The sequence below is a fragment of the Sinohyriopsis cumingii genome, chromosome 6, assembly GCF_028554795.1.
Source record: "Sinohyriopsis cumingii isolate HCF-2022 chromosome 6, ASM2855479v2, whole genome shotgun sequence".
NCBI lineage: Eukaryota > Metazoa > Mollusca > Bivalvia > Unionida > Unionidae > Sinohyriopsis > Sinohyriopsis cumingii.
Window position 1 is genome coordinate 132,756,257 of NC_142966.1, and position 144,179 is coordinate 132,900,435.

At 37.4% G+C, this 144,179-nt stretch overlaps 3 protein-coding genes across 6 annotated transcripts; all 3 read left to right on the top strand.

Moving 5' to 3' along the window:
• The first annotated feature begins 13,758 nt into the window (after positions 1-13,758).
• Positions 13,759-22,351, top strand: LOC149798009 (uncharacterized). The gene is made up of 3 exons (XM_089963105.1): positions 13,759-13,799; positions 14,377-14,515; positions 21,042-22,351. The coding sequence occupies exons 1-3, from the start codon at positions 13,759-13,761 to the stop codon at positions 21,300-21,302; spliced, it is 441 nt and encodes a 146-aa protein (XP_089819231.1). The 3' UTR covers positions 21,303-22,351.
• A 1,825-nt stretch (positions 22,352-24,176) lies between these two features.
• LOC149798010 (uncharacterized) lies at positions 24,177-36,428 on the top strand. Of its 2 annotated transcripts, XM_089963104.1 has the most exons (4): positions 24,177-24,277; positions 28,424-28,501; positions 31,236-31,449; positions 35,380-36,428. In XM_089963104.1, exon 4 carries the CDS (start codon positions 35,479-35,481, stop codon positions 36,118-36,120), a length of 642 nt encoding a protein of 213 aa, XP_089819230.1. In that variant the 5' UTR covers positions 24,177-24,277; positions 28,424-28,501; positions 31,236-31,449; positions 35,380-35,478; the 3' UTR covers positions 36,121-36,428. The 2 variants fall into 2 exon arrangements, with proteins under 2 accessions (XP_089819230.1, XP_089819229.1); XM_089963103.1 differs by lacking the exon at positions 31,236-31,449.
• A 10,095-nt stretch (positions 36,429-46,523) lies between these two features.
• Positions 46,524-90,509, top strand: LOC149798011 (uncharacterized). 3 transcript variants are annotated; one of them, XM_089963101.1, is made up of 8 exons: positions 46,524-46,654; positions 62,945-62,987; positions 63,560-63,698; positions 67,758-68,176; positions 75,281-75,482; positions 75,736-75,816; positions 80,475-80,552; positions 88,307-90,509. In XM_089963101.1, the coding sequence occupies exons 2-8, from the start codon at positions 62,947-62,949 to the stop codon at positions 88,925-88,927; spliced, it is 1,581 nt and encodes a 526-aa protein (XP_089819227.1). In that variant the 5' UTR covers positions 46,524-46,654; positions 62,945-62,946; the 3' UTR covers positions 88,928-90,509. The 3 variants fall into 3 exon arrangements, with proteins under 3 accessions (XP_089819227.1, XP_089819228.1, XP_089819226.1); XM_089963102.1 differs by having other exon boundaries at positions 46,543-46,649; XM_089963100.1 differs by lacking the exon at positions 46,524-46,654 and adding an exon at positions 46,687-46,794.
• Positions 90,510-144,179: the final 53,670 nt, after the last annotated feature.

Below are 144,179 nucleotides of genomic sequence, written 5' to 3' on the forward strand. Positions count from 1 at the left end.
TAGACTGGTCGGCCTGGTGTCAGGATAATGTCACTGGGTGGGACATCGTGCTACATGTCTGCGGCATGATGCCCCAGTGCTAGACATCGCTATAAACTATCACACTGCGGACATCGTAGCGATATGACTGAAATATTGTTAAAGCTACGTTAAAAATCCAAATCACACACACTCTTCTGCTAGGGTTGAGCTACTGCCGGTAGTGCCGGTAACAACGGAAATAATCGGTAAAATACCAAATTTTACTGATACACTTTGTAATCAACGAGGCTCATGCATGTATGGTTTATCGTGGATAGAGTTGAGCAAATTATGTTGTAAACAATGCTCTAGAGCAAGAAAATTAAATGAATGTGTTTGGGACCTTTTACAGGAGATGTGTTTATATTGGAGAGCATTACAAGTCAACACCATGACACATTCCATACAGCATCGCGACATTTATCCTATCTGTAAGTCAGTAAATTATCAGGTCAGCATCATTAAATATACCTTAAAGTAAATAATTCGTTTCACAAGCAGTATTTGAAACGACGTAGGTACTTCTAGCTACATTAAATGACGCTGACCTAAAATTTTAATTACTTACAGAGATGATAAAACTTGCGATGGTATGTGGAGCAACCTAGAGGGTAATCCCATTTCAATATCGTCAGTGTTAGTCTCCAGCTTAATCCATAAACAATTAAAAACTTTGCTTCATAGTTTACTTATAAAGTAAATAATTAAAGTGTCTCCTTGCACCCCATACACTGTTTCGTTTTAGTGGCTTGGTGTGAGTGAAGGCCTTAAACTTCAGTATGGCTAGAATACATGACTTACAATCAACTTTAACTAGAAACTGGCAAATACAAAGTCGGTCCCCAGAAACAAACAAACACGCGGTTATTAGTTTGGTTCGTACAATAGTAAATAACAGCACCCATGGTATACAAAAAGAAACTCCATACCATGCAGTACTTTTTCGAACAACAAAATAGAATCTGAATGAAGCAGAAAGTGACTGCTTGGACTAACGTCTATGAAACAGAAAGCGCAGAGCTTGAATTTGTATTGCTTCATCTTGAATTGAATATTAGACCCGTGCAATCCGTCAAAAAGATAAGCCGAACGACATGCTGGTGATATGCTGGTGCCAACGATCACCGATCAAAGTTGGCAGAGATAAAGAGCTACAACTGTTTGAAAAGAATAAGTCAGCTACTTAAGAATTTGATGTTAAAACATTTAACTTCCAAGACTTGAAACAAGTTTTATAGTTTGTCGGTACATTAATACAGACAAGCTTCGTCCTTTTCTGCTTCACAGGCATATTTCATAGATAAAAAACGGCATGTATCGGTGTAATAGAGCCTCTGATATATGAACAAGGCTATATGCATGAGATCATTTAAGTTCAAACTTAATATTGATATTTCCCTGGAATCACAGGTCTAAAGTATTAATTTTATGCAGCGAGTCGGTCCCATAACTCTGAGTGACTGCATTTGGGTTCACTCATCCTTAGTACATGAGCTATAATTAAAAATATTACATGTGATGAAAGGAGGAGATTATTGTTATGATTAACTTAAGGATAAATAAATTATCGATATCAGAACAATGAATTGGAATGATCTCATGCTAAATCGGTGACGTTGCATTTCACCCTGAGGAGTGTCAAGAAGATCTAAGCAGCTGGAACTCATCACTACTTTAACTACGCATCATGGGGACGGCTAGGCCAAATTGATTGGTTATGTTCCAGTGAAAATCATTGGCAACCTGCCTCGTTGCAAAGCAAGGTGTCACTACATGCTAAACTAGGTTAGTATACTGGTGCCTCATTTGTGACCAAAAATGGATAAAGTGACTTTGTTTTGTGGCCCACAGAGACGCTACGAACTTTAAGACAGTATTTATTCACTTCAGTGTAAAAAAAAACAACATATTGGAATAAATTTCTGTATGAAGAAGTCAAAATTGAGAGAAATCATAATTACAATTTATTCTTTCTCTCCATGGAACCTCTTCGTGTTCATGAATAGCTTCGTTATTTATTCTCTTCATTGATCTTTGTTTGGGAAGCATATCTGGTTCGTTAAATTTATGGATATTAGTCAATAAGGGCATATTTTGGTTGTATACTAAAAATCAGGAGCGTATTCAGTTTTATGTGTTGTCAAAACACAAAAAGACTATAACATTTTCCCAGACTCTTTGAGTTTACATCATTCTCTCTAGGCTCTTATGCTTAAGTCAATCAATCTCGGAGTCAGTCTAATCATGAACTGAAAATGTCTGCTCTGGGAATCTCTAAAATTTCTTTTCAATAAAATGTTGGAATTTGTAGCTTTTTAGAAGCCAATATTAAAACTTATTCCAAATTATGCAATCGTACAGCAGTGATGTGTTTGTCAGCGAATTTTCTGTACTTAATTGTCAGTGCCTAGTATATTGACGAACATTTACTTGGACTCCTTTGCCGTGTACAGCGTTACCAAATGTTGACTTAATTCTTGGCTTTATCTGTTTCAAAATACTGTGTTTGGTTTGCATACTGCTGCACGGGGAAAGGATGTGTATGTGATCATCCACGGTACTTATAATAGCTCTAAATTCTCTCTGTATAGTCACACATCAGACGGGTTTTGTTCAGAAGCTATCCACTTTATCTTCAGCTGTAGAGGTATGTGGAAATTGAAATGCATTCTTTCTTGTTATCTTTCCTATGTGATAGAATTGGTTAATTTATTGAATGTTTGGGAATTTATTTTAATTGTTCCAGAAAGTCAGACCTATATCGCATACCTCCATGCTATCAGATTAGCTATATCCTGTTTATAGTTTGTCATTATTTTATTACTGAACGAAAAAATTGAATTCAATTATGTTGTATGCATTAAAGGATGATTAATGTTCGAATTCGTATAATCCAGTGAGATTATACTTGTCGGACACAAGTTCATGCACGAACGTGGCTGTTATAATGATTTCTTACACTAGTTCTCCTGAAATAATGCAACGGGTCACGAAGCCATTTCATGTTGGTGCCTGCGTAATACATATTGTTTTATTCACGCTTAAACGTGTATGGTGTGTTTCAAAGAACAATCATTGCATATTTAGTTGTTTTAAGGGGACTCGTAGAACTCAGAGGGGTTTCGATTAAGAAGGATTATGTGGTCGATGATGACGGTGGCTTAGATGACAGTATTGGCTTATTTGCAGTTAGGGACCAAAACTTCAAGACCAAATGGTTTACAGGGAATAATACGGTTCTTGAGGGATACATCATCAGATTGGGAGGAGAGGGCCATGCGTAGTTGCCTCTTGACTATTTGAGCAGAGTTTTTGATCCTGAAATACATTGTGATCGCGGACTAGAAGACACGAGATGAATTTCTTTGTGCGAATCAATATTATTTAATATCACTATGGATGAAAATATAATTCAGTATCAATATGTGACTAAAAATCAATGTGTTGATGAACCATCCATTGTTCATATTTGTGTTTAAATGCTATTCATCGGTTAGCCATGGTGGATAGTTCCATTTTTCATTCATATATTAGAGTAAAGATTCTATACATTGATCAGCCATGGTGAAAGATTTATACATCAAACCATAATTCTATACGTTGGTTCTCGTTTCATTAGTCGCTCAAGATGCGTACTCTGATTTAGGAACGATACATTTTTCTTATATCTGTTGTTGAAATCGTGTGCATCCTTGTGTTAAATCAATTCCTGGACTTGATGCGCATGAGTATGTTGTAAGATTCATTCATCTTTCAATAACATTAACAATAAAACATCTTATTTACGAAATTGTGTTCATTGTCTTCGCTATATCCAGACCAATTTCGGCTTCATCGTATTAAAGAGTTCACAAATTTCTTATATAGACTGGCAGATGTTATTGTGTTTAGATATGGAGTGCCAACTCCACCACGAGCAATGACAACCAACGATTGCCTTGGGTTTCTTACAGGCGCTGTGGGTTCTGTCTTGTATCATAACCAATGAGTAGACGAATGGGTTTCCTGAATGATTCTGTCACCAAAGTTTAGGAACAGCATGTCTGAATTTTTCCTCTTTTGAAACTCAGCAGCACGTGCCTTTTGAACATTCATTTCTTAACTCTATTTTCGTGAGTTGTTGGCAACCATTGCAAACATCTTAATCAGACTGTGAGGAGAGTTTGGAAGACATGTATGCTCATCTAAAAGTGTAGGGCAGAAGCATTGAAAGCTGTAAATTTTACAACCTAGGATGCTCCTGACTAACTTATGAAGAAGCCCATCTAGAATGTCAGATCCAAAGAAGAAACCATTTTTGGATTGGTATTTGTTATGCACTGACGCAATTTATACATTTGTGTCCGTATCCACAATTATCCTCCAGATTTTTCGTTTAACTTCAATACTGGGGAGTTGAAGAAAATTACAGAATGCAAAAAATTGTCAAACGCTTTATCTGTATCGAGCAAGGGAGCATATGTCGATTTACCTTTGTCGGAGTTGTAGTGGATTACCTTTTGAAAGTCAAAAGCAGATGCGAGTCATTTTAACTGTTTGATTGCAAACCTTGCAATTTGGTAACCGAATTTCAGCTTTTTGGAAAATTATTTATTTTTGATTGTACAATTAATTCAGATAACTGATATATTAATGGCAATAGTGATATTGTTAGGTTCTATTAGGATCAGGTTTTCCTTCCCGCTACTATTATAAATATTATTATTTGCATAAATATTTCCTCAAATATTGTTTGAGTTTGTAAATTGCTTCATCTATAATAATGTGGAAATTATTGTCAAAATCAAGTTTGGTGTTCACAGGTCGCTGAAAATTTTAGCTTCATGATATTAATGTTTCAATCCCTTTATTTCAAAAGAGATGTATTGATACTGTGAACGAAATTGCAATGAAAAAAATATAGATATTATTAGATTCATATATATGAATAAAGCCACTGGGTCTAATAGAATTGGGCACATAATGCTTAACGGTGTCAGTGAAACGATTTGAGCACCATAAAAAAATATTTGTATTCTCTGGTTGAAGGAAAACATATATATTGGTAACTATTAATGTTCGCATTTTCGTCGTTTTCCTAATAAAGTTGATTTCCAATCATTGATCAATCTCTCTACGTAGCTGTGACGCATAACTGTTTAAAAGATGCATTTTTAAACTTGTGTCTAATTAATTAGCTGCATAAAAAACTATATTTTAACAAACGTCAATAACGATAACCCTTGTCGGTCACCCCACTGTTTTTCACCTTATTGAGCTGAATCGTGATATATGTAAATGAGTTCAACAAACTCGGCATTCTTCTGTTGTATTTTGTGATCTTTCAAAACCAGAAGCGTTATTTAAACTGAACGTTTACGGTGATTTTGGTAATGTGATGAAATAGTTTGGAAATTATATTAAGTAAAACAAAACAAAAGATCCTTTACTTTTACATCATACTTTTAAACGAGAAACAATTATAAATCCTGGTGTGCTACAAAGATCTGTACTTGGGCCTTTCTTGTTTCTAATCCACGTAAACGATATATTGCCGATAGTATCAACTCTCTCATCCGTTTCTTTGCCGAAGACTGCATACATTGTTCAGGCAATGACTCTTAAAGTTTAATCTATAAAAAGTTCTCGTGAATGTCCCGTGGGTCATATTCATTTCCGCGGGCTAGGCAAGATGTAGCTGCATACAGTTCGGGGCATTCTCGAGTGGCTTAAGAAGCAACCCAACAGTCTTTGCAGTGATACAACATAATATAATATTCTCACCTGAATGTAAACTGTTGCCACTCGAGTTCGTCTTGTAAGTGGCATTTCTTTGAGAATTAGAGGAATACTGCTATCTTGATTTGTTGCGCACTAATTTATTAAGGTCATCAAAGTGATACTGATCATTGTTGATTACGAAATTGTGAATTTACAACCCGTATGAATCCCAAATGGTGCCAAAAGACAACTTAGAAATCTCAGAGGCTGTGTTTTACAAAACTACCTCTCAAATTATGCCTGTCTCGTAAAAAGTGTAATTGATATCGACGATACATCGTCAGGTTTCAGTTTTTTTTTTTCGCGCGCAACAAAACCTGACCTCGACATTTCCTCATTTATACAAAAAACGAATGGTTTTACGCGAGCGTCATTCGAACCTGGAATGTCGCAATATCAGTACGACGTTCTAACAGATTAGGCCACTTAGGAAAACAACCCATACCGAACTTAACAGCGCTATTTAAAACATGTAATGAACCCAACCCACAATGCTCATTTGAAACGAACATATGGCAATTAATTGGTGTGCTCACCAACAATAACACTGCTCTACAGTTTTTTAGAAGTCGTCTGCTTCAGAGATAACATGTGCTATTTATTATGGATTTTGATGTGCCAAGTTCAAATATGACAATTAAAACAAATAATTGGCTACTGTTTCTAAGATAGTTATGTTTTAGATTTTGCATCTATGTATATTTTGCAGATAGCAGATTTTAAATCATAAATTGTAATCCTAGGTCTTTTCATGTGTTTATGGTTGCTTTATATGATAATATTTCACCTGTCCTGTTTATGTAACACTTTAAAAACAGCAAAAGGGTTATATAAATGAAATTTGTTATGAAAAAAGGCAAAAGCTATTATTTATATATATATATATATATATATATATATATATATATATATATATATATATATATATATATATATATATATATATATATATATATATATGTAGATAGATATAAGCACATAGTTTAGTAGTTTAGTCCTTACTCATTGTCTACTCGGAGCTTCTTGGATTGTCTCTTGTATTTATTAAATGGAGGATATCTTGTCACTGTCAAGAAATAATCTGCAAGCATTAATGGGCTCCTCTTGCCCTGGTAGCGTTTCTCCGTTGCAGTAATGTCTTGTTGAAATCGCTCGCCGTGCTCGTGCTTCGCAGTTCGCTGGATAAAAATATAGACGAAAGGGCAAAAAAATGTATCTTTCGTGACATATTGCAACCAAGGCTTGTGTAGGCCTTGAGGGTGTTTTCTACCAACTCCCTGTAGTTGTCTGCCTTGTTGTTTCCGCGAAAATTTGTTACCACTAACTGGAAGGCCCTCCATGCCGTCTTTCCCTTGCCACGCAGTGCAGGGTTAAACGTTCATGGATCTCAGGAATAAGCAAAGACGCCTTCCTTTGTCTTAGCTTCACATAAACGGAGGTACTTGAAAGCTGCTTGTGCTGTGTCCATGGTCTTGGAAAAGTAACCACTTTACCACTCGGGCTCCAATGACTGTCGGAGTGGACAATCTCTCTCGATGTAGTGGGAATCTCTCGCAGCAGTACTTTGTATATCCAGTCTGCAGACCTAGCAAGAGAGCAAAAACCATTAAATCGCCACATAGCTGCCACTGATGTTGGTCATAGTTTATGCACCTCAAAAGTTGTTTCATGCTTTCATTGGTTTGCTTCATATAGACTTAATGACCAATTGGATTTGATTGTAAAACACTGCCATTACGCAGCAACACAGATTTAAGACTAGTCTTCGATGAGTCAATGAAGTCTCCACTCATCTGGATCATGAACGATGCTGAACGTTGCCATCACACCATCGATGTTGTTGCAGTTTACAAGATTACCTTCCATGAAGAATATCCTGTTGACGGTCACTGAACTTGGGAACCTAAACATCATCTGCCTAGGAGATTCCACTGCTGTAGTCTGGAGCCTAACAGGTCTGCCTTATTGTTGGATAATTCCAAATCCCTGACAAGGTCATTTAGTTCACCTTGTGTTATGAGGCATAGTTCAGAAGAGGAGGATATGAGAAATATGGGTCATGTGACATTGATGGTTCTGGACTAGAAGTTTCATCCTCTTACTCTTCCTCGTCTGACTCAAGTGAGAATGATTCTGGTGTATCAGAAGCCGGCAGTTCTTCTTCGTGAGGTACTGGGCGTATAGCTGATGGAATGTTTGGACAATGCACAGTCCACATTGTCTTCATTGACACACATTTCTCAACTGGAGGCACCATGCAGAAGTAACAAGATTGCTGTTATGATCTGTTGGCTCTATCCAAATCATTGGCACTGCAAAAGACACAGATTTACTTTTCCTGTTCAACTACTGGCGAGGATTTGTTGCACAAGTGTTCCAGCAAGTATGTGGGGCCCACCTCTTGTCCTGATCTCTGATTTTGCAGTCAAAATAAAGGTGATAGGCTTTCTTAACTATAGTGGTTATATTGCGCTTTTCTGATGCAAAAGTCACTTCATCACAAACTTAGCAGAAATTATCTGAATTGTTCACACAAGTGCGAGGCATCTCTGCACACTTTGTCTAAACGGACATGTGTACCTCTGCAAAATCAAACACTGACACATAAGAGAGCATGACACTGGATGATTTCTAGTGCTGATATAGGGCAATTTGTTCAGCAGAGTCATGTAAGCTTAGTTATGATCGCATCATCCACGCATGTTAGGAATAACATGATGCAATTCATATCATGTATGACCCAATACCAGCTTCAGATTGCATCATTCATTCTTTTGCCTCAAAAGCAAGTACTGTCCAAACCCAGTCAGAGAATTATTCATAGATCCAGTTAAAGATATATTTTAGTAATTTCTGGTTTAAATTGAGTTCCCTTTTCTTTATAACTCACTTATCCTCCGCCTTTATTAAGTCAAGTTTTGTATATACTGACCCAGTATCATATCTTTAAAACTAGAGCCAATCAAAAATGTTAAGCATCATTTTCTTTCTCAGCGACCCATAATTAGTAAAGTTTGGCTACATATTTTTCGTGAGCATTTTGGCTGTAGACCAGATTAATTCGATTTGTCCTCGTATCATCGGTGGTTATGTTTGGTTAAAAGTGATTTTAATACAAGAGATCATAGATTCTTCTCTGGGAATAAGGCACAGGTAACCATACATTTCTTCGATTACTGTTTTCCAAATAGCAGCAGACCAACTTATGCGAATGCAATCGCAGACAGGCCGGATCGATAACAACATCAGCATCAAGCAAGAGGTGCCGCGGTGGGTTATGTGACGGTAGGCGCTCACGGGCGATCACCGCAAGCAATACGCGTGTGCCATGGGGGCTGAGTTATGGGTTATATAATTTGTTGACCCAGATCCGTAACAGAAACCTAAACCTTCATTACCACACTACTAATGATCTTCATGCAGGGGGTCTGAAATCCCCATCAATTTAAATAATTAGTATGTTGTTCTTTAAGCACTGCGTCTCAATCATTTAAATTACAATATTCATCCGCACCATAAAGTTGATTATAGAACTCCACTTAAACAGATCTTGCTATTTTCTCTCTATTGAAATGTACCAATGGCAACTTGAAAGAGAATTGAGATTTTATTAAAGGCACGAGAGAGACTAAAGTTTTACATAGAACAGCAGGACTTATAACACCAAATCGAGTATATAGTGAGACCACAATTAAGTATTTAACTGAAAATGATTTAAACAAAATGGATAAAGGCAACTAAAGAAAACAATTTTAAAGTTTAAGTCAGTAGTCTGAGCGATGCAAGAAACGGAATTATTTCTTCGAGCCTTGACAAACTAATAAAGCTTCTGACACTCTTCTTCAGTAGTCATGCTGGTATTTCGTCTCCTGAGTTAGTATTCATGTGTCACAAACATCAGAGATTAATTAAAGTTTTGGTGGCTCATGTGGGATTTTCTTTTCTGCAACAACCACGTTTGTGCCAATATTAGGAGATACAATGTTAACAAGTCTTCCAGATTTAGTTTTCTCTTTCTATATGAAGTTAATGTATGCAACTAATTTCGCTTTCAATCTTCCTCCCCGCTTGCACAATCAGTACGTTTTGATCAAACATCATCTTGAGATAGATCTGGTGTTGTCAGTTGTGTCCGGTACTTTTGCCTGGATTTGGCCTATCATTTCGCAGCTAGGATATGTAACCAACACTGTATTCTTATCGGAACTTTATAGAACTTCAGCAACATTTCGTTTTGATTAGATTTGATGATAACATGTTTTTCAATTCTAGTTTGACTAATTCTAACTATTTTTCCAACTTCGATATATTTCTAAACGCATCCTTGCATTCATCATTCACTCCAAGGGAACATCTTTTATGTTATGGGTGTTTTGTGGGATTGAATGGAGGCGAAATATTGATACCATGAATATATTTAGCTATTCTAGATGTGATCATCGTAGAGATATGTAAAATAAAGTATCGCTTCTTTCAAAATTGAAGTCTACTTCGTATGGTATAACTATCTTGGTCTTGGGAACTGCCTACTTTATGGCTTCTTGAACAAGCTGGCATTCAGAGAATCCGCCCACCGTTAACAAAGTTGAGGTTCCCTTTACACCCCGCTATTTCAAGAAGATATGCAAGATATTAAGTGATTATGTTTATAGATAAACCAGAGTCACGTCTCATCTTAGTTTCTTAAATACGAGCTCTCTAAGCGTTTGCATGTGTCAGTTTTGTTTCCACCACAAAACTTCTTGAAAAGCGGGACTCCGATAATTGCGATTATCGTTTGGTTAAATTCCTCATTTACTTTATGCAACTCCATACCTCATGCTGGCTTTATGAGCCACTCTAATGTTTTCATTTATATGCTTCTCTTGGACAGTGAAGTCTTTCCTTTCAGCTAGAAAACGTACATACTCCATTCATAGAAAGACTGATTTCATGGAGGTAGAAAGAGATAAATTATAAATTAAAAAGTCGTCCTGCAACTAAAATTACACGTCGTGGCAAACAAGAAGCTAATAAATTTTTTTTGAATACACGTAAAGAAACATATATAGCAATTGTTTGATCGCGTCATTGTGGAGCACCAGGTTCACGTTCAACTCAAACAAAACTTGACCAAACCACCGACAGTGTGCAATATGAATAGCAAGTTTGAACATTTAATTTTCTTAATGGCTGTTCCATGTTCTAAATCCTTTTCAATGTTTGTTCAGGCAGGTTTGTTCATTTGAAGTTATGTTGTGTTTTTTTTTAATATGGACAGATAAAACAAAACAGCATAACATTTTACCTCGTTGATCTATGACCATACATTTGTCGTCATCAAATCTGCCCCTGCTGGAAAGGTGATCGAAGGAAGCAGCCTGAAGTACACGGCGGCTGCCTCGGGTTTCTTTAAAAACAAGATCGTATGGTAGTATGCTACTAATATAATAGTCACATCATTGCCTGCGAAACAACAAACTTGCTCTTTTGCATTTTGTATAATTCATGCTAACTACCTGCATAACTAATCTCTTAAAATAATGTCATAATAATAATAAGTTGCAAGTTTCAGTACCTTATTTACAGAAGATAACTGCACACTGCATGACAAAGTAAGCTGCATACAGGACGAATAGCTTGGAGTTTTCTTTGTCGATTACTCCTGATAGTAACCTTTTACCTAAAAGATATTGTAGTTGCAGCTCATCTTCTGCATTAAATAACGTAATATGCAGGCTCAGGGGAAATTTGTCAGTAAGGAAATCCCAGAAAGAATTTCGAAAGTTCGACATATAAGGACAACTAACACAACAATGAAGTATCAAGTCTGTATAAACATTCCCACATCTAATACACATATCAAGCTGTGTTTGTGGAACAGCAGCCCATAGTTTAGCTACATATGTAAATACCTTAGTGTGTTGTCTGGTTTTAGCCGACTGCCACACTGAGGCAGGTCGTAAGTATTCGTGTATCGAAGAGAATCTATCAAAATCTGCTTGATTAGACATACGAACTCTCCAGAGGCTATTTTCAAGACCAACAATTTTTGACCTTACAATTTCTTTCCAATTATGTTTATCTGGAATTTCAGAATGATGTAAATAATCAGTTAGATACCCGAGCAAGTCAAACTTCTTTGAGGTATAATATAAATTTGAAATTAACCCGCAGCTTAACATGTATCCGCTAGTATCATGAACGAATTTTGTATTTCTTTTCACAAAATATATTTCATGCTTAATGCAAAATATTTTGATTTCGAACCATACATCTTCTTACACATACTTACTAACAAATTATTGAAATTTCATAGCAAGATCATTTCTTGTTATAACTAAACATTGCTTCATTCACATTTATTGTTATATCTAAACATTGCTTCATTCACATTTATTGTTATATCTAAACATTGCTTCATTCAAAATCGCTGCTGATAAATTTTAGCTCTGTGAAATCAAATATCGGCATGAATTTCGTTTGCTAAATTCTATATATGTTATGATACATGTCCAGGTTTCGAAATTGATAAATGTTCGTATTTTGATCCTAATTGAAAGTGACGGATACTGCATTTGGTTTCCTATTTGGTCACATGTTTCCATCAGCTTCCTCTCTTTCTCTCCTGGTCAATCGATAGCTATCTATAATGTTATAAAAAAGGTGCTCTTACCCATTTCATAAAAATGGTATTTCAAATCTTAGTCATCAGCTTTTTCCAGTGTCCGTTTGTGTTTGTGTGTTCATCACGCCAAAATATAATGCCTCAATAGAAATGTAACTATTTGTTCTCATAAAGTGAGGCAACTAATACAAAGCTACAATCCCTTGTCTGTTGTTGGTCCCGTATGGCTGAGTGGTCTTAGTGGTTGGCCTTTACAGATCACTGACATCTCACCTCTGTCTCTGTTTGAGTCTCGGTTCGTCAGCGTGCGTATGCGAGAAAGCTTGCCAGTAGCTTCTTATTGGTCGGTGGTTCTTCCTGGTGTCTTGCTTAGTTCATCATCCACCAACTATACTGGCCGCCAATCGTATGCTGAGAAATGGCGATGAACCCACACATATAAGCGTCTACCTTTCCGTTAGTGTTTTTACTATTTTTGTACCAAACTGAATTAGAATTTCTACTCCAGTCACGCTAATTAACTTCGAAGTCTAATGAAATGATGTAGGAGGCAGTGTAAATGCGCATTTTATTAATATATTTTGCCTGAACTGATGTACTACGGTGAATATCAGGAGAAGTCTGCGTACGTTTAAAGTGATAGACTCTTCCTCAAGCTTCTGTATTCGTTTCTCCGTATGGAGATAACATGGTATGACACGTCCATTCAGTTCTGTTTGCATAACTTTTTCTGTGTACAGTGAATCATCGAAATTAATGTTGATTTTCATCACACTTATTTTTCGTTTACTTGATATTTTCTGTGTGCTTTTGCTTTATAATAATACGGCTTGTTATATATATATATATATATATATATATATATATATATATATATATATATATATAGAGAGAGAGAGAGAGAGAGAGAGAGAGAGAGCAATTTATTCAACAAACGGCTTTATTGCTTTATTGTCAGCTGGTGGTGTCCCTAAAGTATTTAGCACCCGGTAGGATCCTTCCTTTGGCACCCCCACAACTAATTTTAAAATGTAAACACACAGAAACAGTATATTATGTTTGCAAGTAAATTTTTAAACAGTTCAGTACTGTCATAAGCAAATTGGAAATAACGTTTACTTTGGCGAATATTTCATTTGGTTTGAAAACTTGTACTGGTGTTTCAACTCTCTCGATGGCACCACCCCTTTCTGGCTGTCACCTGGGTGGGACCGCTCCCCTCCTCGCACCTCTTTAGTACGCCACTGTTGTCAGCCCATCCATATTGTGACCTCATAACACAGATGATCCAAATGACCAATGCCATATATATCACACATGAAAAAGGACATAGAATCTTAATCTGGTCAAGTTGGTTTTTCATTTTAGTAATGGCTAGTGGCATTGACAGGAACAAGCCAGGATCAGCAAGGTATGTAATTATTATATTACGTTATTGGTAATGAGTTCCGCCTTTTCAGTTTTACCAGTCTCTGTATCTCTCTCTCTAGTTTTGCGCCTCAGTACTACTTGTGGCCGAACAATAAAAGAAACCGCTATTGCTTTAAATATATTAGACAATGCAGTTCAACAGTAGAAAATTGTAATTTAAATAATATAAGTATTATTTTGTGAGGAGGTTTTCCAATTTTAGTGTAAACATCACTTGTACATCCGCATCATTAAAATGCACATGTAGCTAATGCCAAGCTAGGTTTAATCGATGTAATCTCTAACTGGTGCAAAATGCGTACACAGAGCCAATGTCATGCTCGCTATTAGGAATACCCAATTTTCGAGAAGCTAATCAGGTCTGCTCTACATATTGTACCTCTTTTACGTATCGCAGTAATTGTGTCTCCTGCAAATTCCAATATGAAGTCACATACGTTTGTCCATATCTGTTGGCACGTACAGAGTATCTAAAAGAAAAGTAATACTAGTAGCACAAATAAATTACCTACTAAACATGATTTAAATAGGCGTTTTTCACCTACATTCATTCATAGGAGAGCTAGGGAGAATGATCCATTAAAACAAACGGACTTAATGGCTACAAGTTTGGCTGAAGTCGATTTAAGCGCATTAGTCAACGCAATAGCAACCCTTCAATCTGTGGACTTACATGGACTACAAAGGCGACTTAACGTAAGTTGAACGTATTTAAGTAATCTATTTATCTATTTTACCACACAAAAGATCAAAAGACTAGAGATTCACCAGAGATCCGTCCGGGGACCCGTCATAATAAAAACTTTTTTGAGGAGAATTTTAGGCCCCCACTTGGCATCGCTCCCCTCCCCCCAACACACACACACAATGGCGGGGGGATTGCTTCAGTGTATACTCATCAAGCTACATTGATTGAAACTTTCCTGCACTGTTAGCACTGAAAGGGAGATTTGAGACAACATATGCAGCAGGTTGATAACTCACATAGAAGCAACGTTTTTATTAGACACAGTGAACTATTAGCAGATGGGTGGAGGTGTGAGGAGGGTGGGTCTAGGTAGGCCTCTAGCGGTCATTGTATGGTGGGTAACAATCACCAATGGTTACAATATCATTTTACCAATATCCAAGGGACACTAATTACTGACGCACTTTGTATATTGGATACCATCATAGTAAGCATGAACCGTAAGCGAAACGACAACGTGGGGGACCAAGTTCTCTAACGATGAAGGCATTACCTTTGAATGTGAAGAGTCAGATGACTCTCATGAAGAAGGGTTCAGGCCTACAGAAAACCACCAGAAACCTTCAAAGCTTTTCCCAGTGTCCGTTAACATTTTCTAAACTCTCATACTCATCACCAACCTCACCCGATACGATTTCCTGCTACGAAGGGGATATCCCATCCGTCCTCCTGTCACAATTACCCTGCACAAACTTTTATTTAGAGCCGCTGAGGAAGAATTTATAGGGCATTTAGATAGGATCGATGACCTGTAAGAAACAAACCAGATCAGACAATCTGGTCGGCTAAAGCTCTTACGCAGGCCGATAGCTCTTAATGACATTTGGTACATCGGGAAGGCTAGATTGATAGATCATGCAGCTTTGACTGCACCCTGGTCTAAGAGTTGAAGACAATGGGCGCGACACTGGGCGAATAGCACCTTTTTCAGCATCGCTGATAAACACTACGATATGCACAGTTCTAGAAGCCACCTGTATGTCGTTCTTGAGAGTCGCATAATTATTGAACTCGTCCAAAATGAACGTGAACACTTCATCTGAAAAGGGATCATAATGGGATGCTCCCGAGACTAAATCTGTAATGAATTTGAACTTACTCTCAGCCAGGACCCAAATTTCTTTATCATTTTAAGACATGACTCCTACACGTTAAATCCTAAACTATTCAGCCAGCGAGAAAAACCCGCAACTGATTTACACGCCTTCCATGAGGATGTCAAGAGAGGGAGCCTACTGAGTATCAATAACAACCACGCCCGCGATCTCATCACAACTGCCTACAGTGTTCGTTTTTCTAGGTGTAAGAAATTATTTTCGGGAATGACTCTGAGTACTGAGGGATACATTGTGATATGAAAACGGTCATCTTTTAAACCGTCTTAGTAATCTCTTCAATAAGCAACCAGACATTAATGAAAATGCTAAACCCTTACTACTGTTTGCACCATACTAATAAAATAAATGTAAGCAGAGAGTGGAGTATCAAAAGCTGATATATAAAATATAAAATATTGATTACCTACGTACCTGACGTTAGTAGAAGACAAAGTTATACTATGTGAGTCTGAGGCAAAATCCCTTTTGTACACTGAAAAGTAAACGTCAATCTCATCATCATCAGGTATCCCCATGGCCCTTCCCTAAACCATAAAGCGGTATAGTAAAGACTCAGCCCCTTACTTTTCATGCGCATGAAAATGTAATGAAAATTTGTAGAAGTCATTATAGTCTGGAATAAGATGAGGCCTAGCCCCTTCTGAAGTCAAGAAGAAACTAGCCAAACCTGATTAAAAGATAAAAACATAAAAGCAAAGTTAGACCGTTAATAGCATGTCAGCTTATGATTTGGCCGCTGCATCTTGGGGGACTATGGAGTCTGCTATGGTATCGCTGGCGTTGGAGGTCTTTCTAGCATTCTGGTATGTTACATATTCTTCTCAAGTGTTGACATGTTACATTTCTCACCTTCGCGTCGTCTCTCGTAAGGTTGGCCAAGCCCGTGTTTCTTTGCTCTGGTCGCCGGTCTTGGTTTGGCCAACCTTGGCTACCAGAAGAGCGACTTGCTTGTCGACGTACCAATCGTGGCAATATCGCCCAATCGCGCGACAGTAACGTGGAGGTGTTTTTATCGAGCCACATGCATGTCAACAGCGTACATTTTGCATCCACGTACTGGACGTCGACATATATTTTCTAATCCACGTCTTTATCGGCGGCGTAACTTTTGCATCGGTGTCTTGGTGGCGCCGTTGAATATGGTGAGCAACATAGTGGAGGCACAAGTCTGGCAGCTTCCTTGGCCAGCGGTTTTTCAAACGGTCTGCCCTCTTTACGCAGCGTGTCATCCGCCTGGAAAAGACAAGGTTACATGGGCCTTCAACGTTGTCAGCGAGGAAAGGTGCACGCAGGATTATTTCAGTTTCCAGACGTTATGAGCGAATACAAAACTGCATTTGGGTTGGAATCGATACCTTAAGCTCGACCATCCGGACATACTGGGTCTCCTTGTCTTTTTGGAGCCCCCAATGACATCTACCAGCATGGAGCATATGGCCACAGCGGGTTTGTTTCTAAACGAACCGACTACTCAGCGCGCCGGCCATCGGCCCCTGGTCGCCGTTGAGGCATAGGCTCGCTTCTATAACATTAACCTTTCTGAACACAATCGTGTCTCGCTGCCGGTTATTCTAGTGTACCGAGATCTGAAGGATACCAAGACGTGCTGGGGTGCACATATACCTTCTGAGAACTCATTTCCTAAAAGAAATGGCAGAGACACTGCTCAGTGGTCATGGTCTGGAATGAGATGGTAAACAGCCCTCCTCTCCCAAATTGACGGAAGGCATCCGCAGGGAAAGCTTTATGAGCGTGATCATGCTCCCCCCCCTTCAGCCACATTGGCGGTAAAGATTTCTTCGTAGACATTGTTTTTAAGTGTCAGTGGCATGGCGTGGTCGATGGTTTCCATCAGTAGGATGACTTGTCACGCGCCTTCATCTCCCCTTTGTGTTGTGTAAAACCCAAGTTGAATTTGGCGTTGACAGAGCACATCACTGGCGAGTGGCGGGATCTGCTTCAACGGCGGACGTTTCTACGAAAGTTATATTGCATAAAGCACCGTTGGAATTGTCTGTGGCGTTCATCACAAACAACATCGGCCCTGCGCTGCGAGCATAGAGAAGTATACTGTATGTTGCAAACAAGCATACATTATCAGAGTGGCCTCCAGAATGGATGGGAAGATCACGCCAAGTGGCGACTGCTTCGTTGAGTAAATGCGCGTTCTGTCTTTGATGACACATTTTCTTGGATGGCGCGCGCGACTGTTTCCATTTTTCCGCCTTAGGTATCAACATCATTATCCATCCCTATTATTATTAGCTAGTTATTATTAGCTAGTACGTGGGTCTGTCCATGGCGTAAGTCTGGAATAACTGAAGGCAAGTGGTGCCGGCCACCTTGGTGAGCTCGACTAACTTGTTGCTTGCTCGGTAGGCCCCAAAGTGAGTTTAAAAGCGATTGATAAGTTCTTCCACATCGTAGGAGCAAACGGCTGCATTCCAAGCAGCAGTTCATTATTGACATTTGTTGCTGCTGTCTCTGTGACTATTTACTCATCTACATTTTGTCATTTTCCTCTTCTGCAGCTGCTCTTTTTTAAACTTGGTCAAATCCTCTTTAGTATCACCGTCGGTCTCTTCGAATACCAGACACAGACCATTCTGCGTCGGCAAGCCACCCGTTTTGGTGACACTAAATAAAATGGTTTCGGCACGCTGCTAACTACTCACACACTAACGCTTCTTTTATAATCATATGTAAACGTTTCCTATGGTCTTCGGGGGCATACAGATGTCAATCGTCTTCTGGAGGCTCCAATGGCACATCATCTCGTGTTTCCATGGCGCATCTGCTGTTTTGGTCCACCTGACACTTGTGAATGAACCCTTTAGCGCCGGCAAAACAAGTATCTCTAGAAACTGCAACCAACTCTAATATTTGTTCTGTCTCGAGAAGCTACCAGGATTGTCATGGAGCACGTATCGCATCGCGAGGAAACCACCTGCCGCACTACAACTACAACGAGCCATGATCAGACCGGACATCCGGACCGTTACAACCAGCAACCCCAAAGGCATGCTAACTGTATGAACTTCCGTACTCGCGCATCATCGACATGTGGAACCGGTACAATGTCGACTAGGACCTGTCCAACGATCTAAATGTCATCCGAGGAAACCTTTAGCGGTTGGTGGGCTTACAACCATCAGAAGGCCACCCCAATATGTTCGAGCGACGGAGGATATAGGGTGCTGAGTTGTTGAGGTAGATCTACAACTGGATCAAACTGTTGAAGTCGAACCCGAGCGGTAATTCTTCGGCGCCTTGTCACCGCTCCTGGCCAGGTGTAGGTCCAGGTGCAGCATAATGAGGCCAGCGTCCACTGATCCAAGGGCATCGTATAGCAGTTTAAACAAATCATGGCAGAGATATAAGATGCGGTCCGCATGGTGAAATGAACTTTGTGGAGTCCAACTATGTCCTAAATGGTAAGGTGACCCGGTTTACTTGCGCAAGATCAATCAATGGCATCCTCGCACAGCCTTCGGCAACTTCTACGCACCAGGGCAACCGCCCTGTCAGCCCCTCAACACCATGGCCAACGTTAACCTCTAGCGATGGGAAATCCCTTACCAGTCCATCATATACCACATCGTAATTCCCTGATGGGTTGGGTTGGATTGGAATTTTTTAAAGTAGCTTTAACAATTTTTCAGTCATATCGCTACGATGTCTGCAGTGTGGTAGATTAAAGTGATGTCTAGCACTGAGGCATCATTCCGCAGACATGTAGCATGATGTCATACCCAGTCACATTATCCTGACACCAGACCGACCAGTCCTAACACTAACCTCTTATTGCTGTGCGCCTAGCGAGGCAGCTGTTAATGCCATTTTTGTAAGTCTGAATCGGCCAAGGTTGGTACCCACGATCTCCAGCTTCACAGGCAAACGTTCTATCCACTGAAGGATTGGGTGATCGGCCACATCGCTATGGGTTCATACAAGAAAATGGAAGATTCTCAAATACTTCCCAAGGGCTTTCTCACCAAGCGAAAAGCTGAGTCGAATTGGAAGTCAGAAGTGATATTGCGATGTCTTCAGAGTACCTGTCGAACCAGGAGATCGCGACGATTCGTTGCCTGCGGGGGTAATGAGATCATGCCGAGTATGAATCTTAGAAGTACAGAACGACCCTGCTCTGCGTAGTACAGATATGGTGGCACAAACCCGTATGGTAAGCAAGAAAACGAACCTTCCTCCAGCGATGTTGCAGCTTCTGGTATTCGGCTTAACCTCCGTTCGGAGTTCTGGGTCTTCATTAGAAAAAGCTTAGGTCTCAAGTAAGATGCTCATAAACTATTGAAACTTGTTGAACTCCATTTTCATTTGGGCGGGAGCAGAGGCTTTGGTTGTGACCCCATCGAGTCCGATCCATGTTTCGATTCCTGTGGGGGAAGGCTTGTCTGTATCATGCTGTATGCTCATTTTGCTAATTATGGTTGCATTTGTGAGGCGAAACTTTATTCTCTGCGTGAGGCTTTCAATGTACAGCTTATTTCGATGATCAGCCTTGATCATTGATCTCGCTACTCCCTTGGCTTTTCGGGATACTGCACCGTATGCTCGCAGGATAGAGTTCATCTTGCAACTTAGACGTACGAACTCAGCTACATCCTCAAATTTCCCCACACCCTTTTTTAAGTTATCCTCAAAGATTCTTCGGGTCTGCAAGAAAAAAGAATAAAGTGTTAGTTTGTCAACAGAATGTCAAACAAAATTTTGAAGGAGTATATTAAGAGTTGAGAAATATTGCTTTCTTGTATACATACAAAATTACACAGAAAATGCCACTCGCTCATCACAAAAACCCAGTCGTACTTTCCACCCTCAAAGTAATAATTGTATCGCGTACAGGTCAGAAAATATAGTATCTGCAGTAACAATGATAGGAGGAGTAGTCGCAGTATTTATAGTAGTACTATCAGCAGTAGTAGTATAATAGGAGATCATTACTACGAATGGCAATAGCAGTAATTATGGCTGCAATTTAATATTTTTAGTAGTTATAGCTGTTGTAGCATTAGCAGTGCTTTGTGTGCTTGTAGCAACAACGGTACTAAATAAATATGAATGGTTGCGGGATTGCAAAGGACATGTTTAGGTTGAAAGAGAAAGAGCGTTGCAAAAATTGGGAGTGACAATGTCTTTAGCTCAAAGCAATACTACACATGATAAAGAAAGAAAGAAAGAATGCAATAGTAGTAATGGATCAAGCTGTTGTTGCAACTGGAACAGTATTGTTGCTCTTTTGTTCATTTTTTTTCTGAATAATTGAGTTCGCAATTGCATATAAATCTCCTGCTTTCCATGTTGATCCTAACAAGAACTGTATGCTTAAATGGTGCAGAGTTCAGTTTCTGATGATTTGAAGAATGTGCAAGATGGACAAGATGCCAGTATCGGATATGATGACCAAAGGGACCTAGAGTTGAAATACACAGACTTAAGAAAGAAATATGATGAACTAGATGCAGCCCATAATGAGCTAAAAGGAGCGATTAACCAGTATTTAGAGGAGAAAGAAAAACTGAACAATGAACTTACAAATATAAGAGCTGAACTCATCATGAAAGATCTTAGAGCAGGAGAGCGAAATACTTCGACTTAAAATGTTGGTTGAATCTGCAGACAAAGACATGAAATCTCTAAATCGGAGACTTAATGAGTGCAAGAATGAACTGAAATCGAAGGAAAGAAGCCTGCAAGATCTGCAAAAGACAATGGAGGAAGTTAAACCAGTAAAAGATGAAGAATTGACAAGGTAAATTGATGTTTACTGATGAGAGTATGATATAAACGAACCACCTGTTTTGTACTGGGAATAACATCTATTTTGATAGTTATTATATCTTTATGCAAGTAAGACACAACAATTTGGAAATTCATAATTATTCTGTCAAATCTAGATCGTGTTTAATTTAAAAACTGACACAGACTTTCACAGTTTCAATTCTTATCACAAACATAAATTGTATTTATTTAAAAGAGACACCATATGGTGTAGTGTATATGCTACACATGCTCTCACATTCCAGTACTACAATATGGACCAAACCATACTGACACGGAATAGATTATGTAATGAATTGTCACGATATTTTAAGTGTTAAAAACAAATTAGAGTATTTACTGAATCTGTAATTCAGACATCCATATCATATGGTAGTGGTGGTTGGGAGACTTGATACGTAGAGTCCTTTCACTTGTTCCCTGACCTTCCCATTTCTTCCCAATCATTATCCACTTCTTAATTGATAGGGCTCTATGTTATTGGGTCAACAGTCCTGTGTGCCTTTGAGTACCTGTTCATATTCTTGTCATTTTAATCGTTAAAGTTGGGAGGAAAAAACAATAAATCCAAAAAAGATCACTGCACAAAAGAATGATTATACACTAATTGTTTTGAGTTCAATTAACTATACACTCTGTATGTAAGGTGGATTTGTCGAAAGAATATTAAAATTTAGGAATCAATGCTAGTTCACTGCAATATGATTTCAGTGCTAGCATGGTTGTTTCTATTAATTTAATGTAGAACAAAACTTTCGATTTTTTTCTTCCACAGAAGAATGGGACAGCAAACATATAGGTTCTTAATTCATCGATAAACTCTTGATTACAGTGTCAGACCCACTGAATTGTAACGATTCTATCTTTTTTTCTAGTCTCCAGGCAGCATTAGTTGCTTCTTTTCATGGCGCCTAACCTCCTGGCAAATGGTCAGGTGGTCTAATTTTGAACATATATAACTCCATTCTTGATTACTCTGTTCTGTTTATTTAATATTATATATAAATATCATGAAACGCGCGGGAAGTATATTTTATCTCAATTTTACGCTTCCTTGACTTTGGTTAAATTATTTCGTTTGTAAAATTCTTTTGTTGGTCATTGTTTCTGTTAGTGTTCAGAGAATTGTATTTAATTGAATGCAATACCTTTAAAGTCAAATAATTCTAGTTTGATCGTATTCATTATTTAGGTCAAATAATGCTATGTAGTAAATCACATCTTTATTCAGTGGCACTGTATTTCGTGATTGGTTACTCTCAGCAGATAAAGTTTATTGTTTGGTGTTATGGCACAACGACACAAATATGTTATTTAGGTCCCAGGCAATGATAGCCTTTTGCAGAAGGATGCACCAGTTTCCAGTCTTGGCTGATTCTTAGGTCTGATTCATACCTGCACTCTTCTGGTCATGCGCCCAGAATGCTAACCACTGAACCAGTTAACCTCCTTCCACCATTAGTGGCCACTTAGACATGCGTCAGTACCCATCTAGTTTTTTTTCTACATGTCAGTTCCTGCACGGACTTCTGATTTTTGCAGATGTATTTTTGTGAATGATTAGGAAATATGCACATCCTAAAGCAATAGAGTGCATGATTATTGTGGCAAGATTTTAACTTTATTGTTGGATGAAGTTAATAAGCAATGCTTTAATCATGTATGTAGTGGAGATCACATTGGCTGGCAAACTCTATTCAGAGGCGGTAAATTTCACCTGATAAAGATTCTAATGTGTGAAAGTTACAGCTGCTTCTGAAACATATTTTATGCACACTATTTCTTTTGATTTTGAGCTTGTATTTTTCAAAAGATGTTCTTTATTATTTATAGTTTACTCTTATGCCCTTTTTGACGAAGCCACAACGATTCAAAGACTTGCTAGATACCACAGGTGATTACATGACTTCTGCAAGGTTATGTTTGTCGGAGAAAGGTTTAACAGGACCACACATATTTTTATTGCACTCTTCATTTTTGCAACCTAGTTTGTTCTACTAATAACAATCTCCCATATGTTCTTTGTAGACCTGTTAGAACTTGGTAGAAATTGAATCCGCACGAAATTTCACCTCCTAAAGTCTGATACTGAGTTTACAACTGGGTATAGTGACAACGAAAATGGCAAAGCGGTTTTGAAAAAATTTAATACTAAAGTTTGATTTCATTTTTCGTTATAAGCTTTTCTTTTATTGGAGGATGTTGATATCGCAACCGTTACTATTATCAGTTTATGTTGACCTTAAAATGTACTGATTTCAACAACTTATGGGGAAGCAAATCTCAGAGGGAAACCCCAATATTACCGACTTGAGTGACCACACCATATCTAGTAAGCTTGGAGAAATATATTCAGAACTGTATAACAACGTGTGGACGACCGCATTCGAAGTTCTCACCAAAACCTTTCTTGTAGATGACAAAAAAAACAATAGAATTGTTGCTCAAGATTTTGTGGGTAAGCAAAGGTATCTAACACTTACCGTTTTATTATGAAAACCCTTTTTTAAAACACATGTATCCAGCTATCATATACAGAAATACATTTTACGACTTGTTATACGCAAAATAGGTAGATTCTGCTTTCGATAATCGTATTCACGATTCAAGTATTTATTTTTTACCCCACTTCTAACTGTTTCCCTTTTGCTATCGGTTGATAAATATGTATCATTGGTATCTGTACTCAGAAGATTTATTTGCATTCGTTAGGAATCCAGTAAGCAAGCGAGCAATTTGTCCCAGTCAAACATGAAGACGATTGAGAAACTTATCGCTGGATCTTCGGAAGAGGTTAGTTAAGACCTAATGGAATGAGTTTCTTTTGTTTTGTCTTCATAGCATGAAAGATTGTTTCCTTATTTGCTTTTTTAACATAGAAAATATTTTGTTGATAATTTTCGAGTGATCCATTAAACAGTCAAAGAAACATGGAGATTGTGTTTTTGAATTTATAGCAATATCAAGGTGTGAAAATTTCAGATAAATTATGATGAAACATTATTGTCAGGATACACAAGTTCTGACAATTGCAAACTTTCCTTATGCCATCATTGTCTAGGAAAATCTTTGCAAGCAGATAACGCGAAATCTAAATAAATCTGACAAATTATTACTATTATTATTATTTTAAAAAATCTCCACACTCAAGCAAAAAGCGGGGATATTATTATTGCTTCCGTGTGATAAACTCTCCGTCCATCCAAAGTATTTCATTGCTTCTTCCCTCGCACTGATTGACAGATTTGAATGAAACGTTGCAAGCAAGATATGTTGTTGGTGTAGATTTGCAAATATATTTCACTGTGTTTACTCGGGCCGATTTTGGGCATATTTTTGTAGAATTCAGTTCGTCTTTGCTTCCCCTCACATCGGTTGGTAGACTGTATTGGAAAGTTGTATGTTAGATATAAGGTTGATCTAGATGGGCAGTAATTTTTTAAATTCCTCGTCTGTCCCATGTTGTGGGTGTTTCTTTACATCTTGACAGACAAAGGATATTTGGTGAATTCAGCTCATTATCTATTCACTTTATACGTTGGTTGGAGCAAGTTGCTAAAACTTTGTTTACTGGACATGTAGCTAGTGAAGATGAGCAATGATATATATATTTTCCTTTGACTCATTTTGTGAATAGGTATTGAAAAATTATCAAAGAAAATACACATTTGGGGCGCAGAGTTGTTCATTGCTTTTTCTCCCACTGTTTGGAAGATTGTATTGAAGATTTTATTAGCTAGTTATTTGATCTGTTTTCATGTGCCATAAGGGTTATTTTCCTCTTGTATTCCTATTTTGGAAAATGTTTTGGTATATGGGGAATATTCACGATAACTATTGTCATTTCTTCTTCTCATGCACTTCATGAAGTTATTTGATTTTGTTTTAATCCCAGACCTTCAAAGCAGAACGGGAATAAGTCCATATCTGCAGCCATTGGTATGACCATCGTTGAAGAGGCTCTCCTAATCCTCTTACAGAACTGTAATACCTCCTGCACTTAGCTAAGCACGGGGATATTGTCTTTGTCCCCCTTCTGTCAGACTGTTCATTTGTTTGTCCATCGATCAGTCTGCCCATTCGTGACAAATTTTATCACCTCATTTCTTTCCGCACGAATTTAATGACATTTTGTGGTCTAGGTGTGTATTTGTTACAGATGTGCAAACAGATCTGTATGGCTCTTTTTCAGGACATTGAAACATTAATAGGGAAAATTCGGTGTATGGTGAATTTAGCTTTTTTTTTTTATAGCTTGCTCGTTTAAACTTCTTGGAAGATTTTGCTGGAACTTCATTGGCTAGATATGTGGTTAGTATTGATGTGCAATACGATTTTACTTTATATTCTGGTCCATATTTCTTCTTTGTGACATTTCTTAAAAATATGTTAATTTTTTGTAAAATTTAATACTGTTGCTGTTATATTATTTCTCCCACACCGATTGAAGGATCTTATTGAAACTTTGTAGGCTAAATATATGTTTGGTTTCGATGCGCAGTAAGAGTTTAAATTTTTCCTCGGGTCTATTTATGGAAAAAGGAGAATTTTAAAATGCAGCTTATCGTGGCGTTTCCTTCCAAATATGTTTTAAGGATTGTATGCAAGATTTTGTAGGTAAGATATGTGGCTAGGGTAGATGAGCTACAAGTTTTAATTTTTTTTGCTATTTATTACTTTGGGGAAAATTTCTTTGCAACGTGTCTAAATGAGGGGAAGTTTGCACATTCATCTTGTTTTCGTAATATTTATGTATCCATATGCAATATTTTTTCTGGATATTTATATATATGTCAGAAACATGTTGATTTTTGTAAAAAGGGTTGAAAGCGGGGATGTTTCGTTGTTTTTCCGTAAGAGAAAATACGTTTATAAGGCCTCTCCTGAAGTAGGAGGATGTGCACGGTTGTCGCTGTATCTTCATCTGGGTATTATTATTACCATTATTACTGTGTCACTGTGCGTGCGCACGGTGAGATATAGCAGTAATTGTTCTTGTGTCGGCGGCTGTGGCTTTCTTAAAGTCACACATCTACGTCATTTGATTATGTCGTAAAACGCAAGGAGTTCCTGTCTTGTCTGTCTCGCGTAGATAATCTTCATGGTACAAAATGGTAAAGCTTTGAATTAACGTTTATTGAACGACACGTCTGTTCTACATTGGTGGCTGCATTCCAATTGAGTTTTAAGATAATATTACTGATGATTTAAAGCGTACACGCTGATATCATATGAGCTTATCTCTTGCTTACCTTTATGATATACCTAAGTAGAAAGCTTGTGTTAAAATTAATCGTATACCATCCACATTGCATGTTTTGATGTATTAAACTGCAGATCTGGTATACTATTCGAACAGATCTAACATTTATAAACAGATCTGTAAGATATTTTGTCTTACCACAGTCGAATAGATATAAACATATTTCGAGTTTACATGCTTATTATAGCGAACGATGTTAAAGTTTCCACGAAAGCATATGAAAATCAGATACAGTGGTTATGCTAACAGGCATAGAGATGCATGTATAAGACCTAATCCACTTAACTCTTCTCATTATTATTATTATTATTATTCTCAGTCTCATTGTATTTTGGGTGAACCTTATACTTGGGTTGGGCCAATTTCAGGGACCAAAGATGTAAGGAATTTGCCTATCCCTTGGGAAGGGCTTTATACAGTATCCCCGATTTTCATGATATCTCTTGTTCTCTGAATTTGTCCCTAAGATTATGGAAAATTAATCTTGATACTGTATCAGGTCTGTTATTTATCCGATTGTTGTTTTCTTGCTGGAGTACCGCACCTTTTCATTTTCTCCTGCTAAGTGTGTTACAGCTGAGATCTTCACTCGGTGCTTTAATAGACATTTTATGTCAGGTTCCTCTTTTCTTTCGAAGAATAGTATTCCTGGACTCTTATTCTGTATCATGCAGCGCGTCTGGATGTTAAAGTCACACATACTTCTTTTGCTTGCTTTTTTTTCTCTCTCTCTAATGCGATATAACCGCTGACCCGCATGCTTCATCCCATATTCATTCGAGAGTTGGCCGTGTTCTGCTATGGCTAGTGTTGCATGCCGCTTTTGTTTACTCAAACTAGCTGATTAAGTAATTAATTTTATCATGTATGTTCTTGCACATTGAACAGTTCTAATCTGTCTGTAAAACTGCATTTAACCTATTGACTATAGATAGGTACATGCACTTGCACATCTTTGCGCAGCCATTCTGTTTCTCATTATAAATGTCAAAGGTGAACTCATCCTTAGATATCATCACCAGGTGTTTCTCATACCTAGTGATGCACTGACTGACCATTCATGTCATTGGGATGCTGAGTTAAAAGTCTAGAGCTCCAGTTACTGTCACTGCACCCTATATATAAATGTGATCATGTGTTCGATACTGTGCTCTAGATTAGTGTAGCAACTCGTCTGCCTTCAAACATGCTTTTGTAATTTTATCTGTTTTGCAATGAGTTTTATTCTATCGTTTCTTGTTTGTGCAGCACGGAATTGTCTTTTGCTTCCACCATTTAAAATTATATATCTATATATTTTTAGATTTGTATTGTATACCAAGCTTTTGTCATAGGTTTGTTAATTCTACTTTAATGTGAAGGTTGGATATTTCAGATCTACCTTAACGCTTATCTAAATCTTTCTCATCATTCCGATTACCAACGTTCCGTGATAGGTAGCGAACACAATTCTCTAACGTCTGTTCAGAAGCTGATGCCAAACCCTACTATATCAACCTTGGGCCAAAATATCTCCTTTAATGCGGCCTACTTATAAATTGTCTCGTGTGTTTCAACTGCCTTTTCTGCCTTCTAGCATGTATTGCATTTATTAGCATCAATGATTCTGACAGACTTTCTACGACATATCACTTAAGCCGATTTATATATTTATTTAAGATTTTGCTTGCTTCTAGCCCACACTTGATTGCAAACGATTGTTGAGGGAGGCTCGGAAGCATGTCGATATAAAGAAAGCTGAATATCATCTTCAGGTACAAATTTAATTTTCACCTTAACAATTAAAAACAGTAATGAAAAGAAAACACGAATGAGGTCGAAATATGTATTAAATAGAAGATTCAATATTATCCTGTGGATTGAAATAGAAGTAGTTCAATAATACACACATCCTAAATTGTTTACTTTTGCCAACAAAGTATATATATATATGTGTGCGTGTGTGTGTGTGTGTGTGTGTGTGTTATATTCCCATATATTTGTCTCGAAATGTTTTTACAAATAATTGCTGTTACAAAAGGATCTTTATTTGTGCAATTAATGTTCCTATTCCTCAGTCAAATTTTGTCTACGCTATAAATTATCAACAACAGTTCTAAACCTAATACATTGAGCCCTGAAATAAATACAATGCATTACTTTGTAGTTACCGGGCCATTTAATTATTTTATACCTTGGTAACCTATTTAATTATATTTAGCAGCAAGTTGGTAAAACGTGGTAAGCCCAAAGACATTTGCTTAAAATTTGTCAAATATAATCGACTCTAAATGAAGGTTCACTTTTATTGAAAACACTACATACACGAAGCTACATTTATATTTAGCATAAATATACTAAATCCTTTGTATTTATTCGAAGTGACCGGTTTCAGCATCTAAAGAATTCATTTATTAACTTTCACTGGTTATTATGGGATCAGATAGAGCGACGTTACACAACAGACGTCTAGGTACCGTTTAAGGGCACAAAAATGACAATCCTATTGATACGTATGTCAGTTTAGCATCGGTAAATATAAAGATGTGACAGTACCTATTTGGTTTGAAAATAATTGAAGACAGATGACGCAGAATATACTATTTTTATACTTGGAGGAGAGGTCAGGAAGGTAAGGAATTAGGGTGTTGGAATGAACAGGTGAAAACGTATAGGTTCATTCCTTAAATTCTCTTTCCCAAGATAAACCTGTTTATAACAATGCATCATGACATATGTCAAAATACTAAACCAGTTTCCATCGCCTACTGAAGTAGATTGTAACGTTCCATTAGTATCCTCCCCATCAGTATTAGCGCAGATAAAGTAAATGAAATCTATTGCATAAAGTTATATTTCCTGAACTCTTCTATTGTGCCCCATTTCAGAAACCTAACTTAACGAATAAGTCGAAATAGACATATACTATTTTGACAGATCAACACTAACCACTTGGCCAGCTTTGTCACGTTACCAGTCTGTGACTGATTACTGACCAGCTTGGCCATAAAATCTGCTACTCCAAAAATATCGTTGTTTGTGACATTATTTCAATAATTGTACCCACTTACAATAATCAGAGGAAAACGGTGAACCCCACACCAGAACACTTCTAGACACTTAACTTAAAATGAAGTCCTTCCCATGGTGTAGAAGGACAAATGGTGACACGATTTGTGATTCCCATATAAGCGTACAGTCTATGATGTTGGAAACAAAACACCCTGTAAGTGAATTACCATGCCTAAAACATTTTTTGTGTGCATATTTTCCTTATGTATAAATGACAGACTAGAGCTACTCCCATGGCTCAAACTTTTATATTATTTCTCACATCTTAGAGAAACATTGCACATCATAGCACGAGATGCTTGCTTGTGGAAAAGGAAAAATCTAACTTTTGTGAGCTAGAGCATTCAATAGAAACTGCATTACTCTTCGGGCAGAGAAATTATCGTTTGTCAATGTTTCTGATTCTCCATCGTTTGTTTCTTCATGAAGTTTCCTCCTTTGTACCATCTGGTCAGCAACGTTGAAAATTTGGCAAATTGCATGACACAGTCATGATTTGTGGTCCGAATGTTTTCAGAATGTCGAAAGTGTCGTTGACTGTAACATATTGGGTTCTTCTAAATCGCTTATTCTTTTATGATCAATCTATGAATACAATTCAAACTAGGGTGAACATATGACGGATGTGAAGCATGAAGAGTGAATGTAATCTCCAGAACTTGAATTCAGAAGCTAGTTTGATTTACAACATAGTTAATGTTTCCTTTCCAACGTACATACTTGATACAGATTCTTTAATTTTCCAGTAATTATATCAGTCATAAAAGGTATTTGGCAAATTATTATTGAGCCTATTTATCATTAGCTGAGAGGCACATGCTGAGACAGTTCATAAAATGACCTGGATCTTGAGACTTTTGTAATTTATAAAGATTAATATCAGACAAAATACGCCAAATAATTACATTTTGCATCAACGATCTATATTGACTTAAAACTTGCCTTCATCTACATAGATTTTAAGCTTGCAATTTTGACACTAGTATAAAATATAAAAAGGTTTTAATATTTTGTTTCCGGTGTTGTTGGAGCTAGTATTGAATATGAGATGAATTTTACTTGAAAAAATTTGTAGTAGTGTAAAATATTTTCATGCAGTTAAAAACAAATAAAATATCAATTATCTCATGTAATATTCATGTATTAATGACAGCATCAGTTAACTATAATATGCATGGTAATTAAAGTTTAAGTGATAAGAATAGACATACTCTGAACGATAATGATAGGGCTTTCCCATTGGCACAATCTAATACAAATGGGCGTTATAAGGAATTTGTGGTGTAGTTGATACAATTCTTGTGGAATTATCTGTAATTATGTTGATCCAAATTACAGGTATTATCTATTTTAATGTACATTTTGTATCCGTTACTCATTTCTTTATGAAAATTACTTCATTGGAGTAACTTTGTAATTTTTCTCGTACGAATACAGAATTTCAATATGCAAAGGCTGATTTACCTCGTAATCCTCAGTGGGTTTGTGGATGTAGAATAACCCTATTGTGCCATCCCCCTTGTATTAAGAGGAAACTAATTTTGGCAGCACAATGGTGGCTCAGTAGCCCATTCGTCAGACTTGTGATCGAGAAATTGATCGAATCCTGCAATTTCATTAGCTCAGCACGGCTACTGTAGTTTCTCTTTCGGTAAGTCGCATGGCTTCCAATGTCTTTGTACAAAATAACCTACTTGCTGCTTTTGGTGCAAAAAATGACACTAAACCAATATTTTCTTTTTTATATTTTCTCTGTTAACTTGACTACCAATATTTTTCACTTTTAACCCTTTTCTACAATGAAATATTATATAAAACAGATACTAGAAAGGAAAGACAAATATTGTACCAATGCACAAACCTTGTAGTTTTGTTATCTAAGACATCTTGATATACTTATTATAGCATGCCTCCTTTGTTTAGAAGGTGTCAGTGAGACATACTTTCAGCCTTTTGATGGCAAGAAATCGCTTTTGTTATAATGTGTCTTTTGAAATAAGGATGACTTACACAAGGTTTTAATTTAGTAACCTTTAGGAAAATTAGATTTAAATCTATATCTTTGGGGGATATAATATGTTAAATTATGACCTTTATACCAACAGTTGACTTAAGCATTAGCACCAGTGAGATTGAGAAAAAATTATGTAATTTTTACAAAACAGATATAAACCTGTTTCCTGTAAAACAAAATGTGTTGGTGAGACTGGTAAAGTGTTATTCCTTTACTAGTTCAACCCTTATTGCAGGAGACAGATTTGAAAATAGAACATAATACCAGTCATACATTGTGCAAAATTCCCAACTTGACTTGCAGAAATGATCAATTTGTGCAGGAACGTCTGCATCTACCGTCGTCAACTATAAATGAAGCAAATACAACCCTCGCAGATCGTCGGGTTTATTATCCGTCAGGACAAAATACGAGATAAAAGAAAAAAAAACCAAAGACGAAGACCATGCATATTCAAATGTTACAATTCTCTCGAATTGCAATCGCCACCTTTTGGCCTATACAAAATGAGTAAGATGCTTTTCCTCACAGGTTCTGCTAGGACGGGTGTATAGGGCTTTTCTTAGATGCCTTGTGCTCGACGTTATCGTCCCCTTCATGCACTTTGTGGACTGATCGATCACTCACTCACGCGCTCACTCGTGACAAACACGTACCTGAGTCACATATTTATAAATGATATTTGTGAAGTATTTGTTTCTGACAACTGGAATTGCATGCTTGTGATGGACTCTGTTGACGGTAGTCTGACTAAAGCTGATGATGAAATCTCTAAACAAAGGACCATTACTTTCTCAAAGGTTTAAGACAACTATACAGGACTTGCATGATACTATCTGATTGACATATATTGTATGATATGGTACAAAAAGAAAAATGATATCTTAGCACGTGGAAAGACTATGAATTAACATGCATTTATTTTGTTTGTACCACAGGATGCTGTACATCTGGTAGTTATGAAGACAAAGTTTTAATATTTCTTTTTATTATATACCACACTTGCTTCTAAATCAAAGCTTTGAAGATTACACTTGTTTCTCAGCATCATACCCACCGTCAGCTCTGTAAAATCTCCTAAATATCATTTGTATTTATCATGCAAATATTAGCAATCTTAGAGAACGGTAAGTCTTGAAATAACATAGTCTGTTACAGTAAATTACATTTGCTTACAGTCAGTTTATATGCAGTTCTGTTGACTTCTTTCACATTCATGATTTGACCTCTTTAAAACATTTTCATTTTAATGTTGGGTTAGAGGTTATGAAATGTGTTATTTACTCATTTTACCTTAGCAATTAATGTGACAGAAACTCCTTATCTTTACAGTTTAAAGCAATCACATGTATGCTATCAAAGTACACTGTACAATAACTGGATTACAACATAAAGAAGTACCTAATTGTAATCCATCAGGATAGCATGACCGAATTTGGTAAATATAATTAAAATGTGTTACTGATAAATACAACCGAATCAATTGCCATAGCCATACTTATGATTAGACGAACAACAGCGGTTTACTCCTGTAAACGCTATATTCTTAAATATAGCATTTAGAGGAATCAGATACATGGTAAAGATGGAATTGAAAAGACCGAGTTAGACACTACAAAAGAGGACCAAATACTACTTGCTGACTACCTTGCTTTGTTTGCATTGGATCACACCTTTAGCTTGACCTCTTCCGAAACTGTCCGCGTACTTTACCATCGATGTTTCCGTATTTGTTTTTCTATGCGTGTAAATAATGACCTTCTAAATCCAAACGGATGCTTTGAGGAGCCACATAAAGTAAATAATCACAATTTTAATGTATCTGTAATCAAATTCTAAAAAATTATACTCGTTACTGAAATAATCAGTACTCATTGACCTGTATGACTTGTACTATAACCATATTAAGGTTAATATGTTACAAGCTATTAACTGTTTACCTCATTGTCGTAATCTAGATCGTGTTGTCCACAAGATGATGTTCTTTAGCTGTTATAAGTAATAAATGGATCAAAGGTGGTCTACGATAGCATTCATCAGAAATACCCGGATAAGTAATACAGTACTGGGTAAACCTTAAGCGGCACCCATGAACAGCATCAAAGTGTAAAAAGAAACTGTAAAAAGCAAAATGCACTTCAAGTGCTAATGAACATCAACACTGATGATCTGGTGAGAAAGGAAGAAATTGATAGAACGATTGGACAATTGATGGAATCTGATATGAAAGAAACCATTGCTTTCCGTGAAATATTTGTGATCTAAATAAACACTGATGTCAGTTTAATATGACTTTATTTAACTTATTTACATACGAAAAATACAACAATTGCAATGTTGTATAACAAATAAGAATACAATATATTACTCTTTTGGGCAAATGGAATTGGAATCGAGGCTTGTGTAACTGGAGTCAGGAGTCTCCAGCACTGAGTCTGTGTTTGAAAAAAATCTTTGAGCACTGATTGTATAATTGGTGAAGATATGCACAAAAGGATTTTACTTTTTCTCTGTTCCACTTTCTCGATGTGAATATTTCTCAGAAGCGATAATTATATAATTCAGTTCATCATCGTTTTATCTCCGGCACTATTTGACAGATGCAATTAAAATTTTATAGACTAAGTACATATTTTGTGTATATAGATGTGATAAAACTAGTTAACGCTTTACCTCCTACATGTCTTGGAAGATTTAATTTACAAAATGTTTGGACTAGCTATACGATTAATATAGACGTACATTACGGTTCTCTTTTTCACCTCAAGAAATTTCTTGAAAAAACTTAGAAAAAGGAATTATGCTGAGTAACTATCTTGTCATCGCTTCTCCCACCCACATCACTTATGGGATTGTACTGAGACTTTCTAAGAAATATATATGTGTGTGTGTGTGTGTGTGTGTGTGTGTGTGTGTGTGTGTGTGGTTAGCATAGATGCATAGATGTTCAGTAAGGTTTTGCTTTTTCCCATGCCCCTCTTTTGTGAAATTCCTTTCAACAAAAGAAAGGGGCTTTCAGACAAAAACATATCACTGCTGACCATTCTCTGATATGCAGGAAACATTTTGATCTCTTGTCGTTCCAAAGGTTTTAGAAATGTAGAATGTATGTTATTTGCAATGTACAATTTAAGAGAAAAACAAAACAGGTTCAAAACAAATGTGGCGATATGCATTTATGTGACTACATTTGTACCTAGTTGCATGGAGTTAAGGTGATGTTTTGGCCGTTATACATCCATCTAAATATATTTGTGAAGTTTTTTATGTGCTTGAAGAAGTTGAATTAATTCTTTACTTTATTAAAAGACTTAAATACCTTTTCCGTATTTAGATTCGTGAATATAACTTAAAAAAGTATGCCTTCATGACGATTGTACATTATTTTGGTTCCTTTACAATGTTCTTTGTAATAGGGTTAAGTTCTTTAGTTCTCTACACATTGTAGTGGAGTAAATGTATTACCAGTACATGCTTTTCATTGATCAATATGTTTACATTAATAATATCACAATACAAATATTTTCCATTGATTTTGTTTTATAAGCAAAATGTCTTGCCTTTCAGAGATTTTTAGACAAACTTGCAAGATGGGATGAATGAGCATACACGAGGACTGAAAAGGTGGCAGTTTATTCAGAAAAATGCTTTCAGCTCTGCTGGCTGATGTCCATACAAGATCCACCTGTCGTTCTCGATAGAGACCTCCAACGAGGTGCCGGTTTTGACACCAACACGTACACATTTTATACGCATTCTGGTGATACGTTTGATTATGTTGTATGGCCAGCATTATTACTTCACAACAACGGCCCACTTCTTGCGAAAGGCGTTGCGCAACCCTGTCCAAATCCTGGAGGAAAGTCTGTCCCCACGTTTGGGAGACCCGCAAGAACGGATAACAAATCGTTTGATGGAACGAATGATGGGAAAGAAAGTGAGTCATGTAATGGTTCTGACATCATGGATAAGGCACTGTATGAACATCAAGCTCGAGATGATGATGCATTGTTGTCCAAGCCAGGCCTTAGTCCAAAGGAGACTCGAAAATATTCAGAAGATGAAGGCAAATATAATGTTTATGCTCAAAAGACCCTTGCACGAAATGATTCGCAGGTAACTGGTCTAAAACAGTTATACCAGCCTCACGTATTTCAAAGCTCACATGCCAGGGAGAGATTTAAAAGATTCTGTGAACAAGTATCGACAGTTAAAGAGCAATATCTGCGAGAAATTTATGGAACAGATTATGATCATTACTACACTCTTTATATCAACCAAACCTATGGGAATTACAGGTTTATTTAAATTTTGATGTTGACCAAAACGCCTGTGTTAATCACATATTAAATCAATATTTATCATAATCGTAATGTGCATACCTGTCATTATAGGGTCAGATTATATCGTACGTTATATAGTCATGTTCCGCACATTGTCTTATATAACTCTAGATTTTGTTGCTTTAGTATTTGTTTTCTCTACTTATATTTAATTATAGTATAATAGTAGAATCGTAATTTGAATGGGCGAACTTAGACGATGTAATCAAGAATGTAGCCAATCTAACAAAGTTATCATGTAATGGTGGACATTGTGGAATACTGATGTGCAAAAGTATAAATTTTGTCATTAAAGATCTTCTTCAAATTGTTATATTTTACTTGAAAAAAAAACAAATCAATGGAAATTATTTGAAACAGACAATATATTACCTTTAAGACTCAAATATAAAACAGCCGAAAAGTTATGGTATAACCAAATAAACTCAGTAAGGTTGCATTCGAATGTGTTCTCTTTCTTCACAATCCCTCTATTATACTTATACATCTCCATTGTAGTCGTATAAGTTCGATACAGAATTTCCACTCCAGGCGCCTACAAGTATAGTGCAGGTGAAACAAATAGATGATACAATCTTAATTAATGGCACAATGTTCATTTGTACCCAAATTATGACAGACGTTTGTTCATTGCTCTGATCATCGTCGCTAGTATCAAACAAAGTATTCTTACTAATGTGTAAGCAAAATTGTGTATTCGTACAATTTGCCACTACTGCCCAAGTCTTCTATTTTCCAGTGATCCAGTTGATCTGCTTTCCTAATTATTTGCAATGTTCTTCTTGCATTCGTGTACCACTCAAACGGTTCATATTATGAGCTCTACCCATTTTGTAATTGGCAATGTGGAGTTTAGTACGGACTCCTAGAAATAGTATTCTGTTTAGGAAGAAATGGACAGAACCTTCAGTACTATTGATGTCTTAGTTCCTTCATTATAGTATCATGTTACTTTTAGCTGTGAGTTTGTGAAAGAGTAACTTCGAAAAATAAATTCATGCTTTTTATCGAGTTTGAATAAGAGTAAAGAGTTACTATTCACAGAAAAGAAAATGTCTCAAACATTTATCAATAATCCCTTAAGTAGCAACGTAAATTGAGGAAATGAGCATTGTATATAAAAAACATGGAAATTAGATTCCAATCATAGGTCGAGCCTGGTATTGCAACATAATATTCACGAGAATATTGTCAGTGACAGCCATAATAATGATCCACATGATGAACAGAATTGAACATTGTAATAACTCTTTTAATGTCTTTCTGCAAATAATGTGCATCTATCTCGCGTTCTATGTGACTGTTTGGAAGTATTTTTCAATGTTTGCATCAAAATATGACACATGCACCATAAAAAGCTTGCAAGTGTCCTTATGACTTTCTATATGCACGGTACAGGTCTAGCACCATTCTCAACTGTTTTCTGTCCCACACCTAAAACACATTAACTTGAGCTGTAAATGATATGGTCTTTTAGACACTCTAGATTTATCATTCTCTGACCATCTAAATGTAGACAGTTGCTTTTCTAAATGAGCATTGTTCGATATAGTGATAAAACAAGCGCAGCCTCTTGGTATGCTGAATAACAATTCGGCGGACAAGAACTGTCTCTTTATCGGAAATGCGTTTTATCTTTATTAACTGATATGATGGATCCTTAATCTTGATACTATGATAATGTTCTACTTTATATCTCTTGATACACAAAATCACTCTACGGCTTGCCTATATTCGTGATTATGTCAACAACAGTGGCACAAAACGTACGTTTCAATTTTTTTCTTTCAAATCTCCCCATGTCTCTGCAAATGACCAAACTATAGGACTATGCAATGTAAATAACCAAAGTATTCAAATATCACCTACAAATAAAACCATTCTATATTTGTCGCAGTCATTTTGCAGGTCTCGTACCGATTCTTCCAGCTGTGCTGTCAAAAAAAAGCTGAGTTACAGGCAATCGAGATCTCTGTGTTTCTTGTCGAGGACGGCTCATATACTCGGAACGATTGCACAGATGAATACCAAAACATTGACTATGAGTCTGTATTATATTGTCACTAAGGCTTAATATTCTTTTGGAGCTCCTCTGCCTATGACAGATAGGATCAGAATGAATGTCTTTATAGGCTAGGACGTTATCCTGCCGTGCATTCCGTAGAGCCAGCACTGGAGTCAGAGTCTTAAGCTGAGGAGCTCGAAGTGTTCGTCGGATTGGAACAGGAGGCTAAACGTTGATCGTTGGGTTATACATGTCTGTTAAACCATGCGCCTAGGAACCAGAACTGGTTTTGGTGCTCTGTAGCTGAATGAAGACCCAGGGCCAAGCATCACATTCACTTTTTGTTATTTGCCTTCCGCGAAGCACAGATTCAATCATGTAATAACAGACATCATGCTGAGTCATCAGACATCATGTTGTGTCATCGGGTATATAAGAGGTTATCTGCAACCTCCAATTGCTTGTAGCTCGGCAATGATCCTATTAAACTGCTTCCACGTCTTTTATTCTTTTCGTTTTTGCTAACATTTCAAATATCAGAATTTTACCTTTAGCACTTACCTAACAGTGTTTCGGGTGTTATACATAATGGTTGAAATGCCTTGACTTCTAATTTGAATAATCTATAATAACAGATATTATTATGTATATTTAATTTGCTTTGTTAGTTTTATTTTATTTCTTTACATGCTATTGTAATGTGACATTGTATGTTGGACTTCACCTTGTCCAAAATTGAGTTCATTTTTGCTTGACTTAAATTGATTTTTTTATTTTATTCATTGTAATTATATATATATATATATATATATATATATATATATATATATATATATATATATATATATATATATATATATATATATATATATATATGTATATAATGCTGCAAAGTTTAATAATGATCATTGATTATAAAAAAGATTGCCAACAAGTGATATTCCTTTTGAAAGCCATTTTGTTCTTAATATCAACAAAGATTAATCATCTTGAGACAAGAATTCTTCCACTTATGACTGTTCCTGGCAAGGCAAGGACAACATCTTGGGAAAATGTTTCTCAATTAATTTCGTATTCATTGCTGATTTTGTCTCGACTAATTTTAATATCTTTATAGTTCCAAATTTTCCCAGATCTTCATGTAGCATAAGTCTGCTTAAGTCCTTCTTTAAGTTTTAATCAGGCATTCCATCAAAGTTATCTCCATGTATTAAATAAAAGAGTGAACTTGAACCTGCTTAGACCACAGTCTATAGCTGGGGCTATATGCATATTTATTTTAAAACATTAGGTTGTACCGCTTCCGATAAATTTAAAGACTATTTTATTCACGTTATTATCTATGCATGATGAATGGTCCGATGTCGGGGCAGCTTTTTTATGATGTTGTTAACAGTAAGAAAATTTGAAACCCTTATTGTGCAGCTATGGTTTGATATTTTTGTTACCGATCAACGTTTGCCCCAGATGGGGTCCGTGCGCGATTTTATTCATCAGTTTCCAAAGATTTCAACGACAGGTTTATCGATTTTTACCTAATTCAGATCAAATTCCTGATTAAGTGAGACGTGTTTGCGTCCATTCTCGAATGTGCCAGGGCCGTGGTTCCGTATTTTGCATGAAGTCATGCATTGTTTGCTAGCACCGTATCGAACTCTAGCGTTAATCACTGTGTGTAGCTTGGCAATTATGCTGAGACTGCTTCGTGCGGAGGCAAAATATTTCAAATAGACACGTATTTGCGCACGCGGACGCAACGTAATGAGTTGTTGTTGTCTGCCGAAGACACAGTTGCTATTGCTATAGCTCTGACTGAAAATCGGACAGGTGTGCCTATGATAGTTGCCATTTTTGCGTTTATCACCACATCAAGGCCAATGGTTGTTGCAGGTGCGAGTCCAACAACTGCATCCACGACACGACAGATACGATTGTATTTCACGAATACGAGGGTGTTTTTCATTCTGGCGATTTCATCTCACAGCTTGTTGTTTCCTATCTAAGTCTGGAGGTTCATCACAGTTCTTGCATTATTGTTGTCAACACCTAGTAGTACAATTGCTCCACTGGCTGGCCTTGTTCGTGTGCAACACGTACACGTACTTCTAACCAATCTGCTTTCTTTACTGGTACAATTGTTAAGCAATTCAAGAAAAACATTTACCCGTGCCACCTTATTACCTAGAACTATGCGAAATGTGCTCACGGCTTGTGCCGCAAATGATTGTTTTCGTTTGTATCACACAAAATACCGTACAGAGACAAGTGCGTTATGGCGAATGTTAGTTTCAGTGTTTCTGGCGATGATCTCCTTATTGTTGGTTCGATACATTTGCCATTAATTGTTATCATGGTGGATTTCTCGGTGAATATTACTTGATCGTTAAAGACACAGTCTTTGGATTTTTTTTACGCCCGATGGTGATGTAGAAATTTCAACTTAAGGAAGCTAATACGATGATTCCAAGCTAGCATCAAGTGAGTACTGGTGCATCAAAGCGGTCCCTACGGTCTGTTTCTATTTGAGCCTAATGTTTATTAAATTTGATTGCATAGCAGTGTATATTAATGCTGTTCTCAAGCAAATATTCATCAACAAGAGAAAACAAAATCATTATTGATGTTGACACTTTCTCCACGTTGATCCAAGCCTCCAGAATTTTGAACTGTATTGACCTCTCGTCCGCCATCTATTCACGGTTATCAATCTCCAAAAATAGATACCAAAAGCCGGTGAAGTCCGCATTATCCTCAACATTTATTAATTCTATCTGCATTCACCAAAACTGGTTAATCTACAACAAACCTGCAACGGAAATAAATCTTTCTGATGACTTTTGTTCGTGATCTGACCTAAATAGAAAATGGCTAGTTTCAACGTCTTCCTATGAGTGTCTTTGCTCTGCGTATGGAATATTAAGAACCCCATTTGTTTGGCTATCTTGTACACAATAAAGAAATACTAATCGATTCTTTCAGCAACAAGTATAAAGTTGCCTAGTGGACCAAACCCATTCATACTTACATGTGATACAGTATATAGTCTAGAATATATTTTTGGTGGTGTAATAGATGGGCCTCTTGTAGAAAAGGTATACGATTTTGCTGATGATTTGATTGGTCAACCAAGACCTCGATATCAGTAAATTTCCCACTGACGTTCATGTTAAGGGACTATTTCGTCATTATAGTTGATGGGGTCTTGCCACCGTCGAACTAGATTTCCTTTCGTTATAATGTTTCCACTCATCTCAACACCGGATATTTTAACTTTATGTTTTGTGTTTGTGTCAAGTAATCTTTGATGAAGGCAACTGAAATACCTGATTCCCCCCAGTCTTGTTGATCACTGAAATATTTCGGCTTCAAAACAAAACTGTTGATATCCAGTTCTGAAATTTTCAGTTTTTCAGTGCGATCTTGAAAGTATCACAGGCTCATTTGGGTCAATCCCAATTACAACCCGTCGCTTAACTCAGGCAAATTGGCGTTGGTGCCAAACCTAGGTAAACCCATATCCGCGTCTCTGAGTCGGGTCGTTGCACTAATCACGTCCGTAAATATAAAAAAAATATCTTTTCATATATTTTCAAGCGTAGCTTCTAAGTGACAATACAAACTGGACAGGCGCGCGAATATGGGCTGTCCTAAAGTACATGATAAGCTTCAGTGACCAGATTCTCACATTGGAATAGCAATGGATGCATTAGGTTTTGTTTCTCAAAAAGTCTCTTCTAGAAACTTTGATTTTAGACATGAAGCCTCAGTATAGATATTCAACGACATCACTTGGTGGTACAAGCCCGCACAAGGCAATACAACATAAACTGAGATTTACCGCATATGCGACTAAAACGATGACCTCATCTGATTAGAATCCGCCCGGGTAATCAAAGATGCTCTGCCTTTTTCTTTATGTTCTGGAGATTTCTTCACCTTCTTAGGTTCCGCTGTTATCAGAGCAATCCCGAAATCAGTTATGACTGCATTTAACCACGAGATCTGAAACCCACAGGAGCGCTGGAATAGGCGCTACGAATGAAAATAATCCGCCTTCATGTTTCATCGCGGCAATTTTGGCCACTGACAACTCGATAGTTATCCAGCAACTTTGACATCGAATTGTTTCTAACTGTTTCATCAGTGGGCCTGTCCGGGATAGCTTGTCTGGGTAAGTTTTAAAATAATTCAGTTTTGTTGTTCATCGCAGTTGCTATCTTCTCGAGCTTACCTAGATTCAACTTGACAAGTTTGCGTTGGTGCGACAGTTTATTTGAAACGTTACAGGTTCAATTACATCTACGAAAATTATTTTAATTTTACACAGGCGTGTCAATGACCTTCATTCGACCACCTGAACCCTCCAATAGCAGAGCCTTGTGAGAGCGTCACAGAAATTCATCTATACCTTGGGTCGTCGACAACTCATCCTACATGCCTTTGAAGAAAATATCCACTAAGAACTGTGTAACGCAGTCCTGGTGTTCGAGAGAAACGTAATACATCGGATATGATGTTGTGAAGTCTTTCATGGAATTCTGCAAACCTGTGTCAATTTCCTGGTCTCTCCATATGAATTTCAGGAGGATGATCGTTTCCAAAGTCGAGCAAAATGTATTGCATGAGTTGTAGGTGGCCTTTTAATCTTAGCGAGACCTCGGAAGATATCAATTTTGGAACTATAATAAACTTTCTAATTGTTTGTTGCTCCTAGTTTGAAATGACTCAACCAACATGACGCGGAGGGCCGACACTATGTTGGGTACTTATGTGCCATGAGACTTCACCTCGGAGACCTTTTTGCGTAGTATGTTGTCATCGTGAGGAATGAAATGGTTGATTTTCCTCCAGACTAAAAAATAAATGAGGGCAAACGCGCTTCCGTATTCAGCGATGGACGCAATAAGGTCATCAAAAGCGTAAGTTTGGATAACAAAATTTTTCCATTGGTATGGGAACTGTCACACCAACTTCCCTTGTTGATGTTGCCCTTGTGTGTTAACACAGCCGTGTTCTTGGCCCCGCACACAAAAAAACCTTACGAACGTACCTGCAGGATGAAAATATATGCTTGAGTGGAATCGTATCCTCGCAAACGTTGTCAAACAGTGATAAAACTCAAATCAGCTATCCAATGATTTACCTTATCGGCAAGATTGGTTCATTTTGTGTGATCGGTATATTTGTTTGTGTTCCTGATAAATATTAAAGACGAGTGAACGATATACAAAGAAGTTTCATTTCCCTTTGCGTCGGTGATGTAAAGCGCGTTGTTGAAAAACGAATGATGACATTGTTACGATCCATCAATGGCGCCTTGTGCGGTGTTCTTGTCGGCATGCACAATCTTTCCTTGGACTTCCATGAAAGAGTCACAGAAGAAAATACCAAGATGTGTCAAGAACATGAAGTTCTATTCTCTGTCAGTCGTCTGGCACCTTAGCTTGGCATGAGTAATATTAGCAAACTCGGACGCTTTGATCTCGCAACACAGGTGCATCATATCCCACGATGGATCAGATGGATCATTGAGTCAAGGCAAGGTGTTTCACTTATATATTATCAATCATCAACTTGGTATTAGCTTATGCCAACTCAGCCGGACGTCTCTGAGCAGCTTTATTGATGATTGTACCAGCGGGGACTGTCGTTGCTTCTGGAAACGCAACTATAACCTTTGTTTGAATCAACCAATTGTTGTAGTCGATCTCAAAATCATTGAATCGCTTGCAATCCCTGGTTTTCCAACCGATTCACATTAGCGTTTTTTGATGCTATCGAAGTCTCGCATTGCAACGTATTTAGCAATCGGTGGAGCGCGCGAGCTCAGGTCTGCGAGAACCTTTAGCGCTCCTGTGACATCTTTAACGTCATTTCTGAAACATGTCCCGTACACGGGCTCTCTGACGTTGATAACACGAATGCGACGTACACTTTTGAGTGCGAACGCCATTGTATCCATTAACCGTCAAGTAGAGTCTAAGTACAGTTATAAACTCAGAGTCTATCTGCGCAGGTCCAACTCGTGCCCGTCCTGTTCCGCTAGGAAAGTAAGTGCAGAAAACAGTGAATCGCTGCTTGGAAGATACGTGTACACTGACTGAGTAGTTCAGAGCAGTTTACCCAAGGGCATATTCTGGAAAATGCCGACAAACATATTCCCTTGAGAGGCAGTGCTAACTTCGGAGACTCTGAGACTGTCACTGATGGCATCACGGCTTAGTTTTGACCTAAATATATGAGGTGATCTGGACAATCTGGTATCCACTTAACTGGTGGAAAGCATATTCCTGGATACAATAACTGATCGAAGCCCCTTAGAAGAAACTGAAAACCTCATCGATTCTAAATATTATCGACATGATCTCGCACATGAAAGATCAACAGGCTGAGATCTTAACCATGGCTTGAATGCGACCAAACCTACTTTTGGAGAAAAACTGTAGGGGGATTGTCAAAGGAGGTCATAAGGCTAAGTTTCCGTTTGGAGGCGAAACCTCCATATAACAAAATTCACCACTAAACTATCCACTTGAAACGCTGCTTCCATTAGTCCTGGCTTTATTTGGAAAGGCGAAGTAGCATTTTAAATGTTAGCTAGTGTGTTAAATGTTACCCATGGCGTTGCCAGAGCGTTGTTGGAGACTTTCCCGTAGATGATCTGATGTTTTGACACCCAACCAAGTTCACCACTCTGGTATCTTGTTACAAGCATGAAAAAACTGTCGCAGAATTTTCCGCAGATCCAAGAAAACCGAGTTGCTGACACTAACATGGTCCAATGTTTGGTATTTTGATCTAGGTAAATAATTTGTAGAGATGCGTTGCTCGAAGTGGTCATGTCGACATACGTCACGACCACATCATTGTAGTACGATTTAAAATGCAAACTTGATGAACGATTATTCGGACATCAGTACGTGCATGAGTTATTTACTCAATATCACTTTCAAATCTTTGGTCAGAGACGTTGAACAATGAAATCACGCGCACTACCGGGGTTATAAAGACAACTGTTACCGCCGACATAGCGATTTTGCCACCGTAACCACTCGTGTTAGATTTAATCGAGTAAACTCTGATTCGATATCTTTATGCCCTGCGGTAGTTCGATGATGGAAAATAACGTGCTACTAAACCGGTAAAGCCCTTCCATGAATAGATCTTTTGCAGTAATTAAAATCCTGGGCAGTCAGTGAGCTACTATATGAACTTGAACTCCAGAATTTGAACTCGTTGACGAACATAAAGGACAGCCTCAGCGGCAATATCAGCTGCGAGATGACGGCGAATTTTTTTATCAGAGGCCCGACGTGCGATTTCGGCCCGCGTAAGCCGTGACGGAATTTCAATATACGAATGCCGACACAGTCAAACGCGATTCGTCTGGAAGAAGTCCCAACAGTACAAGTAAATCTTTTTATTGACCTCTTCAAACATTATAGCATGATCTCGTATAAATTCACGGTAAGCATGTCTTTATAATAAAATGATCATCTAATGCGTTATTCAGCAATGAATTTCTGTAATATCATTTTTAGCTTACCAGGATCAGAAACCACAATCGCTTAAATCCTGTGAATTATTTGAGGAACTTCGTTGTCTTTTTCTTTGACAACATTTTCACGCTTTTCGTTATATTATTTGCCGAGGTTTCTCCATGACTGATCCAGCGCGATCCATATCTCGATTAATTTACTAAGAGTTCTGAATATATATTTAAAAATTCTTGAATTATATTTTGGCCAAAGTTTATATCTTCCATAAGAGAGAAAAGAACTCATGCAAAAATTAACATTGCCAGGGACAAATGCGTGCCATCTATTGTCTATTTTTTTTCTCCCTAGTTCAATAGCCCTATCTGAAATGATTAATGTGTACAAGGCTCGTTTCTCAATCATGGAAATCGCATACGTGGTAATACACGTCTCATTTATCAATCATAGTCTTGACTGTAATAAAGTATTGATTGGCGTATCCACCTACAATAATTAGATTCGTTACACATCGGCGGTGACCAAGTTTGACGGTTGGGGACCTTAATCTGAATTTTTTTATATTCCTTTTTGAGAATAATAGGTTCTGAGGCGCTGGAGGGGAGGGCGGTCCAGAACAGCAAAGCGTTGTCTCACGAGGTCAAAACATCGAGGTCGCGGCTTTGCTTGAGATCCGCGATTGTTGCCCATGGGGATTCATGAACGTTGCATCCACATTTGTGGCGAAGGAGAATTCATGAGGACTGAAAGGGATGAACCCTGATTAGTAATACAAACCTCAGACCTCCAATAAGTCACTACTGGTTGAAACCAGAACCGTACTTTAGACCAGGATGTAATACCGTGTATCAATATTTAGTCCCGTGATTTCTACATGTTGAAAGATTTCGATTCAACCTATTAAGCTAACAGGGCAAAATTTGCGACTGTTAAACGGACTTGACGTCTAGTGAATGTTCTGCCTCTTTCGACGAAATACCTATTAGGTGAAAGGTCAGGTATGCTGATAGAAGTAGATTTCATTGTTCGTGGAGCTTCTCTCTTTTTGAATATGTTTTCGAACTCCATATTAACTTGTAACAGGAACTGGTATGATGATGTGAAATGCTGTATATATCCGGCAGGGACAATCTTCAAGGTTAAATGCTTCGTAACCCTATTTTTAAAATTTTGATCGATACAAGTCAGTTCAAAGCATTGTGAAGTATAGAGTTTACCGTAGTTCTTAAATTGTGTCTGTTACAATTCATTTGTATGGATACACAATGATGTCTTTATAATTCACCTAGAACCTAAACGTGAAAAGCTTTTAGACAATAAATCACGGCAATTTGTAAATAGCCACACTTAAATGAAGATAGCAGGGGTAGCTGTTCATTTTACACACCTTGCGATAACAAATCCGTTTTAGTGCGAAGACGTAAGTCGTTTCCTGGTGGACGTTTGTAGTATAATATTATGCAAAATATATTTCATGTACAGTGCAACATATATTGATATGGAACCATACATCTTTTTGCATATATTTACAAATAATGTGTTTAAAAATGAACATTTTGAGAAAGTTAATGTATATTTATATCTGAACATTGCTTCCTTCTGATTCATTGTTGATAAACATAGCTCGGTGAAATCAAACAATGGCCTGAGTTTTTAATGATGAATTCTGTATTTGTAAAAATGCATATCCAGTTTCCAAAATTGATGACTGTTCCTAATTTTGGGAAATGAGGAATACTGAATTTGGTCTCCTATTTTGTTACATGTTTCAATATATATATATGTGTATATATATATATATATATATATATATATATATATATATATATATATATATATATATATATATATATATATATATATATATATATATATATATATATATATATATATATATATATATATATATATATATATATATATATATATATATATATATATATATATATATATATATATACATATATATATATATATATATACACATATATGTACATATATATATATATATATATATATATATATATATATATATATATATATATATATATATATATATATATATATATATATATATATATATATATATATATATATATATATATATATATATATGTGTGTGTGTGTGTGTGTGCGGTGCTCACTGCTTAACAGAAACATATTAGTACTATTATATAATCTTAACTGTTTGTTTTCAGAAGCTTAAGCAACTTAATAAATAACAGCATGTCCTGTTTTATTTTTAGTACCAAATTAATTTAAAATATACACTTTAATCACGCTAATTAGGGTCCAAGTTTAATGAAGACGAGGTGAAGAGGGTGACGTGGCGGGCTAAAGGAAACAGTATAAAAGTGCAGTTTATTAATATATTTTGCCTACACTGATGTAGAAAGAGTACAAACATTTGATATTAGAGGGAGTGTGCGTACTTTTACAGAGAAAGGCTCTTCCTCAATCTTCTCTATACTGTTTCTCTTCATGGAGGTAAAAGACTTCGATAAGTTTTTGCACTTCCACCCTTTGCGTGTAAACAATGAGTCGTCGAGATTAATATTAATTTTCATCAGGCGATCTTTCCTTTGCTTTATATTCTCTATAACATAAAATTGCTTTAGGTTGTTTATTGCGTTGTGAGAGCCATCTCTCAAGTCGTGCCTTTACGTTATAAAAATATTAGTGAATGTATATAAAAAACATGCACTATTATTTATATACTTACCTATCTACGTACCTACCTACCTACCTACCTACCTACACACACACAAATACATACATACATACATACATACATACATACATACATACATACATACATACATACAGCAACAGGGAGAGCGAACAACCTCTAACTGGTTCACTCTCCGTTACGCAAAATAAGCCTTCCTGGAAATCGCAAAAAAAAATCGCGATTGTCTCATGACCCGGTATGAGACCCGGTATGAGACAACCCTGTCAACGAACTTAATAAACTCTAATTGACTTACCCGGCCTAAGTTTTTTTGATCGCAGAAAAATACGCGATCGCGTCGGTGTCAAGTTGGAGGCAACGTCCTCGTTGATGCTATTAATTAAATTTTTTATCAAGACCAATTCGATAACGTGCTCGAGGATCATTTAAGTTTATTGTTATAAATCCATGTGGGGTTGACTGAGCCCGACTAAACAAATTTCTAAACTTAATTAAATCCATGTCACCTCCGCACCAAGTCTGATGAATATTTCTCAGCGTATGTGTATCCACTCCGTTAAACACAGCAAGACTGTTACAATTATCTCTGATCACTTTTGGAAGTTAAGTATATCGCTGGGTTACATAAATCACATCCGTGTTTTTATGTCTTCCTCGAGAAAATATCCAAGCTGGATTGGACTGTTTGTCCAACATCACATCATCGTACACAACTAAATTGTTAATGGATCCATCAATATCATCTACAGACGGCGCTTCACTAATATCAGTAATAAACTCGATAACACCATCGCGATTTAACGATTTTACGCTTTCATTAAAATCTTTAAGTACATCATAGCACCGCTGATCATCTGCAGATGGCGCAATCAAATACAACTTATCCCATTTCAATGACCCCATTATCAAATTAAGTAGCAGTTGTGTCTTACCAGATGCAGATGGACCTATGATAATCGTTCGGATAGAATTTGGTAGAGCTGCATGGTGCTTGATCGGTTCTCTTTTTCTTGTCGCTGAGAAATCAATTATATCCATGTTACATATAAAATAATTATGGATCTATATTGTGTGAAATGCAGGACGTGTACCCCAACAGGTGATCTAACAACTATTACAACAAAAATTAATAGATCAGCGGTTACGGGTAAGTGTACGCGGTTTGGTACAAAGAAATTTAAATTTATTCCCGCGCAGCAGGTGACAAGCCAAAGTCAAATAATATTTTTTAGAAACGAGGAGGTGATATTGCAGCAAAATTAACAAAGTTACCAGGGACTCCGTGGGCTAAATATCCAGGAGAACAAACATCTCCCAGGATATAATTAATGTGGCCCTGGAACCTGACTTGATATCAGACTTGACAACCAAGACAAACCAAAACCAGGTGAGTATCCAATAAACGCTATTGATAAAGCGTGCTATGCTCATGATGTAGCTTATAAAAGTAAAGATATGCAGCACAGGCATATCGCAGATGTGAAATTAATTCATGCGCTAAATTCCATTACAAATAAATATTTCAAGGAATCATTGGCTAATTGGTTAGTAAGATCCGCAATGAAAAGTAAATTAGCGCTAGGTGCTGGTAATTAATTATAAATGAAATCGATTTATTATTCCCCAAGAGGATATTGGAAAGGTAGAGCAGTGATTAGTAAACTCGCCGAAGCAGCAAAAGTTACACGTGCCACTGCTGAAAAATGGTTAGCACGACAGGCAATATGACAAATGTATCTACCACCGCCTAAACGAATTCACTTTGCACATTTTGATGTTGGCGTTCCAAATGAAGTTCATCAGGCTGATATATTATTTCTACCACATGATTCTATACGCCGTAGCACATACAAGTACGCGTTAACTGTCGTTGATGCTGAAAGTAGATGCATAATGGCAGAGCCGTTATCAACAAAGTTGCTTCTGCGTTTAAAACGAATTTATCAACGTGGACCCTTGCAATGGCCACACTGTTACAAGTTGATCCTGGCAGAGAATTTCAGGGTGCAGTATCATCGTTGATAAAGCAACATAATGTCAAAATACGAAAAGGACATACTGGAATTCATTCTGATCAATCAATTGTTGAACGATTTAATCGAATACTTGCTGAGCGGTTATTTGGATATCAGTACGCGAAGGAATTCATTCAAGACAAGAGATCTCGCGAATGGGTTGCAAGATTACCAAGTGTGATAACTGCGCTAAATAATGAAATAATTCGAACAACTGCGTTGAAACCCGTTAATGCAATTAAAAGCGCGCGTATAACAATGCAACGACGTGATTTCTCAAAACAACTGGTGCTGGGCAATTTGACTGTAAGATATTTATATGAACCCGGTGAACTTGAAGGTGGTAAAGCGAGAGCAACTGATCCTTTTTGGAGTATCACGACACACAACATATCTAACATAGTAAGATCCTCGGGTAGACCCGCAATCTACAGACTGGATTCAGCTGCTCCTCAACGTGGATTTACAAGTGAACAATTACAAGTAATTCCCGAAGACACACAATTACCACCGGGATCACTTAACTAGCGCCATTACGTCGATTATATTCAAGACAGGTCAGCATCCCATTTTCTCGTGTATGACCGCGACTGTTATCTTTTCTATCCACGGTAAATTGTCTTGGATTATTACTCGAGTACTGCCACAGAATTATACAATTACTACTTGCACAATGATTATTCTGCTGTTGTTTCAGTGCGTTGATAAATTCAACATCAAGGTCAAAATCGCGTGTTTTATAACCGGCTAATTATTTTCTTATTATGTCGTTGTCAATATCATCATTATTGGTTTCTGGCTCCTCCAAGACAATTCTTCGTAGCTGAGATATTCTTCTGACTCTGGACACTGCAAGATAAACTAAGTTTGACATTCGATACAATCATCAACGATCCAAACAACTGTATAAGTAATAGTTAATCCTTATGAAGAGTGAATTGTCATCGCGTATCCTAGCGTCCGCGGAAATTGATCAGCGTGTAACGCATCCGCAACAACACTGACAGGAACCAAAACAATATCATTTAATACAAGATTCTGTTTCTTGGTATGTCCTGGTATATCAACGTCGATATTCTGTCGTCGTGTATCACTTGGTCTGTAACACAACGGTACACGTAACGAAGAGAATTTCTCCTTGTGTAACTGAAACAACTTCCGTTGAAGTGTGTCTCTGACTATCTTTCTACTTGCCACTATCAAATCATTTGGTCTCCACGTTTGTAGAAAGTCGTTCAAGGAAATTTCTGGAATTATTTTACGCGCTATTTCACTTTGAATTTTATTCGGTTGTAGTCTGATTATTTTTTTTTTATTCTCTTAATTCTGCATCATGTGATCTATGACCATCAGTTATTTCTTCATAGTAATCTACAAAATTCTTTAGCCAATGATGTGGAGATGGTCCAACAAACGGTGGTGGTTGACCGTGATCGCCGCACATTATCACAGCTACATTCTTTAACAATAACCACTCGAGAAACATTTTTAATATATCCAGTGACACCGTGCATATCTCATCCCAAATGATGATACCAGGAATTTATTTCTCTCCCATTCGATCAGGAGTCCATGCGTCACCCTTGTATCGATAAAAGCTGTGATAAGTACAAGAATTAACTCCTCGTTGTTTCATCTCCCTGACGAGTATATGTGTTGGTGTTAGTACAATCATGTAATCGTCTTTCTGTCGAAATAATTCGATCACCCGAGTTGTCTTACCAGAACCTTCCGGCCCGTTTAGATAAATCGTCTTGTGTCTAGATACCGGATCATACACGGACGCTGCATATGATAATTCTGATATCTGATCGCTGCGATAACTATCTTTAATCGTAACACCAGCGGATTCTAAATAATCACGTAACGTTTCTTCTTTTATTCTCCACGACCCCCATGATGCATCAGTGGTTGTAAACCGAGCCAGTAATTCTGAATATTTTTTATTCAAGTAAAATGAATCCGTGGCAACTCTGAATGTGGTGCGAGGAAATATATTTATGATCGATAACAGGTTTATAGACACATAAGCTAGCATTGAAGATCTTAAATGAGCATACTGAGGAGATTCTCCACTGATAAATCTAACAATTGTGCCTAACTTTTTTCCGTTGGATAAGTAAACACCTTGTCGATCACAATATATATCTTTCGCTGCTGCATCAGCGACCACAAATTCATATTCGGTGGGATCCATGATCAATCTTGCACATTGCCGTTGATGATCATATCCACCACCCTGAGTAAATTTACTGATTATTTTTCTACCGAGATCTTTTGCTATGCTTTCTTCGGTGGTATTTTTCGCAAAAATGTCTTATCGCGCATCAAAGTCGTCAGCGTCAGCAGCAGGGAGTTGTTCAGGTGTGGGTAACCCAACTTCGGTTTGTTTCCGATATGATATAATTGCCTCACTGACCGTCAACGATATCAGTATTTTACAATCAATCATATATCGTAATAACAGCCCAGCGTCGCTCCAAGAAATGTCTGCCAAACCAACTATAACAAACCGGATGAAGATCCCTAGTAAATTCGAAAGACAACACATGAGCGAATCCAATTAGATCAAAATCGGGTAACGATCCGTTTATGGCAACTCTTGTCATCTCGTGCATGGGATGTCCAAACCGCGCAAAATATCCAGAACACTCGCCCATCCCAAGAAAACTCCCCGGATAACACGCGATCATATCCACCGAAATAACATCATTGTGGTTATACTTGGTATTCCACAAACCGCCGTGTCCGTATTCGATACAACTTAATTGCACATCATTAAAAAATTAAAATCGCGTTGGTTTCCACGTTGGTTTTCTCTCTGGCAGCGCGGGCAGCAACTGACGGAACTGTAAAACAAATTTTTAATAATTGCTCATCATTTTTTGAATATTTTCCACAAGTATTTTCATTTCCTCGTGAGAGATTCTTGACGGTATATTTCGCCGTTGGGTCGAACAAATTGATCTTATTTTCCATCTTCGGAACTTTTAAATAGCCATACTGACACAGGATCGTTTTTACTTAACGGGTGAATAAAATCAAATATATTTTCTCCTGAAAACTCTGGGGAGTAAAATTTTACAGTTCGATCTCGTGGAAATATTGTTATTATGATCAATAATTTCAATTGGTGTCCCTTTTCCTTCATTCGCTAATTCATATAAAACTTCTCCTGTTAACGTATTTACTTCCTTTGGAAATTTTAATTTACTTGATAACTCGGCAACATCAGTTATTGTAGCTCCGATATCCTTAACGGATTCAGCCCACTTGGCATTATTTCACGTCGCTGATCAGTCAGGCCATTTCCACGTTTCGCATTCGCGAAATGTTCCATTACTCTTTCGGCTACACAATTCAACCTTGAAAATCTCATTGGTGCAAAATCATCAATGTTGGGCTTATCATTTAGCTGAAAAATTCCGTAAATAACCGCGGTCACAGGATACGCTCGCGAGTAATATGGTTTATCTCTACCAGTCAGCATTCCTGGGTTGGAATTTTTACTTAACACATCAGTTTTTTTATTAGGAAGGACAGGGTCACGTTTGTCACGGATAATCCACGTTTCGGAATCTTCTGCTAGTACAATAAACTTTATTCTGAAAAGATATTTTTGATCACATTGATGAATATCAAAGAGGCAATCAATAATCGTTTTCGCTCGCGTGTCGTTCATTGTAGCATCAATAACTTCGTCGTCGCGTTTAATTTCAAATGTCGACCATATGTGAGATGCACCATCATCACGAAATTCTTTTTTTAGCATTCCTGATAATATTAATCAGATCAATCAGAACTCGCCTCCGCAAGTCAGGGGTTAGTCTGTCAAGATAGAATCTTGAAGCTTTCCAAGATTGGATTGAGGATAATCTCTCAAACTCCTTCATGCTGTAATTAAGACAAGTATTTAAATAAAAAAATATTATGTATAATGACTCAGTTACGAAATCAGTGCAAATGGTTGATGGTAGGATCTTCAATTCCTTGTAACAAATCCTGCGTAAATGAATTCTGCGGTCAACATTTACAAAGCGTACGACGAGGAAGTCTTAGTCCACAACCGTGTTTAAGATATGATGTTGGGGTTATAAGAAAAACACAGCTGTGTGTGCAGCGTGGTGGTAAATGATATAGAGAGTTAAAACGATATTATGACAAACAAAATAACACCTTTGACTCTGTCAAGGTCGTCAATAAGGTTATAAGACCCCCCAAAGACTATATAGCAAGATTTGAAAATAAAGTATAATTTAGACAAATAATATTACATATAAATGGAGCAAAAAGAATTTGTCCGACATCCTATCATTGAGAATTTTGAAGCAACTCGTGATGGTACAATCAGACACTGTCGGCTGAAGAAACCAGTTGGTGTAGTTAATGATACTGGTTATCTTAAATTTAAAGCTAAGGGAAAATTTATTGCAGTCACATGTTTGTATTCGAGTGTTACCAGGGGGATATCAAAGACGGTCGATCATATTGACGCCGACCCTCAGAACAATTCTTTATCCAATTTGAGATTTGTCACGCAAAGTCAGAATTGTAAATCCGGTAATACTGGCTGTAATGATGATAGCGCCAAAGCAGTTGTATCCATGAATTGAGAGACTGGCGAAGAATTAATATTTCAATCAATGTATGCAGCTAGCAAATATTTTGATATTACCAGGGCTTCAGTACGAAAAGTCGCAGAAAATATATATAAATCCGCATTCTCAAAAATTATAAACAAAAAAATTATTTTCCAATATCATTAAGAGAGATAACTGACAAGCTAAGATGTACTTACCTCTATTATATTTACTATTTATTTAATCATTTTTTTTGTCAAAAATTCCTATTTACTACTTCTTTTTGACCTGATAAAAGGGAGATTTCTGTAACATGGCTTTCTTCGTAGATCGTGATTATTTTGTAGTCGTAATTAATTAATTAACTATCTACGTCGTAATTAATATCAGTGATGTAACATAATTGTATTAGTAGAAGGATATGTATGGTTTCTAACTTAAAAACAGAAAAAAATAACTGCGGTTACATTGTACAGTACAATATAGTGAGTTATTTTTAGATCCGTTGCAGAAATATACAATTATATATATTTTTTTGGTTATTTTATCAATCTGAAACAGCACGGTGACTGTCAGAGGTATATGAACTTCGACAGTCACAAATATATTATGATGTAACTGTTATTTTATCAGTGCAGAAATTAGTACTTTTACTCAGTACTGTCTGCATCACATTCCCCACAAAGGTAATTATAAAATAATTTTTTAATCATATACCAGTAGATTGGAACATGGCGCAGTGGTAGCGTGGCTGATTCTCGTTCTGGGTGTTGGTGGTTCGAATCTCGTAGCATGTATATTGTCGACGGTACCGATAATAGGATTTTTCTATATAGTGGGGTCGCTAGCAGCCCAAATGCGTTCATGTACATCTCTCACCACGAAAATATCAATGATGTAATTTCTGCTATTAAAAAATTAGAACACGACGGCATCAATTTATCTGATGAACTAAATCCTGAAAAAATTATTTCTGATTTTGAAACACTGGAAGAGCGAAACGAGGAGGAGCATGCACGCTACCATCTCAGTATAGATTTATAAAGAATATTCAGACGGCTATGTGTCAATCGTTAGCTACAGTAGTAGAAGAGCGGGTAAAGGAATGTGTCAGTCTCTCTCGGGCCATTGAAAACATTAGATCAGAATTATCTCGTGAATATGAAGCAAAGAAGATAATTAATTCTCGCGTGAGGCAACTAAGAAAAATTTTGTCTAATGAAACGAAAGTTAGACTTATTCTTGGAAATAAAAGTGAAAGTAGTATGTCAGGTTTTCAGTAAAAAATAAATTTTTAATTACACTGACAGATTTGAGATTTTATATTTTTTTTTGGTTTCTCACTGAGTATTTTGGATTTACACGATTTTGACTACCTTACTACCTTTCAGAATTGAGACATCAGTCGATTTACACGATTTTGACTACCTTATTACTTTCCGAGTTAACAAATCAGCCTGATTTTCAGTAAAAAAATAAATTTCTTATAATATTTTTGTGAAATCTGAAGAGTATTTGTCAATCCGCCTCGTTGACTTTATCAAAGGAATGGAGAAATATTTTTTTTTGTGCTTTTTCTTTTCACGATTGGAAATCTTTGAAAACGTAGTTTTTAAGAAATCACATATAAATTTATATTTACAGTCTCATACCTTAAATCCAGCAAGTGGCAGGACTGATCAGTTAGTTTGAAATTTATTCTTGATAACAGACGATTATGACATCGCAAATAGACCGGATTGATCGGTTCTTGTACAATCAAAATTCCGGGTGGTTCTTTCGGTGTGAACGAATAAAGAATAAATCCTTGCTGCGCTTGATTTGATATTGTTGTGTCCGTGCTGTAACTTCCATCAATTACATCACACACAAGATTGATCGCGACCACCTGGGTTATGTTTACGATTTCCGGGGATACATGCCGGCCTTCTCCTTGTGGATTATTGTTGTATCGAAGAATGGTTGGTAACGGTAGTGTTTCTTTGTACAGTGTAAGTATTTCAGCAAAGAACTCATCGATGATATCGTTGACTGATTTTTTTTAGTTCGTCTGCTTTATACCCGGGAAATTTAAAATTTGGTAGATCAGCTTCTGTTATCGAATATGCAGTTAAAAATCGTTGTTTATATCTATTTATATCGTCGGTGTGATCAATTGTTGCCTGGATTAATGGCTGGTTAATATATTCCATGTCGGATACAAGCGGATTTAATATTTCTATTTGTTTAATGATTCTGCTGCGATCAGAAATATATTCCTGAAAACTTTGCTTTAGTCGTTGTAGTTCTGTTTTATGTTCTTGATTAATGATTTTAAAATATTGAATAATTTGACTTAGGTCAACAATAACAGATTTAGTTCCTTCTCTGGGAATTTGTTCATAAATAAAAAACCACCGAATATGGTCCATACTGTAGAAACCAAAATTACTACCCAAAGTTGCATTTTCTATGTTATGTAAATGTTGTTTGTATGATGGGTCAACATCGTAGTATGATTGCCTGTCCGTGATGAAATCAAACTTTTTTGGTTCAGGTGGTATGGGTTTCTCAGGTGGAGCAACTTCAGGCCATCCTAACACTGCTCTGATCGATGACTGATATATATCCACTGCGTTTACGGGAGAGTTTATCTCGATTGGGGTTGACAGCTTTGGTTCGTGAGCGGTTATTGTTATCTTGCATTCCTTTGTTGTGATATTTTTTGTTCGACGTTGTAATTCCTCATTGATTTCATTGATTTGATAGCACCCGGTTGGTATTCCAACAACGTTCTAGTCGGGAGTACCATCTGGTTTATTTTTATTTGCAAACACAAACGAATTATTATTATTATAATAGTATTATTTTGTTTTGACCATGTTGCGAATCCAGATGATACCGTGTATACTATGTTAGTAATATGCCCGGGAGTTACTCTGGGTGGGATTTTAATCAGACTAATTTTGTTAACAATCTCAGGAATTCCACCTACGACATCTTCTTGTGCTTTCTTAATCGTATCCAATGTTTTTTTGATATCAGAGAGTTTTGCGTCAACGGTCAATGGGGTACCAAAGAATTAATCTGCGGTTTCTTTAATTTTTCTACAGTTTCTACGGAGATTCGTAAACGTGCTTATGCGAACATCATACTCGGCCCGCAACGTGGATAATTTACCATCTACGGTGATGTGGCATCTTCATCAGATGTTGGATCCGTTACGGCAACTATTTTATTTCCGTTCATGTTGAGTTCACCTGTCATTGTGTCACCGGTATTTTTTAAGCGATTAGCAGCGCTTCTTGCAATTTCATCTCTAATGGTTGTAAACTATATACTTGAATCCCTGATTGTTCCGCTGTCAGTAAACACAGGGATGTTATCCGTGACCGCACCGAGTACTCGTCGAACTATGTCATTCCATTTGATATTGCTGGTTTTTAAAACGCAGTATCGGTCTTGAAAAACAACAACCTCATCTCTCTCAACCCCGGAGAGGTTCATAAGATTATCGATTTCATCTTTAGTCGCATATTATGATAAATCAATATCATCGCGTTTTTGTCTTTACCCTTGCTGAGAGATCTTCCGTAAATATCAACCATTATTATCCTAGGGATTGTTTAAATGTTAAATCTACCTGCGGTATACTCGTGCACGACTTTGTGAGGAGGTTTGGTTGATTTTGATAACGCATCAAGTACATTAATTACTTCACGTCCGCATATTTGGTGGATCGGTTAATGTTTGTATTAGTAGCGTTGAGTACCAAACTGGAATTTGAAATGGAGTACTTTGTACTCTATTGACATATTTTTGAAATTCATCTGGCGGTACTAACCCATACGAATCGAAATAAACAATTCCACGTGGAACAATCGCGTAAGCAGCCCAATGAGTTCCTGGACCATAGCTGTTATCAAGATTAATAATTCATGCTTCGCTGGTATTCGGTTGGCTCGGTAACTGATCTCGCATAAAAACACCTCTGAATTTTTTTATATTTAATTGTTTAGCAGCATCGAGTAAATCAAAATTTGACATCGGTGAAACACTGTGTTTTCAACGACGTTTGGGGTACCATGAGGTTGGAGTTCCCGGTAGTCTTAGACCCTTTCCGTACCATGAGGAGGGAGTTCCTCGAAGTCTTAGACCCGCTCTTTTTTTTTCTTTATTCCCCATCCAGTTGCTTTCTTTAATGCCATTCCAGCAGCAGTTCCAAAGTACCTAACGCGGCTGCTTTTGCAACAGCTGTGGCAGCAGCAGCAATTACTACTGGTATTGCTGCGAGAAGAGGAAATATACCACCGGTTTTAACCATGTCTTTGATGGCACTTGGAGCGAAATCAAGTTGAACTCCGGTTTTTGCTTTTTGCGCCTTATTGAAATGTTTTACTTGAGTTTTAGTCAACGATAACTTGTTTGGACCACCACTAGCAATTTGATCTCGCTTTAATATTATTTTTGTCCCGCATGTGCTCGCGATTTTTGATTGTAATTTTTTCACCTGACCGGGAGTCAGAGTGACATTTGTTATAATAACACGGTTGGTCTAATTGTCTACATATTTTCCACTGGGGTATCAATGACTCATTCATCCACCAACACCTTCAAGTAACATTGATTTGTCACTGAGTATAACAGCAACCGCTCTGTAAGGACCATATTCAATTGGTGGACCATCTGCAATTTTAGGTAATACACCTACACGAGCTCGAAAGTGTATATCAACGACAGATTGCTTAACTAAATCATGATGTTCCAGCGAAAAGGAATAAATTGGTTACAGCGTTGTAAAATCTAACTGTGATATTTGCAAACCAGTATCAATATTTTGATCACGTCCCATAAATGTCCTCAAACGATGATATACACGTGCTACATAATTTTGAACAAAATTCAATGATATATCTTCAGATGGTTCTTGATGTCCGTTTATTCTAAAAGATACTTCAGAGACACCAAGTTTGTCAAATACCATTGGATTTCTTTCTTGATTGTTTACTAGCGCAACATCTTGAAGAACAACAAAGATATGCCTTGGTGCAGAAACACCTTGCTCTGATGCTATATGCCATGTAAATAAACCCAACATTTCACTTTGAACACTATCGGTAGTTGTTGTTAACCATGATAATATCGATTTACCGCCTTGATCCATAAAAGAAAGTAACTTTTGTTCTTGAGCAAGTGATGGAGTTATTACCGGCATCCACAACGAAAGTTTAAATAATATTACTTTACCAGCAGCAGCGCCATCTTCTCGCCAGATAGCATCATTATCTTCTTTTCGATGAAGAACATTTGTATGTTTGGCTCCAAAAATAACCTTTCTGACATTTCTGCAAAATCCAAAGATGTGGGACAATGGAATTGCACATGAAAATCTTCTACGATTAGTTTTCAGCATTGATTGACGTATTCCAAAACCTAAATTGTAATTTGGATTAGCACTATGAATCAATGGCCACACATCAGCGTCAGCGTTATTGGCATTGTTTCTTGGTCGTCTTATGTTATACGGTGTCCCATCAGGATGGTCAGCATTATCCTTGGCGAACATCATAGTCGGACCAGTTGATCTAGTATAATCATCTGAAATTCTTGCTAGACCCATAATCGTTGCAGCAACGTCAACATTATCTTGGATTGTGTGAATTTCTTTTCCATCAATCATTTATATAGCACTTTTGAATAACGCCATGATGCCATTATTAACAAAGCCAACTCTGACATCAGCTCTGTATTCTGTATTAGCGACAAAGTCTGTTACAAGTTCACCTTCGGCTTCAATAAATGCTTCAGCGGGCAAGAACTATCTACTTGTATCCTGAACTCGTAATTCAATTCGTCCACGTTGATTTGGCGATACTGCTTCATAAGAATAATACTGATAATAACGCACTGACTCATCCTTGAGTACTGGTGCATCCATCTCAAACGCTGGGTCGGATATACTTTTAAGCATTTTTTATTATAATTTGTTATCGTCTAACACGAAGACCACTTCCTGATAACAGACTTGTATTTATATTTTGTTCTTCTTGTCCAGCCAACTCTGCTAGTTTTCGATTTGCGGCCTGATTTATTACTTTACTGACATTTGCAGGCATCACTTCAGTGCTTTGTAATTTTACTGGTGGTTGTGGTTGGACCGTTTTTGGTATGCGTATTAATCGTGTTAGTCTGTCCTTGATTGCCAAGAACGCTTTACTGGCAACATTACCAATAGCACCAGAAGCTTGATCACGAACAACGTTAATAGCTTTCATTGATAATTGTTTTGCGATCGGTATTGCTTTGGGGGCTATCCTTCTGAATAAACCCTGAACAACATCACCGAATCCATCTCCGTAAGTTGCTTTATAGGTTGGTAATCGCGAATTTATCACTCTAACCGCTACATGTCCACGATGAGCATTATGTATAATCATCCTATTTGTTATTCATTTATCTAATCGCGATAACAACTAGTCACTATGATAGTCATCAATGATTTCATCAATGAGTTCCCGATAAACATTAACGTCCATGACACCGCCTTGAAATACTCGTCGATAAATATCAGATGCTTCATTGGTTATTTCCAGAGAATTATTTCCAGCTCGTTTTCCCCAATCAGAATTTCGAACATTATTAGGACAAGCAATAAGCCCACTTCCCAAACCACTACCAGTAACACCAATGTGAGGCTCATCGTAAAATTCTTCTTCTGTGGGTTCTCCGTGCAATTTACGAAATTCTTCCACCGTTTCTTCTTCTTGGTGCTGTATTTTTTTCTGTCTCCGTCCTCGTTTTTGTTACAGTTCTCGCTTTTGTTCCCTTTCTTTTCGTTTCTGTTATTGCATCATTTTATCATCTTTGTCTACTCTGATAAATATGTGGTATAAAATATTTCTCATTTGTTTATCTGATCAACATTTCGATTTATTTTAAACACCCAATTAATCCATGTATCACGACTTACATCTTTAACATATTCGGGCTTTAAAAAACTTGTTCTTGAATCATAACTTTTAGCAGCAAACGCACCAAAATCCACTATGTCATCAGGTTTCATTGGTCGAATTCCTCTTATTATTTGTACCCCTTTTTTCCCTTTTTTGGTTCTTCACCAGCAGCACCTTTAGGTGTTTTTTCTTCTTCACGTTGAGGTTGTGCGGCAGCCATCTCTGTTGGAAGTGCTCGTAAAATCTTCTTTGTTTGTTTAGTTCTCGCTTCCATTTTTTTTTCAGTTTGCTCAGCGGTTTGTTTGGAAAGTGGAAGAAGATCTTCTGTAGCTTTTGCAACTCTTTCAGTAACCGCTGTAACAGGATTAAATAATTGTTCTGCACCCGTTGCAAATTCAACTTGAGATTCTTGTCTTCCTTGTAATTTTTGGCTGACACTATCTTGTACGGGAAGAATTTTTTTATTGTCTCTAGTCGCTCTCGAGCTAATTTAGTGGTATATGATTCACCGAGCTTAGCCATTATTGATATAATAATGATTTAATTAATAGCAGCAACGAGGGCGCTGCCTCCAACTTGACACCGACGCGATCGCGTATTTTTCTGCGATCAGAAAAACTTAGGCCGGGTAAGTCAAGTAGAGTTTATTAAGTTCGTTGACAGGGATGTCTCATACCGGGTACTGAGACAATTGCGATTTTTTGCGATTTCCAGGAAGGCTTATTTTGCGAAACGGAGAGTGAACCAAGTAGAGGTTGTTCGCTCTCTCTGCTGCTCATACCTGCCTACCTACCTACCTACCTACCTACCTACATAGATACATACATACATACATACATACATACATACATATACATACATACATACATACATACATACATGCAGTATACATACATACATACATACATACATACATACACGGGAGGGAGAGACAACGACCAGCTTAATGGCCACCTCACCATTACTGTGACCAAATCACCACATATGCTGCAAACTTACAAATTACATATGTATCCCAAAAGCAGACGTACTTAGATTTTTAATCTTGTAAGATGGATTTTCGTTTTAGTAATGGCGAGTAACACTATCAGGAACAGTCCGACATCCGCAAGGTATGTAATTATACTATTAGGAATATAACGTCATTGGTAATGCGTTTTACTTTTCAGTGATAAATTCTATTAGCATTTGAAGTTCTACTTCTTATTTTGCGCCTCAATATTACTTGCGGCCGAACAGTGAAAACAACTGATATTGTCTTAAATAAAATTACCAGTGCAGTCCAAATGTGGAATGTTTTGGTTAACATTTATTTTTTGTCGTGTTGTTTTCCATGTTAGTATAAACAATTACTTGCACATCCCAAAGATTGCACCGCATCGATGGAACCGGCCAAATCACGTTTAAATTGTTTTGCTCGTACACAGAGCGATACTCATATTCCATATACAAATACAGAGTTTTCGATATGTTAATCAGATCTGATCGTACCAATTGAATTTTCTTGACAGTTGTATCTCCGGCAATTATATCATGGAGACATAAAAGGTTGCACATGACCGTTAGCACACCAAGGGGTACCGTTAAAATATGATGTTGAAACTAATAGTTTTCTCTATATTAATATCACATAAAGAAATTACCAAACGTTGTTCAAATTGGTGTTCTTCACCTCCATTCATAGGAGAGCTAGAGAGAAGGATCCCGAAGAACGAATTGACTCACAGGCTACAGTTTCGGTTGAAGCTGATTTAACCACAATACTCGACGCAATATCAGCCCTACAAACGGTGGACGTACAAAGATTACAGAGAAAATTTAAAGTAAGTTGAACGAAGTTATATATCTATCTCTCCACATGAAAGATAAAAACTAGTGCAGTTGATAGGATTAGTACGCCTGTGAGCTATCGCTAGTTTAAGTCTGTCCGTAATCAGCTTTTCCGATCATAACTTTTAAACCGTTCAAGACGTCCCATTTAAGCATTGTAGAGATTTTAGTCTGGTCCTCTTGATGCCCATTTCATTATTAAAATTTTTTATTTCTTAGTTTTAAAGTTTGCAAAGCCGTACTTTTCGTGATGGGGATTCTTCAGTGTTAATCTTAGCTGTAGTAAAAGGCCGATTTGACTCAACTATAAGTGACCATTGTTACTAACGTTCTTGCTAGGCCCGTGAGCTTTTCTGTGGGATGTCTAAATAGGCATCTAGCGGTTATGATAGAATCGTCGCAAGGAGGTGCCGTTGATGGTGGGTTTATGTGGGACTCTAGCGGTAATGGTAGAATATCCATATGGATGGTCGAAGCAACGAGTGAGCAACCTACCAATTAAAGATAAATTCACTTAAGGGATAATGAGAGACATGTTGTCTCCTTCGGAATATATTCTATCTGCCAAGGAAGCAGATATACTAGCATTAAGCTGGTCTAGACGTTCTACTAGAGGGTGACCAAGTTATGCAAAACAACCATGGATGATGTAGGACGATTATGGGATAACCGTCTCTCATAAAACAGAAAAAAAAGTTTTCCTCAAACCACTAGCGATACCCGTTTTAGCAATATTCTCGCCACCATCGGCGCCACTGATTAGCCGTCCTGGCGGTTTATATATTTGTTTAAGGTTGCGGCTGCCTCGTTGTCGTATTGTTTTCTTGCCGCATCGTGGTCGCTATCGGGGACAGCCATAACTGTTATCCTGTTTTCCGCCATCTTTAGATCACCGGCAATGGTGTCACCAGCATTGGTCACTCTGAGAGCGATTAGCGCGTAAACATACCTTACCGTCGATCATGACGTCTGAATGTTCCATTGGCGCCACATCCATGTCGTTTTTGGACATGAGCCCTGGTCATTGACATACTTTTTAATCTCCGTGTTTTTGTCGTCGAGTACCTTTGCAAAAATGATGCGGTCGTCGACATGTCGCTTTGTGGCGACATTTTACGATTTAGTGGTATCGGCTAATTTGCGAAGGGATCGCCAAACAGCAGCCTTGACATGCGGCCCATTAAGGAACTTACCGCCGTCACCCAGCGTGCTGTCGGTCTGGAAAACGCGATGTTGCCTGTCGACTCTATTAGGCAGTACAGCACATCACGTAGGACTAATGTTGCGCAGCTCATGGTCGTCGGTCTTACAAAAGGGGACAATCATATTAGCGTTTTCATGAATGTGCCGCTGTGCCAGTACAGTACGAAAGTGTTTTTGTGCCTCGATGGCTAGGAAATGGTTGGTGGGATTATTTTATCCAGCATCAGGTCATCGTAAACCATAATATTGTTCTTGTGGAGATCAAGGCCTTTAGGCCCTCGGGCGACAACGTATAGACGATCGCAGTTCATTCAAGGATCAAGAAGTTCAGGAACAGCTGTTTATCTGCAGCTACCGGAGCGGTCAAATAAAAGCGCGGTAACGCACTCTGGCGATAGGGACCAGTTATACCGAAGCTTTTTAATTCTTGTCGTGGTGGAAAAATCAACCACGACCATACTTGTCGAACTCATGCCGAACTGTTCAAAAAACTGAAACGGTGTGGTGGTCCTGTCCTGTCAAGCGACTCGTATGTCCCAACCACGAGAGTCTGTGCTGTGTGCGGCACAGAGTAGGTTATGTTCGTGGGGGCTGAAAATATAGAACATGTGCAATGGAGTAAATATCTACTGGCCACCGTATGCTCCCTACAGTTTCAGGAGTTACTGGAAATTGGAGGCAGCGGATAAAAATCTGGCAAGGGAGTGACTGAAATAACAATCAGGCCTAGTGACAGATATAAATCTGCGCATCAAAAGATCGTTCTTGCGTCTCGACCCCAACTAGAAGTAGCAGGCCTCCATAATAGTCCTGCCGAACGACGAGGTTAGACAGCAACGTAACAAATACGCGTTGTTTAGAGGGGCTTCAAGGCGACCTAGCCTTTATTCAGCAGGGAGGTTCAATCTCTGAATCTGATTCTACCTGCGTTTGCAGTTGGCAACGGGGTTGGGTCTTGATTTCATCGGGAGCAATCCAATTTTTTTTGTGTCCGGCGGAGAGCGTAGAGAGACTTGTCTTTATCAGGCTACACCACCCATGCCATGTTTTTTCAGCGTAACACTTCGTTGGTGTGACCAAACTCCATTTTCTACGTCAATCTCTCAGAAGTAAAGTTCGTGTATTAAGTCACTTCTTTTGACCAACTGCACAAAAATCTACTTCTGTATTTGACACCGTTGAAAATGTGATCTAATAAAAAAATATTTTACAGAACAGCATCAATGGCATATGGAATAATTCTAGTTTATAGGACACATGACATACATAAACTTAATTCTAATTGATCGGATCAGATGCAGGGCATGTACATTTAGTGACACTGGTTTAACAAGAAATGTCATCGGTTTGTGTCCAGGAACTAGTCAAGCAAACGAAAGATACTGGATCCACCAAGCAAGAATACTTAGATCCAAAAGCATGATCCAAGTAGAGTAAAAACACGGATATATTATCATTACTATTAGTAGTGGTAATATTACCTCATACTCAAGTTGGCATTCAAACAACAATACGATCACTATTAAATCACCTTGTAATATAGTCATCAGCTAGAGGTAAAATCTAGAGATTAACAAGGTAGATGGATTGGTCTGAATATAAAGGGATGAAAACACAGATTGTCTTTCTTGCACTTATATATATGTTTCCTATTATAATTCTTCTACCTGGCATTCTGCTACCTTATTTTCTATATTATTGACGGAGCACACCCGTTAGTCAATAGTCAAATGTGCCTGCAACAAAGTTGTGTGTGTGTGTGTGTGTGTGTGTGTGTGTGTGTGTGTGTGTGATTTGGATTTTTAATGTAGCTTTAAAAATTTTGCAGTCAGATCGCAACGACAGTGTGATAGTTTATAGCGATGTCTAGCACTTGGGCATCCTGCCGCAGACATGTAGCATCATGTCACACCCAATCATAATGTCATGACTTCAGGCCGACGAGTCCTAACACTGACCTCTTAATGCTAAGCGCCAAGCGATGCAGCTGCTAGTGCCATTGTTATGAGTCTTTGGTATGGCTCGGCCGGGGTTCAAACCCGCGTCCTCCTGAATCAGATGCGGACGCTCCAACCACTTAGGCCACCGGAGCGGTGCAACAAAGTTGGTATATATATATATATATATATATATATATATATATATATATATATATATATATATATATATATATATATATATATATATATATATATATAGTAGAAGCAGCAGCAGCAGTTATAGCAGGATAAGAGTGTAGACAAACAGAGAGACATAGAGCTAACCTACCCCTTACGAGTTCTGAATCAGTATGGTAACAATTCACTTACGTTTTGTCATCTATCGGATAAACAGATCTTAATGACAGATAACTATACATGCATCCAAGAAAAGTCTGGTACAGCTATATATTGCTTGATTTTATAACAGTCATTATTAACTTGTAAAACCTAATTCTTAATTGCGTACTGTGTCATTTAGACCTTGCTGATCGTTTAACATTTAATAAAGAACATAATGAAACTGTTACTACCTGACATAGATACAATAAGACTGACGTACATAGAAGTATATATGTTGAAAACATAAGATCTTCATTGTTACAAAAATCGGACTCGATATCCCAAAATTACTAGTTGAAATGCAGTATTGAATAATAATAATAATAAGAAGAAGAAGAAGAAGAAGAAGAAGAAGAAGAAGAAGCGTAAAGAAAGAGAGAAAGAAAGAAAGAAGTAGTAGCAATAGATAAAACCGTTGCTGCTGTTGCTGCTATTGCTTATATTTCTTTCTGAATAATTGATCTCACACTTACTAATAATAACATTTTATTTCCTTAATGATCATAACAACAACCGTATCTTTTAAAGTTGCAGATTTCAGTTTCTCGTGATTTGAAGATTGGGCAATATGAACAAGATGCCAGTATCAAATTGAGTGAGAACAGTGACTGCGAGAGAAAATACATAGACTTGAGAGAGAACGATGGTGAATTAAATCCAGCGCAAAACGACATCAAAATAGTGAATAACAAGCAATTTGAGGAGAAAGAGAAACAACTTAAAACTATAAGAGATGAAATTAACATGAAGAATCAAGCATCCTCAGAGCAGGAAAACGACATTGTTCGTCTTAAACTAAGCCTTGAAGAAGCCTACAAAGATCTGAAATCTTTAAATCAAAAAGTTTTGGAGTGCCAGAATGAACTGAAAGCGAAAGAAAAGAGCCTGAAAGAACAGGAAAAGGCAATGGAGGATATTAAACGAGCGAAGGATGAAGCATTGATAAGGTTAATTAATGATGAAGTATAATATGTTACTTACGAATCACCTTTTGTTGTCCATAAAACTTGACCTTTCTTGATTGTTGTTAGGTACAAGTAAAACATGACAATTTGTATATGACAAAATTATTAAGTCAAGTTAAGTCTGTTGTTCAACAATACCATCGAGGAATCCGTGGGTAAACGCTCCAAAATGCACTCGATTATAGTTGCTCAGAAGGAGCCGGTGGATCCTTCAAAGCCATTAGGAAACCCAAACGTGTATCACGCTTGGTTGCTCAAAAGGATCTTTTGCCGGACATGTACGTGGCATGTCTACTCGAAGAACGCGAATTGATAAAGAGGCAAATATTATTCAGTCGCGGAAACATTAGATGGTTATGAATGGTTGCACCAAAGTGATTTTGTCTCCGCTGAACAACAAGCGTTTTATTTTGCCTGACGACTCACCATATATGTGTGCAGGATAGATATTGAAATAATTATGTTTTCGCTGCAATGACTTGTACAACAGCAAGTGATATACACTTGGAGATCATGATGCATACTTGTACATAGGCACTCAGAGAATTTGGTGGTTTTTCACATTGCCGAATCCATAGTTGAACTCGTCATCCCAATGTGTGACTGTGCAGCCCTTTCTCAGGATCACCCTGCTACCTCAGTAACATTAGGAAGGGATACAAAAGGTGCCCTAAACGTTGCATGCTTCACTTTAACCCTGCTCAGCATACTTAGGCTGACAGGAATCACACCTTAGCGGTCGCAAACTTAGCAAGAAGACGAAGGTGACAAAACTCCGTATGAATTCCTTGAACACACGTACACTACCGAACAGTACAAGATCAGATAGACCACCGCTGCAGTTGGTCTAAATATGGCCAGATTCAACACCCATACAGCAACCCTGAGTGAAACTAGCGTAGCTGATTAAGAACAACTCACCAAAGTTGGAGCCTGCTACACCGTATGGTGTGGCGGAAGTATAGAGGAGCAACGTCAGGCCTTTGAAACATTTACCCATGGAAACCCTTGGAAGACCGTGACAAAATATGATTGCCCAGAGAAATTCATCACGATGGTTCGTCAGTTCCATGGTGGCATGCTCGCTAGTGTTGTGGATGACGCTGAGTCATCCGTTCCATTCCCAGTCACCAATGGAATCAAGCGTGACTGCTTGTTGGCCCCAACCCTCATCAGTAACATGCTCTCTGCCATGCGTACTGACACCTTTAATTATGACGCTGAGATCAACACTATGAACCAGACTAACAACAACCTCTTCAATCTGAGGAGACTACAGGCGAAAACCAAGTTACAGGAAGTGACTGTTAGTGATCTAAATTCGAATACCACAGTAAATGGCTAAATTCTTTGGGCAGTGGACAAATTCACCAAGATCAGAAAGACACTGTCACGCACTGTCCACATTGATGGTATTAAGAACGGCAAAATTCTAAAGCAGGTTTTTTGCAGGCTACGCGTAAATAGGAGGGGACGCAGAGCAATCAGATTAGAATCAAAATTTAAGGTCTACAAAACTATTGTCTTGACGACCCAGTTATATGCTTGCGAAAACTGGACGTTGTACAGACTACATGCACAAAACTTCAATAATTTTGAGATGGATTGCCGGATGAAATTATTTGGATAAGATGGCAGGACAGGGTTCAAGACACGTAGATTCTGAAGACGGCATGCATCCCAAACATCCACACTCTGCTGATGAAATCACAGTTGAGATGGGCAGGTCACATAACCAGGATGTCGAAAGAGCGGCTACCTAAAAAACTTCTATTTCGAGGTCAAGGTGGGAAAATGAACTGAGAGTAGTCAGAAGAAACGATTCAATGATTTCATCAAACATTTCAACACTGACCATACACCTTGGGAAGATCTCCAACAGGATCGCTCCATTTGTCGGTTTCTCGTCGGTGATGGAAATACAGGCGTTGTAGTAGATGCTTTCGTGGGGCATTTCACACAATAAGCAGGCATAATGACACTATACAAAAATCGAAATTGAACATGACATGCTATGGAAACGTTTCCGTCATTGAAGTTCTCATCGTTCAACTTGAATCCTGGAAAACAACTGTTGCTCAATCTGATATTGCGATGGTTCACATGATATTGGTTGTACATGATTGCATCATCCGTGGACGACCAGCAATATTATTAAGTATTTAGGAATTTCATTAAAATACTTGCGTTCTTTCATACGATCGATGAAGTCCTCTCCTTTCATGACTTATATCCGGACTGAAAAAATAATATCTTGCACGGCCATATGATGATTGATCGGCAATGTTGCGTTGCAGCGTGGTTTTGCAAATGCAACCCCTAGTGGTACCTCTATGATCTCGTCAACGAAGGCCGAATTTGAAGTGGACTTGCCTAAGCCAATCACCAAGGGGAAAATCTGCACATTTGACCGTCTTTGCGCGTTTATTTTAGTTCGCTTAATGTACGATCCGGAACTTTTATGGGCCTTGACGCAAACAACTCACCAGTGTTCTCCTTGAAGGACGGCTGTGAAGCACCTGGAAACATATGATAATTACTTCGGGCTCGTACGAGATTGGCTTGATCAACGAAGAGATCCAAATTGACGATTTCTATTTTGACGCTAAATTTTCAACGAGTTCACGAACCCATACTTACCCCCGTCATGACCATCGCATCTCTACAACAAACAGCCGCTGAGAACGATTCTGGGTTAGCCCAATTATATTTCCGCGAACAAACAAATTATATGTGCGGGTAGAATATCAAGCCTGACATTGTTAGGATTACTGTGACGATTCTGGTTAATCTGAACTGTGATGCTATCAGTGGTAGTTACCACACAAAACTTTTATGGTTCATCAAGTATTGCCTAGCAGGGTTGTTATTATTTGGCTTTTCCACGAAAGTGAGCCAGGGTGACCTGCACTCGATTACTTCTGCGTATCCCTGTTATGTTTTATTTAAGAATCCTCACTTCGGAGACTTACGTTTTTCTCGTGGACCAGCGCGCGTTGGTTCTGAGCGCGAAGACTGACGATACAACAATATACTAAAGATGGATCTGACTTTTAACACGTAAATTGACTATTTGAGCAGCTACGCTTCACTTGCACGTGTGACAACAATTTGTCTTGTCAAGCGAGAAACCAGTGTGCGCGACATACTACGAAAACGTCTTCGGTGATATTGTCCGACGATTGTTCTCAGGAGCGCTAAAGGTTCTTGCGTTCATGGCGTTGTACGCGGAACAGATGGCCAAACAAATTGGAAAACGAGTCGCCGATTGCAGCAATAGCACGCCAGGTGACAAATCTAGGATGTCCAATCGATTGGAGATCGAATACGACGATTAGTAACTGAACAACCAAAGGCGGTTGCGTTTCCCTTAATAGTCTTACAGTACTCACATCAACCGCAAAAATGATCGCGCCGATCGATAAAGTCATTTATGAAGTCGTTGAACAACATCTGATTGAGTTACAACAATCCAATACTGATCAACAATTGCAAATCGGGCAGTTTGAATCAGATTTCAGTTGTCTCTCAAAAGAATCACACTTGCAGGCTTGACTTTACTCATTATCATATATGTTTGAAATAAGTGCCTTTGGACATCTGGACATATCCAAGCATCTCAGTGACATAATTAAAAAAACCTTATACATTAATAAGGGACACAACCGATAATTTATAAAGTTTCATGTTGGCTCTATTGAACGATGCATTCGATCTCGCAGTTTACAAAGACATTCGATCTCGCAGTTAACAAAGACTCTTGTGTGTTGCGAGATCGAATCGCCTGGGATTATCAGTATTATTCTCACCCAGCATGGAACCCTAATCAGTTCTGACAAACAGAATTACAAATGCATGATCCATCTAGGTGTTCTCCCGTGTGAAGCATTCTTGAGAGCTGATGATAAATTTATTCAGGGCGACAATAACATACACGCCGCTAATACCAAAGTTGGATTTATCAGTATAGGAATCATATTGTTGTCCAAGAGCGTGAGTTATCTAATAAATAGTCTCAAAATTTTATAGCCAAGGAAGACGTAGATGTTAAAGTCGAGCACCTGGTCCCAATTACAGGTGATTTTCAGTTATACTCTCTAGCAAGACTCTTTAGTTGGAAACCTGTAATTGTTTTCTAAAATTAGTAATTGAACAGTATAATTTAAATAATGTCATATCATGAAGTCACTATTGAGCTTCATAAAACCCATGTTGCGAAATTAAAGAGAGCCATAAGAAATTCGTGCTGGGTTACATTACAATTTTTTCCGACAAATCTAAGCAAAATGCAGCCTAATTAGCTCAATGCGGCCAAGCGAAATAAACCTCGGTAACTTTAAATTTGTCCAAACTTGGATTGATGCAAACAAGCAAGGGAATATTTCCATTCCTCGTGTCGTTATTCCAATGTTGCTGACGTGTGCAGTGCCACGGTTGCAAATTGTGGCCGTTCGAGTCCGTGAGAACCGAGCTCGGCATGGCTATTAAAAAAGTGGTCGGGAGAACTTATAGGCTTATCAAAAATAAAACGTTCTTCGGCTACATGGACGGACTCGAAGCAGACGGTGTCTTCGACTGTCGCATCGCCGTTGATGACTACAGTGCGTCTGTTCACTCGTTGTTTTGATTACTTCGCAATGGCAAAATTAATGAAGTGCTTCTGAGAAGTCTTCATGAGGGATAAACTTTATCGATTATCTCCAGCGTGGGTGACCGGTATTATTAATTTGGATCCGTCAACAGGACGCAAGGACCAATCTAGGACGCTACTGTTGAAATGACCAATACATTGATTAAAGTTCGTTAATTTAATATATACTCCTTTCAATAATACCCGTAGTAACATCATGCAACATAGGGGAATATTAACAAGTAAAACAGAGGAAATGCTCATGGCGTAGCGAATTGCCGACATGTTTTCATTGGTGACTTGGTAGCATTGATAGGACTAAACTCTACATCTTTAAGATCATACCTGTTCCTCTTAACCGAAACCAGACGCGCGTGATGTATAATGAGAATGTTGATAAAGATTTGCTGGGGTGATATGTTTCACGTATGTATGATCGTTGTTTGCACGCGTGGACTGAAATTCCTTTCGAATGAAACAACTTCCAGAAGGACACTTATCAGTCTTAGGCACTTGTGTTTAAAATCTATTTGTAAATATACCTGATAGGTCTTTAACAACCACGTGATAATTATCTTGCGGACTTTACAGACGGAAATTGAATCAGCGGTCAGAGATTGCCAACATAGATGGTGATTGCTATAATGTCTTGAGAAGGAATATCTGTACCAAACCGTGGTGTACAGACCCTCGTATATGCTCAAATACAATGTACACCATGGCCAGATTGAAACTGCCAGGCGAGGGGGGGGGGACCACCCAGATATACCGAATCGGAGCCAACTTGAAATAAATTCATTACGCTTAAATGCCCGGTTGCATAGAGATAGTGTCGCCGTCGAACGTAAAAATATAAAGGGATTGTTTTTAGAGTGAAAAGGTGAAATTAATTGACAAATCCACCGCGATATCATTATCTGTCGATTAGTTTAAACCAAAGTTGACTAAACCAAGAAATGAAGAATCTCCACTAATAATGGAATAGGACGCACTTGTACGTATAGCAATTCTTGCAATCAGTGTAGCTCTGTGTGAAATAAGAACCGTGTAACAAATCACTGGAGACATGCAATATTTCCCTGGAAACTGTAACAGTGAAGACAATTAATTGGATGGAAGTGCTTTGCGTCTTGCTCCCGACTTAGATGCATCTGGACAAGGTCAGCATCTTAAACAATTATAATTTGCATCGACGTTATTAACAGAAATACTGTGATGGACCGTCAGATCTTCTGAAGTGAAAAATAATCGAATCAGAAGAAACGCTGTGCGAAAAAGTCGCAAAATGTAAGCGCGAGTTTGTGGTCATGATTGCAGTTCGTTGACTGGCTTGGTAACAACTGTTGGCCTTGGTGTGACGGGTATTGCAACTAGGGCGACTATCAAAATAATTCCAATCGGATTTGCTTTCGGGGCTATACCGAAAGTGCCTGGTAGTGAAGGTGGCGCTGGACAACAATTTAATTACGGCTTCATCAGCATGTACATGTTATTCGGAATTTCTCACAGTGGCCCAAATCAGTCTCAATACAATTAGCAAACTATACTCAATGGCCATCGAAGATAGAATCATTTGTATGGTCGAGGTAGCATATATCAAAACAGTAAAATCATGGGGATTGTGGGCGTAGACGGCTTGAACAGGGCTCAGTAATAAAAGACTAAAACTCATAGTTCACCATGAACTGTCGCCAGAAAAAATAAAAATGCACGACAATGATTTACTGACGCATTCAGACTTGGCACAAGAAACTATCAAGCTGCGGGCCTGATCAAATATATATGGAACCTTGTGTTTTTAATATGGGTCAGCAAATGCTGCCCCGTGTTGGGGGCGACACAAATTCTTGTATAATGAATTTTCAATGGTGTCTCCACGTCACGAGATCAGAGTGTGCGAGACGTCAGAGACTCAGAATATAACACTGCTTGAATCGTTATATACATGTCTACTAAATGTGACTTATTTTTGTTTACTTTGTAATTACCGTTCTCATTTGCTTGATTACTTAAATAAAACAGAGAAAAAGGTAATCGGCTTGCACAAGGCTTGGTAGGTATGAGATTTGGAACTGGTTAGAAATTGAAACTCTCGTTTTTCTTTGTTGACCCGAAATTTAGAATTAAGTACAAAATGAACCTGACGTATCTTCGCCTAAAACGTCTGTGGTTTACAATTGGGTGCAGTTCCAAGAAAAATGGCAAAGCAGTTTTGAAATACGGTATGCTCTTGATCTTGGAAAATGAATACATACATCAAAAGTGAGACACTGACAAAATTACAGACAAAACGAATTTTACCTTTTAGTAGCGAAGTTTATTTTCCTTTTTTATAAATATCGTTTTTGTATCAGTTGATGACGAATTACGAATCTTTTCTATGGCCAGTTTATGATGAAATTAAATGTATTGAATCGATGGAAGAACAATAGTGAGTTTATTATTGTCACATGCAGGCTAAGTCACGAGATTGGGCAGAAAGTATCAGAGGGAAACCCCAATATTACGGATTTGAGTGACCACAATAGACCTACTAAGCTTGGAGAAATATACTCAGAGCTGTATGACAACGAGTGGACAAACGCATTCGAAGTTCTCACCACAACATTTCAACTGAATGAAAAAGACGCAATAGCAGTATTGCTCAAGATTCTGAAGGTAAGTAAAATATATATAATACTTACTATTCCATAATGACAATCCTTTATATAAAAAAGGATTGTATCCAGCTGTCATGTCCCGAAATATATTTTACGACATGGTATACACAACATGTTTAGATATCCCTTTAGATAAAAGTAATTATGTAGTTTATATTTAACTCCATGTGTGACTGTCTATATGCTGTGTTTATATTGATATGTATCAACAACTGGTACATGTATTCAGACGTTTTATTTGCATTCTTTAGGAATCCAGTAAGTATGCAAGCACCCTGTGCCAATCAAACATGAAGATGATCGAGAAGTATGTCCTTGGATCTTCAGAAGAGGTTAGTTTGGACCTACATGCATGAGTGTTTTTATATTATGTCTTCATACTATTAACACTTGTTTCCTTTTGTCTTATTCATATAGAAAATAATATATTAGTGAATTTCTCCTGATCCATTAAAGAAACTAGGAAATTGATTTTCAATGCAATTCAAAGTAGTATCAGCATGTGAACATTTCAGATATATAGTTCTCTTGGATGAGGATTAAGATGTATTTTCATCTGACTCATTTGAGTGAACGTATTGAATAATTATGAAAGAAAATATTCAATTTGGGCGTCGAATTTGTCATTACGTTTCCTCTCGCGGCTCGGAAGATTGTATGGAAACTTTTGTTACCTAGATCTGTTGAGCTGTATAATAAAGTTTTGTTTCTTTCGCTCAAAACATATTTTAGAAAATTGTTTTGAAATATTGTCGAGAAAAGGATATGTTCAAATTAAAGGTTGTTATTTGGTCCCCACATAAATAGCACGAAGTTTTCTTTGTTTTGCCACAGCATCCAAGGAAATATGGATATTGTCGTTGCATTTTCTGCCAACCTGTTTGTATGTCTATTCATCCATCTCTTCATCAGTCATCAGTCATTATGCCCATCCCTAATGTGGATTGTCTTTACTGATTATTTTGCGGAGGTCAAATACGGTTTCAATTTTTTCTTTCAGCCTCATTCGTAGTCCTTTTTTAAGTCATTAAAAAAAACAGTTGTGACTACTTTGAGAACTGACGTAGTTATCACTTCTCCCCTGACACATGATGGATAATTTTGTTAAAACTTTGAAGGATATTTATGCTGTTGGTGTAAATATGCATTAAAGTGTACATTTTTCGTCTCTAGCTAATTTTATGAAAAATATATTTGGTTTATATGAGCAGTAAGGCATTACATTTTTTCCTCTAATCCATTTATGGAAACATTTCTTGAAAACGTTTCCGGAAAGGATTATTTCTAGAATGCAGATTATCGTAGCTTCTCCTGTGACATATGCATTAAGGACTTAATTCAAATTGTGTATGCAACATATGCGGCTAGTATAGATGAGCTAAAATATTTCATTATTTTACAATGCTTACTTTGGAGACCATTTCTGGAAAACATGTCAAATGAGTGGAAATCCGAAAATTTAGTTTGCTTTTTTATGTATGTAGCCATAAGAAATTTCATTTCCTGGACATTTATATATATATATATATATATATATATATATATATATATATATATATATATATATATATATATATATATATATATATATATATAAGAAACATGCTGATCTATCATTGTTTATAACGTCTTGAAAGGGGAATGTTGTACTTTTTCCATATATGAAAGCATATTTAGAAGCCATGTCTGAAGGGCAGGTATATGCATATTTGTTACTGTATGTGATCTAGTTATTAATATTATTATTGTTTGACCTGTGTAAGTGTAAGATTTTGTAGTGTTTCTTCTGTTGACGGCGAATGTAGCGTTTTGAATGTAGCACATCTTCCTCGTTTGCTGCATTTATTGCCATCGTAAAACTAAGTTTATGCCTTGATATGCAAGAGGTTGTCTGTCTCACTAATGTAATAATCATAGTTCACAATGGTAACCTTTTGCAGTAACATTTATTGAATATCTTTTCTAAATTAGTGGCTGCCTTGAAATGAAACTTCAGAATGATAGTTTTATTGACGTAAGGTTGTATGATATCACAGGAGTTCACCTCTTTATTGTGTAAGAAAAAAGGTTGTTAATTAATGTAATAAATACAAACGTTTTGTATAGATGTTATTCGCATGTCTTCGACATTACATTTCTTGTTGCAATAAACAGCAGCTTTAGTATAATTAGGTCGAAAATGTACATGTTGATATACCAGATATTCGTGTCCGATCTTACTATCATGTTTAAAATGTTTCCTCAGTGTAAATGTTGCACAAGTTTTATATTAATATTTTAAATAAATGACATCTTTTCAACATCTGTTGAAAGATTATAAGAAAGTTTTCATAATATTACCGTGGGTAAAAAGTTTATATAAGGATTATAGTGAACAATGTTTTAGTTCTCTACGAACGTCTGTTAAAGTCATATACAGGGGTTATGCTAATAAATATATAGGCACAGAGATGAAAGTGTGATACCTAATTCTTATTGTGATTCAGTCTCTTTTTAGTTTGGCTGAACGTTATACCGTTATACTTGGGTTGGGTCACTAACAGTAACGTAAGATATAAAGGACTTTGCACTGTTATTCTTGCTCTGTCATTGGGTACCGATTTCTACATTATGTTTGACTTTTATGATATCTCTAGTTCTCAGAGTTGTGGGTCACCATACCCTTTTATTCTCGTTTTCTCATTGTGTTCAAACTGAGAGTTTTCTCTCAATCCCATGTCATTATAATATGTCAGGTTCGTCTCTTTGTTCAAAATGTATTATTATGGACTCTGTTTCTGTATCATCCAGTGTGTCTGAATGTTAAAGTCACACATAATTCTCTAGTTTGCTCTCTTTCCCTCCCTCCCTCAATCTCTCTCTCTCTCTCTCTCTCTCTCTCTCTCTCTCTCTCTCTCTCTTGTGATCGTACCATTGACCTGCAAACGTCATCCACTATTCCCAGGAGAGTTTGTTGCATACCAAATTTGTTTACTCATATTGTAATGGTTTGATTAAGTAATTGATATTATCATATACGCTTTTGCACACTGCACAACTCCGTTCTGTATAACTGCCGTTAGACTATTGACCATGGGTAATAGTTCCCACACATATTTGTGTAGTCTTTATGTTTCTCCATATAAATATCTAAGTTGAAATTATCTCCAGATATCATTACCCATTTGTTGCGTTTTTCATGTATATGTCTAATGCACTGACAATTAACGCAATTATGATCTGATTCATGGCATCTTTTCTGCTTATACTAATATTTCTTTCATTGTCTATGAGTAAGCCTAATTGCTCCACCAAGTCAATGATCCCCTTATCATTCTACCTGATGTATTTTATTACAATTCTCTTCTCAGCCACAAAGCATCTTTCTAAGACACTTCTTACGACAGTAAAGTCTCTCTAACTTAGCAATTATTTCCAGTGTACCATTGATGGATATTAGCTTTCCTGTGTCATTACATTTCCTGTCATAACAATAGCCCGATGGTTCAAACTGATCATAACATCTGTCTGCGTGGGTTCGAGTCTCGCATTCAGCCAATTTGGGTATGTGAGAACGCTTGCCAGTAGCTTCTCGTGGGTCGGTGGTTCTTTCCGGGGTTTTCCCGGGTTCTTCCTCCACCATTGATACTGGCCGCCATGTATAGCCTATCGTGTCTGAAAATGGCGTTAAACCCTACAACAATAACAACAAACTGATCATACATTAATAGCTGCGAGTATGTAACATACTCGCAGCTATACCATTTCTTTTCTTTATCAGCCTATTGCTACCTACACACTCTGATTGTACTATTTACCGATTCTAGTTTTAAGCCTCATCTTATGCTGTAGCTTCTTCAATTTTGTAACTCTGCCTCGTCAGTTAGCAGCGTGGTTTATCATTAGTTATCATCACCAGTATATCTACTACTTTGGAAGTTTGGCATTTACTCTGTAGGTAGTTATATATCAACATATTTTCTTTTTAGTGATTAGTGTACGATTTATTGGAAAGTCCGTGGCGCAAAATTGGCCACCTTTGGGTCTTCCTTCTTTCCATTCGTCTTTATGAGAGTGGACATTCTGTTATTGAATGTGGATGTCTGCCTTTGCCAATAAAGTAACTTGAATTTCTAATTGTGTTTGTACTGTTTAGTTCTGTTACCAAAGGCCTTGATTTGTATTGCTGTTTACTTGCTTTGTTGTTTCGGTTTTTCTAATATACACTCGACCGACATTTGTTGTACCTCTCTAAGGCGTGCTTTTTCCCATGGTCACCAATTTTCTATTGTTTGTATTGTAGATATAAAGCAGGCCCTATATTTTGTCATTGCTGTTTCTCCAACCCATGTGCATATGCAGAAACTGCTGCTTTCGTTTAATATTTATTTCAGACTTTTCATTCCAGAGCTCATGTTACTGTCACTGCACCATACTTATCAATGTTTTGATTCTGCTTGATGATACGTATAGTATAGTGGTTGTACCTCTTCAACCTTAAGCAATTGTCTCAATATTGTTTTGTAATTTAAATATAGTTTGAAATGGATTTTCGTATTCTTTACTTGCTAGTTTGTGCTTCAACGAATTCTCGTTCTTTTCTACTATATAAAGCTTTATTTCTTTCACTTTTCGGAGTTATACTGTATGCCAAACGATAGCCAAAGGATTCTCTAATAATTATTCTTTTATATGGTAAATTGAATTGTCATGTTTGTCTTGATTCTTGTCTCAAACATTCTGACACTTTCCACTAGCACATGTTCATAGGCTGATGGTAAACCCTACTCTACCAACCTTAGAACATTATGTCCCCTTTAATTTGGCTCATTTTAAACGTAACACTCTCCTGTATCTCATTTCTGCATTTGAGCATGTTTACTATTGATTTATATCAATCATTCTGACAGACATTTTAGATTCTTTTATCTACATAGACATTTTAGATTCTGTTATCTACATATCAGTTAAGTATATTCAGACATTTATTTAAGATCTTTCTTGTTTTAAGCCCACTCCTGACTGCAAACGATTGTTAAGGGAGGCTAGGAAGCATATCAATATTGAGAAAGCCGAAGATCATATTCAGGTAAAAAAAATAATTTACACCTTAGCAATTATAATGAGTGATAAAAACAAATACATCAAAACTCATAGATTCCATTAATGTTTTCAACCTGAAACAGTCAGTTAACTAACCCACAAATAAACACGGTCATATTTTAGACTGGATTCTTCATAGACCTGATGATAACATTCTACGGTCTGCATTATATACCATCTTGACGTATCAGTCCCTAACCTTCCACCTTTATCTACTACTAAGAGAAACCTCCGTATGATAAATAGAACCAAACTAATGCACGACATCCAAGCTAACTTAACAACTTGCTTACCTCCTACCGCAGAACAACTCGATAACTGCCTGCGTTCATTGCTTGACAAACATGCACCAGCTACCAAGTGCAGAGTATCAATTCAAAAGTGTTCTCCATGGTATAGCAGTGTTAGGGACCAGCTTCGCACTGCTAAGAGAGACCGCCGCAAAGCTGAGAGGCTTTCGCTTTCCACCAGACTCACTATTCATAAGCAAATCTATGAAGTCGCTAAGAAGAATGTCACAAATAGTCCATGCAGCGAAATCAGCCCAATACACTACTAAGATCATGGAAAGTTCCAGCTGCAAAGAGCTCTTCGAGATTACTAACAAGCTAATGTCAAGAACAAATCTACACCATTTCCAACTACATTCTCTCCAGTCGACCTTCCGGACATGTTTGCAAATTTCTTCCGTGACAAAGTACGAACTATTAGAGATAAGCTTGACACATCAATTTCAATTGACTCGTCGTCACCATACAGTTGGGATACAGAATTTGAGCGGCAACCATTAGCAGCATTTGAACCTGCCTCTATGGATTTCGTACGTACAATCCTGATGAAGAGTGCACCAAAGTCATGTGAACTTGATCCAATTCCAACATCACTGCTGCTTGAGTGCTTAGATCCAGTATTGCCTTCACTAACTGATGTTATTAATACCTCTCTCTCATCCGGGAAAGTCCCATCATTTTTCAAAACTGCCATTGTAAAGCCTCTGCTGAAGAAACAAACACTAGACCATAACGATTTAAAGAACTACCTCCCAGTTTCTAATCTCCCATTCATATAAAAAATCTTAGAAAATGTTGTTCTATCCCAGCTTGTATCTCATCTAAAGACAAACAGTATTTTTAGCAATGTACAATCCGCATATCGCCCTTGCCACAGCACTGAAACTACTCTTCTAAAAGTAGTGAATGACATTCTCTCTGCGTTGGATAGCGGAAAGATTACTGTCCTCACCCTCCTTGATTTGTCTTCAGCATTTGACACAATAGACCATGATATATTACTTCACCGTCTCCAGCATGTATTTGGCATTCATGATACAGCCTTACTGTGGTTCAAGTCCTACTTGGTCAACAGGACACCAATTGTATCTGCAAATGGAATACACTCCAGCCCAGTTCATCTACATTGTGGTGTTCAACAGGAGTCTGTTCTTGGACCTGTTCTCTTCATTCTGTACACTCAGTCGATCTCAAGTGTCATATATCATCATCCAGTGTCTCACCAATTGTACGCTGATGACACACAAATATACAAATCTAGCCACCCAACTGAAGTTGATGCTACCATCCAAGGTGTAGAGATGTGCATTTCTGATGTGAAAAAATGGATGGCATGTAACAAGCTGCAGATGAATGATGATAACATTGAGGCCATTCTGATCACAACACAAAGACTTTCTCATTCACATCCTTTACCTCAAACAATAAATATCAGCAACACCAACATTAAATTCACACAATCTATAGGAAACCTAGGTGTTACTCTGGACAGTGCTCTCACATTGCACCAACATGTCATGAACAAATGAAGGTGAATATCTTGAGCTGAAACGCATCAGCTCAGTTCGCAAATATCTTTCAGTTGATGCCACTAAAATACTTGTGTGTTCATTAGTACTTTCCAGACTGGGCTATTGTAACTCAATTATGTCTGGTTCATCTCAATATCTGCTCCAGAAACTTCAAAAAGTACAAAACACAGCTGCTGCAATCATACTTAGAGCACCACAATCAGAGCACACCTCCCCGTTGCTCTGTACCCTACACTGGCTATCCATTCGATCCAGAATCAATCACAGAATTTGTTCTCTGTATTACGTTTCACTGTCGGACTCTAGTTCAACATACCTATCCGACCTCACCCATGTGTACACACCGGCAAGATACCTACGCTCCTCTTCTGACAATCGTATACTCATTATTCCCACTATGAAAACAAAGTCATATGGACAGAGTTCTTTTGCATACCAGGGCCGAGCAACGTGGAATGAATTGCCCACTGAACTTAGACACAAAGGCAAAGTGATCACATTCAAGAGGGCTCTCAAAACTCACTTATTTCGACTGCAAGAACAAACTTAAAGACCTAATAATGTTTCCTACCTTAAATATTATCAGCATGTTTTTTTAAAGCTTTCTAATTTCATGGTGTTTGTTTTTGTAATCATATCATTATATGTTTTTAATCTTATAGGTGTTGTCTAATGTTGTAAAGCGCTTAGAGCTTCTAAAGATTAGGCGCTATACAAAGTCATTATTATTATTATTATTATTATTATTAAAAAGAAAGCACCAATCAGTTATGAATATGTATTACCGAGACCTTATTAGAAGCAAAATAAAATGTGGATCAAAATTGAAGACGTTCTTAAATAAACAATTACTAAATTGTTTACTGTTGCCAACAATGTGAGTATATATATATATATATATATATATATATATATATATATATATATATATATATATATATATATATATATATATATATATATTAAAATATGTAAAAACAGCAAACCCTTTGCAAATCTAATTCGCATATTTCTGTACCTTACAATGTTCCAGCAGAATCCTCTCTCCATTGGTACTGTCAATATATTGTCCTAAATATCTATCCTAAATTTATGTTTCCGGACCTCTTCCATTTTGACCCTTTCAGGAACAAAAAGTAATGAATGAATCGAAATAAATATAACATTTTTATACATCCACACTAGCCACTGGCATAGCCTTATCCCGTTCACATTGTATCTAACAGAAGGTAACGACCTGCTTAACCGTAAAGCTCTGCTGCTCAAAATATTTATGTTTTATGACAATTTTCTTAATAATTGTAGCCTCTAAAAATACCCAGCGGAAAAGTAAACCCAGTTGCGCATTTACACCGGAACAGTCACGGAAATGTACTTAAAATAAAATCCTCCCTATTGTTTTGGACAAGAAAAGGTTACATGACGTCTGACTCTCATACATGCACACAGATTAACTAACAAATCAAAATAAAACACCCTGTAAGTGAATTACAATGGCTTTGGTTACTTTCTGCATATGGTCATTGTGTATAAAAGTCTGACTAAAGCCATGGTTTGTACAGACAAATTCTCACACGTTTTGTAGCATATATTACATCCCAGAACATGAACCTGGACCTTGATTCATATGTCTTAATTCGAAATCACTACAGATATTATGAATACTCGTGCTCTGACAGCATGATCTAAATATGTTGAATGTATTACAAAATGTCGCGGATGGGAATTTTTTAGTTTTGATAATTGACCTCCCCTCCAAGTGAGCACAGGGGAGGAAACCCAGAATGATATAAATCATGCAGATGGCAATCAAATCAGCAACCCATGTGCAAACATTAGTGAGGAAGTGCAGAAGCGGGCATCTCATGATCTGCCAGTTCAACTTACTCTGCCCCCTACTCCAGTCTTTAGACAGCTGTAGCCTCGAGACTATCGCCGGCAAATTATAAGAGGCAGAATGACACCCAAAGGCAAGAGCTTTGTTGTCAATGGATTTTAGGTGGCAATCAAATCTTCCATTATAGAGGCAGTTCGGCAAAAGGGAAGGGACTCATGTTTCTCCTTACCCAAGGCTCCTAACAGCCGATATCGATCTACCATCCCGGCCTATTGCAGACAACATTCATGTGGGCCCCTGATTTGTTAGTATCCGGACTGTGTGGATTAATCTCGCACCTGACAACAAATGAATGATCTAAGTTGTTTTGTGGTGGAGTGATATTTTCTCAAATCCCCTACCCTGTCAACATCCTCTTCCAAGAGGGATTTGCTGTCTAATCGGGATAAGTCAGAAACCTTACAGAAGATCAGGAAGCTACTCGACAATGGACCAGTATGTACAACCCAAATTAATTTTAAGTTGGGATTGGATTTTGGTGAGAGTTTCGCAACTCATTGCATAACTCAGTGTGGTGGTGGATTTGATTCTACTGAGCTGCATTTTCTTTAGCCCTCTGTAAATGGCCCTGCTAGCCTAATGCACACCTTTCTGGATGTCTAAATAAAACAAAAGTATGATTCCAAGCAGAGTGTTGTTTTTCATGCATCAGTGGCGCAACAAACTATGGCTAACAGCAAAGAATCACATAGGAAATCTCCGGCTGTACATTTAATCGGCACCGACACAAACTTGTACAGTTATAAAGCCCTTGTAGTACCCAACTTCGACACGGCTACTTGCGTCAAAACTTGCATTTCCACATCAACATTATGGAAATGAAAGTCATGAATGTTTTTCATTTCCTCAAACAATGGGGGACCAAATAACCATACATATGCATGCTTGTTCCTCTTCTTATGTGCTTAGATAAATATAACTGCTCAGACCAGACATTTTTAGGCACGCTTAATGTCCCTGCAGGCTCGTTTCCAAGAACAAGACAGACTCTTCACACATAATGGTCCATGCACAAAACGACAATTGAATTGATCTTGTCACTTTGCTGTTGCCCTATGATATATGTATCAGTGACAACACGGAATGAAAAACTGACTACCTTTATCTCACTAGTCCCGAACCTAGATGCATGGGCTGAAGATGATGTGGATGCACCGTGAATCAGCTTGTAATGGTTGGGGGACGTCTGAAGCTGGATTATATTTAGCAATAATAGTTACAGGCATAATTGTACCTTTATCTTTTACTGGTATTCGTAGTGCGGTAGATATTGATGCACAGCCTTTTTTTGTTTAAAACAAAATTCGAAACATGATTAAATATTAACATCGCCTATCACGAAGATGATCAATAGTGATGATATGAATATATAAGTAAAACTGTCTGTGAATGGGAAATAAATTATAAGGAGTTTTATTTTGATAGTAAAATTATTCAATGAAAACAAAGAAATTAAATTAACCAGAGGAAATAAATACAATTCAAAGAGAACGATATCATAGAAAAATTCACAGGGAGAAATACGAATTAAATTTTTTTAAAGCGCTAAGTAAATGCTTCTATTTGTCTGCACTCATCTGTTTCTCTATGAAGTTAGAGTGAGACGCAGAGGACTGTGGATCTGTTGCATGATAGCTGTATTACACTCGATGGACTCCTTGATAATGAAACCTATTTTGTAAACCAGATATGACAACATACATTACAGATTATCCATTCATTACAGATACTAATACTCATTGTTAAGAATTACACTGTTTGCGATGAACTAATAAGCAATGCATTTTACTACTTTATTGACTGGAACTTGTATACAGGAATATACTAAATCTGGTTTTTGAAACAGAAACATTTATATTTTTTGGAAATGAACTCAACTGGAACAATTATAAAGAAATTGAAAACACTTAAATAGAACTTTATGGCGCCGAGACTGAGAAGCTGGTGAATTAAATTATCACAGCATTTACCATTCTGAAAAAGAAACATTTATATTTTTAGAAATGAACTCAACTGAAACAATTATAAAGAAATTGAAAACACTTAAATAGAACTCAACGACGCCGAGATTGAGAAGCTGGTGAGTTAAATTATCATAGCATTTACAGAGCTGAGCATCAACTTTTTTTTACCATATTATAGTTGCGGAAAATAATGTCTCAACAGAGATAATTTGCAAATTAAACAATTCATTTAAATGTCAGTTTTGTTAACTTTTAGAGTAAGCTACCTTGTGCTCTAGACAGCACTAAAAAGATCGATTTGGCCAAGACAGATTAGGACCAGATCAAAGCTGTTCAATTCAATGAAAACCGCAAAAACACTTGACCCCTTGAATGAAAGACTGTTGACAAAGGTGTCGTTAGTATTTAACATCCTATACAGTACTTATTCTCGATAGTGTTGAAGGTAATTTGATTGCAACGATCTTGATAGTGAAGCAAAACTTGTTTGCACTTGTTCAAGGTGTTAATGAACATGATGTTTAATTTGGTGACAAAATAAGTTTTGTGCTACAGTGAAAAGAAAGCCTGTGTTCACGGTCGCTTGTCTGGGTAAAACAAAATGCGACTTCGGCACTGATTTTATTATTTGTCATAGATATATAAAAAGTTCCGTAAATACATACCTCCTCATAAGCATGGAAAGATCTCAACAGGATCCAGAATATTTTGTTTGTACGAAGTAGTTTCTGAATGTTTAGTATAAACGTAAAATGAAACGCTAACATTGATTTGGGTAGAATGCTTGTGAAGTCATAGTCATATCTTTTGAACCCAGTTGTATTTTAGTTCATAAACTGTAACATTTTCAAGACATACAAAGATTTATGCTTTCCTGTTTCCCTTAGGACAAATATTTTGAACAATGTATAATATATGCATAATTGAGATAGATAAGATTAGGCGCTGACAATGCACAGTATAATGTCACTGTAGTAGTACATATAGTGATGTAAGGAAAGACATTGTCCATTTTATCATTGCACTATCCCTCAGGTTTCCAGATATTTGATATTACACTTGACAAATCAACAAGGGTTGTACAATGTGGAAAGCACGATTAGAAAACGGAAAACATTTGCTTTCAGTGCAGTATGTTTGCATCCGCATCAGCTGGATGATTAGTAAAGAATGAATACAGAAATGTACTGGCAATCCTCTAAAACTGCACCACTATCAGATAGAATTATTGCCAACGAGCTTTCACTAAAATATTTCTTATGATATCTAGTTATCAGTAAAATAAAAATGTGTCTGCTCAGACCTCCGGCATAACGCATATTGTGACCATCATGAAAATCTTGTCGTGGCTTCTTCCCGTTAAAGTATGGTCTTACCGACATGCGTTTTTACTAAATCACATCTAAATCACATTTTAAAGTCACCAGCCAAAAAGCCTTGTTTATGAAAAAATATTTGAACACCGATTATATGATTGGATGACTTTCATTTTCTTATTATTTTTTTTTTGTCCTCTTGCTGGTCGTGGACATTGTTGCGAATTAATGGATTTATACTAAGAACAAAAAAAAGCGGAAACAAGCAAGTTTGTAAAGTTCAAAAATTAATTTATTTCCCTATCAAGCAAAATGAAAATTTAAAAAGTACTTACAGAATTGTGAATTAAAACCCAAATAGACTTAAGAGTTTAATTACAAGTCCAAAGTATAAAGTATTCCGAATGAATTTCAGCGGTGGTCCGAATGAATTCCATATGTTCTTTAAAAGGTGTAGGAATTCATTATATACAAAGACTAACATATTTTGCCGTATTTAAATTTGTCAGTGTAACTGTTCTAGTCATATCTTCATTACGACTGCATTTGTGTGTTCCTTTTATTGATTATTTTTGTTGCAACCAGAATGAAATTCTATTACTCCCTAAACATAATGATGAATGCACGGTATTTTCAGTTATATATATATGCTTTCCCTGACCCATATGTTTACCATACAATTATCACATCACAAATAGTTTGGATTTATTTTATTTGTAAAGGAAAATGCCATACTTTCAGGCTTATGTAAAGAATTTAGCAGGATGGAATGAAAGGACATATATGAAGAAGGAACAGGTGGACGTTTACTCAAAGAAGTGCTTCCAGTTCGGTTGGCTGATGTCCATACAAGATCCACCTGTCGTTTTCTCTAAAGATCCTAAAAGAGGTTCATGTTTTGATACCAACTTATACAAACTTTATATGCATTCTGGTGATAAGTTTGATTATGTGGTATGGCCAGCATTATTGCTTCACAACGACGGCCCACTCCTTGCGAAAGGTGTTGCGCAGCCGTGTTCAGCACCTGAAGCAAACTCTACCCCCACTGTTTGGAGATCCACAACCAAAGATGACAATTCGTTTGATGGAACGAGTCAGGAGAAAGACAGTGATTCAGCTTCTGGTTCTGATAGGATGGATAAGAAGCAGGACGGATATCAAACTCGGGGTGAAGGTGCACTATCGTCAAAGCCAGGTCCTCGTTTGAAGCTTTCTCAGACATATTTAGCAGATGGAAGAAAACATAAGGCTTATTCGCCCAAGCCCATTTCACCAAATGATACACAGGACTCGGAGCTAAATAAAAAATTTCAAAGCATGCGTAATAAATTTTCCAAAACATTCAATGATCACGTATAAATACTTCACGAGCGAGATCTCCGAGAAAAATGTATGGAACATTCAATGTTCATTACGACACCTTTTATATCAACCAAACCTTTGGCAATTGAGGGATTTGTAATCGTTGCTATTGGCCAAACCTTCATAGGTCGATGATTTATTAATTTAATATATATCATAATCGTAATGTGCATACCAATCATACTTGGTCAGATTCCATCATGTTGCAGACATTTCCTGGCAGGACTTTTTTCTACATATATTTAATGTGTACTAATTAATCCGGTGTTGATCTATCTTGTGCAAAGTTTTATGCAAATATTGTCGCTAAGAAACTAACTTCATTAATTTTACTTATGTGACTTAAACTTAGTTCATGAAGGTATATCAAATTCCGATCACGCCATGTATATATAATTTTCTAAAAACAACTATCAGCATAAAATATGTAATGGAACTAACAAACCCGCCCCATGCACTTTTGAGCTTTAGTGGTAAAATTAAATTGCATTTCATCATATCAATATGTACAAAGCCGTGTTATTTCCAAAAGTAGGATCATTAAAATGGATGGGATTAATTCAGCACGTACTGAAAGAATATTTCATAAACTATAAGACTGAGTGAAAGAGTTTACATTATCTACTGTTCCATTCAGCCTTCTTCTCTTTGTTCAGCGTCAACCGCTTTCATTAGTTACAATATGTGATCAATTGATCATCTGAAATACCAGGTCCTCATCTTCGCAGCGGTTTAGAACAATCATCATGTCAGTAAAGGTAGCAAATTCTAAGTGTTTAGGTGCATTACTGTCCCGCTTCTCCAGTCACTTCACACCAACCTCAATTACAAGTAGGTAGCACAGGTACATTTTTACCGATCGGAGAATACAGGGGACCCAAAATGGGAAGAATTTACCTGTTTGCGAATGCAGCAATGTTTACCTACTAAATGAATTCTTTCTTTAATTATTAGTATTTTTATTTGCAATTATAGCAATACTACTACTACTACTTCTACTACTGCTGCTGCTGCTGCTACTACTACTACTAGTACTACTTTTACTAATAATAATAATTAGAATTAGCATTAGTATTATTATTGTTCTATGATCATATTTGCCGTATTGTTTCATATTTTTCAACTTCTCACTAATTTTATAATCAAGAATAGTAATTAATTGTATTAATCTGTTTATGGACCTTCTGATGGTACGTCAGGTTTCTGTTAATAATCATTGCATAACATTTGTTTTGTCTGTCAGTAATGATGCTTTTACTAGCGTTCTTCCTCGCTTGTATAATCGATTACATTTTGTAGAGAAAGTTTTATTAAAGCACTCTCATTTGAAATAATGTATTTGCCTAAGTGTTATATCTTTGTATTTTAATATCATTTTCTATTCGCAAATTTGAGCTTTTGCTTCAAAATGACTTTTGTACAATGAAGAAGCCTTTGTTTATAAATATTGGTAATAATGTTGACACATAATTGCAATTTCGACATATAAGAATGCAAAAGATGATCAAAGTTAACACTTATGTCTGGATGAAGCTCTACTGAATATAACAAGAAGCTATAAAAGATCTTAAATTCAAAATTTGTTATTATTGTTTTGTTTTCTTCTATAAATTTGTGTTTCAAACATATAATGGCATTACATATACTAATTGTATTTTCTCTACGAATGAGTGTATATGTGTATTTCACGAGCTATCGTTCTATCGATGTAGTCGTATCGATACACCAATAGAACATTCATTAAAGATCTTTTCAGATTATTCTGTTTTCATTTCAGAAAGAGATAAATGCACTAAATGCAAGAAGGTTAAGACGAGGGAGGATACATACAAGTCCTCTTTAGCATGTACCAAAAGTATTTTATTTCTTCTCTGTTGCGTGCACACTATATAGTCGGAAGAATCTTGGCGTACAATTGTAAAGAAAGTGCTCTGTTAATGACCCGTGCAATCAGGGCCATTGCCCCCTAGGCGTATTCAATGTCCAATGAGCTGACTGAATTCGAAAATCTTGATATGAGAGAACGTGCCGCGTGTTTGAGTCCCAATGTCGCTCACGCCACATCATCGACAAAAAAGAAGCAGAAAATGTGCAAAAACCACGAACGGCAAGTTAAGGCAGATCATCGACCTGACTTGCCTCGATCAATGCATTACTGATCCAAAATTCAAGAAGGAGACGTCGAGAATGATACTCTTCTTCATGACAAGGGACAATTATGACGTCAGTATCGATCAGACCGACGTATAATTTCCCGCCTATATCCACCCCACGTCACGTAAATTTATCCGTTTTGTAATCGCACACGTTTTATCAGTTCCAGGTGATAACCCTTGGCTCAGACATCACTCCCATGGTTTTTACCAAAGTCATGGATTAGGTCGTCAGCCTGTTCCGGTCGACTTCATCAACAGTGAAGGCGGCGTACTTGGGCGACATTCTTTAAAAACATACGGTACGGTCTGTTCTCCTCAAGGACAAAAACCATTTCCTATTGTTTTCGGATCATTTAGGTCTTCTAGTAACTGAGAAAAGTCTGATCATATCAATGCCATCGTTTTATCCATCTGGATGTAGAGTTTCTCACAAGCCTCAATCTGGTACCGCTCCCAGGCGTTCGCTTAGTCCGGATCGTCGAACTCGTCGAATCTGTTTTCAACAGGAGGGTTGTCTCAACGACAGGAGAGTTCTTGCAACTCTTCGGACTATTAAATGCTGCGGCGGGCTTGATTCCCCTCGGCCTTGCTTAAATGTGTCCCCTGCAGATGACCTTGCTAGCCCAATAGCGCCTGACCCTTTCTAAGTCATTCAATCCAACAATCATGATCATGCACGAGGGACGATCATTCCTGCATCAGTGGCATAATCCACATAAGCTCACCAGCAAAATTCCTCCATAGAAACACCAAGGACAAATGATAGTATGTACAAACACCAATAACGAACTATTATGGTATTCATCTTCTGCAGGATTTCCAAACTGTCAGTGCCATAAAGGAGCCAAAGTATCAGCCTGTCCACTCCTCATTATCCTTTTGCAAAATGAACAATGCCATCAACGGCATTTTAGGTCTGGAATTTTGGACTCTCAAAAAAACATGTGTAGTGACGACCTTCCTCCTCAACCAGGAGCACACCGAAGCACCAGAAATGTGCCTTTTCAATTTCTATTTTGGCCCACCCAACTCCATATGAATGTACACAGCCGGCACATTCTCAGCAGAACCGATGTCCGGGTAGGCGCTCTATACAGAAAAGGTCAAATCATTTATACTGAAAGGTATCCCCATCAATCAGCCTTCTTCGGATTTGTGCATTTTTGGGCCGTCTGATATTTGAGTGGAATCACATGTTGCCCACTTTTCTCACGAACGTTCCTGACCAAGAAGCTTGGACTGCAGACGCACTCTCAATCAGCTGAGAAGGGCTGTGGTCCTTCGGTTCACACAGTCTTGGTACCCAAAATATTCCAAACGTTGATAAGTTCAGAACTGCAAGATAAATATGATTTCCATCTCAGATGGGACAAGGTCTTGGTCACCGACCTATTCAATCTAGCGACAGATCTGCCCAGGAAGATTACATCCAACCTAAATTTTTTCAACAACCGCGGTCGCAGATGTTCAAGCCTTCCTGGACCATCCTCTTCTTCATGTTTTGCTCTTGGCCAGGCAGAATTGCAAAGGCAATATATAATCCGTGGATTGTAGCGAAAATCTCACGAACAAGAAGGCACTCGGACTTTTTATGAGGGAAAGTGGTGTGTCTCAGAGACTGGTGCGGAGTCAATTGCATAGTCCCTTTGAGTGCATCAAACACTCATCTGGGTGATTATTTTTATCTGGCTCTTTGAGAAGAAATAATTGACCCCAATTACAATCACAGGCTACCGTGCCATATCTGACACATTCCTGCATCATGGCAGATGTGATATTGGTTACGACAAATATGTGTCAGACGTTTTAGTCAATTATGATCTGAATCGACCAAATTTTCTCACCTTGCTTCCAAAAAAGAATTTGTTTTGGGTTTCAAACTGGCCCAATTTTGATAATTCTAGCATTTATCCCAAACTTCGCTGAAGTTACTATCCTACAAAACATATTTAATGATACATTAGCTTTAGCATGTAGGGTAAGCAAGTTAATTACCTTTTACGCTGACCAGAAGTATATTCAGTTCTGATCAGATAGTGTGGTCGTCCGCATGACGCAACAAGACTATGTTGCCAAAAATAGGTTACTGTCAGTCGGCAATCAGAGAGTCGTCTTACACTCCCTCTCTTCCACAGACATATCAAAAGAAGCAACCATGCAATACACTGTTCGACATCTCAAGCACTACTCAAATCGCACAGAAGTAGTGAATGGGGCCACCGTAGGGTCAAGGGGACTTTAATGTTATAAAAGGGTATATCCACTATAAGGTCTATGTGAATTTAACATGGGGAATTTTAACATGGATGGGACTGTAGCGCGTCAAGGGCAAATGAACATGGATGGGACGGTATAGCGTCAAGGGAAAATTAACATGGGAATATATCGTGGGACTGTATAGCGTCAAGGGAAATTGAACATGGGAGATGGAGATAACACAAACAGACAAGAGACAAGCACTCATACAACATGAGAAAAAGAAATTGGGGAGGCAAGAAAGTCATTTCTTTTCGAGACCAATGAGGGGCCCTGAAAAGGGCCTTTGGCTTCTTCTTCTTCTATTTCCTCCACTTCTTCAGCCATCTCCTGACCTTGCCCACTATTCCTGTCTTCTTCTTCTTCTTTTGGGACTCTGGCACCCAGTCAGGGTGGCCCATGGCTCTTGTTCTGGATTTTGATCCAGTTATGGTTCAGCCTCTCACACTCTTCCTTTTTCTTTATATTTTCTCTTTCTTTTCTCTCCTTTAACCAACTTTCCTTGATCTTCTTCACTTCTACATCTATCACCTTTCTCATCTGTTCTTCCGCTTTCTTCAGTTGTTCACGACCCCTTTTGACAAAGGGCCACTCTGACCATTGCTCTATCTCTTCCAAATAACATCTGACTTCTATTACTTTATCCATAGCTTCTTTTATTGTCCCCACTCTGACCTAGGGGGGATTAATTAATCCTCTAAACATCTTCACTTCTTCTATTATCCCCTCTATCATCTCCCTGGCTAATTTCAGTTGGTTAATATAGTCAAGGCTCTTTGTTAACATCCATTCTCTTTCAATTCTTTGAACTGCATATTCACCATCCACCATCCAAAAGTAACTATTTCTTAAATCATTGAACAAAGCTGACACTGCCATCTTCTCAGCTTATTGCGTAGAATGGCGCGAACGACGAAGGCTTTGAGTATTTATATCTAAAGCACGGACGTGAAGGAAAACATCCCCTATTTTTTCTCTTCTCATCTTATTTACTATCCACACAGAGGTGAGGAGACAAATAACTAGCCAAATCAAACCCAAAATCTACCATCCACACATGGGAGAAGCTCAAAAAAAAACCCACAATCTACTATCCACACACGAGAAGAAGCCAAATCAAACAAATTCTACCATCCACATACGCCAAGAAGCTAAAAACTTAACCACATTTTACTATCCACACACGCCAAGAAGCAGAAACAAACCCACCATTTACTATCCACACGCGCGGAGATGCCAAATCAAACCCAAACTATACCATCTACACACGGGAGAAGCTAAAAACAACCACAATCTACTATCCACACACGAGAAGAAGCCAAAATCAAACCCAAAATTTACTATCCACACACGCTGAGAAGCAAAAACATAACCATAATCTACTATCCACACACGCGGAGATGCTAAATCAAACCCCAAATCTACCATCCACACACGCCTAGAAGCAGAAACAAACCCACCATTTACTATCCACACACGCGGATATGCCACATCAAACCCAGACTATACCATCCACACACGGGAGAAGCTAACAACATAACCACAATCTACTATCCACACACGAGAAGAAGCCAAATCAAACCCAAACTATACCATCGACACACGGGAGAAGCTAAAAACATAACCACAATCTACTATCCACACACGAGAAGAAGCCAAATCAAACCCAAAATCTACCATCCACACACGAGAGAAGCTAAAAACCTAACCACAATTTACTATCCACACACGCCAAGAAGCAGAAAAAACCCACCATTTACTATCCACACACGCAGAGATGCCAAATCAAACCCAAACTATACCATCCACACACGGGAGAAGCCAAAATCAACCCCAAAATTTACTATCCACACACGCGGAGATGCAAAATCAAACCCAAAATCTACCATCCACACACGCCAAGATGCAGAAACAAACCCAGCATTTACTATCCACACACGCGGATATGCCACATCAAACCCAAACTATACCGTCCACACACGGGAGAAGCTAAAAACATAACCAAAATCTACTATCCACACAGGAGGAGAAGCCACATCAAACCCAAACTATACTATCCATACACGGGAGAAGCTAAAAACATAACCACAATCTACTATCCACACACGAGAAGAAGCCAAATCAAACCCAAAATCTACCATCCACACCCAGGAGAAGCTAAAAACATAAGCACAATCTACTATCCACACATGAGAAGAAGCCAAATCAAACTCAAATTATACTATCCACACACTGGAGAAGCATAAACATAACCATAATCTACTATCCACACACGCAAAGAAGCCAAAAATCAAACCCAAACTATACAATCTACACACGAGAGAAGCAGAAACATAACCATAATCTACTATTCACACACGCGAAGAAGCCAAAAATTAAACCCAATAATATACTATCCACACACGCAAAGAAGCCAAAAATCAAACCCAAATTATACAATCTACACACGAGATAAGCAAAAACATAACCAAAATCTCCTATCCACACACGCGAAGAAGCCAAAACATAGCCACCAATATACTATCCACAAACGTGAAGAAACAAAACAAACTCTTACTTTACAATCCACAAACCCAATTATATACTATCCACACTAAAACTAAACATTCATCTACTATCCACACACGCGGAGAGGCCAAATCAAACCCCAAATCTACTATCCACACACGCCAAGAAGCCAAATCAAACCCAAACTATACTATCCACACACTGGAGAAGCAGAAACATAACCATAATCTACTATCCACACACGCGAAGCAGCCAAAAATCAAACCCAATAATTTAATATCCACATTCGCGAAGGAGCCAAAACTAAACACCAATCTACTATCCATACACGCGGAGAAGCAAAACATAACCACAATCTACTATCCACACACGCGGAGAAGCCAAATCATAACCATAATATACTATCCACACGCGCGAAGAAGCCAAATCAAACCCCAAATCTACCATCCACACAGAAAGGAAGGTTAAATAACCACACACTCTACTATCCACACAAACGTACGTGAGCGCTTACAAAACCCAATAATCTACTATCCACACACGCGAAGAAGCAAAATTATAAGCATAATCTACTATCCACACACGGGAAGAAGCCAAATTAAACCCATATTCTACTATCCACACAAGATCAGAAGCAAACAACTAAACACTCATTTACTATCCGTTTAATATTTGATGTGACAAGAAGAAATGGTGCAATACGCAACAAAGGGATTGAAAGTTTACACTCCAATCTGTCTGCACTGCAATGGTAACAAAGCTCTTGTGTTGGTATTATTTTGCCACACTACTTTAGAAACCTGGAATCTCCACTATATCATTAGACTCAAACCTTTTCACTAAATAAAATATTTAACAAATTATCTTTCTAGTTTTAGAATAGAGTGTGGTGCAGGTTTCAACCAGAGAGGTCAGCTTTGACTCCCTAGAAGGGGCTCTGAGATTTGGAATCTTCACTACAAGTTTAGACAATATAAAAACATTTGGAGTTTAAAAAAATTATTGAAAAGACTATTTAATAATTTCAATTTTAATTTTCTTTTTTCTTTTTTCAACAGAATATAGTGGAGATCTCAACCAGAGAGGTCCAACTTTGGAAACTTGGGACTTCCACTATAACTTCAGAAAAAAACTTAGAAAAAGAACCTGATTTGGAATTATATGCTTATTTTTTTGGGTATAGTAGATAGGAAGAAAACTTGTAGATTTGGACTAGATAAGCCGTCCGATCATTCAGCATACAAAACATTATACGTATATACATACATACATATAAAAAAATTAAAAAATAAAAATTAAAAAAAAATTAATTAAAAAAAATTGAAAAAAATTGATTAAAAATTAAAAACACAAAGAATTTTTTAATTATCACAAATAACACAATACGGACAGAAAGACTGTGGCAAAGTCGCTTCAAATAATCAAAATAACTTTAAAAGTGGAAGGAAATTAACCCAGGGTCGTAATAGCCTTTGGGTTAATAATACAACCCCAATCCGAAGTAAATGGTGGAAATCAGGCCCACTGTCAGCCCGGACAAAGGGAAGAAATTACACCTTTTAACTTCGTGGGATAAAAATCTTTTCATAACGCATTATTGTTTTCTAACAACTACACGTACAGATCTCAGGGAAGGACGGGGGAAACCCACACCAAATACACTTTTAGAAAAACAGGTGTAATTTCTGTGCTCTAACTAGCCATACATGCTGGGATGGGACTAAGGAATGTCAACAAAGCCCTGAATTTACAACCAATGTGTTACACATTGTAAGTGACTTCATTGGCTAACCGATATTTTACACTTCTGTCTCTATTGATGTGAGTGTGCTTGTCAAAATGTTTGAGGAAGATTAAAAATGTTTGTCAGTTTCGAAACGCGAACCAGTAATGTGGCCGTTTAATATTTTATGTGGCAAGAAGAAATGGTACAATACGCAACAAAGGGATTGTAAGTTTACACTCCAATCTGTCTGCACTGCAGTGGTAACAACGCTTTTGCCACACTACCTTAGAAAACAAACAATGCATCACTCAATGAGATCGAGAGATTGAGAGAACAGCGGTGGTAAATCCAGTAGGATTACAGAACCAACACGACCAGTAAAGAAATAAATTTGTTTGATACCTCATGAAGATTATATTTTACAATCTAGTAGACCCAAAAGTGACTTGTAGAAAATGTAGAACGATGACATACACCTACAGTTACATTAAAGGTTTACGTCAATGGTTGCTATTTCTTTGTTATTAAATGTTCGTACAAACGATATGTGTGTAAGCGAAAGCTAACACACGCACGCACACGCATACAAGTGTTACTGCATTGGGTGACAGTAGAACGGGCAGTACTTTAGTCTGGATTGTTTTGAGAGATGGACAGATAGACTTAACATTACAGTGGAGAGAGAAAGAAAGAATGGTAAAGAAAAAACAAACGTAGGACATCATTTTTGGTTCCGTTATTCTTGCGGTATTATAGGACAAAGATTATTGAGACAACCATACATTCTATGTGAAATATGTTCCTTGTTTTCATTCATTCATCAATTTCATAAAAAGGTAATGTGATATTTATTGTCGACTGACTGCTTAACATTTGCTTAACCTATCTCAGATTTAAGATGTGTCCTGTGTTTCGCAGCACACGCTACAAACAATGTTTCAAAGTTTTCACAAATCTAAGAGTGGAGAAAGAAAAAAAAAAAAACAGCACCATAACGCTCCTTGTTCTATCCACAGTCTAAACTGAGAGAAAATAGGTCGAATATTGTTACATATTTTCTGAACGTGTGTTTTGGTTTTAGAATTCTGAGTTAAGCATATAGGCAGGGTTATAAAGTGCAATGTCACTCGCGTCATTCTTGAAAAAGCATTTGTTTGTTTCCTTTCTTGAAAAGGAAACATATTCTATATTTGGACGGGAATTAGGACAAAAAAAAACAATAATTAGGATAACAAATTACATTACAAAAACAATGATGGCCTGTGGCCAATTAATAACAATTACAAAATAACTAACATAGGCCATCATAACCGATAGAATTATTTAAAATTAAAAAATTATGGACTAATTAAAGTCAGTAAAAAAATCACTTGATATCTCTCACAAATTAAATATAAAATGGATTTACCCCCCCCCCATTAAAAACAAACAAACATATAAATGTAATATGCCGTTAAACACTAATACATTTGCATGTGTTTATATACCAAATACCAAACAGGGAGTAGGGGTCAGAAAGGGGCCTTGGTATAGCGCTTATTACGAGCGCTAACGCAAACGCAGGCTAAGACCTCGTTCCCACCCTGATCTTGGAGGTGGCTAATATATCGTTAAACACTTATTAGTTTGCATGTGTTTATATATAAATATCAAACAATCCTTAGGGAATATTCTCCTTGCCTTTAAATATACAAAAGGACAGGGTATGTGTATGGGGAAAGTAAGAGGCAATGACGTAATGGGTCTATATCACATGGCGCCACGGGAAGTGGAAAGGCCCTTAAAAAGCCTAAGAAAAACACCCCATATGGAACACTACTAGTACATGCAAAACACAAAAACAAACACAACACCTCTGCTTATTTCTAACTCTCGCTCTTCCTTAACTATACAGTTCCCGTATTGTATAGTTGACTAATATAAATTTGAATTTTGGCCACAAAAAATAACAGAGGGGGCCAAAACTCGAGTCGGGTGAAATACGACAAATAAATAAAGTATGGACCCTCACTTGAGCACAGCCCACCTCATTCCAAAATTACGCGATGAGCGACACGTATAAGCACGCACATAAAACACTAGGCTTTTTTATTATTATTGAAAATAGTACACCGCTCAGTTGCCCTTTCAAAAATGATTAATAAAGTATAATAAAAAATAAAATAAAAACTAGTACTAAAGCAAACTGGGGAAATTTGACTGATATGCTGTCTCAACACGGAAACCAATATAGCATTCACACACATAGCAATACACATATAGCAAACACGAGACGAAGGAGACCTCTAACAGAGGTCACAAACACGAACTAGGGGAGCGAATTCGAGCTAGGTGAAATAAACTTGGCTCAGATGAACACCCCTATATATAACACTATGAAATAAAAATACCCCATCAAAAATTTAAAATAATTAAATTCTTTATTGAAAATTCTTTTTATAAAAATAAAACAAGCAACATACCTGGGGGATACACTTACACATAAAACACTTTTCACTTTTTTTTTTTTGGGGGGGGTGCGTCTGTCTGGTGCCCCCCCCCCCCCCCAAAAAAAAAACGAAAAAAAAAAAACGGAGGATCTAATGTTAGAATTTTTTTCCGTGACACTATACAGTGCCAAAATAAAGAGAAAGCTACGATACCTGAATTGTACAAGCTCGTCAACTCAAGATTTTTTTTCATCCAACGATTTACTGATTTACAATTTGTAAGGATGTAAGTGTTTAAAAAAAAATTACATGACAAACGGAACAGTTCACAGAAATATTGCGACTACTAATCACATTTTGGAGAGGTATCTTCAAACAGCCACATATACCATTAGGATTTCAATCAAAACTACTATGACGGAGAGAGAGAGAGAGTGTTATTCCTACTGTAGAACATATCACGACACTTACGTTTGTTTTTACAGTATATTTTCCTTAAGAAAGATAGTAATGTTGATACCATAAGTATACTTGGTTATTTTAAATGTGATCATATGAGGCATGTGTCCAAATATTACGGCACCTTTCAAAACTATCAACTGTGCTTCTCTTGGCATGATGATCTTAGCGTTGAGGAAAGCTTTCCTGATGGAATCTTGAATTAGCTGGCATTCAGAAAATCCATCTACAATCCTGGTTTTTCAAGATCTTCAAGATGTTCATTAATATTTCTGATACAAGTCTGGAAAAGGCTTCTAAACAGCTAAGCATCAAGTCTTATCTTATCTGCTGTCCAAAGAATTTTTTGATAAAGAGTTTGATCTATCTCGTCTTTAACTGTCTCTTCACAACGTTTTTCATATGTTTCTTTAAGAGCCAATGAAACCATTAAGGTAATCATTGCATTCAAGACTGGCTGAACACTTCTTTGTTTAATTTCGAACTATCTAAACATTTCCATGTGGACAGACCACTCCGGTGGCCTAGTGGTTAGTTGTTGCTGTTGTAGGGTTTAACGCCATTTTTCAGCACACGATAGGCTATACATGGCGGCCAGTATTAATGGTGGAGGAAGAACCCGGGAATGCCCCGGAAAGAACCACCTACCCACGAGAAGCTACTGGCAAGCTTTCTCACATACCCACATTGGCTGAATCCGAGACGCGAACCCACGCAGACAGAGGTGAAATGGCAGTGATCGGTAACGGAGAGCGCTTTAGACCACTCGGCCACTCGGGGCCCCTGCCTTGTGGTTAGAGAGTCCGCTTTGGAAGCGGGAGGTCGTGGGTTCGATCCCCGGCCGAGTCTTGCCAAAGACTTACGAAAAGGGTACTAAAAGCTGCCTCGCTAGGCACTCAGTATTAAGAGGTTAGTGTCAGGACTTGTCGGCCTGGTGTCAGGATAATGTGACTGGGTGGGTCATCATGCTACATGTCTGCGGCATGATGCCCCAGTACTAGGCATCATTATAAACTGCCACACTGCAGACATCGTTGCGATATGACTGAACAATTGTTAAAACTACGGTAAAAATCCTAATCACACACACACACCCATGTGCTCTTTTTTTTTCTCTATCAGGAAACTTCTTGATCCACTAGTATCCGATAATTTGTATGATCATTTGGTGAAATTCATGATCGATGTTATTGCTACCCCACGCTCCACCGCTGGCCTAGTAAAGTTATTTGGTTGTTTAAACAGATTGCTTCTCGGAAACAGTACTATATGCCGTTCCAACTACAAAACATAGAGTGTTCATTCCTAGAAAGGTTCAGGAAAGAGCTAAACGGAAACAAAATATCGTGGAGCTAAACATGATGCCAAGCCAAGTAATGAAACTTATTTAACTTCCTTTCACTATGCATAAAAACACAGCACATACAGGAATTGTTGAACTGAGATAATTAGTACAGCTGAAACAAACCTTAAACAACACGTTGATAGTGTGACATATGCAAAATGTTACGACATTCTTTTCCTTAGTGCTGATATTGTTTTAGGTTTAACGCCATTTCTCAGCGCATGATAGGCTATACATGGCGACCAGTATAACTAGTGGAAGAAGAACCCAGGAAAACCCACTAAGAACCACCGACCACGGGAAGATAGAGGCAAGCTTTCTCACATACCCACATTGGCCGAGCTTGAGATTCGAACCCATGCGGATAGAGGTGCATTCTATTCGTAACATAAATTTTGATAGATACTTCAAAAACGGACCAGATGACTCATCTTTGTTTTAATCTCATTTGAATGCTTGTTTTTCTATTTGGATTTCATTAGGATCGTTATCCAGTATACAAATTAAACAGCATCAAATTTACTTCCTCAGTCCAAAACCATAAACGTCTTGTCATCAAATCTACCCTGGCTAGAAATATGATCTGAAGGAAGCAACATACAGTAAATGGCGGCAGCTTCGGGTTCCAGGACTATAGTCAGGAGTTTCCCGTCTATACTAACCTATTTATGAGAAAGATTGTTTTCCTCAAAAACAAATATTACAAAAGCTTAGAAATATTTGTCTTATTCTTGTGATTTAACAAAATTGTTTCTAAATGCAGGAGAAATTTGAAACTCACAGCAGTGTGCATTATTTTCTTTTTGAGATCGCGGAGGAGAAAAAGCGTTACCACGTAGCCAAGCAAGTCCTCCCTTGATCTAAAAATACCATAACAGAGTTGAAACATCCTGTCAGTGTACGTCGAAAATGAATATTGTTCTCTAAAAAAAATTCAAGCATTTTCTTGATAAAAAAAGATAATTTCAGTAGTATTCAATCCCAACCTTTGCTCTTCTTAATTTTGAAAGTGACATTGAACATTTATTATTTTGTTTGCATGCTTTCACTGTATTAACTTCATGAACACTATTTTAATTTCAGCATTTCAGCAACAGCATCTAAAAACAATTTTTTTAAATATCTTTTAAAAGGCCCAAAAGAAAAATATATTGAATTTCATATTTCAAAATATCAGAATAGATCTCATATATAACAAACAGGTTAGAGAGCGATAATTTCTTTGCCAGCTGGAATCAAACCCATGCAGCGAGTCATGACACCAATCAGCTGACTCTCATTGACCTAACTATAATCGATGGAACAATGCTGGCAAAAGGGCTCTTGATAAGTAAGAGGAAATCAAGGCTCATCTAAATGAATAATCCCACTTGATTATATATTAGAAATGAAAGCTATAAATTATTTTAGAATGATAGGAATATAACCAATCAAGTTAACGTGTTACTCGCAAGATCTTGACTATAAACTTCAATCATCTCTACGAAACAATTATTTTTTAACCTGATCAATGAATATTTATTGTATAAGTATTTGGTTATATTTCATGTTTGTTTGTCATCTGAAACAAAGCAAATGATTTTCAACCCTGATTAACGAATAATAGCCATATTTTTTTCTTGGTGGGTGGGCAAATCACACATGATAAATCAGTCCGCATGCTGTCTCAACTCGTATTATCACTCTACAATGTCTAACACGCATGGTACATATCACTCTGTACTATGTACATGATACATCACTCAATACCCATTCTACATACCTGATGTAGCTCACTTACACTCTGTCGATATGAATGTTACATCACTACACTCTCTACTTACACTGTACAGTACACGCTGTCTGTATGCATAGTACAACACTCTGCACCATGTCTGCAGTCATTGTATACATCACTCTACATTCTCTCTCTCTCTAGTTGTATAATGTCTGCCATCTTTGAACGAGGAGGAATCTTGCCATTTTAGACAAAGTTATGTAAGATACAAGCTCATGTAAAATTTAATATAACTTTTCCTGTGTACGAACAAGGATAGACAACTGAAACGTTATAAAATGAAGTAAAGTTCTAAAGAATTCTCTCTCTCTCTCTCTCTCTCTCTCTCTCTCTCTATATATATATATATATATATATATATATATATATATATATATATATATATATATATATATATATACGTATATGTTGTTACTTTCAAACTACGTCGACCTTACATATGGGCCTGGACAGGGGCTAAGTGTGCATGAATATACAAGGCCACGCTTATAGATTCTAAACGTACAAATAAAATAATTACTCCTTGCAGGTCTCAAGACCTATAATCATACAAACAACTTCAAAACAAAATGTAACCAAAATATTTTAATACAGTTTACCTTGTCTCTGTGTCGAAGAGAAAGCGACAGAGACAGACAAAGAGACAGAGAGAGTGAGTTGGAATAAATGGATATGAAAGGGCAAAGCACCTTAGTTCTACAGTCTATATATGATAACTATCCCTTCAAGGTTTGAATAATGACCATAAGGAAAAACCAAACCTAGGTTTTCAGATGTTCAGGACTGTGTGTGGTGGGCAGAAAAATATTATGAGTGTACGGATATGAATGTACAGGGCGTTCTCATTTTACAGTCTAAGTATGACAGTTATTCATTACAGGGTTTGAGACTTAATGCTATGTTGAAAAAGACTGTGTACGTAAAGGTGACCAAGATTTCCAGATGACTTTGGCCTTGCCTTACGGTCATAGAAATGTAGATTTACATGGAAAGGAAAGGGCAGAGCTGTCTGATTCGACCTTTAAGTTATTCAAATTATCCCTCTTAGTGTTTAGCACTTATGACAATACAAGCAACTTTTACTGAACACTTAACCAATATATTTAAATTTGCTTGGCATTGTCCGGTGTTCAAAACAAGATAAAAGGTGTATTGGTATGAAAGGTCAGATATTTTTTCAGTTCTGACGTCTAAGTATTATAACTATCCATTCAAGGGTTTGAAACTTATGCCCGAACAGACAAACTTTAACCGGAAACTAAATTTAAATTTCAAACGACCTTGCTATCTTCTGGGTGTCACGGAAACGGTACAAGAATACTATTCTAGGTTATCGGTGTACGGATTTTAAAGCAAATGATCTTAACCTTGCCTTAAAATCACGTCAAAGGCAAAGGTGCATGGATATGAAAAGGCAGAACTTGTTGATGATAGGATTTAAGTATGAAAGTTATCCTTTGCAGGATTTGAGCATTATGACCGTACAGAAAATCTTTAAATGAAAACATTAGCAGACATTTTCAAACAATGTTGATTTTTTCTTAGGGTCAGAAGGGGGGGGGGGGTAGCTATACATGGGGCATAACTTCCTAGTTCTATAATTCAGGCGTGAAAGGAATTCGCCGAAGGGATTAGGATTTACAATCATAAGACAAACTTTTACCAAAATGTTATCGAATATTGATGAAGCCACCGCTGCCGCATTCAGAATAAGTGAACTTTATGACTCGCCAAAGCTAAAGCAGGCTCGGCAATAACCTCGTCGGCTGCCACTCTAGTGAACTGTTTGACAGAGTCTGTGAGTAATGAATGAATATCTTCAGCTTTTAGAACTATTTCTTGTTTATCCAGTGAATCTAGCAGGTACTTTTTCATACAACCGATTGCTATTCCAAAATCCTTCTGACTAGCATCGTCATTCCCTTGTCATCACTTATTACTAGTGCTCTATTTAAGTTTAGAAAATAAAATGAAGGAAACAATGCAACTACTTACATACTATCTCACACACACACACACACACACACACACACACACATACATATATATATATATATATATATATATATATATATATATATATATATATATATATATATATATATAAAATCAAAACAATGTAATTGAAGATAAATACCGTATATATAAATCTTTAAGAATGAAGATAATATTTGCCGCCTTTATAGAAAAGAAAAACGCGGAAAAAGGCCAAGACAAAATCTATCATTAAAATTCCAAAACTAAATCTGACTGTATAAAATATCAGGGAAAAAAAATAAACATGGCGAAAAATAATTCCGACAGTTCTAAACTGATGCGGATTGTAGCGGAGATTAGAAAGCAACTTTCCCCAAAATATAAATATTGTAAAAAGAAATTTTACAAGTTGTCAAAAATCATTCAAAGTTTACAATTTTACAAACTTACAGATTTTACAGCTACAAACAGTTTGCGGAATGTATCTATAATTCTAAAATATCCTTACAAATAAAAAAATGCATTTTTAAAAAATTTAAAACAAATATTGATAATTTTAATACTCCATTACAAATTGTCAAAGATGTGTATACAAAGGTCTAATATTTGATGCTGTTTTCAGTGACCAATGCCCACATTTACTAACAAACAGAAAGGGTAGCGACCACAACCCAAATATCTACCATCCAGAATGCTATATTTGCTACCCATAACCCGACATTTACAGTACAATGCGCAATATTTAAAAATAATTATTTGTCCGTGAAAGTGTTTTGAAGTATCTCCTCCATACCAACGGTACAAATCAAAACAAAGACACACGCCTTTTGGTATATTCATTTGAATTAGAATCACGGGGTAATTTCATAACACATTAAACAAATGTCCTCGTTTTCTTTTACTGTCTTTCTCTTTTGAAATTTTTCACTGGCATTTGTTCCTCTTCTTCTTATGTTTCTTCTGCTTTTATTGTCTTGTCTTCTTGCATTTCTTTGCAGGAACTGGTTCTTCTTCTGTTTCTGTTTCTGAACACCCTTTTTGTTGTTCTCATTTCTCTTGGAACAACCTAAAGACCGATTCGTTTTAAGTGACATTGATAACAGGTATCTTTATATTTGTCTCTATTTGGTGCAGTGGTCTTGTTTGAATTGTATTTTTGAATGACCCTTTGTAAGTGTATTTTGTGCGATCTCTTGTGACTCTCCCATATTCGCAGATTTAAAACTGAATGAATGCAGCAGCAGGGAGTGTGAGCCCACCATAATAAAATGTGTCTATGAATCAAACTATATTGTCTTCCCTATAGAAAGCGTTTGTTTGTCAAACAAAGGCTAACTCAAGGATTTGTAAAAAGGTTGACTTTGTTCAGAGGTGTAGTTTGCTTTTATGCACCACCTCGATGGCCTCACACCCCCTGCTGCTGCTGATTACATTGTTTATCTAACCCGATTCGATACCGTGTTCTAGGATCATGTAAGTTTATTGTTATAAATCCATGCGGGGTTATTTTAGCACGACAAAAGAAACTTTTAAATTTATTCATGTCCATGTCACCGCTACACCAGGTCTGATAAATATTTCTAAGTGTATGTGTACCGACTCCGTTAAATACAACCAAAATATTGCAGTTATCCCTGATTACTTTTGGTATTTGTGTATACCGCTGGGTTACATAAATCATATCAGTGTTTTTATGCCTGCCTCTGGAAAATATCCTGGCAGGGTTTGATTGTTTATCCAGCATTACATCATCGTACACAACTAAATTGTTAATAGATCGGTCAAGATCATCAACATTTGGTGCATCATTAACATCAGTTATAAATTCAACAATCATCCCCGTTTTCATTCAAAGATTTTGTGCTTTCATTAAAATCTTTTATTACATCATAGCATCGTTGATCGTCCACAGATGGAGCTACCAAATATAGTTTATCCCATTTCATCCACTTCATTATTAAATTCAACAGTAATTGTGTTTTATCACTTCCAGATGGACCAATAATAATCATGCGAACAGAATTTGGTAACACAGCAACATGCTTAACTGGTTCTCGTCGTTTTGTAGCAGGAAAGTCAGTAATTTCCATTAGAATGATGTAAAATAAATATAGATTTATATTGTGTAAAATGCAAGGTACGCACACCGACAAGTGATCTAACAACCATTACAACAAAAAATAATAAATCTGCACTTACTGGCAAGTGTGAACGATGCGACACAAAAAAAATTAAATTTGTCTCCACTAAGTCATTGCAGTCTGGTGAAAAACCAGCGCCAAAGTCAAAGTCAGCGCCAAAGTCAAAGTCAAAACCAACGCCAAGTAAAAAAAAAAGCAACACGGAGGTGATATCGCAGCAAAATTAACCCAAACTACCCTGAACTCCATGGGAAAATATCCAGGAGAAAAACATCTTCCAGGATACAATTACTGTGGTCCAGGAACTCGACTTGATATAAGACTTGACAACCAAAACCAACCAAAATCAGGTGAGGAACCAATGTCACACGTGTCACTGCTGAAAAATGGTTATCCAAACAAGCAATATGGCAAATTTATCTACCACCACCTAAACAAATTCACTTTGCATATTTCGATGTTAGTGTTCCTAATGAGGTTCATCAGGCTTATATATTGTTTTTATCACATGATACTATACGTCGAAAAATTTACAAATATGCGCTAACGATAGTTGATGTTGCAAGTAGTTACAACCGTTATTGACAAAAACATCATCAGAAGTTGCCTCTGCGTTTAAACGAATTTATCAACGGGGGCCTTTGCAATGGCCAAATCTGCTACAGGTTGATCCTGGTAGGGAATTTCAAGGCGCAGTATCATAGCTGATGAAGCAACATAATGTTAAAATACGACGAGGTCATACCGCGATTCATCTTGATCAGGCAATCGTTGAGCGATTTAATCGAACACTTGCTGAGCGGTTATTTGGATATCAATACGCGAGAGAGCTTATTCAAGACAAAAGATCTCGTGAATGGGTTGCAAGATTGCCGAGTGTAATAGCTGCGCTAAATAATGAGATTACTAGAATGATTAATATGAAACCCGTTAATGCAATCAAAAATGCGCGCATAACAATACCACGAAGTGATTTTTCAAAACAACAAATACAAAGTAACGTCACTGTGAGATATTTGTATGAACCAGGTGAGTTTGAAGGTGGTAAAAAAAGAGCAACTGATCCTATCTGGGGTATTACAATCCATAAAATTTCCAGTGTTGTTACATCTACTGGTAGACCCGCAATATACAAATTATATTCAACCGCTCCTCAACGTGGGTTTACACGTGAACAATTACAAGTAGTTCCCGAAGATACTCAACTACCACCACGATCACTTAACTAAAACACCAGCGCCTCTGCGTCTGTTACACTCAAGACAGGTTAGCATTGTGTTTTCTTGTGTATGACCGCGACTACTATCTTTTCTGTCTATGGTAAATTGTCGTGGGTTACTTTTAGAAAACCACAACATTACACAGTTACAGCTCATACAGTGATTGTTTTGCTGCTGTTTTAATGTTGCGATAAATTCAGCATCAATATCAAAATCGCGATTAATTTTTTTATCACGATGTTTAGCACTGGCAAGTTTTTCTTTTATGGTATTGCTGGTAATTTTACTGTTGGTGGCGTCATCAAAACTTGCAACAATTCTTCGAAGTTGATTTATTCTTCTGACTCTGGACACAGCAAGATAGACTAAATTTGACCACTCAATGTGATCGTCAACGATCCACACAATTGTGTTAGAAATTGTTAATCCTTGGGATGAATGAATCGTCATTGCGTATCCTAGCCTCCATGGAGATTTGTCAGCGCGTATTGCATCTTCGACAACGCTAATGTCAACTAAGACAACATCATTCAGTACAAGATTTTGTTTTTCTACTCTTGCAGATGCTGGTTGTGGAATATCGACTTCAATATTTTGTCGTCGTGTATCAGTTGGTCTATAACATAACGGCACTGGTAACGTTGGGAACTTTTCCTTATGTAACTGAAATAACTTCTGCTGAAGCGTATCTCTGGCTATCTTTCTATTTACAATTATTAAATCATTTGGTCACCATGTTTCCCAAAAGTCATTCATGGAGGTTTCGGAAATTCTCTTTCGTGCTATTCTGCATTGAATTCTATTTGATTGTAATCTAATTATTTCTTAAACTCACTTAATTCTGGATCAAGCGCTCTATAATCAGCATTAATTTCTTCGTAATAATCAACGGTTCTCTTTAGCCATTCATGCGGAGATAATCCAGTAAATGGTGGTGGTTGGCCATGATCACCACACATTATCACAGCTGTATTTTTTGTTAATAACCAATCAAGAAACATCTTCAACGTTTTTAATGGCACTGTACATATCTCATCCCAAATTATAATCCTTGGAATATATTTTTCCCATACGATCAGAAGTCCATTCATCTCCGTTGTATCTAAAAAAGCCATGATATGTGCAAGAATTAACTTCTCGTTGTTTCATCTCCCTGGCAAGTCTATGTGTTGGTGTTAGTACAATCATATCACCGGATTTAAATAATTCGATCGCACGAGTTGTTTTACCAAATCCTCCTGGTCCGCTTAAATAAACTGTCTTGTATCTTGAAACTGGATCAAACACAGATGGTGCAGTTGATAATTCTGATATTTGATCACTACGATAATTGTCTTCAATCGCAACATCTGCGGATTCGCAATAACCATATAACGCTTCTTGTTTTATTCTCCATGAACCCCATGATGCACTAGGATCTGTAAAACGAGTCAATGATTCTTTATACGCGGTGTTAATATAAAATGAGTCCGTAGCAACTCTAACTGCGGTGTTAGGAAATCTATTTATCAACGATAACAAATTTATTGAAACATAAGCGAGCATAGATGATCTTAGGTGTGTGTACTGGGTAGATTTATCGCTCATTGCATAACTAACAATGTCGCCCATTTTTTTTCCGTCGGATAAATAAACACTTTTTTATCTACTTGTATACCTTTATTTGTTATATCATTGATTATAAAATCGTACTCCGCTTTATCTAAAATTAATCTTGCACACTGCCGTTTGTGATCATATGCTCCGCCTTGGGTAAATTTACCAATTATTCTTCTACCCAAATCCTTCGCAATGTTTTCACTGTCAGTGAGCTTATTCCTGAGAATACTAGGAGCATTATCAATGATCTCGTCCATGGGTATATGAGGATATTCAAGTTTATATTCTTCGATGGCTTCATCCATGCTGATGCGCTCTGGTGTGGGTAGCCAAACTTCGGTTTGTTTCCGATAGGATACAATTGCTTCGCTTACAATCAATGATATTAATATTCCACAATCGAGCATATCGTTTATTGACGCTCCTGTGTCCTTAATTGGTTCTGCCCATGATTTTATTATACTACTTCGTTTGTCTGTTAAACCATTTCCTCGCTTTGAATTTCTAAGATGTTCGATTACTCGCTCGGCCACACAATTTAACGATGAAATTTTCATTGGGGTAATTTTTCGATGTTCGGGGTATTTATCAAATAAAATCCGTAAATAACCACATTTAATGGATATGCTCGATTGTAATATGCTCTATCAATTCCTGTTAATACTCCCGGTTTGGTTTTATTGTCTACAATTACGGTTTTATGTTTTGAAGTCATTATACGCTCACGCATGTCAAAAACCTTCCATTTTCCTTCTTCAAGCTTAACAAACTTCGCCTGAAGAAAATATTTTTTACCATCACTGAAATCCATTTGTGCAAGTATCCTTTCAGCTCGTTTATCATTCATGGTTCTATCGTTAAGTCTGGTTTTATACGTCGATGTTGTATACGAAGCTCCATCAAGGTAAAATTCATATTTTGCCTCTCTTATACTATTAGTTGTTTTATTGTTATATCGCTGAAATGCGCGATCAAAATAAAAAACACTCCTTTGCCGTCGTGGATGTATATCGGTAATTTTGGAAATTTCTTCCATATATTTTCTAGACAGTTTATTTGTTTAATTTATACCAGTAACAATGGCGCAGGCTTCAGAATGATAATCCCTGATAAAATCAGGGAGAAAAAAATGGCGCAAGTATCATAATCATATATATTTATTAATGATTATGATAGTTGCGCCAAACTATAGTCTTAATTTATCAATCTAAGCCTTCTATATTTATTATTGTAGGAAGCTTCAGAATGACAATCAGGGAGAAAAAAAGTGTGACAATTATCATAATCATTGATAAATATATATGATTCTGATAATTGTCACAAACTTTAGTCTTAATTTAACAATCTAAGCCTTCTATGTTTATTATTGTAGGAAGCTTCAGAATGACAATCAGGGAACAAATGTGGTACAAGTATCATAATCATATATATTTATTAATGATTCTGATAATTGTCACGAACTTTAGTCTTAATTTAACAATCTAAGCCTTCTATGTTTATTATTGTAGGAAGCCTTGTGGATGTATATCGGTTGAAAATTTCTTCCATATATTTTCTAGACAGTTTATTAAATATATACACCATTTAAATAAACAATGGCGCAGAATCATTGTGCATGGTAAAAAATAGGGTCGGCGAAACCATCTTCAAGGAAATGTGTGGGCGAATACTGTTCTTATCATGGACAATATGTCAGAAAGGGATCTCAAGGCCTATCACTTGCATCAATTGTGGAAATGGTGTACGAGAAAAAACACAATTATGCAGCAATTGTGGAGGTAAACGATTTAGGACATTTGCTCGGTATTACGTGCGTAAGAACAACATCGTAATGTCCGAACAAGACTACATTAATAGAATTCAGGGAGCTAGCAATTAAATATAACCTGTTTAACAATTGTAGTGAATAACAAGTTCGTATCTCACCCTGTTTTCACTAGCTACGAAGCATCTCGCGATGGTACAATCAGACATTGTCAACGAAGAAAAAAATTAGGTAGTATTATTAATAGTGGTTATCTGGCAACGACCATTAATGGTAAATTCTTTCTTGTACATCGGTTTGTTTATGAGTGTTTTAACGGATTAATTGACGAAAATCTTCTTATTGACCATATTAACTCAATCCGGCTAGATAACGACATAGATAATTTACGAGCTTTTACTCAAAGTGAAAATTGCCGCGCTGGGCGAACAGGAAAATTTCCAAAACCACCAAAACCGGTTATTGGATTTATCGATGAAACCATTATCGAGTTTCCATCGATGTGCTCCGCAGGGAGATATTTTGGCATAGAACAACGTGGCATAAAATTTTCAGCTGATGGAACAACCCACACGGTATACTCGCGACGATTCAACTTAAGAGTATCATTTGTATGCCAATGACTGTCTGAATATGATAATCATTTAAACATATAATTTCTTATAGGTATATGAACGACGAAAACATTGCCGAGTTGATAATCGAACTTGATAAAATCAAGAATGAAGTTGGAAATTCATTCCGTACGTGCTTGCGGTAAAAAAAACACATAGAAACGAATACAAATCTTATTATTAATGAGCGAACTACGCTTTTTCGTAACCACAAAAAAACTTAAAATGGTTTGTTCCATCTGGAAAAATTATCAGAAAAATCAAGGATGGTATATCTAAGATTTTTGAAAGTGAAAAGGAAGATACACGTTTAGAGCGCTCATATGAAAGGTTGGAGATCCAAGATTAGTCGATTTCCTCAATTAGTGCCTTTGGTAACACCTCTTCCAGGTTTTCATTTTTTGTTTCCACGTCAATTCCGTGTTAGTTTTCGTCAACGCGGTATTAGCGCTTATTAATTCCGCGTTAGTGTTTATCAATAAGGTATTAGCGCTTATTAATTAATTTCGCATTAGCGTCTATTAGTTTTCTTTTTACTTTGTCGCCGGTGATACACTTTGACAATTTTTCAGAATCTTTTACCAACTCGACATATATTCTCAGTGTTGCGTTGCTGTCCACCAGCGGTGTGTGGATTTTCATCAACGCGGTTTGTTCCTCTGACAATTTTTTAATATTGCTTTTTAGCGCTGTCACGTCATTTGTCAGAGTTGTATTTTCCACTGTTAATGTTTTAATGTTGTTTTTTAGCGTCATGATACCATCGCGCAACGCTGTCATGTTATCCATCAGTGTTGTATTTTCCCCTGACAGTGTTTCAACGTGTTCTCGCAGTGATGTAACGCTATCCGTTAATGCCGCATTTTGCACTGTTAACTCATCAAATTCTCTTTTTTGTTTGTCGTAGTTTAGTTTTAGTTTTTTGTATTCGCGTGCTTGTTCACGAGCTTGTTGTAACCTCATAGAGAGATTTCCTCTGCGAAGAACCCCTGTTAATCCAGCTGGATACCCTCTGTATACACCCGAGCAAACCCAAATTTTATACAACCTGGTTAGTCCAATATTGTACTTTGCTGCAACATCAACGGGTTTTTCAATTCCGCGGGATTCGATAATTTCCCGCTCATCCTTGTCTGATAAATATGTTGGTTTGTTAGGCATATATATTAGGTAAAATAATTATGATGGGAAAAAATGAATAATCTTCTCGGGAATCTTATTCGGGATTATATTGATAATCTTGCTGGTAACAACATCGGTAAATCCTATCAGTGGTTACCGTGCGAGAGTGCGACGTATATAAGTAATTACCGGTAATGTTACCGATAGCGTTACCGATGTTGTTACCAGCAAGATTTTCAATATAATCCCGAATAACATTCCCGACAAGATTACCTCGTGCGGGCATCATCATGGTTACTGATTTAAAAATCTTAGAAATACTTAGACTTTTAAGATAGAAGTTCTTAAGATTTTTTAAGATAAAAATCCTTAAGATTTTGCAAGCAAATTGATACTTACGGTTTCACCTCGAATATCTAACAGATTTCCTGATTGGTCCGTCAGTTTGAAGTTAATTCTTGACAACCATGGATTATGACACCGCAAATAAACCGGATTAATTGGCTCTTGAGTGATTAAAGATCCAGGTGGAACTTGCGGAGTAAACGAATGTAAAACAAATTCTTGTTGAGCCTGGTTAGATATTGTCGTATCTGTGCTGTAGCTACCATCAATGACATCACAAACGAGATTAACCGAGACCACCGAAGATATATTTACGATTTCCGGGGATAAATGTCTTCCTGTTCCTTCCAAACCATTATCGTGCCGGAGAATAGTTGCTGGTGGCAGTGTTTTTCTCCACGCAGCAGTATGTAGGAAAGAACTCATCAATGAGATCATCGACGGATTTTTTTGTTTGGGGACACTATACTGTGGGAACTTAAAATTCGGCAGATTTGCCTCTGTTAACGAACGCGTAGTTAAAATTCGGTTCTTAAAATTATCGGTATCTGAGAGAGAAATCATTATCTGAATTACCCGATAGTTGATATGTTCCATGTCGGATGCAAGCTGATTTAGCATTTCTACGTGTTTATTAATCTTGTCGCGTGAAGTTATATCGGAAAGATGTTCTTGAATGAGTTACCGTAATTGCTGAAGTTTTCTTTTATGTTCTTGATTAATTTCGCTGAAGTATCTAAATCTTTGATTTGGACTAAGTAGGTTTCTTTCAGCACTAAATGACCAAAATTCGGTTCCATCACCCTCATCTCTATACTTAACAGCCATCGCATCCTCACTCAGCGGTGAACTTCTTATTCTAAATAAAAGATCCCTGTACGATGGTGCCATATCGTGATACGAAGTCTTATCCGTGACATAGTCAGACTTTTTCGGTTCTGGTGGTATCGGTGGCGCTTCAGGTGGGATTTCAGTTCATCCTAACACTGTTCTGATCGAACTGATATATATCCACGGCGTAGTCTGGGGATTTTATCTCGATGATCGAAGATAATGTTGGTTTATGGCTTGTTATGGATATTTGGGATTCTTTTCCGGTGATATTTTTTATGTTACGCTTGAATTCCTCATCGATGTCTTCGATTTGATAAGACCCATTTTTTAAGTCAACAACACTCCCGTCGGGTGTGTTGTCAGGTCGGTTTTTATACGCGAATACCAAAGAATTATTTGCGGGCAGTCACCGAATGGTTTTGATCTGATATTTGGCCAGCTGTAGTATACCCGCAATTGTGCTAGTGCGATCTCACTTACGGGAATCGCGGTTGGAAAATTAATACTAAATTCGGGTTTAGTCAAGCTTGCTGTTATCATTGTGGTTTTCAAATGGCTTGTGTTTGCTGCTATGTCGAGCAGAGCTCGAAGTGATTCCGTCATAATTTATTATTTTTGTTTTCAAATCCTTGTAGTCTTCGTATATACTTGCCATATTTGTAAACTCAGAATCAGATATTGTTGTATCATCGAGGCTTGATGATATCAACGACGATAATTTTGAATACGCGCCCGTGGCTGTGTTTAGTTGTGTGATATAATTTTGTAGTTTTGTGATCGCGCACGAAGATATCTTTTTTGTGATGATATTAAAAACACCAGCAACCGCCGCTGATGATGAAGCGCATTTTGTTATCGCGATTGTTACTGGCGTTAACGTGATAATACCACTCCCGCGGACGCAACTAACGTGAATACCGAGTACACTAACGCGTCCAACATGATCACACGCCGTTGATATTTTTTCACTTTTAGGTTGTATTTGTCGATGAGGGTTTTTAACTGTGACTGCCATTCACGTACTTGATCGTATCTATATTGTTGCGCATCTAATGTTGTTGTTGATGCTGTCAACGCAATTATTATTAGGCAGTGATCAATTCAGGTACTTCAGCTACGAATTCCAAACACCACCAGTAAGATGCTGAGTTTATCGTATTGTCGGAGGCTTCTAACACAAATGTTTCTTCGGTTCCCTTATTTAATATCACAGTTGCAACTCCCGAAAATCTATCAGTGGAATATCGCCAAGGATATGTTGTAAAAATTTCAAACGCCGCCGAAGAGAACACAGACAACCTGTACACACCGGTGACTGTTGCGGTATATTTGATATTATCGCTTTCCGGACTCCATATTGCTGATCCGGATGATACAGTGTACACGATGTTTTTAATCTGCGCAGGAACAACTCCAAGTGGAATTGTTATCAAACTGGTTTTATTAATGATATTAGGTATTCCACTTATAACATCTTCAAGTGAATTTTTGACCGTCTCTATATTATTTCGAGAACTTCTGCTAAATCTTTTATATGTGTTTACGTGATCATTGTACTCATTTCGCAACTGATTAATGGCGTTGTAGTTAATGTCTGCGTATATTTTTGTTACCACATCGTTGTCGGATGTTGGATCTATTAATCCTGTTATTTTATTCCCGTTCATGTTGAGTTCACCTGTCATTGTGTCACCGGTTTTTTTCACACGAGTGGTGATTTGATTTCTAAGGGTTGCAAACGATTGACTTGAATCCTTGATTTTTCCATCGTCGGTGAACACAGGAATATTGTCCGGGACAGCTCCAAAAACTCTTCGAACTATGTCGCTGTGCTTGATATTACTGGTTGCTAACCTGCCATGTCGGTCTTGAAATATAACAATCTCATTGGGGTCTAATCCCGACAACTATAAAAGATTGTCAACTTCATCCTTGGTCGGGTATTTTGACATGTCCAGGTCGAGCTTTTTCATTCTTGTTTCGATGAGAGATCTTCCGAAAATATCAACCATTATTGTTTTTACTTGCTTTAACTGGTAAAAAAGACGCTATTTACATGTGTTGTTGTAACGCGTATTCATGCACGGTTTTATGAGATGGTTTAGTTCATGCTGATATTGCCGCGAGCACATTTAATACTTCACGGCCGCATATTGATGGATCAGTTAGTGTTTGCGTTGGTAACGTCGAATACCAAACTGGAGTTGGAGTGCTTTGCACGTATTTGAGAAATTCAACTGGCGGAGCTAATCCATACGAATCAAAATAGATAATACCACGTGGATCGAAGGCGTAAGCAACCCAATGAGTTCCAACACCATCGCTGTTATCGAGATTAATAATTCCTGTTTCTGGATTATTTGGTTGTTGCGGTAACTGATCTCGCATAAAAACACCTCTGAAAGTTTTAATTTTAAGTTGTTTGGCAGCATCAAGTAAATCAAAATTTGACATCGGAGTTATCGTAAATAGGTCCCGGGAAGTCTGAAGCCTTTTCCGTAGGGGAGTCTTAGACCCGCTCCGTATTGTTCCGCTGGCAACTTTAGATGACCTGGCTGAGGCATATTGGACTTTTTTGGACGCCTTGTTGGTTTTTGTGTCCGCGATGATCATTTTTTTAAGTTCTCCTTGTACACAATTCCCTTTCCAGTTGCTTTCGTTAATGCCATTCCGGTAGCTGTTTCAACAGCTCCTAACGCGAATGCTTTTGCGACAGCTGGGGCAGCAGCAGCTATTAGCGCTGGTATTGCTGCGAGAAGTGGAAATATGCCACCGGTTTTAACCATATCATTGATGGCTTTTGGAGCGAAATCAAGTTGAGTTCCAGTTTTTGCTTGCTTCACTTTATTGAAATGTTTTAGTTGGGTTTTAGTCAACGATAACTTGTTTGGACCGCCGCTAGCGATTTGATCATTTTTTAGTGTTATCGTTGCCCCACACACACTCGCGTTCTTTGATTGTAATTTCTAAACCTGACCAGAAGTCAGAGTAACAATAACGTGACTATATGACATTTTATTAATTAACTTTTGATCTAATTGTCTACCATATTTTTAGCTCAGTGTTACCATATTTTTAACGTTACATGTTTTCTACTGGTGCATCAACGATTCTCATTCGGCCACCAACACCTTCTATTAACATTGATTTATCACTGAGTATAACAGCAATTGCTCTGTAATTCTCAGCTGAATTTACCATAACTTTCAAAATGTACATCAACGACAGATTGCTTAACTAAATCAAGATGTTCCATCGAAAAGTAGTAAATCGGATATAACCTTGTAAAATCCAGTTGTGATATTTGCAAACTAGTGTGTATGTTTTGATCGCGTCCCATAAATGTCATCAAGCGATGATATGCGTGTGCTACTTCATTATTTTCAAAATTCAACGTTATATCCTCGGTTGGTTCTTGATGCCCGTTTATTCTTAAAGATACTTCAGTGACGCCAAGTTTGTCAAATACCATTGGATTTCTTTTTTGATTGTGTAATCGTGCGGTCAGTTGAAAAGCAACAAAGATATGTCTTGGTACAGAAACACCTTGCTGTGATGATATATGCCAGGTGAATAAACCGTTGACAGGATTTTGATTACTGTCGGTAGTTACCGTTAACCACGACAATACTGATTTACCGCCTTGATCCATAAAAGAAAGTAGACGCTGTTCCTCAGCAATTGATGGTGACATTACCGGCATCCATAACGCGAGTTTAAATAACATTACTTTACCATCAGCCATATAGCATCATTATCATCACCTTTTCGATGAAGAACAACTGTATGTTTGGCTCCAAAAATAACCTTTCTAACTTTTCTGCAATATCCAAAGATGTGCGATAGTGCGCACGAATATCTTCTACGATTACCTTCTAACATTGATTTTCGTGTGTAAAAACCTAAGCTCCTATTACTGCAGGTGTCGTATTATCACCAGCTGCGTTTCTCACATCACCCGTAGTTTCAAATTTATGATCAGGATGGTCAGAATTATTCTTGGCAAACATCATAGTTGGGCCGGCTGATTTAGTATAATCGTCTGAATATCTTGCTAGACCTAAAACCGTTGTAGCAACGTCAACATTATCCTAGATTGTCTTACTTTCTCTTCCATCAATCATCTATGTGGCACTTTTAAACAACGCTATGATGCCATTATTAACAAATCCAACTTTAACTCCGTATTCGGTATTAGCGACGACGTTTGTTACAAGTTCACCTGTGACCTCAATAAACGCTTCAGCGGGCAAAAAATACCTACTTGTATCCTGAACTCGTAATTCAATTCGTCCACGTTGATTTGGCGATATTGCTTCATAGGCATAATACTGGTAATCACGCACGGATTCATCCTTGAGTACTGGTGCATCCATGTCAAATGCTGGGTCAGATACACGTTTAAACATTTTATTATAATTTGTTATCTTCTAAAACGAAGACCACTTCCTGATATGAAACTTGTATTTTGTTCAACCCCTTGATTTATCAACTCTGCTAGTTTTTTATTTGCGGCCTGATTTATTACTTTGCTGACATCTGCAGGCATCACTTCGGGTCTTGGTAATTTGACCGTTTGTGGTTTTGGTGAACCTCCTTAAGGTTTACGTATTAATCGTGCTAGTCTATCCTTGATTGCCAAGAACGCTTTACTGGCAATGTTATCAATAGCGCCAGGAGCTTTATCACGAACAACGTCATTAGCTTTCATTGATAATTGTTTTGCGATTGGTACTGCTTTAGGCGCTATCCTTCTGAATAAACCCTGAACAACATCACCAAGTCCATCTCCGTAAGTTGCTTTATAGGTTGGTAATCGCGAGTTTACCACGTAGTCTGGTACGTGCCCACGAAGAGAAATGTGTACGATCATTTTATTTAATCATTTATTTATCTAACAACTAGTCACTGTGGTAGTTATCAACGAGCTCATCAATAAACTCTCGATATATATCGATATCCATGATACCACCTTGAAATAATCGTCGACAAATATCAGCTGCTTCATTAATTATTTCCGGTGAGTTGTTTCCAGCTCGTTTTCCTCCTATGAGAACTTCTAGCCGTTGCGCATCATTGATGATATTATTATTAGGACAGTTAATAAAACCACTTCCTAAACCACTGACAGTAGGGCCGGGTGTTCCTCATTGAGATCGTCGCTGCTTGGCTATCACCCGTTGTTTAAACGCTAGGTAATCGGGATCCTTTAGATCAACACGCGAATTTTTAGATGCAAAATATAATGCAGGAAGCCAATTTGTGAGTGCTACTATGAGGTTTTAGATAACCATCTTTAAAGTCATAACCATGTGCAGCAATCCGAATTAATTTATCCTGGTTAGTAAAAGTATTAAGAGCACTTTTAGTAAACATTTCTGCAGGTTGGGGTGATAATGATATGGGGGAGGTTTGGATTGAGATTGTCGTTGTTCTGTTTGCTGCAGTGACGAAGGAGGCTGAGGCTCTTGCTCAGGTGAATAAGGAGGTGAAGAATAAGCTTCGTTTGCTGCTGCGAGTTATAGTTTTAGAGAAATATATTTAAAACGTGAATACGCTGATAAGCCGGTTTCAAGAGACATTTTGTACAATTGGATATTTCGAATAAGAAAAGGAGGTAAAAAGCATGTTAGGACAGGTAATTATGATTATATTGCATATATAAGTGAAATAAATAGATATTTAGCGATAGGACAACAACCTATAAAACAACCTAAACCCAAACCTAAACCTGAAATTTCTCTTCAAAATAATTTGACGAATATAGGTTTGAATGCTATCGAAAATGCAATAGCAGCACAAGTTTATGCTGCAAATTATAAAAATATAAATAAATATGTAAGAATGAAACATGCTGATTTTTGGACAAAAGATGATTAGGTTAGAGATGTATATCTCATTTTTACTAAACAAGATTCTTTCAAAACTGATGACTCTGATTTTCAAACATTTCAAGAAGTATGAAAGAGAGACCAACCTAAACAACCACAAATTGTAACTGAAGATCAACCACTACAATCTCCTCGACGACAACTTCCTAAATTTCCTCAACCATGACAACAACATTCTCAACCGCAAAAATAACCTGAACCTGAAAAAGTTGTAACTGTAGCTATCAGTAAATTTACACCCTTGGCTTTAAAAATTATCAGAGACGCAGATTATTCTTTGATAATAGATATTGCTGAGAAATATAATGAAAAAGATAATTATTTGAAACCTGAATATAGATCTTTGTCAGTAAAGATTGGAATAGAGATGCATTTTTTGTCAAATTTGATTATAAACTTTCAGAAAATCTTGATTTCGTCCGAGCATATATAGATAAAGTTGCTACTCACAATTGAATGGTAAGATTAACAAAACTTTCACTGTGGATGCCAGTAATGACTCCATCAATTCCTGAAGAAGAAAATTTAATTAGTTTTATGAATTCAGGTGGAAAATCATTGCTATCCACAGATAGCACTCAAAGTAATGTTGCTGGGTTATTTACATGGAATATAGCATCAATACAAGGTGTTTCTGCACCGAGCCATATATTTACCGCTTTACAAAATGCTGATCGATCAGATTCACAAGAACGTAGTCATATCATATTTGACACACTTGCAGTTAGTGAAGTTTCTTTACCGATAAATGGACATCAAGAACCATCTGAAGATATATTATTAAAGTTTGACCGAAATCATACAGCATGTGCATATCATTGTTTAATGACATTTATGGGACGTGATCAAAATACAGATACTGGTTTACAAATATCACAGCGGGATTTTACCACTCTGTATCCGAGCTATTTTTTTTATTGGAGCATATAAATTTATTCAAACAATCTGTTGTTGATATTCACTTTCTATCTCGTGTAAACCCCCTTGCTGCTAATTTTAGAGCAAGTGTAGTTATACTCAGCGATAAAACAATGTTACTTGAAGGTACTGGGGGACGAATGAGAGTTATTGATGCTTCAGTAGAAACCATGTAATTAAATGGTTCACGATAATTATAATGTCATGTCATCATGTTAGTGTCAGTCTGACTCATGGTCAGATTAAAAAGCTTCAATCAAATTCAGCAAAGAGCTGTGGAATAAAAATATCACTAAAAAAGATCAGATCACAGGTGGTCAATAGCGCCAAACAATTAAAAACAGGCGTTAAGCTCAATATTGCTGCTGGTGCGGTTAAAGACTCAATCAAAACAGGCGGTATATTTCCGCTTCTTGCAGCTATACCAGCGTTAATAGCTCCTGCAGCTCCAGCTGTAACAAAAGCAGCTACACTTGGTGCTGTTGGAACTGCTGCTGGGATGGCATTAAAGAAAGCAACAGGATTAGGATTTAAAAAAGAGGAAAGGGTCCAAGACTTCCAGGAACTCCTTATTGATACGGAAAAGGTTCGTTAATCTTTCCAATGTCAAATTTTGATTTACTTGATGCTGCTAAAAAAATTAAATATAAAATATTTAGAGGTGTTTTTATGCGTGATCAATTACCAGAACGACCAAACAAAATTGAATCCGGTATTATTAATCTTGATAATAGTTCTGGTCAGGTACTCAATGGGTTGCATACGCAATTGATCACGTGGAATTGTTTATTTTGATTCGTATGGGTTAAGTCCACCAAAAGAATTTATAAGTTACGTGAAATCAATAAAAACTCCAGTCTGGTATTCAACATTACCAGCACAGAAATAATAGATCCGCCAACATGCGGGCGTGAAGCAATTGCTTTACTCAACGCTATATCTTCATCCACATTACCAGCTGAGAAAGTTGTTCACGAGTATACAAGTAGCCGCTAATCGTTTGAAACAGACCTTAAAGTATAATGGTTGACATTTACGGAAGATCTTCCTCTAGAAAAACACAAAAAATCCGACAGAATAACTCATGATAATGTTAGCACACAGATTAGTGATGAAGTATCTGAATTATTAAATCTTGCAAATGTAGATCCAAGCGAATTTGTTGTATTTGAAGATAAGCAATGAAAACTAAAAGCAAGCAATCTTTCATTAAAAAAATCTTATCGTTAGAATTAATGGAGTAGCTGAATATAGCGTATCTGTGTTTGATAATAATGGAAAAATTAAGCCTGGTGTTATTATGTCAACGATATCAGATAGTATTCATGGTCAAGTACAAAGTTTTCGTGATACAATGACTAGTTCTCTCAATATGTCTAAAAATAAAATTACTGGTCTTGGAGAAACAGAATGAGACAATGATTGTGTAACGAAGAAATATATCGATAATAAAAACCTTCCAATGATAAACTCGTTAAGTTCGGTTAATAATGCAATAACCTAATTTAGAACTGATTATTCTAATCATGTACAATTGTTTCTCGTAGAAACATAAATAAATCCATTACTGGATTTTTTGGAAGTCCACCAGCTATTGATATTAAACTCGTTAATTTCAACAATCTAAGTCAATCTTGTACGTGATGCAATTGATGGCAGCTATCAAATAGATCTTGAAAATTATAGTCAGGCTCAATAAGGATATATTTTATACATTTACACCGCAAGTACCTCCTGGATATTTGATTGTACAAGAGCCTATTAATCCGGCTTATCTACGATGTCATAATCCGCTATTATCAAGGATACATTTCAAACTTACTGACCAATCCGGAAACTTAACTGATTTAAGATATGAAAATTTGAGTATAAATTTATAAGAAAGATCATAAAAATTTCAGGGTATACTACCATAATTTAACAATTTCATTAAAGATATTAAAAATTTCATTAAAAGAAAATTACAAAGTTAAAAAAAATAATTTGTTATGCTACTTTTTGGCTAGATTTCTAAGGCAGAATAAAAAAAATCCCATAACAAAGTTAAGGATAATTATTCACTTTCACTTTCAGAAATGTTGTCAATAGTTTCACTTTCACAATCCCTTTTAGAAACGTTGTCAATACTTTCATTTTCACAATCACTTTCGTTTTCACGATCTGACATAATCTTTCTTAATTGTCTAACACGTGTATTCGTAATATTTTGTTTCGTATTCGTGAGAGAATTCTGATTTATTTTTTCTATCGTGCGTGAAAGCGATACGAATTTTTCAACTTCTGTATCTTTCACTATCGCCAAGGATAGGAACATAGCCTGCTGAATGAGCGTAATGAATGTGCAGTCTGCTGGTATTGTATATCTATCTTCGAATGTACGTTCTTGTAATAATTTAAAATTACAAATAATTTTATCATGACATAGTTCATAATAGCTTTATATTTTTTTAATGCAGAAATAATATCAATAATGTTTACAAAGTTCATTATAATATATATTATAATGAACTTTACAAATACTATTGCTATTATTTCTGCAATTATATATATATATATCGTATGTTTAACAAAAAAAAACACCCGTAGCATGATGAACGGTTATCATTCATGGGGTCGCTTCATATTCTATTAGCCTTTGTGCCTTTCCATAATGTCCCTTTGTGAAATCTTTCGTAGGGTCTTCTCGGCACCCCACGATGCTTTTCTTTATGGCTGTCCTTCTTTCAGAATATTTTTGTGTGGGGTACCCTTCAGTAAGATTTAGAGCTCACATTACTCTACGATTTATTTTTGGAGGCTTAACAAATTCTTTCATAGACATACCCCCAGCGAATCTTCTAAACGAAACGAAATTTTAGCATATTCAGAAGGTTGTCTATGCCTTTTAATTTCATGCACATCGCCCATATCAAAGCCCCGGGAGAGTGCAAAACGTACTCATCAAGTTCGTCGACGTGGTGAGGAGATGTACATGAAATCTCTTTAGGCTGGAACCCCGTCTTTCTATACAAAAACCGCGAATATCGCCACCGTCGACAGTATGTTAGTCACGAGATCCGAACGCCTACCCTCGAGTATGAGATTTAGCAGCGCAACCACTGCGCTATGTTCTAATCTTACTGATATACATTTCAGAAATTATTATGAAGTGACCTATGCTTGATTTCCTACAGATGATTATTATACTAAGTAAATAAATTACAGCGCAGATTTATTTATGTTTCTAAACACAATGTATAAAATAATTTTACATATATACTTCTGACTTGACAAAGTCAGTGTTTAAATGCAGCTATTTACCTAGAGATCTAAAAACAGCTAAGCTGTATTGTACATGCAAAGGTGTGCGTTACCTGTTTTCTGCCTTGATTATGTCGATAAGTTAAAAGGTACAAATGTCCTTCTACTAATTTGAACTATTATAAAATTATGTTAATCCATTCATATTAATTATCACGTAGATGGTTAATAATTAATTAAAATTAAGCAATACCGGAGAAAGATATGCTACAGAGTTATCTCCCTTCTTCAATCAATATGTAGTAACAAGCAAGATTATTACTGAACTACTCTTCCTGACAGAGTTTTAGCTTGACAGAGTTATCTCCCTTCAACAATAGAGGTCTCAAAATGATATATAACTTGTTTCTTGATATTTTACCCAGCATGAGAAACAGCTTACTTGTTTCATTGCTGACAAAGTTTTTATAAGAGATTTTGGTGTCAGATTCGCTGTAAGGAACACTCTGCTGGGGATGATAGAACCCTGCCAACAAGGAAATGGAAGACTGCTATCCCTCTGCCTCCACACCACAAACGGGCCTGTAAACCCGATCATCGTTTACGCTCCCACACAAAGCGTCTCCACAGATACCAAGGATGAGTTTTACGATGAGTTAAACTCGCTCATCGACAAAATTCCCAAGTAAGAGAACTTGATTTTGCTGGGCGACTTCAGTGCTAGGGTGGGTGCCGACCATGACTCTTGGCCCTCCTCTCTTCGCAAGTTTGGCATTGGGAAGATGAATGAGAATGGGCAGCGCCTTCTAGAGATGTGCTCGTACCACGACCTCAGCATCACCAATTCATTCTTTCAGACAAAGCCACAGCACAAAGTGTCTTGGAGGCATCCCCTGTCTAAACACTGGCATCAGGTGAACTTGATCATGACAAGACGGTCAGCCATGAAGGGTGTGCTTCTTACATGTACCTTCCACAGTGATGACTGCGACACCGACCACTCGCTGGTGTGCTGAAAAAGTAAGCTTCAGCTGAAGAAGATCCACAGCTGTAGGCAAGAGGGTAAAGCACGCATTGATGTGAGCAAAACGTCACATCCAGAAAAGGCTGAGGAATTCACATATGCTCTTAACAAGAAGTTTAATTCAGAACCCCCCAACGGCAGTGCCAAAGAAAGATGGGATCACATCAGAGAGACTGTACAGCACAGCCACAGGGATCTTTGGTAAGAAGCAATCAAAGAACAATGACTGGTTTAAGGCTAACTCCGCCACACTCACGCCAGCCATAGAAAAGCGTCGCAGTGCTCATCTGCAATACAAGCGATCCCACTGCCAGAAGACACTACAGGCATACAGGTCCACCAGAAGAAAAGTGCAGAGATTAGCACGGCAGTGTGACAATGAATACTGGCTTCAGCTCTGTCAGAGCATCCAGTCAGCAGCAGATATCGGAAACATCAGAGGCATGTACAATGGCATAAAGAAAGCAATGGGTCCTACGAAGAAAGTGACAGCATCACTGAAGTCTGCCACAGGCGATACCATCCACAACAAGGGCAAGCAGATGGAGCGTTGGGTGGAATCCTACTCTGAACTGTAGTCGAGAGAGAACCACGTGACCAATGATGCCCTCAACGCCATTGAAAACCTCCCCCTCATGGTCGACCTGGACAGGAAACCGACAGTAGCCGAACTAAAGAAGGCCTAAGAGAAACTGTACTTAGGTAAAGCCCCAGGGAAGGATGGCATCCCAGCAGATGTCATCAAGTGAGGCTGTAGCGTGTTGTTCACACACCTGCACGACCTCCTCTGCCAGTTCTGGGATGAGGGTGCAGTGCCGCAGGACACGAGAGACGCCAACATCGTAGCCCTGTACAAGAACAAGGGCGACAGAAGGGACTGCAACAACTACAAGGGCATATCCCTTGTCAGCATCGTGGGTAAAGTTGTCGCACGCGTCATCCTGAACAGACTGCAGACGCTTGCTGACAGAGTGTATCCAGGGTCGCAGAGAGGTCCACAATCGACATGATCTTCATCGTCAGGCAACTGCAGGAAAAATGCAGAGAACAACACAGATCCCTCTTCCTGGCTTTATAGACCTCACCAAGGCATTCGATCTGGTCAGCAGAGACGGACTCTTCACAATCCTGGCGAAAATTTGATGCTCTCCAAAGCTGCTAAGCATACTCCAATCCTTCCACGATGACATGAAAGGCACAGTGCAGTACGTTCGCTCAACAGCCGACCCCTTTGACATCCGCAGTGGAATGAAACAGGGCTGCGTCCTTGCCCCCACGCTCTTCGTCATCTTCTTCGCAGTCCTGCTCAAGCACGCTATAGGAACGTCCACAGAAAGGATCTACTTGCACACGCGATCAGACGGCAGACTGTTCAGCCTAGCACGACTGAAGGCAAAGAGCAAAGTGCGTGAAGTCACCAGCAGGGACATGCCCTTCGCAGACGATGCTGTTCTAGCCACCCAAACACAAGCTGACCTTCAGCGCCTGATGGACTGCTTTGCTAAAGCATGCGATGAGTTTGGGTTGACCATAAGCCTAAAGAAAATAAAAGTGATGGTTCAGTACGCGGACCCCCAAGCATCATCATCAACAACTACGAACTTGAAGTGATCAGTCAGTTCATGGACCTCGGCTCTACCATCAACAATAACCTCTCTCTCGATGCTGAGCTCAACAAGCGGATCGGAAAGGCATCAACAACTCTCTCCAGGTTGTCGCAGATAGTGTGGAACAACAGCATGCTGACCCTGAACACTAAGATCACCGTTTACCGTGCCTGCGTGCTAAGCACTCTCCTGTACGCCAGTGAAACCTGGACTCTGTATGCCTCACAAGAGAAAAGACTGAGTGCCTTTCACATGCGATGCCTCCGACGCATACTCGGGATCACCTGGAGCGATCGAGTAACAAACAACGAGGTGCTCGAACGTGCCAAGATTCTCAGCATGGTCACACTCCTCCGTCAACGTCGCATCAGGTGGCTGAGCCATGTACGTCGGATGGATGACGGACGGATCCCCAAAGACATTCTTTATTCGTAACTCGCCTCTAGCAAAAAGGCGATCGGACGGCCACATCTCCGCTTCAAGGATGTTTGCAGGCGCGACATGAAAGCCCATGACATCAATGTCAACACCTCGGTAGAGCTCGCTCTAGACAGATCAAGCTGGCGACATGCTCTGATCACTGGTCTGAAAGCCGACGAGGACAAGCTACGCTTGCTAGCTGATAAAAACGATCGTATAGGAAGAAGCAGCAGCTCTAACCAAATCCAGACGCAACCTTCAAGTGCAGCAAGTGCAGCAAGGACTGCTATTCTCGTGTTGGACTACATAGCTACAGCAGACGCTGCAAAACCACCAACCGGGACATCTCTCAAGGGCACACTTCCATCCATAATATCAATTTAAATATATACTTGTCTTAATTATAACATGGAAGAATTATTGTCAGTTATTAAGATTAAGCCTTCTAAAGATCAATTTAATCTTGACGAAATGTCACCTGACTTACCGGTATGAGCTCTGGTTGATCCGATGAATAAAACTTTGATTAATAATATTGTTGATGCCAAGAAAGAATTTAACAAACATGGTGCATAGTATGTGTGGTCGACGTTCAAAATCATGCGCAACACCGATGGTGTCGACAAAGTGGTCGATGCTATGATGAATGCCAAACGAAAGGCAACGATTATTAATTATCTCGAAAATCGAAGCTATTTTTTCAGAGTAAAGTTTATGTATTAGGAGAAACAAACAATAATACTTGGATTATCAGTGACAAACCTGACCCTGTCCTTCATAACGAAAACGTTGCCGTATTAAGTAAAAATTCCAAACCAAGAATGTTGACAAACCGTATTATGAAAGAGCATATCCTCTAACCACGGTTATATATGGAATTTATCCAATAAATGATAAACCCAGCATTAATAATCTAAAGCCGATGAAATTTTCAAAAACAAAATGGTGTAGCAGAACGAGTAACGGAACATTTTACAAACGCGATACGTGGAAATGGTTTAACGGATAAATGACATACAATAATAAACGAGTGGGGAGAAATAGTTAAAAATACCGGAGCATCTGTCAAGGACGCCGCTGACCTAAGAAAGAAACTAAAATTTCCAATAATGGTAAAAACAATAACCGGAGTTATTTTGTACAAATCGAAATATAAATCGAAAGGAGCTTCGATTGAAATTATTGATCATAATGCGCATGCGTGTACTAATGCAGTAACAAAATTTCCACGAAATCGAACTGTTAAATTTTACTAAGGAGTTATATTTGATTTCTTAACGAAATAAGTAAAAGTGATCCAATATTGGTATGGTTATTTCAAAGTTCCGATAATGGAAATTATGATCAGTTTGTCCGACCTAATGGAGATATTTATCGCACAGAATCTCTCCATGAAGAAATGAAAAATCTTGCGCTGAAATATATCTATGATGCTGAAAACTTTTTGAGTAATTGTTTTACCGTTCCGTCAGTTGCTGCTCATTTTGCTAAAGGGAACAAATCTTGGAAACCAGCACTATTTTATTTTCTTGAAGAAATACAACGCGGCTGTGTCGAATACAGACACGGTGGACAACGGAATACTAAATACGATTATAAGGATATTATTTCGGTTGATATGGCTGCATATTATCCCGGAAGTTCTCTTGGTATGGGTTCTAAATATTTTGAGCGATATGGACATCCAATGCACGAGATGACCAGAGTATCGATAAATGGACCATTACCAGTGTTTGACCTGCCTGGATTTGCTTGTATCGAGTCATTTAAGTTTGCCGAAAATCTTCATCCGATTTGTTATGTCTGGTTTGGGAAACATTTTTCATAAAATATATGGACACCACCATTATTATTACGGTATATGCTGGATGTAAAAATATTATTATTGTAACAGTAAGTGAATCAATTATATCGTATTGTCCGCAGAAGGAAGTTTAGTTACCACAACAAAATAAATATTATGATGATGAAAATCCTGATATAAATGATTTTGAGAATAACATCGTAAAAGATCTTGGAAGAAAAATAATCGGTAAATTCACCTAAGGAGAATCATATTATCATAAACGACATTGTACAAGATTTATTACAGATGATGCTGAACTCGAATTTATAATTGCTGATGCAAGGAATATAAAAACGTTTATAAGTCGAAGTAATGTTAATTTATCAGACGGAACTAAATTAGGTACAATTGTGAGTTATATTGATGGTGAATCACCGCAGTTTACTCATTTAAGATCTTCAATGCTTACGTACGTTTCGATAAATCTATTATCACTGATACATAGAGTTTCTGAGTTTGCTGTCAGAGTCGCTACGGATTCATTTTATATCAATAAAAACATACAGGATTGCTCCAACAACTACATTTCGGCACTTATGCATCATGGGGTGAATGGAGAATAAAACAAGAAAATATATTCAATTATTCTGAATCCGCCGACGTTGAAATTAAGGATAGTTATTACCAAAAACCTAAATATTAAAATTATTATCTGCGCCATCTGTCTTTGATCCTTTAGCTAGACATAAAACAGTTTATCTCAATGGGCCTGGTTGTTCTGGTAAAACAACTCGTGCGATCGAATTATTCTTGAACAGTTGTTCAGAAATAGTTGTATTAACACTTACACACAGACTTCCAAGAGAAATGAGAGAAATACATATTAAATCATGCACTTATCATTAAATTCTTTCGATGGAAGGGAGATAAATCCAGTCCTGAACGAATGGGAGAGAAATGTATTCCAAGGATAATTGTTTGGGATGAAATGTGCACTATTTCAGTAGAAACGTTAAAAATATTTCTTGATTGGTTTAAAACAAAAAATACCGCTCTAATAATGAGTGGCGATCATGGTCAACCACCGCCTTTTGTTGGATTGTCTCCACATAAATGGCTAAAGAATTTTTTAGATTTTTATGAAGAAATAACTGATGATCATTGAGCTCTTGATCCAGAATGAAGAGAGTTTAAGAAATTAATCAGACTACAGCCGAATAAAATTCAATGTGAAATAATGCGTGAAATAATATCAGAAACATTTATTAATAATTTTGGAATTTATGGAGACCAAATGATTTGAAAGTTGCAATTAGAAAGATCGTAATGCACTTCAACAACAGTTATCTATGTTACATAAAGAAACATTTCAAATCTACCCGTACCATTGTGTTATCGACCAGCAGATACGCGACGACAGAATATCGATGTTGATATACCAGGATCGTCAGAGAAACAAAATCTTGTATTAAATGGTATTGTTTTAGTTCATGTCGGTGTTGTTGAGAGCTCCATATACGCAATGACGATTCATTCATCACAAGGGTTAACCAAGTCTGATAAAAATATTTGGATCGTCGATGATCGTATCGAATAGTCAAATTTAGTTTATCTTGCAGTGTATGGAGTCAGAAGAATATCTTAGCTGTGGAGAATTGTCATAGACTTAACAGAAAACAAAAATCAAATTCAGGAAGCCATTGCTGGCAATGGCGATGGTATCTCCTTATCATTATTTTCCTTTTTGATCATTTACCTTATTCATTCTTTAGCCTTCCTCAAATTATTACTCTCCATCTTGACTCATTGGGAGCTATAAGAAGCATACTCAAACGTGACTAACCAAACTTCCACCATGCTTAAATCATCCGCTTCTTCTTGCAACTCCATCTTGTCTAGATTGTCGCTAGCCATTGTTGATCATTCAATGTTGAATAGCGCGATTGAAGAACGCTATGTTTTATTACCACAAACACGGACGTGAAGGAAAATATCCCCTCACACCAACTACACATATCGCATACCAAATAACCCATAGCGATAATAGTGCTAATTTAAAATAACTTTTACAAACCAACACACTGCTATCGACAAATAACTTTAATCTTCTTACCAACAAATAAGGGAGAAGGAAAGCTTTTCTTCCGAAAATACACACTCAAATCATCTCTTACAATTACACTAGTCATGTGAGTTAGTCTTTATGCTTACATTACTCCACATACACACAAAACACACACTTATTCGACTAGGGACAATAGGTTGTTATATAAAACACACACACACACACACACACACACACACACACACACACACACTCACACACACTATGACATAAGTGTTTATAGTCCCATACTACTGTACATTCGCACACAAAACCCACTCATGAGTGCAGGGACAATGGCAATTTTGTTAAGGGAAAAAAGACACACACACATAATATTGGTAAACTGATTAGTCTCTCTTTTCTGGAGATCTGGTTACCCCTTAGAAGGGCTATTTTCATAACTCCAAAAGCACCTGTCAATAATTACACTTCTTAGGTCTGGCCACACACACACACGCACACCCACAAGCGAAATGTCAGGATTGAATTGGCGACTTATCATTACCTGTGAAGCAAGAAAAACAATGGATACCTTGGAACCTTATTACCTTTTGAAAAACACTTCGTACACCGCTTCTTGGAATCTTTCCATTTATAAAGAGTCTCCACCATTCAAAGAGCGATAAGAGTCTTCCATAACTTTTAATAGTCTAGTCTAGACTTACTTCTCGCAAAAACTGTTGACTATTGTCGAATTCGGCATACAAGATGACGTTCACCATCTCGGTTAGGGCTTCCGCAAACTGAAGTTCCACACAAAGTTGACCAGAATTTATAGGGTGGAAATGTCCCTCATCCCTGCCTTTGTCTGGAGTGAAATCAAAAGCCACAAAGCCTAGCCTCCTGCATAATCGTCGTACGAAATGCCGTGACTGTTGTTGGTCCCTAACAGTCCTGTGGTTTGGTACAAGGACAAATACGATTTCAAATAATTCTTCTTGTCAAAGTCAAGTTAGAACTCTGGTACACAAGGTCTTGGCATCGCGACTGACTTCAATCTTGGACACCTTGTAATGATCAAAATCGAAAGTATTTTAATCGTGCGCTCAGTTGATGGCTTTATTGCTAATGATGCCAATCATTAAACATTTGGGTAACTGTCCTTGGAACAGTTGATCTTCGATCTTGGATCAGTGTCCAGCGGCAACGGTGAGGGTTTACCCTTGCACGAGTCGTATCGGATACTTGGCGGTCGTTCTGCTCAAAGTGTAACTGTTGTCGTTTCCAAACTTAGGTAACACTTCCACGAGTCGCACGTAGAGTCAGGCTTCTTTGATTATGGTTTTGTACTCGTTGGCATGGGGTATCAAATGGAAAACGGTACTGCTTCAATTCAGTCTCTGGTGGATATCAACACAGTTCGGCAAATACTTTTCTTGCAACCACATGTCCAAATGCAAACGTTACATCAGTTCCAAACTACGTCCTTGCAGGATTATATTTCCACTTGTTAAATCCCATATTGTGTGGATCGTCAGCTGCTGTCAGGACTGTGTCATTAAATTAGTCCACAGTCATTGTGTCAGATTTCCATGCTACGCAAGCATCAGAAGAGTATTCCTGACATCTTTTCCGTTCGTCAAGAAACTTTTGATGTACGCTCGGTAAGGGTAAGTATCCATGCTGCTGCTGACCAGTTTGTTATTCAAGTACAAATTAACTTTGCTGAACAAGGAATGCATGAAAATATTTACTGGGGCTAGTCTGGAATCGGCACCCGGAAAGGGGTGTTCCGTTTTGATAACTTTCACTTTCAGGTACAAGTAACTGCTATTCAAATCGATGTAATCTTCGGCCTGTCTTTGACTTCAAATTCGATGGGGGCTGAGGTCGTCAACATAGCAAACAGACCCAGTTCTGACTTAGAACATTCGCAAGACTCTCGGTGCATCATTTTCTCTCTCTGCTGTTTAATAATCAAAGATGTCTAATTCTCTGACTTTTCTTCTTTTCTTTGTCGTTCTAGGCCTGTGTGTGTAAAGAACTCTGGCGGGGTGTCTTTGTCGTCTCCTTCTGCCTTGTCCTTGCTGTCGTGTCAGGGAAGCAGGAATGCCTGACTGGGCAGCATTCAATATATTTATAGGAGCTTATTGTGGACCCAAAATGCCTTTCTCAGTTTGAATCAACACATTTTACCAGCTCTCAAGTAGGAATCTTTGGGGGTTTGCTGGTCGATGATGATATTTTGAAGAAATTCTTTTCCTAAGGTCAAAGCGGCATCTTTCAAGAAGTGCAATCCTCTCGTCACCTCCGATTTCAAAAGAAGGGCCACCGAAAGAAACGCTGATTTCAACATATCTCCTAAACCATGTCCTCTCTCTCGAGCTACTCCTCGGTACACAGGATACTTGGCTTACAAGTCGTTAGAGAATCATTTTGAAAATGTAGTTTCACTGTGACTTTCTCTTTGGAGAATGAAATATTTTGTCCAGATTTCCTTTCATACCAATGTTGACATTGTCGAAATACGACTTACTGACGGGCAAATAGTGAGGTTGTACAAACTTGCGGTGAATGTGATAGATGTTTCCACCTTCCTTGTTATTGGTTGTGGTAGAATCCGCTTTGAAAGGAATGACTCTCTGTAACGGTGCAGTTGTTTGTCCCAGTTGTCCTACACCACATCGGATTACTCAAAAATCAAACTCAATCCTTCGTTCAATTCTGCTATGATGAAATAACTTTAAAAATCGGCTGTTGCTGAAGATACCATTGAATAATGTGATCTTCTCTCAGCCAAAAATGCAAAACAAACTGGAATTAAAAGGGATGGACAACGCTTGGGCATCAGTAAGTTACATTAACAGACGATGCGACATTTTATGGTAATCGATCGTGACATTTTTGTTCTGTTTAGTGAGAGCTTTGCAAACCTGAGTGTCGAAAATAGTGGCAATCGTTTACACCAAATGTTGACCGTTGAAATAATAGCCCACCACGTTGTACTCCACCACATCAAAGTACACAAAGATCAAATTTAACCCTTAGTTCAGTTCTACAGGGTAACGAAAGAAAACTCCAAAAATTCAAGTTGTTTGTGATAGATGGCATGGAACACTTGACCATCTTGAGGTCTCTACCCACAATGTAAAACAGTTCAGGACAAAATGTAATGAACAACGTTTTGGCATCCTAAATTTCATCCGCAGGTGACGAGCCACTTTATGGTACTCGATGGTGACACACCCTTTTGTTTTATCCAAGGCTTTGCCAAACAACGCATTCAATATGGAAACAATCGTGTCCATCAGATGTTGACCGTTACAATAATAGCCTGCAGGAGTTTGCGTCATATAGATGTACCGTGGAGTATCGGGTTACACTGGATCATTGTATAGATGAATCTACAGTTTCATTTTCATTCAAATATTGTTGTACTTGGTAGTTTAGAATCTCGAAGTGTTTTGATTTTCAATGATGTTTTTCATTTGTGTGGGGCGAATAATTTCCACCAATGGACTTCGTGATCCAATTGGATGGCCTGATTTAATTTGGCCTTGAAACAGCACAAAGTATTGTGGGGAAACTCATCCATGGAACAGTCACTGGGTAAAGTTAAGTACGATTGCTTATTCATACTTCCAGAATTATGCTGTATCGAAGTCAGAGGAGTGTCTAAAATAGGGTGTTGAAGTTGTGACTGTTGGGAGGGTGATGGAAGTTGGCCGAAAGGCTCCGATTGTTACCGGTGTATTTCGGGGGGGGGGGGCTGTGTAGAAGGTAACCGATGCAACCGCTGAGCACAATGGTTCACAATTGTTTGTGTCCTCGTTACAAACTCAATGGCAGCACCGATGACAATATAAAGATTTGGCAGAAAAAGACGATTTGCGTTTTAGGGAAAAGTTCTCCACACCACATCCACAAGGGTTGCTTTTGTAGATCTTGCAGAGAAGAACTCGGAGAAGGAGTGGTTACTGTTGTTGTTGAGGCTATGTTGAACGGCATGATGATCACTTCTTTTTACAGTCGATGACTTGTGAAGCGTCCATCCATGAATCAAAACTGGGAGGATATCCTTTCCAACGCACTTTGACTTCTTTGACACGTCGTTTTCCCACTTTACGAGATCTTTGATCGAGAATGATTTTGATGTTGTACACTTCGTCTTTCGTTTTGGTCACCCCTTGTAACTGGGTCAAGTAGAACGTTGTTTTTAACACGTGCCCGGTCATGTCTTTCAATTTATAAATGGCAGGATGACGACCACGCATTCGTCCAGTGACACAAAACAATTCGGTGATCCAGTTGGGTAAGTAACCTTTGTCGAAAGTGCGTTTGGTTTTTCAAGTGCGCACCCAATCTCCCGTCGACAACACTCCAACTTTTTTGGGGACATCCGCAGTCGGACGGTCACTTCGTTTTCACGAGTCACATCTTCGGGGATGCATCCGATACTCCGATGGTAAGATTGGTTGTACGCTTTGACCACGTGCGGTAAGACGTCTATGTACATGAGGGTGTGTTGATGCTTAAAATATTTCCACATGCGTTCTTTCTATGTGCGTTGAAAACGTTCCACGATGATTACTTTGGTTTCTAGATTCTCGGTGATGAAAACATGAATGTTTCGTTTCTTTAGTTTTTCTTTAAATGGAAAACTTGGTTCAGAATTCAGTGCCATTGTTCGCTCGCCATCGAAGAGGGTGACGACCGCATTGATTCAACACCAGTGTTAAGGCTTTTACTAAGTCAGAGCTCGATTTGGAAGTCAATGGCACGAGCCAGGCAAATTTGGAAAAGACGTCGATGACACAAAACAAATATTTTTAGTCACGATTGTCGGTGTCCAAATGAGAGACATCGGATAAATCCGCTTGCCATGGATGATCGATACCCTCCACTCGGGTGCGATTTCTACAAAATTTTCGTCGAATGGGTTTGGGTAAGGTGTACATGGCTTGTTCTTGTCACCGTCGCTGCACTTCATGTAAACTGACACTTTTCATTATTGTTTTCACATAATGATATAATTTCTAAACTCGTACGTAGAACATAGGAAGAGATGGATCGTGATAAAATCATGCCTAACAAATTTCTCATTAGAACTCTCTCCTCAATAAGTTACTCACTCTTCACTGATGCTACTCTGGCTGGGCTGAGGTAAGGTTTGGAAACAGCTTTTCGCGTCCGATGTGCCACAGAAGTGGAATTTGAGGGTAGAGGTAGTGGTGGTAATGGGGTGACATTTGGCATGCTTTCTTTCTTCATCTCTGCTTTTCCTGTATTGTTATTGATTTCTGTCGAAGGTTGAGTTTGCATCATCCTTTTAACCTAAGCTTTAAGTTATTCTCGTTATAGAGTGGGGAAGGTGTCAACAGGGACTCTGCAGCCTTACTAGGGATGGGATGCGCTGACAGCGTTTGAATGACTTTTCGTTCCTCTTCTTCCTGTAGCCTCAGTGACGTTGCGTCTGTCTTGGTAACTGGGTTGGTGGCGGTAATGGACTTTTAATCAGAGCCTTGAAATCTTTGAGAGTGGGTGGAGCTGTTTCGTCTAAAGCTTTCTGGAGAAAGAGTTGAAGTGGTTGTAACACTTGTCCGTACCGTTGCGATTTTTCCGTTTCTGAGAAATCGCTGAGATCTAAGAAAAATGGTAATTCGTGATGTAACTGAGATATCTTGGTCAGATGAGTATTTTGAGGTAAATGAGCGTTGCGTTGTTCTTGCCAACGATGGAATTCCATCCGTCGTTTGTAAGGGACTAAAGTTAGCTTTCGTCCTTCAATCAGATTTCAAAGTACACGTCAGAGATCTATTCACCGAAGAGATCCTTTTTATCTTCTTGATCCTATTTATCTTTGACCCATGGGTAAAACACCTCCCAGGAGTCTTCCCAGCATTGTTCACGCTATTCATTAGACAAAGGGAACTATGAGTGGTAAAAATTCTCCGCGTTGCACCAACATCTTTTTTCTTTTGACTAATGGGGATTTTCTTTTGAACCATTTGGCAAAGAACGTGTCGATGATTGGCGAAGCGTTCTTTCTAATGTTGAGACAAAGGTATCGTTCCTTTTAAGACATTTAGACTCTATTCGCACACGGTTCCGGAGCAGAAAAACAATGATACTTATCGTCTGACACGGGTATTTTTTATAGTGGAATGCATGGCCACTGATTGTCGGTCAATCGTATACTTTTCATGGCAGACATCACTCGACGTTGAGGGGTTCTCAATGAACTAAATCATGACAGTTCTTGCTTGTCTAAATCCAGTAAGCTCTGTAACATTCCTGATCTCTCTTGGACTTTGATTTTGGGGGCAGGTGCTTTTTTAGCAAATAGGAAATAGGGGGTTTCACCGCTGGAGGTGAACACGTTTCTTGAGACACGGGTTTCTATTTTTTTTTATCAAATTAGTAGAGACGTATGTCGAATTGGGTTTGTCTGTCATCACTAGCAACGGTGAAGTGGAAAAACCTTAGGCAACTGAAGACGCGGTCACCGTCGCAGGTCATGGCTTGGGAATGTAAGGCTGCATCCGGGCCGCAGTGTCTGTCCTGCGGTTAGAGGTTGTTTTCTGGGTTCTTTTGGGGGGACTTTTCTTGGCACTATTTTTTTTCTCGGATTGTGACCTGGTCTTGACGCCACTGCTCTTTTTCTTCTGGGTACTTTTGGGTCAGTGAGTGGGTTTTTCCTAGGGGTGACTTCTGGGGCACTAGGATCCTATTTTAAGAAGGAGTGAATGATGACACCTCCTAGAGGACCACTACTTCAGGACTTCAAAATGATTTGCTTTTTGGTTTGATTGTGGATGCGGGGATCTGTCAATTGCATCAAGGCTACTTTGTTTCTCACAAAAAAGCGTTTGGTTTGATGTGGTTTGTGAATGATGCCTTGAGTAATTGACTTGACCGTAAACCATCGTTAGACTTTTCTGAGACTGGCGTCTAAGACACGAACACGTATTTGTGGATTTTCTTGCGATTGATGCCGTACAAGGCAGGAATCAATTTTACAATAAGATGAGACTGAAGCGACGCCATGTTGACGATGTGTGAGACAGACTAAAAACGCCAGAGTTTTTTATAGATTTTCTTAAGTCGACTGGGACTTGTACAGGACAGACCCTCCGTCATGATGCCAGTGGTGAAACAAACGGGTACGAAATCGCAAATAATTGGTGGTAGCGAGTTTTAAATTTGCGAGTAATTAGGCGTGAGGGTTTTGAGTTGCATCGTCGTAGGCATGTGTCAGCCAAGGAGTCTCTAACTGTTTGGCTAACACTTGCACTTGCGATATTCTTTAGGGCTTTTAAACAAGACCACATAAAGAGCACCGAGACTGATGGTGCGATGGGTTTTACTTTGTTGAAACAAATTTTGGGTGCTGTAAATGACACCGGCGTTACGGTGATGCCCTTTGCGCGTAAACAGCAGTTTAATTTCTTCATCGTCTTCTCTTAACATGTCGTCGAAATAGATCAGATGTGTTTGACTGGGGTCAGACACGATTCCTTCGTCTTCGCGAGTAATGCTAAGAATGCCTTCCACAGAAACTATGGAATCTTCTTGACTTTTACCATGAGGCTGTAAGCCGATTGGACAATCGAACAAATGACTTTTATGTTTGATCAAACATTTGCCTTATTAGGTTTTGCCTGAACCGCTAGGAGCAGCAATTAACATATTAAAGGGATGACAAAGATTCAAGGCCTCCCATCTGGTACGATCTAATGTTTCATTGATGACTATGAGAGTCGATGCATAGGTAGCAAAGACAGTAGCAAAGGTGTTGACAATTTTGAAACTAGAAGAGACAAAACAAGAGTTTGTTTTACTTTTTTCAGGACACCTTTATTCCAAACTTTAAAATTGAACTCGAAAGACAAATAGGCATAAAGCCAAATGGTTAAGTACATTAATGAAATACACATCAAAACGATCAAATTAGAATATAAGCAGTAAACTGTGCAACATGAGTAACGAAGGTGTGGTGTCCAAGGGACACTTGGTAATGTTCTTATGGTATCGACACCATATGGCACAGTCTCACAAGTATCCTCCCTGAATGGCTTTTTGGAGGTGTCCATGTGGATGATGATCCTGTCCTGAATGGGGTGACTTTCCTCGGTGTCGGGTTCTTCTTCTGACACTGAGGCTAACACAGGTTTAAAAGTTATTTTTTTCACTGAACGTTTGAAGTTATTAATACATATCTTTGCCATACTGAGCCACTTCTTTTGTCCAAGGCTCGAAACCAAAACTTTTCCAGTCACGAACATCTCGCCAGTGAGGGTGTAAGTCACAAGCTATACACACATCTTCGTAAGCATCCTCAGTAGCTAAATGTTGACGAATTTTTTTCCCCGTAGTGGTAGAGAAGTATCAAGATGAAAGCGCAATGCTTTTAACATAATGAGTATCTCGAGTACATTTAAAAGTATCACCCTCATATTTTTGGTGGTAGGTACTTTTCGTGAAGAGTCCACAAGGAATCGGCTGGTAAATGAAGTCCTAGAAAGTAAGTAATTAAGACACACACCACACAACGTCCACAGTTCAAAGGGACACCATTCTCATAAAAAGTGATGGTAATCCTCCACAATCTGAATAGTGTCATTGACTTCCTTTCACGGAATATGTTGTACCACTACTGATAAATTTCGTGGCATGGTAGCGAGTTTTTATACCCGCTTTTTATCGGAGGTAATAAATGTACAGTAATTGGTTGGACGGTAATCTGCTAAAATCAGTAAATATTTTAAAATAGCAAAAAAAATTATATGTTCATAAATGTGAATGTGATATAGTTGAAGGTGATTCTGCTGGAGTAAACTGACATAAATATTCTTGTAAAATAAAAATATCTGACTTTTTTATTCTATCCCCATCACACTTGAGATTTTATCAGAACAATACGAACTATGTTAGGACAAGTAGATGTAATATCTGTAAAAGGATATCTTAGAATAGCAAACTAAAACTAACTAAATCAATCAAATATTTCATGTCTTCTTTGTTGGCATTTTAAACGTATCATTGTGTCACAAGCACACGACATAATGTAAACGACATAATGAAGACTACCTTCCGAACAGCAAATCAATACATGCATGCCAGAAAATACTCTGACACAATATCTCCGTTGAGTAAACGTAATATCCAAAATGAATACAGTTCCAACTTTTCTTTAAAAACATTTAGTATGCTATCTTGGATAATGTAGCTTCAAGAAATCTTATAAACCATTTAATGAAGTCATTTGATCATAGATCATTCCTATGGTAGTATGATCTGTAACTTTGCCTTCTAATACGGAAATAAATACAAAAATTGGCCGCGTTATGAAACTATCTATTTCGTAAAGAAATATTCAAGTAATATGAAAAAGTAAAAACATACTGTATTACCCATTGATTCGTGAATCTGTGCTGTGTTCCTAAAGCCGTTTAGTAGGAATCGGTACCGCACAAAGCAGCCAAGTGAAAAGCGAAATGAAATAATGAAAACTCAACCGGAGCAAACGGTGTCGTTTGAATCAATTTTGAGAGTTATGTGCCCTATTGAAATTTAAAACGTTGATTATAGATGTTTGAGAGATTTCCTTCATGACGTCACAGTCGCCCATCCAAGCTGGTGATTTGAAGCTATCTAATGTTATCATTTATGGGACTTTATTTTGGGCATGTACCATCACAATCAGTACATTAATCTTGATCAAGTAATTTAAATTTATTTCAACTAATTGTATATCAATTATAAACAATAGTTTTAATCCTCTGCTTATATTTACGATATCATACGAGTACACAGAAGTTATATTCGCTCTTCATCGATTTGCGTCATGTTTAAAAATACTATCAAAGGTGCATAATAGTGCAGAAAATGCATTTTTATTTAATATTCTGTCGATTACTAACATCAGATAAACATCTAGCAAATGCATCAGATGCGATTTTTATTCAGTTTTATTCCACTCTCCCTATACTATGACGCTCGATAACAAAACGATACTCTCGTCGAAATACAGCATAGTCCAGTTTGGCTTTTCAATCTAATATGCGATACTGAAAATTTACCATCATATCCTCATATGTGTCCTATCTTTGCTCTCACGTAGTTAATAACTATATTAACTTTTAGTTGCGTCTGATACTGTAGAAACACACTATGTCATAAACGTTGTGTTTTGAACCTGTGTATCTAAGATACAAATTGCATAAAATCAAACCGTTTGATTTAATTTTCAATTATCTTCATTTGTTAATACTTTGTAGCAGAAAACAACAAGCTTTCCAAACCCTTGTTGAACAGTTTCATAATCTTTTAACCCATTATCAATCAAGGAATGTATTTCATTAATCGTTCGTTATTCAATTATGCATCATTATGTTATGAGACAAATGTTCCTTTATTTAATTATTTTTTTATTGCAAAATTATTTATGAAATTGCATAATTTATGTTAAAATTAAATATAAAAACCAATAATGGTATGAAATCAATTTTATCATTATGAGTAGTTGTAACATTTAATTAATCACCGGCTTCATATTATATCATTATTAATTAAACGAAAACTACGCATAAAAATAATGCATATCATTTTGTTGATGATGATTGCTATATTAAGACTAATGATATCTTGCTTTTATTATTAACATTTACATGGCCATATTACTTTCAATGATCATTATTTCACTGATCTGTTTCTGTTATTATTTTTATAATAATAATAATAATAATAATAATAATTTGTGGAGTAGAACATTTGACTATTTATTACACTATTTTTATGATGATTATTATAATAATTCTATTTATATTATTATTATTCCTATTATTATTATTCTTATTATCATCATTATTATTCCTATTCTTATTCTTCTTCTTCTTCTTCTTCTTCTTCTAATTATTATTATTATTATTATTATTATTATTATTATTATTATTATCCATGAAATAGCCATTAATCAATTTATATTTGTTATTATTATGGCCATTCATAACTGTCATATATGGTAGGAGAAACACCAACAGGCTGACATGTTCCTAGTTGCATTTCCACTTAATTGTCATCCTTGTAGGGCCATTCAAACGATACTTAATTCTTCAAACTGAAGATTTTTATATGTGAAGTAACTTTCATGGGAGTTAACAACACTCCTGGAACTGGATTATAATGTAGTGTTGTCAGGTCTACAATATATGTCTAGTTTTGTAAGTGAAATTCATTATATTTAGATTTAATATATTAGGATGAAATTTATTTTTCTTGTTCAAAAACACTGAACATTGGTTTACTGTCTTCCAAATTCTTGTGAAGCTCTTTGCTGATTTATGTATATTATCCGTTCATTACTTCAGCTTTAGTAGGATTTCATTGTCATTCATATTATACATTCAATTCACCTCTGGTATTTGAATTTCCTTTCTTATATTTCTTTTCTCAGTTTCTTTGTTTTGAACTTGTAACATTTTAGAACCTAATGCATCGTATATTCGTGTTGTCTGATTTCACTAGTAATTACCATACCAAGATGTAAATTTAAAGTTCCAAGAGAACTACCTCTTTACAATATATTTATCTACATATCATGAAATGTGCATTTAATATTTCGTGATCCATGTGGTGTAGACTCGTCTAGCATATCACTGTTTTTGGTTAAGTTTATGGCAATACATTAGGAATGAGGGCTTATAGATGTACTAAACTTGAATATGGCTAATTTTGTGTCCAAAATAAATGTACACCTGATTAATGATATAAATCCTTTGCATGAAATTCGAAAGAAGTTTAAATGTGCTTTTCGGGCATTTTATATTGTTAAAAAGTCTCACATGCCAGCTTGTGGTCCTTTTAAAATTTATTTATTTTTAAGCTTTTACTGAGACGTACTAAGAACCAACTTTATTTCATTTCATATTGTCTTTCTTCTTTTTCTCAGTGCTGTCATTTTTTAGCCTTATAGAAGGTTGTCTGTTATCCAGCATTTCATATGTATGTACCATCTGGTTGCTTACCTTTAAAGTTTTAAATG

Coding starts and splice junctions, on each gene's coding strand:
- LOC149798009 (XM_089963105.1), top strand. CDS start 13,759: ATGGCTAGTGGCATTGACAGGAACAAGCCAGGATCAGCAAG. Junction 13,800..14,376: donor AACAAGCCAGGATCAGCAAG/GTATGTAATTAT, acceptor ATTCATTCATAG/GAGAGCTAGGGAGAATGATC. Junction 14,516..21,041: donor GACTACAAAGGCGACTTAAC/GTAAGTTGAACG, acceptor TAAATGGTGCAG/AGTTCAGTTTCTGATGATTT.
- LOC149798010 (XM_089963104.1), top strand. CDS start 35,479: ATGTCCATACAAGATCCACCTGTCGTTCTCGATAGAGACCTCCAACGA.
- LOC149798011 (XM_089963100.1), top strand. CDS start 46,761: ATGCTGTATATATCCGGCAGGGACAATCTTCAAG. Junction 75,483..75,735: donor TATTGCTCAAGATTCTGAAG/GTAAGTAAAATA, acceptor TGCATTCTTTAG/GAATCCAGTAAGTATGCAAG. Junction 75,817..80,474: donor TCCTTGGATCTTCAGAAGAG/GTTAGTTTGGAC, acceptor TCTTGTTTTAAG/CCCACTCCTGACTGCAAACG.